The sequence below is a fragment of the Puma concolor genome, chromosome E2, assembly GCF_028749965.1.
Source record: "Puma concolor isolate L17-30 chromosome E2, mPumCon1.1.hap2, whole genome shotgun sequence".
Classification (NCBI taxonomy): Eukaryota; Metazoa; Chordata; class Mammalia; order Carnivora; family Felidae; genus Puma; species Puma concolor.
The window spans coordinates 12,459,075-12,601,774 of NC_141681.1; the positions used below are offsets into that span (position 1 = coordinate 12,459,075).

Consider the following 142,700-nt stretch of genomic DNA (forward strand, 5'->3'; position numbering starts at 1 on the left):
GGTGCAGCCGCTCTGGAAAACAGTGTGAACGGTCCTCACTATGACCCAGCAATAGCACCGCTAGGAATTTACCCAAGGGATACAGGAGTGCTGATGCATAGGGGCACTTGGACCCCAATGTTTATAGCAGCACTCTCAACAATAGCCAAATTATGGAAACAGCCTAAATGTCCATCAACTGATGAATGGATAAAGAAATTGTGGTTTATATACACAACAGAATACTACTTGGCACTGAGAAAGAATGAAATATGGCCTTTTGTAGCAATGTGCATGGAACTAGAGAGTGTTATGCTAAGTGAAATAAGTCATACAGAGAAAGACAGATACCATATGTTTTCACTCTTATGTGGATCCTGAGAAACTTAAAAGAAGACCATGGGAGAGGGGAAGGGGAAAAAAAAGGTACAGAGAGGGAAGGAGGCAAACCATAAGAGACTCTTAAAAACTGAGAATAAACTGAGGGTTGATGGGGGGTGGGAGGAAGGGGAAAGTGGGTGATGGGCATTGAGAAGGGCACATGTTGGGATGAGCACTGGGTGTTGTATGGGAACCAATTTGACAATAAATTTTCATATTTAAAAAAATAAAATAAAATAAAAAAATAAAAAAATGTTTGAATTACTATGGAATAACTAATAATAACAAAAATTTAAATATGCTAACACATACTGAGTATTTACCATAGGCCATGGCATATATATATATATTCACACACACACATATATATCTAATGAACACATATATTATATATAATTTCTATAGATATATAAATAATGTATAATTTATATACTAAATATGTTTATTATATATATGTATCTCCTTTGATATTCAGTTTCTTTATTTTACATACAAAAGAGATATTAAGCTGACCAAGCTCATACAGCTAGTAAATGATGGAGTTGATAATAATATTCTTACTATTTTTTTGTTAAAATGATGTTGATACTGATAGTTGTTTTGGGGAGAGTTTGAGGAAGGGGAGTGTGTATGCTGTAATATTCTCACTTGGCAAAATATGTACTAGTCCTTCCCACTAAAATAAATATGAAAACGGGGCACCTGAGTGGCTCAATTAGTTAAGATACCTGATGCTTGATTTTGGCCCAGGTCATGATCTCACAGTTTGTGAGTTCAAGCCCTGCAGCAGTCTCTGCACTGACAGTGTGGAGTCTGCTTGGGATTCTCTCTCTCACTCTCTCTCTGCCCCTTTAAAAAGATAAACTTAAAAATAAATAAATAAATAAACGTTTAAATAAATAAAAACATTTAAATAAACTTTAAAAAATAAAATAAATATGAAAATAACTAGGAAACTATTACAGCCACATCTTCTGAGAAGGAATATAAACAAATGAATAGTCCTTTTATCCAACTTCCCTCCCCATCATAATGATGCTATTTTTTTCTTCTGGAAAGAAACATTTTTTAAAAAGAATGGAGAGGAAATGTATTCCAATAGGGATAATTCCATCACTCCAGTTTTCCTTCCTACAGAGAAGAAAGCCCTCCTAAAATTAAAGATGTGACCACTAACAGAGCACCAAAGACAGCTTAAGATAACTCAAATCACCACATCACCAGAACGGAGCTGAACCTCAACCTGTAGCTGGCTCTGAGATCTGCCCAGCTGTCAGTCAAAGGACATCTCCATTTAAAACAGAAATACATCTGGAGCGCCTGGGTGGTTCAGTTGGTTAGGCGACTGACTTCAGCTCAGGTCATGATCTCACAGTTTGTGAGTTCGAGCCCCACGTCAGGTTCTGTGCTTACAGCTCAGAGCCTGGAGCCTGCTTTGGATTCTGTGCCTCTCCCTCTCTCTGTCCCCTCGCCTGCTCACATTCTGTGCCTCTCTGTCTCTCAATAATAAATAAACATTAAAAAAAATTTTTTTAACAGAAATACATCAAATGCAAATGATCAGTGATACTGGGGGAACTGTTTTATACCATATACCAAAAGAAGTAAAAGCTATTCCAAATGATGTCTGGCCTTAGGATGTTGTCATCCTGGACAGCACAAACTAAAATGATTCATTCTAAGATCTTGCCATTATGACAAAATGGATGGACCTAGAGGGTATTATGCTAAGCAAAATAAATGAGAGAGAAAAACAAATACCATATGATTTCACTTACATGTGGAATCTAAGAAACAAAACAAATGAACCAATAAAAAAAACCAAAAAACCAAAAACAGACTTATAAATACAGAGACCAAACTGATGATTGCCAGGGGTGGAGGGAGGATGGAAGAAACAGGTGGGGGGATTAAGAAGTATGGACTTGTACTTACAAAATAAAAAAGTCACAGAGATAAAATATAGGGACTATAGTCAATAATACTATAACAACACTGTTTGGTGACAGATGGTAACTACATTTATCGTGGTGAGCACTGTACAATATAACGAATTGCTGAATCACTATGGTGTACACCCGAAACTAATATAACATTGTATGTCAACTATACTTCAATAATAAAAACTTAGGTAAATAAATAAATACAATTATTCATTCTTAGATGTGAGTGTTCTCTGCTCTAAGAAAACCCCACAGGAATACTCATGTGAGTGAGAGCATTTTCATATTTGTAAAACTGGTCAGGCAGTGGATGGTAATATGTATCAAAATGTAAATATGTTTACATTTGGACTTGGAATTAAATGAACAGAGATAACAAATATATAAATATGTATTTATAAGATTTCTTATTAAATTAATACTCTTCATAGCACAAAACCAAAAGAAAGAACTAAATTGCACAGAGTCTTGACCAAATAAGGTATACTATATATATATGATATAATATATATTATATATATATATAATATATTATATATATAATGGAATCACAGGCATCCATTGCGAAGAAGGAATGATGTTATATAGGAAAAGTATTCATCATTAGGCATGGAAAGTATATTACCAGAGAACATAGTTAGTGGAGGCTCTTTACATTCTAAAGAACTTTGCATAACAAATTGTGGGTAGTTTTATCTCTTCAAGTAAGATTAAGTAAGTTTTCCCTTTAAACTTTGTTAATTTTATTATATTACAAGTGTATATTTTACATCAGTTTTTTTTACACTTTTACAACAGAAAGTAAAGATGTTTTGAAAATATAAAAAGGCAATATAACAAAAAAGAAACTGAATTTACCTGTGATATTATTACCCTAACAAGGAGATTCCGTCCTCGACAACATTACTTGTCAAAAGGTATCTTGAAGAATGAATTGTGTTGGTGCCTTTATACTTAGTCGCAGATTATAGCCTCTATGACTTAGGGTGCTAGGAACAGAGAAATTCAAGATTGAATTCTTAAAGGCTTTGTCAAGAAGTGAAAAGAAGAATTTATATCACTGCAAATATTATAAGTTGGAAAAAACATAAATCTGCAAAACTCCCATTTAAAGACAATTTATACAAGCCTATGTCCATAGTTGTTCAAAACAGAGTCAAATGTAATTGTCACAACCAGCTTACCGCAGGCCCCTTTGGAGTCCACATCATAGCTGAGTATCATCAGGGTACATTACACCTTCATACACAGCAAAGCAGTAGCACCAAAGAACAAAGATAATGGATCAGAATCTTAAGGAAGGAGGACAGAAGTTTTAGGCAAGATGTAGATAAGTATCATGCCTGTTGACTTATGTTCCAGCCTTCTGCGTTTTGTTCTATTAAGTCTATTTTATTATTTAACTTCCTTTTGCATAACCAAAGAAGAGATCTTTATAAGTCTTTGGCACCCTCTTTTGGACAATCTGATTATTCCAAAACTGAAATTTGTTTCAATGACATGGATTTCTGAGTATGTTACAGGCAAACTGAAATTAAACATATATTATTATTTTGAATATTTTTGTCCTTTATAATTAATAGACTTTACTTTTAAAGCAGTTTTAGATTTGCAGAAGAACCAAGCAGATAATACAAAGCTCCCACACACTCCCCTCTCCCAGAGTTTCCTCTTTTATTAACAACTTGGATTAGTATGGTACAATTGCTAAAATTAATTAAACAGTATGAGTATATTATTACTAAATAAAAACCCATCATTTATAGTAAAGTTGTACATTTCTATAGACTTTAACAGATTTCATACACCCACCAATATAGCGTCACAGAGAACAGTTTCATTGTCTTGTGCCTCAATTTCATCCTTCCTCTCTCCCCTCCAACCCCTGTAACCACTGATCTTTTTTATCTCTATGTTTTTCTATGTCTCTACAGTTTTCCAGAAAGACATACAGTGGAATAATAAAATGTGTATTCTTTTCAGACTCGTTTATTTCACTTAGCAATATGCATTGAAGAGTCTTCCATATCTTTTTGTGGTTTGATAGTTCATTTTCTTTTGTCCCCGAATAATATTTCACTGTATGGATATACCAAAGTTTGTTCATCCATTCCCTATTGATGAACATTTTGACTGCTTCCAGGGTGGTCAATTAGGAATAAGACTGCTATAAACATTTATGTTCCGGGGTTTTTTTGAGTGTGTTAATGGATACAAGTTGTCAACTCAGTTGGGTAAATACCAAGAAGTTTGCTGGTAAGACCATGCTTAGAAACTACCCAACTATCTTCCAAAGAGGCTGTGCCATTTTGTATTCCCACCATCAATGAATGAGAGTTCCTGGGAGTCTGTAGTTTCACCAGCTTCTGATATTGTTGGATTTTAACCATGCACATTAGGGATAGATCCTACTTAGCCACAATGCATAATCCTATTTGCTGTTAGATCCAATTTGCTAATATATTACTGAGGACTTTTTGCATGTATGTCCAGAAGAGATGTGGGTCTGTTGTTTCCCATTTGTTTTATGATGTCTTTATCTGGTTTGGGGGATTAGTGTAATTCTAGCCTCATAGGATGTGTTGGAAAGTGTTCTCTTTGCTTCTCTTTTCTGGAAGAGGTTGTAGACAATTGGTGTCATATCTTCCTTAAATGTTTAGTAAAATTCACCACTGAATTCATATAGAACTGGCACTTTTATCTTTGGAATTTTATTAAATACTGATTCAAAACTGTTAATAGATATCACCATAGTCAGATTATCTAGCTCTTCTTGTTTGAGTGTTGGTAGTTTTGCCCAATTGCTCCATTTTATCTAAATTACCAAACTTGTGGCATAGTGATGTATACAAATTCCTTTATTATCCTGTATTGTCTATGAGATGAATAAAGATCAGTTCTTTTTTTATTTGTTTTTAATTTATTTTTTTAATTTTACATGCAAGTTAGTTAGCATATAGTGCAACAACGATTTCAGGAATAGATTCCTTAATGCCCCTTATCCATTTAGCCCATCCCCCCTCCCACAACCCCTCCAGCAACCCTCTGTTTGTTCTCCCTATTTAAGAGTCTCTTATGTTTTGTCCCCCTCCCTGTTTTTACATTATTTTTGCTTCCCTTTTCTTATGTTCATCTGTTTTGTATCTTAAAGTCCTCAAATGAGTGAAATCATAGATATTTGTCTAATTTCGCTTAGCATAATACCCTCTAGTTCCATCCATGTCATTGCAAATGGCAAGATTTCATTCTTTTTGATTGCCATTGTATATATACACCACATCTTCTTTATCCATTCATCCATCGATGGACATTTGGGCTCCTTCCATACTTTGGCTATTGTTGATAGCGCTGCTATAAACATTGGGATGCATGTGTCCCTTCGAAACAGCACACCTGTATCCCTTGGATAAATACCTAGTAGTGCAATTGCTGGGTCGTAGGGTAGTTCTATTTTTAATTTTTTGAGGAACCTCCATACTGTTTTCCAGAGTAGCTGCACCAGCTTGCATTTGCACCAGCAGTGCAAAAGAGACCCTCTTTCTCCACATCCTCACCAACATCTGTTGTTGCCTGAGTGGTTAGAGTTAGCCATTCTTACAGGGGTGAGGGGGGTATCTCATGGTGGTTTTGATTTGCATCTCCCTGATGATGAGTGATGTTGAGCATTTTTTCATGTGTTCGGTTGGCCATCTGGATGACTTCTTTGGAGAAGTGTCTATTCATGTCTTTTGCCCATTTCTTCACTGGATTGTTTGTTTTGGGGATGTTGAGTTTGGTAAGTTCTTTACAGATTTTGGATACTAACCCTTTACCTGATGTGTTGTTTGCAAATATCTTCTCCCATTCCATTGGTTGCCTTTTCATTTTGCTGATTTTTTCTTTCACTGTGCAGAAGGTCTTTATTTTGATGAGGTCCCAAAGGTTCATTTTTGTTTTTGTTTCCCTTGTCTCTGGAGACGTGCTGAGTAAGAAGTTGCTGCAGCCAAGGTCAAAGAGGTTTTCGCCTGCTTTCTTCTTGAAGATTTTGATGGTTTCCTGTCTCACATTCAGGTCCTTCGTCCATTTTGAGTTTATTTTTGTGTGTGGTGTAAGAAAGTGGTCCAGGTTCATTCTTCTGCGTGCCGCTGTCCAGTTTTCCCAGCCCCACTTGCTGAAGAGACTGTCTTGATTCCACTGGATATTCTTTCCTGCTTTGTCAAAGATTAGTTGGCCATAAATTTGTGGGTCCATTTTTGGGTTCTCTATTCTGTTCCATTGATCTGAGTGTCTGTTTTCGTGCCAAGTAATGATCAGTTCTATCAGTATTTCACTTCACGTATTTTGATGCTGTGTTGTTAGGAAAAGGCATATTTTTTAAATTTTTTTAACGTTTATTTATTTTTGAGAGAGAGAGAGAACGAGCAGGGAAGGGGCAGAGAGAAGGGAGACACAGAATCTGAAACAGGCTCCAGGCTCTGAGCTGTCAGCACAGAGACAGACACAGGGCTCAAACTCATGAACCGTGAGATCATGACCTGAGCCAAATGGATGTTTAACTGACCGAGCCACACAGGCACCCCAGAAACATGTATATGAAGGATTATTCTGACTTCTTAGAGAATTGACCTTGTTTTCACTATGTAATACCTGTCTATAACCCTGACAAGTTTTGTTGCTCTGAAGTCTGCTTTGCCTAAAACATAGTTACTCCAGTTCTGTTTTGATTGATTTTAGCATGGTAGAACTTTCTACACCCCATCCCTCTTTATCTATCTGTGAGAGAGAGACAGAGAATGACCAGAGAGAGAGAGACACAGAATTCCAAGCAGGCTCCAGGCTCTGAGTTGTCAGCACAGGGCCCAATGTGGGGCTCGAACTCCCGAAACACGAGATCATGACCTGAGCCGAAGTCGGACGTTCAACCGACTGAGCCACCCAGGCGTCCCCTATCTGTGACCTTATATTTAAAATAGCTTATTTACGGGGCGCCTGGGTGGCTCAATTGGTTAAGCGTCCAACTTTGGCTCAGGTCATGATCTCGCGGTCCGTGGGTTTGAGCCCCGCGTCGGACTCTGTGCTGACAGCTCAGAGCCTGGAGCCTGTTTCAGATTCTGTGTCTCCCTCTTTCTCTGACCCTCCCCTGTTCGTGCTCTCTGTCTCAAAAATAAATAAATGTTAAAAAAAATAAAAATAAAAATAAATAAAATAGCTTATTTAGGGCCACCTGGGTGGCTCTGTTGGTTGAGCATCTGAATTCGGCTCAGGACATGATCTCACAGTTCCTGAGTTTGAGCCCCACATTGGGCTTGCTACTCTCAGTGCATAGCCTGCTTCAGATCTTCTGTTCTCCTCTCTCTCTGTCCCTCCCCCACTTGCACTCTCTCTCTCAAAAGTAAATAAAACATTTTTTTTTTAATTTTTAACAGGGGCACCTGGGTGGCTCAGTCGGTTGGGCATCTGACTTCGGCTCAGGTCATGATCTCACAGTCTGTGGGTTCGAGCCCTGTGTCAGGCTCTGTGCTGACAGCTCAGAGTCTGGAGCCTGGTTCGGATTCTGTGTCTCCCTCTCTCTCTGGCCCTCCCCTGCTCAAGCTCTGTCTCAGTCTCTCTCAAAAATAAATAAAAATTAAAAAAATATTTAATAAAAAAATTAAAATGGCTTATTTATAGACAATATATAGCTGGGCCTTGTTTTCTTATCCACTTTGACAGTCCTTGTCTTTTAATTGGTGTATTTAGACCATTCACATTTATTTTTAATTTTTGTAATATTTATTTTTGAGAGAGAGAAATAGAGCACAAGTGGAAGAGGAACAGAGAGAGAGGGAGACATAGAATCCAAAGCAGGCTCCAGGCTCCAAGCTGTTAGCACAGAGCCCTACATGGGGCTCAAACCCACAAACTGTAAGATTATGACCTGAGCCAAAGTTGACGCTTAACCTACTGAGCCACCCAGACACCCCTAGACCATTCACATTTAAAGTGATGATTGACAGAGGTGGATTAAAATCTACCATATTTGTAACTATTTTCTATTTGTTACCCTTCTTTCATTACTTTGCTTTAATCTCCCCTCTCTTTCTCCCTGTCTGGTTTTAACTGAGTATTTTATATTATTCCATTTTCTCTGCCCTCCAGCATATCAATTACACTTCTTTTTAAAATTATTTTCCTGGACTCATAGGGGAAGATGGTGGCGTAGGAGGATGCTGGGCTCACCTCGTCCTGATCACTTAGATTCCACCTACAACTGCCTAAATAACCCAGAAAACCACCAGAAGACTAGCAGAATTGACTCTCCAGAGCCAAGTGTAGACAAAAGGACCACAGAATAGGGTAGGAAGGGCAGAGAGGCGGTGCGTGCTACAGGGACTGATGGGAGGGAGCCAGGGCGGTGGAGGGACAGCCCGACCAGCAAGGCAGGGTCCGAAGTCTGGCTTGCAAAAGCAGAGGGGCCGGACTCCTTGAGTTCTGACAGCCAGCAGGACTTATCATCTGGAATGTTAAAAGTCAACACCTCTGCTCTCGGAGAGCGGGGAGGATGAGAGGACACCAGGAGGGAGACTTGTTGAGCCTGGGAAGACAGAGCTCAGCTTGGGCAGGGGAACAAAGGCCACCTGTGTGCCACCTCCCTCTCCCATCCCCCAGCCGAAATTCCAAAGGGAACCAGTTCCTGTCACTGAACTTGCTTGCACTGCACAAACGCCCAATGCTGTGCTTCTCTGGATCCATCCCTCCAACGGGTCTGCCTGCCTCCCTCCCTCCCGGTGCTGCAGGGCCTCTCCCACAGGGGACCACCAATGGCAAAGCCAGCTAAGTCTGCCCCTCCCTCCCCTGTGCACCTTGCAGACCCACCCTGGCTAATACACCAGATCCCATCAAAGCAGCACCACAAGCCTGGGAGTGTGCAAGTAGCCCAGACAGGGGCCACACAACTCCACAGTGAGTCCTGCCCCTGGGAGAGGGGAAGATAAGGTACACACCAGTCTGACTGTGGCCCCAGCAGTGGGCTGGGGACAGACATCGGGTCTGACTGTGGCCCCGCCCACCAACGCAAGTTACTCCAGACAGTTTGGAGCCACCGCAGGGACTACTCAAAATGACAAAACAGAAGAATTCTCCTCAAAGGAAACTCCAGGAAGTAGCAACAGCTAACGAATTGATCAAAAACAGTTTAAGCAATGTAATAGAACAAGAATTTAGAATAATAGTCACAAAATTAATCACTGGGCTTGAAAAAAGCATGGAGGACAGCAGAGAATCTATTGCTACAGAGATCAAGGGACTAAGAAATAGTCATGAGGAGCTAAAAAAAATGCTATAAATGAGGTGCAAAATAAAATGGAGGCAGCCATAGCATGGATTGAAGAGGCAGAGGAGAGAATGGGCGAATTAGAAGATAAAATTATGGAAAAAGAGGAAGCTGAGAAAAAGAGAGATAAAAAAATCCAGGAGTATGAGGGGAGAATTAGAGAACTAAGTGATGCAATCAAATGGAACAATATCCATATCATTGGAATTCCAGAAGAAGAGAGAGAGAAAGGGGCTGAAGGTGTACTTGAACAAATCATACCTGAGAACTTCCCCGATCTGGGGAAGGAAAAAGGCATTGAAAGCCAAGAGGCACAGAGAACTCCCTTCAGATGTAACTTGAATCGATCTTCTGCACGACATATCATAGTGAAACTGGCAAAATACAAGGATAAAGAGAAAATTCTGAAAGCGGCTAGGGATAAACAGGCTCTAACTTACAAAGGTACACACATAAGAATAGTGGCAGACCTGTCTACTGAAACTTGGCAGGCCAGAAAGGAATGGCAGGAAATCTTCAATGTGACGAACAGAAAAAATATGCAGCTGAGAATCCTTTATCCAGCAAGTCTGTCATTCAGAATAGAAGGAGAGATAAAGGTTTTCCCAAACAAACAAAAACTGAAGGAATTCATCACCACTAAACCAGCCCTACGAGAGATCCTAAGGGGGATTCTGTGAGTGAAATGTTGCAAGGACCACAAAGTACCAGAGACACCACTACAAGCATGAAACCTACAGACATCACAATGACTCTAAACCCATATCTTTCAATAATAACACTGAACATAAATGGACTAAATGCTCCAACCAAAAGACATAGGGTATCAGAATGGGTAAAAAAGCAAGACCCACTATTTGCTGTCTACAAGAGACTCCTTTTAGACCTGAGGACACCTTCAGATTGAAAGTGAGGGGATGGAGAACTATCTATCATGCTACTGGAAGTCAAAAGAAAGCTGGAGTAGCCATACTTATATCAGACAAACTAGACTTTAAATTAAAGGCTGTAACAAGAGATGAAGAAGGGCATTATATAATAATTACAGGGTCTATCCATCAGGAAGAGCTAACAATTATAAATGTTTATGCACCAAACACGGAAGCCCCCAAATACATAAAACAATTAATCACAAACATAAGCAACCTTATTAATAAGAATGTGGTCATTGCAGGGGACTTTAATACACCACTTACAACAATGGATAGATCATCTAGACACAGGATCAATAAAGAAACAAGGGCCCTGAATGATACATTGGATCAGATGGACTTGAGAGATATATTTAGAACTCTGCATCCCAAAGCAACAGAATATACTTTCTTCTCAAGTGCACATGGAACATTCTTCAAGATAGATCACACACTGGGTCACAAAACAGCCCTTCATAAGTATAAAAGAATTGAGATCATACCATGCACACTTTCAGACCACAATGCTATGAAACTTGAAATCAACCACAGGAAAAAGTCTGGAAAACCTCCAAAAGCATGGAGGTTAGAGAACACCCTACTATAGATGCTGGAGAGGACATGGAGAAACAGGAGCCCTCTTGCACTGTTGGTAGGAATGCAAATGGGTGCAGCCACTCTGGAAAACAGTGTGGAGGTTCCTCAAAACATTAAAAATAGATCTACCCTATGACCCAGCAATAGCACTGCTAGGAATTTACCCAAGGGATACAGGAGTGCTGATGCATAGGGGCACTTGTACCCCAATGTTTGTAGTAGCACTTTCAACAATAGCCAAATTATGGAAACAGCCTAAATGTCCATCAACTGATGAATGGATAAAGAAATTGTGATTTAGGGGCGCCTGGGTGGCGCAGTCGGTTAAGCGTCCGACTTCAGCCAGGTCATGATCTCGCGGTCCGTGAGTTCGAGCCCCGCGTCGGGCTCTGGGCTGGTGGCTCGGAGCCTGGAGCCTGTTTCCGATTCTGTGTCTCCCTCTCTCTCTGCCCCTCCCCCGTTCATGCTCTGTCTCTCTCTGTCCCAAAAATAAATAAAAACGTTGAGAAAAAAAAAAATTTTTAAAAAGAAATTGTGATTTATATATACAATGGAATACTACTTGGCACTGAGAAAGAATGAAATATGGCCTTTTGTAGCAATGTGCATGGAACTGGAGAGTGTTATGCTAAGTGAAATAAGTCATACAGAGAAAGACAGATACCATATATTTTCACTCTTATGTGGATCCTGAGAAACTTAACAGAAGACCGTGGGAGAGGGGAAGGGGAAAAAAAAAGGTACAGAGAGGGAAGGAGGCAAACCATAAGAGACTCTTAAAAACTGAGAATAAACTGAGGGTTGATGGGGGGTGGGAGGGAGGGGAAAGTGGGCGATGGGCATTGAGGAGGGCACATGTTGGGATGAGCACTGGGGTATCTTTATAAGGTATCTTATAAAGAATAGCCCCAATTCCTTCCTCCCATCTTTGATAACATTGATGTCATTTATTTCACTTATAATCTCTAATATCACCCAATTCATTGTTTCTATTACTTGAACAGATAGATATCTATTACATCAATTAATAATAAAAATATCATGGGGCACCTGGGTGGCTCAGTCAGTTAAGTGTTGGACTCTTGATTTCGGCTCAGGTCATGAACTCACTGTTTGTGAGACCGAGCCCCCCTACGCTACCAGTGTAGATCTTGCTTGGGATTCTTGCTCTCTCTCCCTCTCTCTTTCTCACTCAAAATAAGTAACTATTTTGAAAATAATAAAAATATATTTTTCACCTTCATATAGTCCTTCTTTGATCGTCTTCCCTTCTTTATATATATCTGAGTTTCTGACCTACATCATTTTCCTTCTCTGAAGAACTTTTTGATATTTCTTGTAAGGCATGTCCACTATTAACAATTTTCTTCATTTTTCTTTACCTGAGAAAGTAGTTTTTATTTCTCTTTTATTTTTGAAAAATGATTTCTCTGGATACATAGTTCAGGGTTGTTGGGTCTTTAAAAAAAAAAAAACACTTTAAACATTTCACTGCACTCTCTTGTTTGCATGGTTTCTGACAAGGAGTCCAATATAATTCTTATAGGGGTCCCTCTATAGAGAAGTACCCCCCCACCCTCCAACTTCTTTCTCTGTCTTTGGTTTTCTGTAGTTTGAATAAATATGCATAGGTGTAGTTTTTTGGTGTTTATCTTGCTTGGGGTTATCTAAGCTTCTTGGTTCTGTTACTTGGTGACTGTCATTTATTTGGAAAATTTCAGCATTGTTACTTGAAATATTTCTTCTGCTTCTTTTTCAGTTTTCCAGCTGTTATCTCCATTATGTCTGTGTTACACCTTTTGTAATTGTCCTACAGCCCTTAGATATTCTGCTCCATTTTTTCATTCTTTTTTCAGTCTGGGAAGAGAGTATGGTGTTTGCTTTGACAGCATTTTTTATGAAGAAAATTTGATTCATAGATTTCACACTCATAGTCCTAACCCCCAGTATCTCAGAATGTGACTCTATTTGGAGACAGGGTCTTTAAAGAGGTAATTAAGTTAAAATGAGGTCACTGTGGGAGGTCCTAATGCAATAAAACTGGTTCCTTACAAGAAGAAATTAGGACGTAGTTACAGAGGGAAAGCCACGTGAAGTTACAGGGAAAGGACATTCATGTACAAGCCAAAAAGAGAAGGCTTGGAAGAAACCAACCACACAGACACATTGATCTCAGATTTTTTGCCCCAGAATTGTGAGAAAATAAATTTCTGTTGCTTAAGCACCCTGTCTGTGGTACTTTCATGGCAGCCCTAGCAAACTAATACAAACACCAATCAGAGGATGTGCCTGAGGACCCTAAAAATAAGTTTTTCCAATGTACATTCATAGAACTACATTGCAGAAACAAACTCATTTTGAAACCATTTGTATTCTCTTTGGCTATGTAGAAATAAACAGGGAAAGTAATAAGAAGCAGGGGGGAAAGTGAGACAGAAATGTGTCTGCCATCATACAGATTTCACATACCTCAAACAGCTGGCTGCTTCTGAGAGACTGGAAATTTTCACAATCCCCAAATAATACCACGATCAAAGCCAAGTCCATGAGAATAGCTGAGGGGCTATGCATAGGCTTTATGGTATCTCATCACTTTCAAAGTCTCACAGGGACTGGCCCACTTGCCCAAGCAAAAAGAGAAATCAGGTATAGGAGACTGGGTGATGAGGGGCACATGGGTGGCTCAGTTGGTTAGGTATCCAAGTTCGGCTTAGGTAATGATCTCATGGTTCATGAGTTCAAACCCTGCGTTGGACTCTGTGCTTACAGCTCAGAGACTGGAGCCTGCTTCAGATTCTATGTCTCCCTCTCTCTCTGTCCCTCCCCTGCTCTCTCTCTCACACACAAAAATAAATAATAAAAACACGAAAAAAAATTTTAAGAAGACTGGGTGATGACACTCTGAAAAATTGCAAAGAAAGATTTGCACTATTTCTGCTCAAGCTCTAACCTGCAGTGAGACTTCAATTCCAAACTCAACTACCAACTAGAGTAAGAGGCCAGACAATCCACTTCACTTTACGAATGGTGCCAGTTTTCTCATGTGTGAAACAAAAGGATCAATCCATTAGCCAACCTCTAAGGCTGTTAACAGCTCCCAAGCTTTACAAATAATAAAAGTAGAAGAGGATAATATCCAGTGAGAAAAAATCTGGGATGACAGACTTAACAGAAGCTTGAGTCAACATGACTTGGACAAGTATGTATGAAAATAACCAAAGACAAAGCAGTGATCTCACTGCACTATAAGTCATGCAATTGAAGTGATAGCAGTGAAAATGTCAGAATAAGAACTTAAAATTTACCCCCTCATAAAAGCAATGAAAAAATAATGGCAAAAATGGTCAGAATCAACTTTTTTAAGCTCTGGATATTAAACAAAGACTTGTAGTAACCCAAGGAGTGTTTATTCAAGACAAAAAAAAAAAAAAACTGCTAGACAGTCATACAAACAGCAAGCTTTGTGGTGTTTTAACTTACCCTAGAACTATCCTCCACTGCCCATCTCACCGGTAGCCTTAGAAACCAACAGTCTGCATCCCCGGTGCCAGAGAGAGCAAAGGACACCATCAACAGACACAACGCACAGAATGGGAATTGGCTATAATTTTTTTTAACTGGAAAATAACAAGTATTGACAAGGATTTGGAGAAATTGGAATCCTCATATACTGCTGATGGGGATGAAAACGTGCACAGCTCTGGTGAGAAATAGTTTGGCTATTCCTCAAAAAGTGAAACATAGAGTTACCATATGATTCAGCAATTCCACTCTTAGATATATACTCAAGAGAAATGCAAATATATGTTCACACAAAAACTTGTACACAAATGTTCATAGCATTATTCGTTATAGCCAAACAATGAAAGCAAAGCAAAGCAAATGTTAATCAACTTAGAGATGGATAAATAAAATGTGGTATAGCTAGTGATAGTATGGAATACAATCCAGCCATAAAAAGAAATGAAATATTGACACTTGCTGCAACACAGATAAACCTTGATGTTTTTGCTAAGCCAGAGTAGCCGGGCACATTATATGACTCAGTTTATGCAAAATGTCCAGCACAGGTAAATCCATTGCAACAGAAAGTGTATTTGATGGTCAACTAATCTTCAACAAAGCAGAGAAGAATATCCAATGGAAAAAACACAGTCTTTTCAACAAATGCTGTTGGGAAACCTGGACAGCCACATGCAGAAGAATGAGCCTGGACCACTTTCTTACTCCACACAAAAAAAATAAGCTCAAAATAGATGCAGGACCTAAATGTGAGACAGGGAGCCATCAGAATTCTAGACGAGAACACAGGCAGCACTATCTTTGACCTCTGGCATGGTGGCATTGTCTTACTAGACACACTGCTGGAGCAAGGGAAACAAAAGCAAAACCGAACTATTTGTTCTTCATCAAGATAAAAACTTCTGCACTGTGAAGGAAACCATCAACAACACTAAAAGGCAACCTATGGAATGGGAGAAGATAATTGCAAATGACATATCTGATAAAGGGTTAGTATCCAAAATCTATAAAGAACTTATCAAACTCAACACCCAAAAGCCAAATAATCCAGTGGAGAAATAGGAAGAAGATATGAATAGACATTTTTCCAAAGAAGACATCCAAATGGCTAATAGACACATGAAAAGATGTTCAACGTCACTCATCAGGGAGAGAGAAGTCAAAACTGCAATGAGATACCAACTCCACCTGTCAGAATGGCAAAAATTAACAACACAGGAAACAAGAGATGTTGACAAAGATGAGGAGAAAGGGAGAACCCTCTTACACTGTTGGTGGGAGTGCAAACTGGTGCAGCCACGCCACAAAACAGTATGGAGCTTCCTCAAAAAGCTAAAAATAGAACTACCCTGTGACCCAGCAGTGGCACTACTAGGTATTTACCCAAAGGATACAAAAATACTGATTCAAAGGGGTACATGCACCCCAATGTTTATAGCAGCATTATCAACAATAGCCAAACTGTGGAAAGAGCCCAAATGTCCACTGACTGATGAATGGATAAAGAAGATGTGGTATACACATATACATACATATATATACACATATATATACATATATATATACACTCACATGCATACACACACAATAGAATATTACTCAGCCATCAAAAAGAATGAAATCTCACCATTTGCAATGATGTGGATAGAGCTAGATAGTATTACGCTAAGCAAAAGTAGTCAAAGACAAATATCATATGATTTCACTCATGTAGAATTTAAGAAACAAATAAAATAAATAAACCATATATATAGAAGATAGAGGAAGGAAGAAAAAAGGGGGGAGTAAAACCACAAGAGTCTCTTAACTATAGAGAATACACTGAAGGCTGGTGGAGGAGAGGTGGGAGGGAGGAAGGGTGAAATGGGTAAGGGGTATTAAGGAGGGCACTTGTTATGATGAGTACTGGGTGTTGTATGTAAGTGATGAATCACTAAATTCTACTCCTGAAACTAATATTACACTATATGCTAACTAACTAGAATTTAAATAAAAAACTTCAAACAAAAAGCGTATATTAGTGGTTTCATCTTTTTGAAATAACGAAATATTCTTCAATTAGTTACGACAGTTGCACAACCTTGTGAATGTACTCGAAATCACTGAAATGTACACTTTAAAATGAGGACTCTTATGGTATGTTAATTACATCGCAGCAACAACAGCATGCAATTAAACCAAATACCACTGTGGATTCCAAAAGACTGACCTTAAGCCTGGGGCAAACCAGCCATATCAATAAGAATAAATAGAACACCAACACTGTGGCTTCTCTGATTTTGACACATATTCTCAATCTTTCAAAAGTCCAATAGTGTTGCCAGAAAAGCATTTTCCTTTTAAGCCTTATAATAAGCTGGTCCATTGTTGTCATCATTCCTTGCCTGACATGTGATTTTATTTTATTTCCACAACACAGTAAATTTTGATAGATCACAGTAATTTCAACCCATGAGGAACTTCCAACTGTAGGAGTGAATTAGAAAGATATTTTTATATTGCCTATTTAAGATAACAGGTCCTAGCACCAAGCTTCGGGCAAAATACATCAAAAGAATGAACTGAAGGTTAAGGTTCCTTTTAGATCTCAATTTTTATAACATCACAAAAATTCTTGCCTAAAAGCAATCCAAATTATTCAACTGCAAGATATTCTATATTCACCTCATTCAGCCTGAGGGAAAGAACAAAGTCAGTAGCAGGAAACACTTCTAAGGTTGAAGCACATTCGTCTTCTCATTATGTTCTTCTGAGTCACCAGTCCCTGAATACGACACCAGGGCCCCTCAGAGAGAAAACCCAAGGAAAAGCTCTTTGAAAAGTTTTCTATGATGTCGTATTTGCAAAGGTAATTCTCACGTGAAAAGAAGCCATAAGGAATTCAAGTAATGAAATTGAACTACCATGCCCAACATTTATTGCCATTTTACCCTGCCCAGATCAGTGAATTAAAGTTAACTCTCTCTCCAAATTAGTGTTAGATAGCACTGAATCCCAATTTGATTTAAAAAATACTTTGTATACTTGTTTCTATTTTTAAAAGTTTCTTGCTGTGATTACGAAAAAAATGTGGGAATGAAGGGTGGTTTGTTTGCCTCTAATGCTGTTTATCACAGAACAGGGTTGATACTCAGTTTCAGGAGGCTCCGTGGGGATCTATACTCAAGAGTTTGTCTACTGAACTACCCAGACATCCTCATTATAAGTTGATTCCAAATATAAAGGAATCCAGTGGCATGTTATCCAGAAGCAACTTTGATGACAAGTTTCTAGTCGGGTCTTCCTGGTGTCTGTTTTGTGCAAGACCTTGTCTTTCATTCTCACACACACACACAGCCCAGTGGGGTTGTGCAACACCATAGCCCTGCTTAAATCCTTCTTTAAAAAGAAAAAAACTGTATTTGGGTATAACTGACAAATAAAAAATTGCACACATTTAATGTATACATCTTGATGGGTTTGACATTTGCACACACCTGTCATACGATCACCACAACCAACGTATTAAACATAACCATCACCTCCAAAAATTTCCTTGTGCTCTTTTGTGGGCTTTTTTTAATTTGTTGCTGGTTTGGGGGTTAGAGCACTTAATATGAGATATATATTCTTTTTTTTTTTTTTAATTTTCTTTTTTTCAACGTTTATTTATTTTATTTTTGGGACAGAGAGAGACAGAGCATGAACGGGGGAGGGGCAGAGAGAGAGGGAGACACAGAATCGGAAACAGGCTCCAGGCTCTGAGCCATCAGCCCAGAGCCCGACGCGGGGCTCGAACTCCCGGACCGCGAGATCGTGACCTGGCTGAAGTCGGACGCTTAACCGACTGCGCCACCCAGGCGCCCCTGAGATATATATTCTTAACATATCTTAAGCTTCACAACGCCATACTGGTAACTATGGGCACACGTGAATAAATGCTTCATGATATTGACAACAATGACAATGAACATGACATCAGGTACTATTACATATGTTCATTTATTTACATAATCAATGATTTCGTATTGACCACCACATTTGTGTCAGGCCCCTGTCTGGGCACTGGTGACAGGACAACAAATAAGGAAAACGAGGCCCCTGACCTCCTGAAGTTCTACATTTCAGTGAAGGGAGGGAGAAAGTAAACACAGGATATGTGAATAAAATCATGTGAAATACTGATAAGCGCTACAGAGAAAATACAGTTGAACAAAATGGGAAGCAACCAGGCAAGACAATTTACAAAGGTTCACTAAAGCACACAGAGAGAGCGGTCAGCTCATCGGGCCATCTTGCACCCACAAAAACCAGTGGAGTTCCTATGCAGACAATATTGTGGAAACATAACATATTCCAATATCAGATGTTTGAAGGCCAGGCAAGGAATCAATGTACAATAAAAACATTCAACTCACATCAGATTTAAACTGGGGTCGGCTTTAAAAAGTCTCCCATTAGATTCAGTGGGCATACCTTGATAACACAAGTTTCAAAAGCTGTGCACCTAAAGACTAGCCACAATTCTGATATTTAGCAACGAAGGGGAAAAAAGCACATTTTCAACTTTGTCTGGAAGACAGAACACAAAAACTAGAAATCCTGAAAGGTCTCACTGAACTGATATCACCACCACACTCGGAAGTCAGGAAAGGGATGCGATTTTCCGATCAACAAATTAACAAAGTCAAAATGCGACGTGGGAGGGGCAAAGGTAGCTGCAAATGGTCTAGGTATGGATTGTTTATAACCATTTCTTTCAAGAGAGCTCTTTTTTTTAATTTTTTTAACATTTATTTATTTTTGAGAGACAGAGACAGGTAGAGCATGAGCAGGGGAGGGGGAGAGAGAGAGAGAGATACAGAATCCAAAGCAGGCTCCAGGCTCTGAGATGTCAGCACAGAGCCTGACGCGGGGCTCGAACTCACGAACTGCGAGACCATGACCTGAGCTGAAGTCGGACGCTCAACCAACTGAGCCACCCAGGCGCCCCAAGACAGCTCTTTTAATACTTCACGTGATATTAACTAAGAAACAAACCTTCTCTGAATTTATGTAATGTCTTTCAAGTACTCAATGCAATTTGTAAACGGTAATTTATAAATGTGTTTGACAAAGATATCTGCAAAAGTGAGGGAGGGATGTGACGCTCTTGCTACGTTCAGGAAGCTCAGCCATCCTCAATGAAGCAACTGTGTTCATTTGAAGGATCAATGGATGGCAGCAAGCTGGAGACAGGGACGCCAGCTCAAGGTTCCTCGGCATCCTCTGTACCCCTGTGGCAGATAACACAGGTCAAATATTCCAGCTTATCTTTGCTCTCGGTCCTAGTCCATTTGAGCTCCTGTAACAAAATACCACTGTGACCAACAGATAATTTCTGTCTCACAGTTTTGGAGGCTGGAGGTCCGAGATCAGGTGCCGGCATGGCCAGGTTCTGGTGAAGGCCCCTTCTCGGTTGCAGACCTCAAATTTCTCGTTGTGTTCTCACCAGTTAAGAAGTCTTGGCCTTTCTGATCGGCCACAAAGTCTACTTTCTGAGATAATTCTAATCCATGTTCACTTGTAATACCAGAACTTTTTATTATTATTTGTGATATTTCACTTTGTTAATTGATAAGAGGCTGAAGTGAAACATATACTGTCATTCTTTACCTCGGTTTTAATTGATCTCTGCTCTAATTATCAACAGACAAGACATTCATGTTTGGCATCCATGTTGGTCTCCTACCTGCACTCTGCACTCTCTCTGTGCTGCAGCCTTAGCCACCTGACCTGGGGGTGTGTGACGGCACCTGTGTCCCAGGGCTCACAGAACGGTCCACAGGGGACACATAAAACAGTAAGTCTCCAGTATGCACTAGTCTTATATTCATAAATAAGAAAGAAGTTGGACTTCTATTAATCATTGGGAGAACAATCTTAGTGTTTACGTGCGAAATGGTCATGCAGCATGTGCAGGATGCCAGGCTTGAAGAAAGAGTCGGAGTTCACTGCCATATTTGAGCTTCGTGACGTGATCAAGAAAACATCAAGACTCAAATGTCTTCAGTTCTACTTAAATTAGCTCCATTATGACAGAAAGCAGTGATCTCATCAGACCTGACTTATAACCTGCAAGAAATTCAAAATTGCCAAAGGCTATTTCATTACTACCACGACCTCCATAGTTGTGTGCATATTCTGTAATCTACATAATATATCTGCATAGTACCACATACGTATAATTTATATATATACATGTATGTACATACAGAGGATGTTTCTAACACAACATTTTATTAGAAAGGCTGTTCAGTCAAAACAGTTTAGAGACTCTAGTCTAAAACACCATCTTAATCATATCAATCCCTTAATTGAAAACTATCATTTAATCTCCACTGGCTACAAGGTAGAGTCCCAACCCCCTTTCTTATCCTTAATTCCTACCACTCTTTTATTCCTGCCAACCGCATGGACTCATTCAGTCTTCCCTGATCTGGTTATAGTACTTTGAGTATCTACTTCTACATGATATTTCCACAGCTGGGGACGACTGTTATTTCCCCCTTCTCAAGTGGCAAATTTCCACACATCTTTTGCACCCTGATGGAGGGTCACCTGCTCTGTGAAGCATGCCATCTTAGCCATTGGGGATCCACATCTGTGTCTCCCCCATAAGGACAGGAGCCCTGTGAGGCAGGCAACACATCCTATTCTCTGCAGGTCTTCTACATCAAACAAGAATGAATGTTAATCAACGCCTTCGTAAATATCTAAATCCATTTAGAGGTGGCAAAGTATCCTTAACACTGTAATATTTCCACTACTTGGTTCTGGCGAGGAGAATGTCATAAATCACTGCAATCTATGACGAGTGCTTGTAGGCAAAATATCTTTATAAATTTTACACTGAAGTAAAAATGCCATGAGAAGAGATACAGGAATAAAGCAGAGCTCAACAAAACGGACTTGTGTACCCAAACTAATACCAAATATATAATTTCATAGATCTCTTAAAAGAATCTTGAAATTCTGGCACTGGGCATTTTCTGAAAAGCGTCTCAGTTGTACAACATTGCCACCTAGTGGTAGACTTCATAACACAGTAAGTCAATCCGATTTTCACGGTTTCAAAGATAATATATTAAGACCTTAGCTTCTGGCCATAGTGGAATAACATAGGATGAATTTGCCCTTCCACCAGGGGGGAAAAAACGGATAAAATATACCACACAATTGTTTGCAAGATACTGGATAACAGGCAATAAAGGACACTAGTTCTGTGAAACAGATAACAAACAAGGTCAGCCCCTCAGTTGTCCCCAGATTGATTGCCGCCCTGAAAGAGATCCCAGACCACAGTGCAAGGAGGGCGGCGGCAGGGGGAGAGGAGAGTCATTATTGATAATGTGTCAATATTTGCTTATCAACTGTAACTGTGTCGCACTAATGCAAGATGTTAATTATAAGAGAAATTGTGTTTATAAGAACGCTTTGTACTTCATGCTCAATTTTTTCTGTAAACCTAAAATTGCACTGTACAGTGTATGTGGGCAAGGTTTTCAGAGCTCTGGGGGTACCCCTGGGCCAGCTGCAGGGATCCACAGGTGAGACATTCCCAGCAGCCAAGGGGCAGACTTCTCAATGGAATCTGCGATGCAGTTAGTAGGATCACGTGCCTTTAATGCCCTCTAAGAGTCCTATCTGCCGCTCCCAGCCTCTTCCCGACCCCCAGCCCCAATCCCCTAGTCCTGAAGTTCATGATTTAGTCCTCTGGATGGAGCAAGAGAGAAATGACTCCCTTTGGCAGGGTCCCACACAACCAGGAAAGCGGGTACTCACTCATAGGTTCTCCCTTTCCCCATAGGAGAAATCAGAGGGAGGATGAGATCTCTCCTGGCCCTAAGCTGTGCAGCCTTGGGGAAGGTGTGAGGAAGGTCAAGCTATTCCTTCTATCCACTCCAATGTGTCCAAACTTTTATTTGTGCCCCAACAGTGTGATGGAAATTCTCCTCTGGAAACTCAAACTTCTACAAAGTTCTCTCATCAGTGTTTTCCAGGGTCTCCTAGACTGGCAGCCAAGAGGGACTGGAGTGGGTTCACGGACCAATGCAGGGTCCACAGCCAAGACCTAGATCTATGTGCCTATTTGCCAATGGACAGGTGGGTGAGACTCCTCCTGGGACCCTTGGCATGTGGTGCTGGATCCAACAGCTCCCACAAAGCTCATCCACTTTTGTCTGTGGATGAATGCCAAACCGGCGGGGGGGGGGGGGGGGGGGCAGGTGCAAAAACAAGGTACACTCCTGTGATGCTGGCACCCTGGATACATTTTTGATTGTCATGTTGGGGAAGGATGCTACTGGCATTGAGTGGGACAGAGAACAGGGATACAGCTAAACATCTCATAACTGTATAGGACAGCTCCCATGAAGAATGATCCTTTACAAAATGTCAACAGAACCAAGGCTGAGAGATGATGAAAATTTTCCAAACAGTTCTGAAAAAGAAGAACAAGAGTAGATGACTTAAACTACCTGATTTCAAGAGTTAATATAAAGCCATGGTGACTGAAACAGTGCAACTGCTGTAAAGATAGATAAACAAATCAATGGAACAGAGTGAGGAATACAGAAACAGACTTATACATATACAGTGATTTTTCCACCAAAGCACCAAGGCCATTTGATGGGGAAAGGATCTTTCAACAAATTGTACTGAAACAATAAAACATATGTATGAACCTTTACCCTTACCTCACACCATATACAAAAACTAACTCAGGCTGTATCATAGGCCAATTTCAGGAACTAAATCTATAAACATTCTAGGAGAAAACTAAGAGAAAATCTTAGTGATCCTAGGGATGAAAAAGTTAATTAAATACAACACAAAGAGAACAAAATTGTTTTAATTTAATAAATTTCACTTCAGGGGCGCCTGGGTGGCTCAGTTGGTTGACTGTCTGACTTTGGCTCAGGTCATGATCTCATGGTTCATGAGTTCAAGCCCCGCAGCAGGCTCTGTGCTGACATCTCGGAGCCTGAAGCCTGCTTCAGATTCTGTGTCTCCCTTTCTTTCTGCCCCTCCCCCACTCGCACTCTGTGTCTCTCTCAAAAATAAACATTAAAAAAATTGTTTTAAGCTTCTTAATAAATTTCACTTCTTTCATAGGTATTTTGCACTCCTAGAAAAAGGTCTCCAGTAAAACACTGTATGCATTGTCTGAAGTCCGATGCCTAGTGAGGGATGAAGGCAGCGGCTGACAGGGATGTGCCCACCATCCCAAGAACCTGAAATCCCCACCACTGCCCCTTCATTCACAGACTGCACTCGGGCAACCTTATCCCTGTCACTAGCATCCTCCAAGGGAGCAGACAGTAGAATCCACACTTCCATCACCTGCCTCCATGCCCGCTCGGCCAGGGCTTCTGTTTGCTTCCTTTGCAGGTGTGGGTCAAGCAAGTGTCCACAGCACTCACACTCACTGTGTGTCATCGGGTGCCATCTAAGCATCACATCCTTGGCACAGGGTCACCCACCCTTGGCAGGCCCCTGGGTGCAAGAGATTTAATATCACATGGATTTCCATATGCCCTGCCTGGAACCAGCTCCATTCTGGCAAGCAACCAGATCAGGTACCTAATTTGAGTGTTGTGACCAGCCTGGCCACACACAAAACCATGTCCCAGGTAAAGACAAAGTTCACTCCAATGTGGAGATGATGAGTGTGGAGGCAGTGGCACCAGACGATGCCAAGAGAGCTTGACTTTGTCATCTGCCTCAGTCCGGGCCCTTGGCTGTGCTCCCACTTCCCTTATTCCTGACTCAGCCTGAAGTCTTCTTCCCCAGGAAGGACAGGGTCTGACAAAGTCAAAGCAGAGGACATGAAGGACAAAGTGTTACTGCACATGAGGGTTCTCATCATGGTGATAAAAATGATATTCTGGATGTGATGTGACTTCACAGTGGCCTCTGGGCCACGGTGTGTGTGCCAGTATTCATGATAATCTGTGTGCTGCTGGTCCTGAAGAACTTCTAGGGGGCCTTAGGCCAGACCCAGCTCCCCACTCATTGCTACGTGCAGTGGCAGTTGTGATAGTCATGGTCAGATTCACCGTTATCAAGATCTGACTTAAAATATATATCTGACTTCTAGAGGGACAAAGTGGACACTGGAGACTCTGCCCCTCCGGAGGAAAGACAATACATTTTGAGAAGCTATGACTAAGTGAAAATGTGTTTCAAGGGCCTGAGTCAGAAGGGTTCACTGGAACCCTTTGGGGAGACACAGTACCAGCAATAAGAAAGTTGGAGACCATGAATAAAGACCTGCAGAGGAGACGTTCCAAAACTACCCAACGAGGAGAAATCTCAAGATCTGAAACAAGTCAAACAAATGGCTGACATTACCAGAAAAACCCAGTCTTTACAAGCAACATCAGAGAACCAAAATCAAGTCACTGTCGCTGTTAACCTCTGCAAAATCCATCAGGAAAATGAAGAAAAAAAAAATCAGGGAGCTCTTAGAGATGCTCTGGACAAAAATCCTCAACTTCAAGGAAGCCTGATCAAGGAAGTCAGATCAAGCTTCCAGGTAAACATTGTAGAAGATGGGGGCAGGGCTGCTGCTGTCAGACTTCAGATGTTTTAGAAAAGCTTAAGCTCAGGGGGAAAAGGACTCTCCAGTCTTCCCCCATGCCAGAAATTCAGAAAAAAAATAGCCTAGGAATCTTCTCCAACAAGGGGCTTCATGGCTGGGGGGGAGCTTGGAATCAGATGAAACAAATTCACGAGAAAACAGAGGCCACGTGGAAGATGAACCAAAGGAAAGACAATGATCGATGTGGTTTGAGCTTACACACTCACTTAAAAACTCTTGAAGAAAAAAGAAACCAGTTGCATGCTAACTACACTGAAGAATATGACCTAATCGGTGCCTTGAAAGATCACCAGAAATGTCTCTAAACCAGGAAGGCTTCACTGCAATCAGAAACAAACAAACAAACAAAAACAGTTGGAAACAGAGATACCTCAGCTCCAGGGGAAACTTCCCGTCCTCTCTGAAGTGTATCAGCATAAAAATCATTTTCTCCAAATACCTGATTTAGAGAGGATGTACCTCTCAGGGATGTAGGAGAATCCTTCAAAAAGCCGATGGCGAGACCAGCCATTAATGCGAAGAGCTGGACACCTACAATATACACGCCAAAATTCTTTCAGACAAATTCGAAAGAATCGTGTGTTATTATTGAATCCTATTTTTAAAAGAGCCCATGACAATGAGTTGGGGGCTCTGTTGGCTGAGAGTCACCTCCATAGGTTAAGAAAAGAAAGTGCATACCTGAGGGAGGAAAAAAAAAAAAAAACACTGAGGAAGAATGTAAGATTTCCAAAAATATCCTTACGTCCCTGATGCTGCAAACAGAACAGGTGGCAGAGGGCAGAGACCACCAGGGCATCCTCGGGGTGTCCAGATCCCCAAGGAAGGAGCAGCACTAAGCTGTGGTGGGTTGAGGAACCAGGGTCCCTCCAAGGATAAGAAGCCCAAGGGAAAGATCCTTCCGGCAGATCAACTCCATCTCAACAGAGCAGATCTTTCTCAAGATCTCGAGACAGCCAGGGTGTCCTGGCACTCCAGGTGTACACAGCAGCTTGGGACTTCTCTTTTGATTCAACAAATCATAGGATCAGAATTTCATTGACCTAGACTCTGGTTTTCCCCTTCGTCCCTTGTCAGACTTCAGATGTTTTAGAAAAGCTTAAGCGGATAGCTCAGGGGGAATAGGACTCTCCAGTCTTCCCCCATGCCAGAAATTCAGAAAAAACATAGCCTAGGAATCTTCTCCAACAAGGGGCTTCACTGGCCCCACACTTTCTCCCCATCCTCCATCAGCCACAGGAAATGTCTCTGCACCAAAGGCTGTCCACACCACCTGAAAACAGAAGTGAATCACCACCCAGTTGACCCCATTTTCCATTGATCCTACAATTACAGAACCAGAACCACAGCAAAATGTTCTTATTCTCTCCACTAAAATCATTTTCTAATACTATTTAAGTTTTATTGCTATTAAGTGATTATGTAATGTCTAAAATGAAAACCACATGGGGTTCATACTTCATAGATAATGTTCTATAGTTGTAGATTATTTCAATGTGACACTAAGTTAATTGCTTCATTTTATTCTATTTGCAAACAGCATAATTACAGTTTTTGTTGTTTTTAGGAAGTCTTCTAAAATAATCCAGGAAACCAGTATTTCATTTTGCCTTTCTCTTAAAATAATTTTGATGCTTCTCTTCTGGTTTTATTGCCATTGTATAAAGTGATTACACAACATCTCAATAGGAGACCTGACAAAATTACAACATTGAGAATTGTGGATTATTTTGTTCCTGATGTGAATGTGAATCAGATTTAACCCTGAGGCCACCTGCTTCCACCCTGCTCAACCTGCACTCCTGAGGGTACTGAGAGGCAACGTTAACCTTGACTCTGAAAGGCGCTCCAGGGGAGCCCTGACTGGGTTCAAAGGTCAAGCCCAGCAACTCTTCACCTAGGACCTGACCCATGCAAAATTATGAAGGCGACAATGCCTTTCCAGGACCCCGACTCTCTTCCCAGTCCTGTGTCCTGTACCACCCTGCCCCATCACAAGCATGGATTTAGGGATGGAAAGGACCTCAGAGGCCAGCAGTCAACCCCTACTCCCTCCTTCCCTGAACCGTCTCCACTTTACAACTGTACAGCAAATGGAAACAGCTTAAGACCCTAAATGAGACCATGAGGCCATGATGCTAAAAGCCCACCAATGCCTCTAAATCACACTGAGATTCAAATCCATGCTCCGGTGACCCGTGAGGTGATGCGTGTCCTGGTCCAGACATGTGCAGGCCCACGCCCCTCCTACACAGCCACTGACCATCCTTCTGTCCAACCAGCATCTCAAGCCCACTCGTGTCATTTCTTCCACCAGGAACACCTTTCCCCAGATGGGTGGGTGCTGCCTCCTTCATTTCGACACCACTCTGGTCCTGTCTTCTTGAAGGGCGCCCTTTCCTGACCCCCACAGACTAGTGGCTATGTTCATCCATTCCTCTTATCACTTCACCCCACGTATGGCCTCATAGTGCTCATCCTTTCTGAAATCATCTTATTTCCATGTTTATTCGCATGTATTTTCTGCATCACCCTCCGCCCTACAAGGACAAGTAGAACAGAGATAATCTTATTCCTGCTGAGCCCTCTCTCCTGTCTAGAGCATGAAAGGCACTCAAGGTTGCAGAAATTGAGCAAGAAATGAACAAGTGACTCCAGTGGGAAGACAGCCATGCAGCCTCAGACCTGCCCAGACGGTAATGGTGGGTCTCACATACGTGTGGTGCCTCCTTGGAGCCAAACCTGGACCCAGATGTTCCCACTGGCTGAATGTTCCCTGAAGAACGCAGGCTTTATCCTAGAAACGGCTCCTGTCTCATGTGTGGGTTTCAGGCCAAAGGCTCCACAGTAATGCAGTTCATGTAGAAGGTAGAGGAAACTCAAGGTTGTAGGGAAAGAGGAAGCAATGTTACTGAAAGAGACACAGTGGGGTGGTCACTGCCTCCTGTACTGAGTGCTGAGCAGGAAGGAGCTCAGGTGCTTTTATGGAAAAAGAAAACCCACTGGACTTCAAGGCCCAGATTTTCCACTGGTTTGGATAGTCCCTAGCAAGGAGCAACTTGCAAGCGCTCAATACTCAGCTCTTCCCTAGAAGTCATGGCAAATATTTGCAAAGCACAGAACTCAAGAAAGCACAGACTTTCATAGGAACTCTGTGCTATTCTCCACTTCATGCCACTCAAAACCCACATAGGGCTCCCCTCTAGTGCAAGGCTTACATGTAGAGATGGGGAGATGGAAGTTCAAACAAGCTTCAAGTTATAAAACATTAAGGGGTGGTTGTCAGCTTGTGCTCTGAAGCCCAGGGACCAGGCTCCCCTTTGTACCTTCCCAGTTGGGTATCTTTGGGCACGTCACCTAGACCTGCTCCCTCAAACTCCTCACCTCTGACAGAGTTGTACAGGTTAAATGAGATGAGTTTATGGAAAACACTTAGCCCATGGTCAAATAAGTTGCTATTTTTACAATCACAAGTCTAAGTTAATGACATAACTGGCATTGCATCTGGGACATCCGTCCCCAAATCGCATTCATTTTCCATTCTCTGGAAAGCCGTTTTGCCTCTAAGTTTTACTGGCTGTCACACTGCACCAAAATGCAGTGTGAGAACCTCTCGTGGAGGGAAATGGTCACTTACTCAGGAAGAGGTGCCCCCGGAGATTGTGAACATGCATATGCTTGGGCAGGTGTCTGCAGGGAGGACACATCTGAGCACACGCTTCCAGGGACCAAGCCAAACACCAGAGGGTGCAGGTGGGAAAGGGGCTCGGCCTTGAGCGCAGATCGCAGGAATAGTCCCTGGAGCTGGGAAAGATCAAGGGAATTCAGGGCTGGTCATTCCAGGCTCACTGTGAGTGGGTAAGAAACAGTGGAAATGCAATTGGCAAATGTAGTCCTAATTAGAACCGGGGGCAGGGGTTGGGGGATTCTTTCTGGAAGTGGCAAAAACATTTTGGAGATAACTATAGGAACAAATGTGAGAGGGTCCATAAAGTAACATCAGAAATACACTCGTGAGTGCTTCTTGGCAACAGGAGCAGCTGAAACCCAGGGAATATTACCTCTGCCCTGCTCTGACCACTCGATCTAATTTGTGTCACCATCTGGTATCACCAGCATTTGAGTCTGAGCCTGTCTTCCAGTTCAGAGTGTGGCAAGGTCTCTGCCTCACTCCTGGCCACTGGTGACCTGCAGGCCTTTTACACAGACCACTCACTGCTCCACGTGCAAACCGGATAGGGCTGTAGTTCTCAGATAATGTTCTAGAACTATAGGTTTTTTCAGTGTGACTCTCGAAATCCAGTGTCTCCATGTTGTTCTATTTGTAGGTGTAATGACAGTATTTTGTAGCTATTAATAAAGTCCACTAAAATAATCAGAAACACAGAATTTTCTTTTTTCTTAAAATGACAGATATTTTTTTCCTCTTCTGCTTTCATTGCTAGTATATAAGTAAGAACGGTATTTTGGTTGGCTATTTTTAACAAGGCCCCATAACACAGACACTAAGTGGCAATTTTATATGAGTGGACTCACAACCGGGAGATGTGAAACACAAAGTTTATTTTAGTTGAGACAAGAGCCGAGTTACTCTAGTTATAACACTAGTATGTTTAACAAAATCAATGTTTGACTTAAGAAAAGGTAAGGCTGTGAAACATTTTATATGGCCAAGCACCCCTTCGGCATTCATCATGTGTAATTATAATGATGGCTCCAAAGAGACCTGCCCTATGAATTCTGCCACCTTCATCCTTCATCCTCAGAATGGAGCTTTGGCCTTAATTAGCAGCCCAGAGAGGGAGCTTTGCTCCAGGAGCAACCCAGTTTCCCACACTTATGAGTCAGTGCTCTCCACTCACCCTCTACCACCACGACCCTGACTGACACCTACCAGAACCAGCCTTTCAAAGAACACGTTTCAGTTCAATTTGGTACAGAAGAAATGGGAGTCATCAGAATGTGTAAGAGAAGCACTGAACTCATATTTAACCCTAAGGCCACAAGCTTTTTACCTTTTGCAAGCTAAAGTACCTGGGATGATCCTTAAGACTCAATCTTAATCTTAACTCTGAAAGGTGCCCCAGGTGGGCCCCTTCTGAATTCACAGGACAAACCCAGTCCTCTTCAGCCAGGCCAGCCCCCAGAAGAAAATTACTCCAACAGAGACATTTTCAGGGCCTTGATCCCAGGCTCTGTTCTGTGCCCTTCACCTCCTGTCTCCATCACAAGTCTGGACTTGGGGTTAGAAAGGACCTCAAAAGGCCAGTCTGTCAACCCTTGTCCCTTCCAGACTACCAACCCTGTGACCACCTGCCACCCAGTGACAACTGGAACTGATGTCGATGGACAGTTTAGAACTCTGCCTTCCATCAGGAAGAGCTTCTTAATGTTAATAGGTCAAGTCAGGTTTGTTGGTTTGTTTGTTTGTTTGTTTGTTTGTTTGTTTGTTTTTCAGAGCCTCACACTGGCTATTTCCTCTGCCAGGAATACCTTTCCCCAGACAGGTGGGTGTTGCCTTCTTCATTTAATACCAGCTCTGCTCCTGACTTCTAAAGTGACTTTCCTGACCACCACACCCTAGTGACTGCGCTCACTGTGTCCCTCTTGATCCCTTCTCCCTATTCATGGCCTCATAGAATCCATCCTCTCTGAAATAATTTTATTTTCGTGTTTGTTGCCCACGTAGTGTCTGCATTTCCCTCTGAACGGTAAAGGTGAATCTTATTCTCACTGAGCCCTCTCCTCTCCAGCACATAACAGGCACTCATTAAGGATCTGGGGAATCGAGCAAGAAATGAATGGATGAATCCAGTCAGGCAGGACCTGAGACCTCATACAGTTCTGGCAGTTCTGGGCAGAACCCACACACCTGTGGTGCCTCTTTCAAGTCTTACCTAGGACTCTGTTGTTCCCACACATTCCCTAACGAACCTCAGCTTTATCTTACAGACTGCTCCACCCTCTCGCATGGGTGATGGGCCAGCCCCTTTGAGGTTGACCCTTGACGGTGAGTCATATACTCCGCATTAATGTGGGTGTGGGAATGGTTGTGAACCAGGGTTGTGGGAAAGTTGGAAGAAGTTGCCAAGGAAAGAGACATGGTAAGGATGGAACTCCTAAACCAAAGTTGAGCAGCAGAGAGCACGGGTGCTGTTGTGTTAAAGGAAAAGCCACTGGATCTCAGGGACCCAGATCATTTCACTGGCCTGGACAGTTCCAAGTGAGGCGGGAAAGTGCATGCACTGATCAAGTCTTCCCTGGATGCAGGAATGAATGTTGTGGGCACAGACTCCCAAAGCACAGAGTGCCATATTGTCTCCACACCAGGTTTTTATTGATCTCACTGAAGCTCACTCTGGCTCTCCTTGAGGAAGGGGATGGCATGTAGAGGTGAGGAAACTGAGGCTCAAACTCAAGCTCCAAATCACACAACATTCAGTGGTTGACAGCTCAAGCTCTGAAGCCAGGCTTCCTGGGGTGAGCCTCACCTCTGCACCTTGCTAGCCAGGTACTCTGGACAGGTGATTCAAGTCTGCGTGCCCTCAACCGTCCCAGCTCGAGCACGGATTAGGGTTGTTGTGCAGGTTACCGGAGAGGAATTTAGGTAAAGCCCGCGGCACATGTAAACCCTCCACTAAGCTGTTCCTTTTAGCATCACAAACAAAGCTGAGGACACACCTAGTATTGAATCTGGGACTTTTACCCCCAAATTCCATTCACTTTCACTCTCTGAAAAACTGTCTGCCTGTGTTTAAACTGTGCTTGCCTTGTAGATGGGTTCAAAGTGTTGGCAGTATGAGGATGTTTCCTGGAGGAAAATGGTAAGCATCGTTCACTCAGAAGAAGGAAACACGGCGACTGTGAGTAAGCATGGGCTGGAGCCAGGTGCATGCAGGCTGGAAGCACATGGGCACAGCTTTCAAGGACAGAGTCAACCATTGGTGGGGACATGGTAGCAGAGAGGGGTTCAGCAGAAAACTCTGAGTGCCAGACAACAAGAACTGCACCTGGAGTGAAGGAAACCACAGCTAGAGGGGGCTTTTCAAGCTCTGTGAGAGTGGGAAAGAAATGCTTAAGAAGTCACTACCATGTGGGATCCCAGTTAGGCACCAAGGGGACACTGCTTACACACCGACAAAAGATTTTAGAGCTCACTATCAAAATAAACACTAGGGGGTATCTTAGGTAGTATTAGAAGAAACATTTCGGGGCTTCTCTGAAATAATAATATACATCTCAGTGAGTGATTCCCTCCCCAGCTGCCCTGAGGACAGCAGGGCAAAGTCACTAATTCGTGTCACCATCTGGTATCACCGGCACTTGAGTCTGAGTCTGTCTTCAAGTTCAGAGTGTGACAAGGTCTCTGGCTCACTCCAGGCCACTGGCGACCTTAGATAATATTCTAGAACTGCAGGGTTTTTTCAGTGTGACTCTCGAAATTCAGTGTTTCTAGGTCGTTCTATTTGGAGGTGTTGTAATGACAGTTTCTTTGTTCTTGTTAACAAGTCCACTGAAATAATCAGAAACACAGCAAGAATTTTGTCTTTCTTCTGAAATAATTTCGATTTCTTTCTCTTTGTTTTCTTGATTTAAGTGATTGTACAATATCTCAAATGGAGAACTAACAAGATTATAATTTTAGGGTAATTTTTAATAAATGTTCATTACACAAAATATGAGTTACATTTTTGTCATTACTATAGAATGACAACAGGAATACCTTTTCCCTCTTCTGATGTCAGTTTGGACTTTCTTGTAATTGTTTTCACTACTGTTGCTAAGTAATTGTATATTTGCTCAAAATTGAAGCTCAGAAGAATTACTATTTTGAAGATAGTGCTTCATAAATGGATTTCACTTGGAAGTAAATTTGGTGAGTGCCTTGTTTCTTTGTCCTAGGCTGTGTAAGGACAGTATTTCAGAGATGGCTGTTTCTTAAGATCCCATAACGAGAGTTTATCTTGAGTTGATGCTACTTATAAAGACTGATACATGGGGCGCCTGGGTGGCGCAGTCGGTTAAGCGTCCGACTTCAGCCAGGTCACGATCTCGCGGTCCGTGAGTTTGAGCCCCGCGTCAGGCTCTGGGCTGATGGCTCGGAGCCTGGAGCCTGTTTCCGATTCTGTGTCTCCCTCTCTCTCTGCCCCTCCCCCGTTCATGCTCTGTCTCTCTCTGTCCCAAAAATAAATAAACGTTGAAAAAAAAAATTTTTTTTAAAAAGACTGATACAGCAAAATGATAAGTAATTTTTGAAAGAAAGTGGTCTGTGAAACTTCCGTAGGCCCAGCATCACTTCCTTCAGTATCCATCATGGATTTAACTGTATTAACAGCTCTGAGGAGACCTGCCTGTGGATTCAGATGCCTTCAGCCTCCAGCCTCAAAATCCAACTCTACACGAAGATTTACCAACACAGACAGGGAGCTTTCCTTCAGAGGCCATCCAATTTCACATTTTTTTTTCCTTATAGCATCCTACTCCATCCCTGCTGACCCCACTGGCCTTGACTATCATCGCTCAGAACTGGTCTCTCAGGGTGCACACTTCAGTGACTGAGAATTTGGTAAAGTGGAGTCCCTGGGGTGCCTAAGAGGGAATCTGTACTCGGATTTAACCAGTGGCCACAGGGTGTTTCACCCTCCTAAGGCTAACACTTCAACCCAGTGTTCTTCTACCAGGGCTAGCCCAAGGCCAAAGTATGATGGTGAAAACACTTTTCAGGACCCCTAATTCCCTTCTCTGTTCTAATGTCCTTCTCCCTCCCCATCTCAAGGCCTATCTTGGGAATGGAAGGGACCTCAGCAGAGCTGTCGACCCTCCCCTGCTCCCAGATTGTCACCTCCATCCTCAGCCCCGGCCTGGCCAACCTGGTGACAGGTGGAGGTGACGTGGACAAATAGTTTAGAGCTCTGTCTTCCACCAGGACAGAACAAGAGCACGTGACCCGAGAGGCACTGGCCCCTGTTGAGGACCAGCCCACCACAACTGGACCTTGGGAAGCCCTACTTCTTCCGGGATCATTTTCCTCTCACTACCGCAGGGCTGCTAGGACACTTACACAAGGCTGTGGGTATGCAGCTGCCCTTCGACCCTTGGAATATTGCTGGTGCAGAGGTCATAGCAAGTCACAGGCAGAAATAACCATCTACACATGAGCTGGGCTACAGCAAGTCACTGGCCTGATGACCCCAAGGTCCTCAAGAATGGCTGATCTTAATGAGGTGGGTGGTCCAGGAGTAAATGTATTCTGTTGCTCAACTTAACAAAATACAGAGGACTTCCCAGTCTGGGGAATGGGATGGGCATAAAGGATGCACTTCTCTGCCCTTGGCCACAGATGAATGAGACTATTATTAAAAAATTTCCAAAGTGGCTCTTACTTAGTTAGTTTCTGAAGACAAATTACCCAGTGGTCATTTGGAGGGAAATTGTAGCCCAAAGAAAGCACCCTCCTTCCACAGCCAAATAAGCAGTGTGAGCTTTTAGCTACATGACATTTTTCTTGATCATATGACTTTGGGTTTTCTTTGATCATATTGAATTATGAATACTTTGGAGATTGGCAGATTTGTCCCCAACTAAAGCAAGTATATTGGGGCTTCATCAGTTAATACTCTAGAACCGCCTCTGCCTGGAGGTTTCCCAATACATCCTGAACCTAAACAGACTGTCCACGTAGGCTGGGCCTAAGGCTCTGACCACCAGCATGACCCAAGATGAGACGCGGCCCCTGGACACATCACTGAGTATTGATTTACTTGAAGTGTTCTTCGATACCAAATGTTCCTGAGGGATCTAATGATGTCCAAGGCAAGCCCAACATGGATCCAGGCAAATCGCCTCTCAGCAAAGATCTGTTTGTCAGCACACCATACTGGGCACCAAGTCCACCAATCTCTTTGGTATCTTGTTTCCAATTATCTATCTCTTTAGAACTTGAGTTTTCATTCCTCTTGATGTTATGAATTTTGTTTATGAATTTTGATTATAATGCTGGATCCAACCTAAGGATGTTTTAGAATTGGATCTGGGAAGGAAAGGCATGTAGCAAATGAATATACATCCCATAATAAATTGAAAGCATAATTTCCTAAAAAACATAATTTTGCTAAAAAACAAAAAACTTTTTTTTCTGTTAAATAATTGCATTAACCAAGGCGCCTTAAAACAAAATAATGGAATCTGAGTTTCAGCCGATAGGAGCATTTTCTTTAATAACACTTTGTATTTCCTCAGTGGACTGAGAGATAATTAAGGAAAACAAAATTAGAACAGAAGAAAGATTCTAGAATTGAGGTCTGATTATTTGGTTAGACTATTCATTTATATTTCTTCATTTAGCATACCTAATTTATAGAATTGATAGACTATTTGGGACATTGCAGGTTTCGGAAAGGCAACTAGTCTTTTTTTTAAGTTTATTTATTTTGAGAGACAGAGAGAGAGCGAGTGATGGGGAGGAGCAGAGAGAGAGGAAGAGACAGAGAATCCCAAGCAGGCTCCACAATGCACCACAGAACCTGATATGGGGCTCAAACTCACAACCATGAGATCATGATTTGAGCCGAAACTAAGAGACGCTTAACCGACCGAGGCACCCAGGCGCTCCATCAACAGGTCTTTTTCTTAGACAAAATAACAGAATATAAAAATAATAATAACAGAAGAATATTATCAGAACACATAATAAGTACATGAGTATATTATAAATAATTTATTCTATAAATAGAAGTGAATGTATATTTATTCATATTCATGTATAGTATGTGTTACGAGGAATATGAAGAAAGAGCTACACTAGATAATTAGCAATAAAAAATGAAGTATGTGCTATGATGAGTCCAAGATTAGAGGTAAGAAGATGTGCTATGACATAAAATTGGTGTTAAGGAAATCTTAAGATCTGAATACATTATGAAATTTCTGGCTACTTCTGTCAGGTTCCCAGGGTCTCACACTGTCTTCCATGTCATTAGGATCCCAGCGGTGACCGCTTAACCAATGTATTCACAGAGAACTACCACTGGTTCCTTATGACTATATGCATGTGAAATAGTTCTGAAAAGGACCCTAGGATTGAATGAGAAGAAATACACTTTGTATGTACCCATTTCCATCGTATTTAATAAAATTTACATTCTTGGGAATTTCACTTTTTATTTTGAACTTTTTCTTTAAGTTCATTATTTTGAGAGAGAGAGAAAGAGTGAGTCGGGGAGGGGTAGAGAGAGAGGGAGAGAGAATCCCAAGTAGGCTCCACACGGTCAGTGGTTGGGGCTCAAATCCATGAACCATGAGATCATGATCTAAGCCAAAGTCGGACGCTTAACCAATTGAGCCACCCAGGGTGCCCCTATTTTGAACTTCTTAAATTGAATACTGGAAATAAAATACGACTGATACTAAAACTTACTTTCATTTCTTCTTGTAGCACCCAGACAGCAAGGAGCCTCAGATTTTACAACAGCAGGATTCAGTGATAATGTTGAATTTTATCAGGTCTAGGAGCCAAGAGAAAAATGGCATGAATATCTTAGAATGCCAGAATGATGTGAAAGCATCTAAAATAAAAGGGTAACTTTAAATGATACATTAATAACTACAATTTAAGTCATAGAATAATTAACAAAAATATTAAACATCAATTATAATTGAGTGTTCTAATAGTAAACATATTATAAATTCCAACTGTTAACAATTTTATATCATCTGGGTTCATTATTGATACTGGGTTATGCAATAATTATTAATAGAATAACTATATTTTATCAATATAATAATTATGTTATTAAGTATTCAAATATTGATTAATAGAAACTTAATTTTGAATATAATTATTACCAATATTACTGATTGATAAAATATTATGTTTTCATAATTGTTTAGGGCAATACTTTTCTAAGTTTATCATTAATACTTATACAGAGTCATATGCAATATCTCTTGGCAAATAAAGTAACATTCCTTATACTCATGTTATTTTCTGTTTGACTGAAGAAAGAAAGTGAATCATTGGAGATGAATGGATGCTTTTGCGTTACTTTTTAATGTTCTTTCATTTTCAACATAATCAGATCTTATTATTCATGCCATGCTTTTGAAATTTCCAATATTTGTTTTATTTCTTCATTTGAAAATTTGTTGAAGTTCATCCACACAATTAAATGCATACTTTAAAATACCTTTTTTCTGGTCAAAGATATGTTACATAATTATTCAAATTACAGTGAATCAGACAATTTTAATCTAAAACGTGTGGTCTGTCAATACAATATGTTGACAAGCATTAATAGCACAGACCTTAAGTTTCACAATAGTGTGTGACTTTTTCATTTACATGTTCATTTGAAGCAATTTTTCAATGCGAATTGTTTTTGAAGTTTCCTCTGCACATTCACTTACTCGGGTGGTAAACATTTCATGACCCTTTCCATTATACTGTCTTTTTATAAGTTAATTCTCTTTTTTATAACAGTTTTATTGAGATATAATTCATTCACCAGAAAAACTCATATCCTTTGACGGTGTGCAATCTGCTGGTTGTTAGTATATTGGAAGAGTTATGCAACTATCAACATTAGCTAATTTTAGAAAATCTTCATAATCTTTAAAGAGAAACCCCCTATCAGTCAGCACTCAGTGACATTCTCCCTCCTCCCGTAATAGTTAGTAGAAACTACTAATCTACCTTCTGTGTCTATGGATTTGTCTATTCTAGACATTTCAATATGAATGGAATCAAACAATAGTGGCCTTCCATGTCTGGCTTCTTTGACTCGGCATAATGTTTGCAAGGTTCACCCATGTTAATAGCATGTATTTCATTAACTTACATATCTGAATAATATTGCATTATAAAATACACCACATTTTACTTATTCATTCACCAGTTAAAGGACATCTCATACGCTAACATTCAGTAATTGCCAACATCTTTCCTCGTCATTCTTCTTAAGTAAAGAGTTTGAGAATACAATCTGGGAAAAAGAAAGGTGTGCCCTCCTGGAGGAAGAAAAAAAGTCCTCAGATTCCCCCCCAAATGGGTAAGACTTCTTTTATAAAGATGCACTTTAAACCCATGAGGAAATTTGTCTCCAAGAGAGTCGGTTCAATGTGCCCAGTGAGAATGACTCAGTAGTCAACTTGGCACCCAACATTTATCCAAGGACTATGTGTGCACACATACACACGCCCACATGTACATATTGGATCCACTGTACAGAGCGCCATTTTATTCTCTTAATTCATGAATGGCTTAAACATTTTCGGAGGAACAGCTAAATTTTTTTTTTTTCTGAATTGAAGTACTTTTTCAGTACTGTGAATGTTTTATGCAAAATGCTTTCCATAATAGAAATTTCTGTTTTGTATCATTTCCATTAGCTCTTTGGAATATTCTACATGTGCTGTAGGACAGGCACCATGGTGCTCAAATGGGGGTCACTGTACCACCTCTTCTACTTCCTCACCCTCTCCAAGATGGCATCTGGCAGTGAGGGAAGCCCTAAGCCCCGTGGGACTGTCCTTTAAGCATTTTCTGGGACTGATATGGCTGATGTGAGGATGGCAGGGGGTGGCAATAGATGGAAGTAAGTTGGAGAGAGGGGAGGGTAGACAGGGGTCAGACATCTGGAGAGAATGGAAAGGAGGTTGTCCTCAAGGGAACGCCCTAGGGCACCCTGGCTGCCTGAGTACTGGCCCTTCCCTTTGCAGGAGGTCTAGACTGCCACCAGCCCAAGCTCTCCCCCTCCCCCAGTCGGACTCCTCATGGCTCCATTATTTTCTGACAATGCTTTTCTTTTCCTTCTGTCTAGCCCGGACCCCTATTTGAGAGCAGACACCACAATGGATCCAGCAGCTGGGCTGCATTTCTCCAGCTCACCTCCTGCCCCACCTCTCAAAGCAATGTATGAGAAAGAGTAAAGCCACACCTGATAGCCAGGACTGGGCCTGGCACCCTCAGTTATATCTTGGTGTCCTTCTGCAGAACATAAATGTTTTTACAGACTATGAACATCAGACACATCCACTCTGTGGCCATGATGGATCAAGACACAAACAAGATCACTTTATGATCCTGTCTAAACACAGATAAAATTGCAACATTGTCTAAGCCACAAAATGCCACTGCTCTCTCTCCTGACCAACATCAGTGAGTGACTGCTGCTCCTTCACAATTATGGCACCAGCCTTGCTCAAGCTTCCCTCCTTACAGAGGATTTATTAAAATACCAATCATAGAATCACCCCGTTTCAAGGCAGCACAAAATCCAGAGAAAAAGTCTTTTTCCATGAACTCACCCCAAAATCACTGGGCATAAGTGGAAATCCTATAAGGTCCTTCTGCAAAGGCAACAGCAGCCAAACCATGGAGGACTGGGGAATGGGGGGGATCAGCAAGGAACAAGCAGGACGAGGAGCAGGGTTTGACGGTGGCCCCTGGAAAGAGTCAGAACAATCCCTTCAGCCACTGCAAACTGGAGTAAGGCTGTCAGGAAAATGCTAGGAAGGTGCCCTTCCTCTCTCCTCCCCCTCCTGTGGGGGCTGGGCCATGCAGGCTCCTTGTAACCTCATTAGGGGAGCAGGGTTGGATTCCATTCCCCCTATCCACCTGTTTTCTTTGACCATGGTATCCATACAAGTGGATCTTCCTTCTTACCTGGCACCCCACTCAGGGCTGAGACCCTCCAGGCTACAGCTGCTGTGAAATGAGAGCAGATGAGGGAGTAAAATGGGCATTAGAGAAGTTAAATGAAACAGGGTGCTACAACTCTGTAGTCAAGTAACAATTGCATGGTGAGCTTGTGAACATCAATGACCTAAGAATTACATGCATATATGTTTTCACTCATGTGTGGAATCTGAGAAGCTTAACAGAAGACCATGGGGGAAGGGAAGGGGGAAAAGTAGTTTCAAACAGAGAGGGAGGCAAATCATAAGAGACTCTTAAATACAGAGAACTGAGGGTTCATGGGGGGTGGGGGAGGGGAGAGGCAAAAATGGGTGATGGGCATTGAGGAAGGCACTTGTTGGGATGAGCACCCAGGGTTGTATGCAAGTGATGAATCATGGGAATCTACTCCTGAAGCCAAGAGCACACTGTATACCCTGTATGTTAGGTAACTTGACAAATTATATTTAAAAAATAATAATTATGTGCACATAAGAAATAGAAATGTGAGGTGTCAGACAGTGTGCCATTAGTTCACCCTGGTGGGGCTTGGTGATTTGACTTAAATGTAAACCAGTGCCTCCAGTGGAAAAGGTTGTGGTTCTAGAAAAGTGCAATACACAACCTCTGTGATTACATGTGCAACCCTAGGAAAGACAGCCTTTGTTTCTCACACACTCACGCAGTCAGGAGAAAAGCTTGTCTTGATATCCCCTTGTCCCATCTGCTACCAGGGTAGGAGTACCTCACCCCTCTCTGACAAAGCCCAAGTCTCTGCTATCTCAGTCAACTCTCCAAATCAAAGTCCCCCTGATATCGGCCCTGAAACTGTGGCTTTCTATCCATTTTTTTTCTTTTTTATTTTAATACTTATTTATTTTTGACACAGAGAGAGAGTGTGTGTGAGCAGGGGATGGGCAGAGGGAGAGGGAGACACAGAATCCAAAACAGGCTTCAGGCTCTGAGCTGTCAGCACAGAGCCCAAAGCAGGGCTCGAACTCACGAACCACGAGATCATGACCTGAGCCAAAGTTGGACACTTAACCAACTGAGCCACCCACATGCCCCGTCTCCACTTTTGAATAAACAGATAGGATAACTGGGTAACTAAATCCAGGAGGTCTTTGTTTTACCCCTTTATGTCCTTCCTTCCTACAGTACAAATAAACCTCTTTCCCAGGATGAAGGAAACACTCATTTCATGTAGGCAACATTCTGAGTCTTACTTAACAGAGACATTCCTTAGTTTCTGTGTGTCACGTGACCACCTGTGCACATAACTTCACATGATCTTCAACAGAATGGATCCTGTCCTACTAGCACTCTTAGGTTTCACACCTGAGATAAGAACAAGTCTGTTGGGACTTTTTGTTTAGAAAATGGATCTCATGCCCTTCTAAATTTCATGAAAACTTCCTGCAGTTGAAAGAAGGGGGCAGGCACTATAACAAATGGGTTTCTGGGAATATTCAGATAATTATTTAAAAATGAAGACTTGGGCATCTGGGTGGCTCAGTCAGTTAAGCATCCTGCTCTTGGTTTTGGCTCAGGTCATGATCTCACAGTGGTGAGCTTGGGCCCTGTGTCAGTCTCTGCGCTGAGAGTGCAGAGGCTGCTTGGGATTTCTCTCTCCTTTCTCTCTGCCCCTCCCTGGCTTGCTCTCGCTCGCTTTCTCAAAAAATAAACATTAAAAGATTAAAATAAGTAAATAAAAAGGAACACTTAACCCTGATCACAGAGCTTAAGATACAACAACGAAATCTGTATATCCACTTTAGTCTCAATTATGTCATGGTAATAAATGACCTCAAAACACTAGTGGCTTACCTCAACAAAAGTCTATCTCTCATCCTTCTGGGATTCAGGTTAATGGGATCATCATTATCTAGGACAGGCTCATAGTAGTGAGAAAAGAGGAAAAAGAGGAATGGCCCAAAACGATGGGAGGATTCTGCTCAGAGATGGTATAGACTGCTTCATTAGGCCGCTCATATCTCACTGGCTGAAAGAAATCACAGGGCAAAGACTAAAATCAATTTGTGAAGTATAGTCCCCTCGGAAGATATGACCTGACTGGGCTGGTGCCATGAGGGTGTATGTGAAATAAGTGGCCCTTCTTCTTCAATATATGGTGGTTCATTTAGTTGGTCAAGATTAGCTTCCATCCCTAAAGTATACAAAATTATCTTACCTTTCTCCACCAGACACAATATGAAGTATTTTCCAAGCCAAAACCTCCACTGACACTCAAAGCAACTAGAAAATCCCAATATAACTCCTTCATCAAGATATCAAAGAACAGGGGTGCCTGGGTGGCTCAATTGGTTAAGCGTCTGACTTCGGCTCAGGTCATGATCTCACAGTCCGTGAGTTCGAGCCCCATGTTGAGCTCTGTGCTGACAGCTCAGAGCCTGGAGCCTGCTTCAGATTCTGTGTCTCCCTCTCTGACCCTCCCCCATTCATGCTCTGTCTCTGTCTCAAAAAAATAAATAAATAAATAAATAAAATTTTAAAAAATTTAAAAAAAAGATATCAAAGAACAGGGGCACCTGGGTGGTTCAGTCAGTTAAGGGTCCAACTCAGGTCACGACAACACTTATCATGGGTTCAAGCCCTGCGCCGGCTCCATGCTGATGGTGCAGAGCCTGCTTGGGATTCTCTATCTCTCAAAATAAACAAATAAACTTAAAAAAAAAAAAGGCATCAAAGAACAAAAGCCCATGCTATGAGCCAGTTGGACTAGGGAACAGACCCATGTAGCAAACACCCTCTTATATATAAACAAGACTGCACCCAATGGAACAGAGCAGTAACAAGATTCAGCTGGGAAGATGTTTTGGGGTAAACTTTTAACTGAGCATTAGATCAATTTCTGCTTCCTGGCTGAAGTCCCCACACCAGATCCTTAAATGTCCCTTATCTTGCTTGGCCTCATTTGTAGGGACCCTAGAGACTGCAGTAAAGAAAAACACAAAGGAAAACACACACAAATACAAACCAATTAACCTGATTCCATTTATTTCCAGGTGGAATTAGTCCATCCCCCAATTCATTATGCCTAATTTTTCTGTCTCTCAGCTAAAATATCTTGAGCTTATCAGTTGTCTGTGACAAAAGCATGCTTCATTTTTTTCTGTGGCAATTTACAAGAATACTTGAGGAATGATTTGTTGGTAGAATTTTTAATGTGATCATTGCCATAAACCAAATTTTAAATCACGACCCAGGTTTGATTTTTGCGTTTCTTAACTATGCATAAAATTTTTGTTACAAAGTGTATCTCCAAGTTCTTATTTATTCATTGAAATGAGTAGAAATCTACCTGTACACCTTACCTTGAAGTTCACGCATCTTTTCTCCTACCTTCTTCCCGCTGAACAAGACACTTTTTTTTCACCAGTAATAGAATGTACCTTTATTAACACATTTCTTTCTGAGCTCATTTCTTTCTAGATGTTCCCATATGGCCAAAAGCATATGAAACATGACAGAGATATTTTGTTACCCATAATTCAAAGCACAAGAGGGTTTCGCCCATTTTTTGCTAAGCTTTCACAGCTAACGTAAATTTTTTCTTTTTATAAAGATTTTTATATTTTTTCAATGTTTATTTTTGAGAGAGAGAGAGCACAAGCAGAGGAGGAGCAGAGAGAGAGGGAGACACAGAATCTGTAGCAGGCTCCAGGCTCCAAGCTGTCAGCACAGAGCTCCATGGGGGGTTCGAACTCACAAGCCGTGAGATCATGACCTGAGCTGAAGTCAGACGCTTAACCACTGAGCCACCCAAGTGCCCCAACAGCTAATATAGTTTTACCAAAAACTTTACAGAGGCATAACATGAGTAGCCATCTTTCTAGGATTCAATCAAGTTTTCCATCACCTGTGGCTTGTCTCCATGACAAATCCACATATACACTTTTTTTTCCTGTTAAATGTCATCATTTAAAAAAGAAACAATTTGTGGGGTGCCTCTTAGCCGGTTAAGCATCCTACTCTTGATTTTGGCTCATGAACTGTGAGATCAAGGCCCACGTCAGGCTCCATGATGAGTATGAAGCCTGCTTGGGATTCTCTCCCTCTCTCTTTGCCCCCCGCCCCACTCGAGCTCTGTCTCTCTTAAACATTTAAAAAAATAAACAATTTGGTGATTGCATTAGGCAGAGTTCAACTATTCAACCAGAGATACAGAATCAGTACATATAGTGATTAATTGCAAGGAATTGGTTTATGTGACTGTAGAGACTCACTAAGCAATTCCAAAACTCATAGTATCGGCTGAACTCTTGAGCATGGGCCAAGCATCTATCAACAGGAAGAATGTTTTTGTTTTTGTTTTCTTTTAAAGTTTCTTTATTTCTGAGAGAGAGAGGGAGAGAGAGCATGAGCAGGGGAGGAGCAGAGAGAGGGAGACACAGAATCCAAAGCAGGCTCCAGGATCTGAGCTGTCAGCACAGAGCCTGATGCGGGGCTCAAACTCACAAACTGCGACATGATGACCCGAGCCAAAGTAGGATGCTTAACTGAGCCACCCAGGTGCCCAGGAAGAATGTCTTTGAAGGGAAGCCTCCACTCTGACCTTTTGGCCCTTCAGTTGAATGACTTAGGTTCAGCCAGATTGTATGGGAAAATCTCCCTTAAAGTCAAGTGATTGTGGACTCCAACACATCTACAAAATATGAATACAGAAACACCTAGATGAGTGAAAAACTAAGTTCTGTAGCTTAGCTGACACTTAAAAGTCACCATCTCAGGCTACACCTTGCCTACCTATAAACCATACACCTCTCCTAGAACCATAAATGATTTCCAAATTTAAAAAATTACAACAAAGTGCGATTTCTGCCTAATACGGCACAACTATCCTGATTACAATAGAAACATGCTAATCCTTTCTCCAAAAAAAGATGCAACACCCTTGGGTGATGTGCATCCTTCTTTTTTGATGCTCCTTAAATATGATGATGTAAAGTTAACTATTATTGGGATGCCTGACTAGCTCAGCCGGTAGAGCTCACCACTCTTGATCTCAGGGTCCTGAGTTCAGGCCCCATGTTGGGCGTGGAGCCTACTTAAAATAATTATAAAGTTAACTATTATTAAAGCACCTTATACTGGATCATTAGGGAATAACTGTGAGAAGAATACAAAAAAAATACTTTAATATATGTACAAATTCATAGCAAAATTCTCATAACTAGTATGTCCTCACTTCTGCAAATGGTCCAAGATAGTAGCTATTTTCTTCCATTGCCAATTCAAATTTCCTTTGACCTCAGCAACACACCTCACATGGTGTCGATTCTTTGCCTGGTCAGGTGACCTGAAGTACTAACTTCTGTATCATTTGGTCTCAACCAGAGAAAGAGGATCAGTAGCATTCTGAACTCACAGGAAACTAGTGAAATTATACATACATGTGTGTGCACATGTATATATACATATGTACAAATAAAGACATTTGTTATAAAGAATTGGCTTATACAACTGTGGCCTTTGGATAGGCAAGAATGAGATTTCTGGGGGGTGGCTGGGTGGCTCAGTCATTTAAGCATCTGACTCTTGGTTTCAGCTCAGGCCATGATCTCATGGTTCATGGTGACAGCGCAGGGCCTGCTTGGGATTCTTTCCCTCCCTATCTCAAGAAAAATAAACTTAAAAAATGTATAGGGGCGCCTGGGTGGCTCAATCAGTTAAGCATCTAACTTCGGCTCAGGTCATGATCTTATGGTTTGTGAGTTCGAGCCCCACATCGGGCTCTGTACTGACAGCTCAGAGCCTGGAGCCGGCTTTGGATGCTGTGTGTGTGTGTCTCTCTCTCTGCCCCTCCCTCGCTTGCACTGTCTCTCTTCCTCAAAAATAAACATTAAAAAAAAAGATGAAAAATATAGGGGTGCCTAGGTGGCTCAGTCAGTTAAGCATCTAACTTAACCAGTTCGTGAGTTCAAGCCCCACATCAGGCTCCACACTTAGAGTGTGGAGCCTGCTTGGGATTCTCTCTCCCTTTCTCTCTGCCTCTCCCGAACTTGTACTTTCTCTCTCTCTCACAATAAATAAATAAACTTAAAAAAAGAAAGAAAGAAAAGAAAAGAAAAAGGAAAAGAAAAAAGGGTGCCTGGGTGACTCAGTCAGTTACACATCCAAATTCGGCTCAGGTCACGATCTTACGGTTACTGAGTTCAGGCCTCGCACTGGGCTCTGTGCTGACAGCTCAGAGCCTGGAGCCTGCTTCGGATTCTGTCTCCCCCTCTCTCTGCCCCTCCCCAGCTCATGTGCTGTCTCTCTCTCTAAAAAATAAACAATTAAAAATTATTTTCAATAAATAAAAAATATATATAATGTAGGTGGATCTTTCCAAAATTATAAATAATATCAAGCCAAAATTAAAAAGCATGAGTACAACATGGAGAACATAATGTTTTAAATATATAAATGCATATATGTATTGCATATATATATATAAATTGCATAGTGTATGTACACTAGAGAGCACAGATTCTAAGACATATTTGGAAAGATATTAGGGTGTCTTTAAAGTTTTAAAACTGCCTGGTAGAATCTGTACAGCCTCTTAATCTGATTACTTCAAGTTTCTTTCTAAAAGTGTTGAACAGGGGCGCCTGGGTGGCGCAGTCGGTTAAGCGTCCGACTTCAGCCAGGTCACGATCTCGCGGTCCGTGAGTTCGAGCCCCGCGTCAGGCTCTGGGCTGATGGTTCAGAGCCTGGAGCCTGTTTCCGATTCTGTGTCTCCCTCTCTCTCTGCCCCTCCCCCATTCATGCTCTGTCTCTCTCTGTCCCAAAAATAAATAAACGTTAAAAAAAAAAAAAATTTTTTTTTTAAAGTGTTGAACAATAATGAAGGGATTAGATAGAAAGGTATATAAGAAATGGGTGGGCCACCCTTGGTGTTGATAAGCCTGTCGTCTTCCAGAGCTGCTCAATTGCCCAGTGACCTCCATGGAGTCCAGGTACCTCTTCCCAAGAGGGGTTTGAACAGCATTGCGAGTGGCAAATTTTCATCTGCATTTTGCTCTCTTCTTCAGTAATGCCATGTGCTTTATTTCCCAGAGTTTATAAAAGTTAAATCACAATCATAATTAGAGGGACAGATGGTTGGAACAGGAGCTGTTTTGCATTGATAAGTTGTTAGAGGATTGATGGGTGCTTTAAAATTGGAGATTGGAATTTTCCATTTAAAGTAACAGCCAGGAGTCCCACAAGTAGGTTGTCAAAAGTTTCAAAGTTGACATTGTAAATGGAGAAAAGCATATATATGGAACACCTACCTTTAAAATGTATGGGGCACCTGGGTCTCCTTTTGATTTTTTTTTTTTTTTTAAGAGAGAGAGAGAAAGCATGAGGGAGGGGGCAGCCAGGAAGATAGAGAATCCCAAGCAAGCTCCTCAATGACAGCACAGAGTCCAGTGTGAGTCTCATTATCAAGAACTAGGACTCAATCTAACTGTGAAATCATAACCTGAGTCAAAATCAAGAGTCAGACACTTGCAGTGCTCGGGCAGCTCAGCTGATTAAGCATCTGACTCTTGATTTCGGCTCAGGTCATGATCTCATGGTTTGTGAGTTTGAGCCCTGAGTTGGGTTCTCTCCCCACCCCGCCCCCCCACGCCCACCACAACTCTCTCTCTCAAAATGAATCAACTTTTTAAAAAATTTTTAAAAATATATAGAATCATTGATGAACCTACAGGCTTTCATCCTAGAAAAGCATATGACATATGTTCACACAGAGTTTTTAATCCATAAACATATCCTTCGTACTCCTCTTCCCATTTTCTCTTGACCAGGCAGACTACAAAAAGAAACCTGGCAAGGCAGGACTGTTTACAACCAGAGTCAAAAGGATATCCTCCAAGGGGGGCCTGGGTGGCTCAGTTGGTTAAGCCTCTAACTTCTGCTCAGGTCATGATCTCACAGTTCATGAGTTTAAGCCTCACATCGGGCTCTGTGCTGACAACTCAGAGCCTGGAGCCTGTTTCAGATTCTGTGCCTCCCTCTCTCTCTGCCCCTGCCCTCCCAACCCCCACTTGCACCCTGTCTCTCTGTCAACAATAGATAATAAAACATTTTTTAAAAATTTTTAATGAAAATAAAAAAGTATATCCTCCAAGCATCGTTTGAACAAAACCCTTACGCTGATAAAGCTACCAGGAAACAATGGGGCAAGGAAATTGGCATTCCAGAGTGTAAAATTCACATAAGCATTAGGTTTCTATTTCATGATCTATCAGATTCCAGGTAAAGAGAAATGCTGGGATCAAGACTCTCAGGTAATTCTTTTATGTCAGGTATGTTAGCAGATTTTTATTGTTGTATACTAAAAGCAAGAACTGTGTGTCTTTTACCAATTGTGGAAATACCGACTGGTATATTCACTGACAGGAGGAGAATATACTGGTTCAGGATCTCCCAATGGGAGATACATCAATTTTCAAGATTTAGGCAATTTAGGAAATTAGGACACTATAATAATATGGTATCATTAAGTATTGATACATACTGGGGCACCTGGCTGGCTCAGTCACTAGAACATGTAACTCTTGATTTCAGGGTTGTGAGTTCAAGCCCTACACTGGGATAGTGATTAAAACATTCCATGCTCATGGGTTGGAAGAATAAATATTGTCAAAATGTCAATACTACCCAAAGCATTCAATGCAATCCCAATCAAAATTGCACCAGCATTCTTCTCGAAGCTAGAACAAGCAATCCTAAAATTCATATGGAACCACAAAAGGCCCCGAATAGCCAAAGTAATTTTGAAGAAGACCAAAGAAGGAGGCATCACAATCCCAGAATTTAGCCTTTACTACAAAGCTGTAATCATCAAGACAGCATGGTATTGACACAAAAAGACACATAGACCAATGAAATAGAATAGAAACCCCAGAACTAGACCCACAAAAGTATGGCCAACTAATCTTTGACAAAGCAGGAAAGAACATCCAATGGAAAAAAGACAGTCTCTTTAACAAACGGTGTTGGCATAACTGGACAGCAACATGCAGAAGGATGAAACTAGACCACTTTCTCACACCATTTACAAAAATAAACTCAAAATGGATAAAGGACCTGAATGTGAGACAGGAAACCATCAAAACCCTAGAGGAGAAAGCAGGAAAAGACCTCTCTGACCTCAGCCATAGCAATCTCTTACTTGACACATCCCCAAAGGCAAGGGAATTAAAAGCAAAAATTAATTACTGCGACCTTATGAAGATAAAAAGCTTCTGCAGAGCAAAGGAAACAACCAACAAAACTAAAAGGCAACCAACAGAATGGGAAAAGATATTTGCAAATGACATATCGGACAAAGGGCTAGTATCCAAAATCTATAAAGAGCTCACCAAACTCCACACCCGAAAAACAAATAACCCAGTGAAGAAATGGGCAGAAAACATGAATAGACACTTCTCTAAAGAAGACATCCGGATGGCCAACAGGCACATGAAAAGATGCTCAACGTCGCTCCTTATCAGGGAAATACAAATTAAACCACACTCAGATATCACCTCATGCCAGTCAGAGTGGCCAAAATGAACAAATCAGGAGACTATAGATGCTGGAGAGGATGTGGAGAAACGGGAACCCTCTTGCACTGTTGGTGGGAATGCAAATGGGTGCAGCCACTCTGGAAAACAGTGTGGAGTTTCCTCAGAAAATTAAAAATAGACCTACCCTATGACCCAGCAATAGCACTGCTAGGAATTTACCCAAGGGATACAGTACTGATGCATAGGGGCACTTGTACCTCAATGTTTATAGCAGCACTCTCAACAATAGCCAAATTATGGAAAGAGCCTAAATGTCCATCAACTGATGAATGAATAAAGAAGTTGTGGTTTATATACACAATGGAGTACTACGTGGCAATGAGAAAGAATGAAATATGGCCCTTTGTAGCAACGTGGATGGAATTGGACAGTGTTATGCTAACTGAAATAAGCCATACAGAGAAAGACAGATACCATATGGTTTCACTCTTACGTGGATCCTGAGAAACTTAACAGAAACCCATGGGGGGAGGGGAAAGAAAAAAAAAAAAAAAAAGAGGTTAGAGTGGGAGAGAGCCAAAGCATAAGAGATTCTTAAAAACTGAGAACAAACTGAGGGTTGATGGGGGATGGGAGGGAGGGGAGGGTGGGTGATGGGTATTGAGGAGGGCACCTTTTGGGATGAGCACTGGGTGTTGTATGGAAACCAATTTGACAATAAATTTCATATATTGAAAAAATAAAAATAAAAAATGTTTAAAAAAATAAAATAAGGGGCGCCTGGGTGGCGCAGTCGGTTAAGCGTCCGACTTCAGCCAGGTCACGATCTCGCGGTCCGGGAGTTCGAGCCCCGCATCGGGCTCTGGGCTGATGGCTCAGAGCCTGGAGCCTGTTTCCGATTCTGTGTCTCCCTCTCTCTCTGCCCCTCCCCTGTTCATGCTCTGTCTCTCTCTGTCCCAAAAATAAATAAACGTTGAAAAAAAAAATTTTTTTTTTAAATAAAAAAATAAAATAAAATAAAATAAAATATCTTTGGGGCAGCTGGGTGGCTCAGTTGGTTAAGTGTCCAACGTGAGAAAGGCCATGATCTCACAGCTTGTGGGATCGAATTCCATGTCAGGCTCTGCATTGACAGCACAGAGCCTGCTTGGGATTCTCTCTCTCTCCCTCTCTCTGCTCCTCCTCCACTCGCGCTTTCTCTCTCAAAAATAAATCTTTAAAAAAATTAAAAAACAAAAATCTTAAAAAAATGTTCTGATATATCCTGCAGAATGATGATTAATACGTAATTATGAGGAAACTGTGGGGCAAGAACTCACATAAATTCCCAATTTTCAGGCTAGGTTTTTTTAAACACCTGAAATGTGATTTTCACACACACATATGAAGTAGGGGTCTGGGTCAGATGGTTGGGCATCTGACTTTGGCTCAGGTCATGATTTCAAGGTTTATGAGTTCGAGCCCCACGTTGGCCTCTGTGCTGACAGCTCAGAGCCTGGAGCCTACTTTGAATCTGTCTCCCTCTCGCTCTACCCCTCCCCTGCTCACACTGTTTCTCAAAACTAAAAAACGAACAGGGTGCCTGTGTGGCGCAGTTGATAAAGCATCTGACTCTTGATCTCAGCTCAAGTCATGATCTCAATGTGTGAGTTTGAACCCCACATCAGGCTCTGTGCTTGGGATTCTCCCTCTTTCTCTCTGCCCCTCCCCAGCTTGTGCTCCCTCTTTCTCTCTCAAAATAAACAAACTTAAAAATAATTTAATTAAAAAATTTTTAAGTATATGAAAATCCCATATTGTATTATTTTGAATGGTACTGATGTAAAAATTAAAGTAAGTTGGATTTCTTTGATAGCTGTAAACAATTATACCACACAGCATTTAAAACAAAGAAAATCAATATTAAGTGTGCTTTTAGAAGAAAATTATGAGTTCCTAGTTTTGTGTCTGCACAGAGCCTCCAATAAGCCATTGGCTAGAAGGTCCTCAGTCTGAGGGGATGCTGGAGAGAAATGTTTTACTCTTCTTCATGCATTAGTTCTGGGTGTGAAGAGATAGCTTATTCAATTCCCAGTAATAGAAGTACATACTATGGGACTATCTGGTGATGTGCTTAAGGCTTACCTGCAAATATTCTCATTTAGAAAACAGATAACTTTTTGGCACAATGCCTGGATAAGAGAGTGATTTGTTAAATATTGGTTGTCATTAATACCCTAATTCCTATTGCAAATTACCAAAATAAAACAACTAATTAGAAAGTACACTGCAAATCTGACTCCAATAATGAGGAAACAAACAAAGAGTTCAAATGGTTATATTAGTGACAAGAGTTTCACAGCAAGGTGTACTGGGTCCTAGAAGTCTCCTTACTTATTGCTGACTATGGGATAAGAGGGAATGTGGATGAATGTTAGTACAGCTCTTGGACCATGGCTAACTTACTCCCCATCTAAAGAAATTCTTTTCACAATCAATTCCGTATGTATTATATATAATAAAATGGTATTTCTTCTGTGTTTATTACATAAAATAAAATGGTACTTCTTATGAAGAGATGATAGGGCCCAAGAAAAGACATCCACACATAGAAGACATGTTATGAGAGAGAGATGGGAGGAGGGAAAGGGAGAAAAAGAAATATCGATCTCCTTTAATAGAACAGTGTCTCTTAAATCAGGGAATTCTACTTGGGATACCATGAGGATGACCATAAAAGAAATGCTGTCTTGAATTGTATGCTCATAATAACTCCTAGGATAATACATCACTTTTTTTTATGGATATTATCCCAATGGCAGTTGATCAAATCAATTTCATTTAATTGCCTTGCCTTGATACTTGGACAACACAGATTGAGTTACATGACTTCAACATCTTCTTCTCCCACTTAGATTTGACTTAAAAACCTCAGATCCAAACAAAGACAATTGGAATTTGGATGCTCCTTAAGATGAAACCCAGGAACAAAATCAGCTGCCTTGGTCTCAAGGTAAGAATCCACTGGTCCAAATGCATTTCTTCAGTGGATCCCAGAGAAAGTGAAAACGGCTCTGCATATTGGGCCCATATACTCGACAAAAAAATCATTATCTTAGGAGGCACTTACAGCTTGTTCTGGGCATCCTAGCGTCAGAAATAAAAGCATGGCCCCACAGCTGGGTGTGACAGGCAGGTTCTTAGCACACAAGGCTCTGGGCCTTTTGTCTTGCTGCTCTAAGCAGGGTGGCATCCTGTTCTGTCAACCTCAGGGATTCAGGGGGAGTGTCAGCATTATCTTCCTAGGTTCAAGTTTTCAGTTCAAATATGAGAACTGTCCTAAAAGACACCTTCTGTTCCATGTTCTCTTGTAGAATACTTACCAAAAGCAGCCAGAGAAGACTGGACATCCATCACAAGACCTCAATCACATATCCTACTTCAAGCTTTTGAGAGGAACCAATTCCCTGATAGAACAACCAGGAAAAAACTGGCTAAAATAACAGACATTCAGGAATCAAGAATTCAAGTAAGTTCTGTCTATAGCACCAAATATGTTCTACCTGTAAGTGATGTTATATTTCCCTCTGATGGGCTGCTGAAAAACTGACCTGAGATTATCACAATCATTATGGGTAACAGTATGGATTGGTAAACATCTAGCATTGCAAGTCAGATTCCTGCAAAATGAAGAATTCTGTCAGTGTGATAACCATTTAGAATCTCCAGCAGCAAAAATGGGGGGAACTATGAAAGTTAGTACTATCTATTTTGGGAATACCCTGTCAGGTTTTCTACAGCTTGACATTGCTTGGTCATTTTGGTCCAGATAATTCCTTTCTTATGAGGTTGTCCTGCACCTAATCAGTATTTTTAAGCATTCCTGGCCTCAACCAAATACCCTGCCTACCTACCCCTCCACCAACTTGTGACAGCTTCAAAAATCTACAGACTTAGTCCCATGTCCTCCAGTTGAAAGAAAAAAAATCACTCTTACTGGGTACCTTCTAAAGTTATGAGGACAGTGGTTTAGTGTATGTTAAATGCTCAAGACTAGGAAACACATTCATAGTTTTATCAGTACAGTTAATTAATCCTTGATCAGATTTATTTATAACCACGTATATAAGATTGGGATTCTTATACACATGTTGGCAAAGAGATAAATGTCAACCTGGTCAAGAAAACTTATTTGCTGATCCAATGTTGAAATTAAAGGGAAGAATCTAAAGCATATGCCTTTTCAACCAGTTTCAATCCATCTATAGTTGATTGCTAAGTGTGTTAGGACCTCAATTTTTGTGTTTGTACGTGTATACACACATTCATATGTACACATATATACATACACACTATACACAGGAATCAGAGTAATTAATGACATATATATGCAATAGTTCTATTTCACATGAAACACACCCACACACACCCCATCCCGATAATGGGGCCTGTATTAATAGCCCCTTTGCTTTACATAGTATGAGAAACCGAGCCAGAATCACTTGTCTTATGACACTGTCTTTTTCTTCACATAGATGTGGTTTCAGAATTAAAGATCTCTATACCCAAGGCAGAGAAGTGAGTCCATGAATTCCTTGGCAGACAGCCCAAATGCAAGACCAGGTCTGACAGCTCAGCACCACCAAATTGATCTGCCCACTTTCCCAGGCAGGTCTCATCATTTTGCTTCCTCCCATTTTTTCCGTAGGAACCAAACATTTCTACCTGCTCCTCTCCCATCCCAGGAGTCCTCTGTCTCTTGTGTGAACCAAGGACCAAGCGTCATGATGGTACAGCCCAGAGACTATGCAGACAGAATTCTTTACTCTCCTCGGAATTACCGGCCAATACCATCAACTCTGCGAGTCTCAGATACTCAGGCTCCTTTCTGGCCGCCAAAGCAAGAAAAGTGCCAGAATCACAAAGAATAGAAGCACACAGGAGTACTACAGTTGAAGGACTACTCTCAGCCTCATCCTGAGCACCAAAACCACCAACTGCAGGATCTGGGGCAGGTAGACATATATTCTGCAATGGTGGGATGAAATCTGCCAGACTCTGATTGCAAAGTGGGATCCTCGAGGAGGGACACACTGAGACACTCATCCGCAGCACAGTCAACTGGACAACCATCTCATTCCCTTGGCCAACTCACCAACAATGTGCAGAAACCTCAAGCCTTTATGTCAACTGTTATCCACAGATTTTCAGGAACAGGTACCTTTTCCGAGTCCTGGCCCACAAAAAGAGGACCCTCCAGGACCCCAACTGTGCTTCAGTGAAGATGCTTTTCAGGCTGTGTTCCATATGCTACAAAGCTTACCAAGGTCTGAGATTCCAGAAAAAGAAGTCATTCTCAGAACCTGGTCCAGACCTCTCTTCTTTTGATGCAAATCAGTGCAATTTAAAGGACACTGGATAATGAAGTCATCCTGTTTGGGACAAGATTAATGCAAGAGGAAGGAGAAACCACTTGGAAACACAAAAGGCAGTTTTTAACTGTTTTGTGGGCAGTGGTTATCTTCTATATTCACTTCATTGAATAAAGAAAGGATGGTTTCTAAGCTGCATACAGCCTCTGGAAGCACCATAGGCCAGTAGACAGGTCTGCTGAATCCTTCTGAACAAAAGCATTTCACTGATAAACATGACTTCCTCTTTAATCACGATGTCTACCAATCTGGAATTTGCATGAACTATAACCATACCCAAGCAAGAACATATCTACGTGCTGACACATTAGCACTCCTTTGCTTCCTAGCAAGATGGGAAAGCCAGCTTGAAATTAGTTTGTCATGCAGAAAATGAAAGGACAGTATATTTCCTGATAATGTGAATTCATAAAAGTGAGCTTTTCCCCAAATCTCTGAGGGTTTCAACTGGGAACCAGAAACTATCCCACTATCTACCAATAAGAGAACGATTAAATGAATTACGTTAAATCCACAATACTGAGTATTCTTCATTTATATTGTTTTTCCTTTGACTACTTAAAACATTACAAAAAAAAAAATCACAATGAAAATACAGCAGCAACACCATACAACCACTTAGTCTAACACGTTAATCTAAAACTGGGATAGGGGCGCCTGGGTGGCGCAGTCGGTTAAGCGTCCAGCTTCAGCCAGGTCACGATCTCGCGGTCCGTGAGTTCGAGCCCCGCGTCAGGCTCTGGGCTGATGGCTCGGAGCCTGGAGCCTGTTTCCGATTCTGTGTCTCCCTCTCTCTCTGCCCCTCCCCCGTTCATGCTCTGTCTCTCTCTGTCCCAAAAATAAATAAAAACGTTGAAAAAAAAAATTTTTTTTTTAAAAATAAAAAATAAAACTGGGATAAAAATTTCAGTCTTCTCTCTTCTTCTGAAATGATAATACATCTCAAAGTAGATTTTGGTGTTTGAAGGTGTATGTGGATTTACCTTAGTGCTATAAAAACATCTTTGAATTTTATCAATTTGCATTGTTTGAACCAACTCAAAAGGTTAGGTCCAGGTTTGATGAGAACAGTGATTAACATTCCACTCCTGGATGGATCTTCTTATTCCTAGAGAAGGTGGCTAGAATTTGTACAAGTTTTTAGCAAACTCTTATTTGGGTATTCACCTTCCCTTTCATGTCACATTCTCAGGGAAGGTTACACAAACTGCAACCCAAGAAAAATAGACTTTGATTGATTTAAGTTAACCCAGTCAATTTCATTTAGGAAGAGTTAGGAAGGCATATGTGCCAAATTTCTGGCCAATGAGAAATCAAGGGGCTTCCAAGAAAGATTGCACCCAACTTTTGACCATGAAGGAAGCAGCCTAGAAGACAAGCCAGGGACAGCAGAACAGAAAAATAGAGAGAATCCTGAAGGTAACTACCTCAGGACTTCCTATACATATAAGATATAAATCCCCTTTTTATGTCCCTTGTTTCAAGTCCTTTAGATGAAGTTTTCTGTTACAAGCAATTAAATACAACTTACAGGTATAGGCAAAGGGGGAATATAATCCAGCACACAGCATTAGACCAAAACAAGAGAAAAGCTCAACAATCCAAGTGTCAGCTTAAACTTTTAAAATGCAACCATACCTGCTTAAAGGGATACGGAACAAAGGAAAACCGAATACCAGGAGCAGAGCCCACTGCTGCGGTTTGCAAAGAGGAGACAGAAAGAAATGTTTCTGCCACTAATGAAGTTGTACAAGTTATTTAAGACCTAGAGAATTTGAAAAGCTCAACTGTGGGGTTAGTGGAAAACAGTGAGGAAGGCGTCTAACTCAAGAGCTAAAATGAGTAAGAAATGATGTTTCCCAGAGCACAAGCCTCAAGAAGTCAAGGAAAGAAAACCCAAAGAATAAGAATCTGGCAGAATAAAGGAGAGGTATCCTAACTTTAGGAATTGAACAGCTGGTCTATGGAGCAGATGCAGCCATAGCTCAATGCCATTAACCATTAAGATCCAACTCATTTTCCTTGCTTAGATTTGTGCTCCCAAAAATACTTGATAATTTGTTTCCCCACATATTATCTCCCAGCCTAAAAAGTAAAACACCAGATAAATGTCAAAAACAGGTATTTGGAAGTTACTGGTTTATAATGAGTACTTAAGTATCTTTTCAGAGTCTAGATATAATGAATCAGACCCTTTTGCACATGCTTTGACAAAACAAATTTCTAGGCTTGTAAAGTTGTACGAACTTTACTAAGGTATAAACAACCCAAATGACATCTCCGTTTCACACATGAAGTATTGATTTTCAACCACTCTAGAGTCATATCTGATTGGACGACACATTTTAAACAAATGCCTACCACCCAACCCTTCCCAATATCCACTTAAAAGTTACTCCTGGAGTGAGCTAGATACTCCTGGGAATAGTTTTATCCTTTCAACATACTCAAGAGAAGGGCAAAGTGAAGCATTTTGATTTAGAATGGGTTCCTCCAGAAGCAGACTTTAAGAATTCGTGTTTAACTGAGGATCCCACGATGCATTTTATTAGGAAAGTGCAGATGTGAAACCACAGAAGGAAGCCTATGCAGAGTGCGTTCATAAACAACTACCACTCTGGGCAACCATGCTGGTTTCTGCTGGGGACCTTTAAAAGATGGTATGGAACCCATTATCTCACTCAAGGGGTGCGTCTCAAATATTCACTTGTGTCATTTCTCTGGACAGCAAGGAAGCTGGATATGCATCCTCTAATTCTCATCCGCCATCAGCCGAAAGCCACTCCCAGCAGCATGAACTCCAGAGCACTTCAAGCAGAGGGGAAACCTTAAGAAGGTGCTTGCAGTAGGACCCCTATTTGTGGCATGTGCGGGAATGTAAGTGCCCAAGGGATACGGGTAGGGCAGAGACACCTTCTGTTACACACCTGATGGTTCCTGATTGGCTTCTCACCCTTCGGCTTTCAGCAGCCCGTGGTGTTCTCCCGTCCCTCACAGTCCTTGACGCAGATCTTCTCTCTGCTCCATCCATAAAATCTAGCATCCTTCTAGTGGCCTACTAGTTCTAATATGGAACCATTTTGTTCATTATTGACCTAATTAAGAGCCAAGAAATGTCAGTTCCTTTATGGTTTTTATATCGAAAAGGTTTCATGAATACAATCAAAGAAAACACTTGGAGATTCAAAGTTCTTTTTATTTTCAACAACAAAAATAACACAACAAAGAGGAATCAATTCACTAATATATAAATCTAACACAGTCCTTAGCACAAAATTGTCTTTAATAAATAAAAACACATTACTGATAACTGAGTAAGACTGTTCTTAAGACTCTCTAGGGTTTTGTGTGCGTTTTAAACAAAACTGGGTGGTAGATAAAGAAACACGTGCTACAAGTATGACTGACAAAGACTGAAAGAAAAGAACAGCCAAAGGAGCAGGGTCCCCAAGTATTAAGTTAGCAAAGGGAATATCGGATTTTCAAAGCAGTCTAGAAATCAGAGCTCACTAGGTGATGCAAGGGTTTAGGATCGTCCAAGCTCAAGACCTTGTAATTAAATCTTTCCACATATCTAGATCCTTGATTTGGAATCTATCATAATCTAGAAGAGTTTCTGCCAAAGGATAGAGGCTCTTTATTTTCCTCCTTTGACTCTGTCACTAGCTCCTGAAACCAATATATATAGCAAGGGTTCCATTCAGAAAAGGATTACTACTACAAAGACCAACCTCTGTCTGGTGTGGATTTCCCTTTATGAACATACTGATACTGCCAGGGACAACTCTAAATATGTCAAATGTCTTTTACTTTTATCCTCCTACACAACTCTGCTTGGCTACAACATCTAAGACTCATAGAGCAATGGCAGCATTGGTCAGAAGACAAGTGTCAGTTCCAAAGACAACGTTGACAAAAATTTTTTTTTAACCTCTCTTGCCACATCTTTTTTCTTTCCTCATTGTCTTGCCAATTACTTCTTTCGGAATTCAATCCGCCGAGCTACATTCTGAGCACCAAATTTTTTGACCAATGCATCTCTGGCATCCTCGTCATCTTTTTGCAAATCTAAGTCATCCTGTCGGGACCAAATGGGATACCCATCAGCCCTCTGACCGGACTCTAAAAAGGAGGAAGTAGCCTCCAACTCACCACTATTTTTTAGGAATGCCTGTGTAACTGTTGACAGATCCAAGTTAAACTTTTCCATTAACTGCCTGATGATCTTAATGGCAGCTCCCACCTCTGGTGGAGAAACTTTTTCTTCTTCTTCTTCTTCCTCATCCTCATCAGGCTGTGTCTCAGAGTCTTCCTCGGGTGTAGGTGGATCATCATCACACATTGTTATGTGTATTTCAAAATCGGGGCTCTCGTCAACCTAGAGAAAGCGATGAATACGACCAGTTCCTAATTACCAAGTCCCAAACACTCTTGCGATATCTAGTCTCTCCCACCACCTTGCTTGCCCTTTTCACCCCAATCACATTGGACTTCCTTCAGTTCTTCCAATACGCTATGCTCCTTCTTATACTTACTCATGTTGCATGTGTGTATGTAAGTTTACGTACATGACGGGTTAAGGGGAGGGGAGTGTCTGTGTCTGTAAGTGGGGGATATAAGTGTGCTTATGTGTACATTATGTGCATATTCATGTATACATACAACTATGGTATTCCAAGAGAACATGAAAAGCTACAGTAAATAATGAAAAATATGTGTATGTGCATACATGTCCACGTGTACACACACGTTCATTAGATCATTTTTTAAAGTTTGACTTCAGGGGCATCTGAGTGGCTCAGATGGTTGAGTGTCCAACTTCGGATCAGGTCATGATCTCACGGTTTGTGGGTTCAAGCCCCACATCCAGCTAGCTGCTGTCAATGCCAAAGTTGTCAGCACAGAGCCCACTCTGAATCCTCTGTGCACCCCCTTCTCTCTCTGCCCCTCGTCCACTCACGCTCTCTCATTCTTTCTCAAAAATAAAAACATTTAAAAAACAAAACAAAAGAGGCGCCTGGGTGGCTCAGTCAGTTAAGCATCAGATTTGGTTTAAGTCATAGCTCACAGTTCCTGAGATTGAGCCCCACACCGGGCTCTCTGCTGAGGCCACTTCATATCCTCTGTCCCCTTCTCTCTCTCTCAAAATAAACGTAAAAAAAATAAATACAATAAAAAATAAAAATAAAAAAAACAACAAAACTTTGGCTTCAGTGTCAGATTGTAAGCTCCCTAAGGACAGGAACTGTATCTCTTTTGCTCTCATCACTTACATCCCCAGTACATACCAATGCCTTCACTTAACTACTCAAAACACACAGATGTATGAGCAGACTAGGGTCTCCGTACTATACTACATTTAGGCACATTACAAAGCACGTTATGTGAGAAGAAACCTATGTAGACCATGCTTGCATTTCAAAGTTTATGGAAAATTGACCAAATATAAAACAAAACTCAGACTTCAAAAGGCAACAATCACTAAATTCTGCCAATTCTTGTGCATTCCTTCATTCACCAATTACAGATCTTTAAATTATTTTCCTAATAATAAGGCCTGATCACTTCCCTTTACAATAAGAAAAATTAATTTAAAAGATCCTTTTTCGTGGAAAAAATATGCACATATAATTGAGTCTTTCTTTTAAATTACTCCTCACTACTTTATAGTTCTTGCCTTTCCCTGTAACTATGATCAAATATGGGACTCCAACAGAGTATCAGAAGCTAGACCAAATAAGGAAGCGTTAAAAAATCCCAAAACCACTCTAAATACACAAAAAGCTAAACTTGCTTTAAAAAAAAAAAATTAAACTCCTTCAAAAATTGCATTTATTTTCCTGAGAAGCACAAAAATATTTTCAAAAGATAAATCCACAGTCTTAACTTTGAAAACCTTACACTGTGATCAAAGTATCCAAAATAGGATGCTGTCTACGGTTTCAAAATAATTCTCATCAGGGGCACCTGGGTGGCTGAGGTGGTTAAGCATCTGACTTAGGCTTGGGTCATGATCTCACAGTTCATGAGTTCGAGCCCCATATAGGGCTCTGTGCTGACAGCTCAGAGCCTAGAACCTCCCTGGGATTCTGTGTCTCCCTCTCTCTCTACCTCTCCCCCACTCACACTCTGTCTCTGTCTCAAAAATAAACAAACACTAAAGAAAAATTTTTTAATAATTCTCCCCAATTTTTCTCCCTCTCCCCCTTTTCTCTAAGAGACAGAGAACACACATGCACACATGTGCAGGAGAAAGGCAGAGGGAGGTGGAAAGAGAGAATCCCAAGCAGACTCCACGCCCAGCGCAGAGCCTGACGAGGGGGCTCGATATCACAAGTGAATCATGACCTGAGCCAGAATCAAGAGTCAGATGCTTAACAGCATGAGCCACCCACACGCCCCTCCCTCAAAACTGCATGCCTGAAACCAAGATCAGTCCCACTTTCCATTCTCCCACTCCAAACCTTACCTTTCAGGGCCTTAGGTGTACAAAAACTAAATGCAATAACCAATTTTAAAGAAGAAGAATAGAAGGAGAGAAAATAAGAGTTGAAATCTAGTCTACGTACCACAATCTCCTCAAACTCCCGGGTGGCTTCTACAAGCATCTTTTTGACTGCTTCTTCATTCTCCTTGATCTCTTCCTTTACATATTCTTCTTCAGGTAAGTCTGGAGTTCTCTTATTCTGTGGTTCTATGAAAGAAAAGAACAGCACCAGATTACAATTAGCATCTTTTGCAGAAACCAAAAATACAGTGCTCTGCGAACTCTGAGCCAAAAGTGAGCCTGTACTTTTTTTCTATTAGGAGACATCAGTTTTTGATCAAGATAAGAAAAACATAAAATACACTTGTTCGGAAATGTCTACTCTTGCTTCTGAAGAGCTGTACTATCCAAATGGTGATATATTCCTTAGATTGTAATACGGAAAATAAAAATACTCTTCAAGCATAATTCATTTTTTGCTTTGTATTTATCCATAGTGCAAATTAACAAAACTGCCATAAACTGGATTCTCTGGGAAGCAGATTGTGAGATGGAGATTAACACATGGTGTTTAGTAGGGAGTGACCCAGGGGAAACCACTGTTGAGAAGAAAGCATGAGTGGGCAGAGAGGGAAGCTGAGCTGTCAAAGAGTTCCAACAAAGCCTCAGCTGAAACCATAGGGAAGTCTGAACTAGGAAGTCCCTTCAGAATCGACTGTGTTGGGATGTGGGAGCCGTGGCAGAACTCCGCACAGATCAGTCCCTAAATGCTAGCCAACCTAAGATGTCAAGACTTTGGGTGAAGCAGCTCTCCCAGCTGAAGACAGATGTGGAAGGTACATCACAATCTACCACATACCATCTAACAGAAAGGAGGCCCTCCTAAAGCTCAGCATCCTCCTCTTTCTGTTTTACTTTGTTCTCTTAGCATTTAACTGTGCTCTCTTTTCCACTTAACAAAAACTGACTGCTATGGGGCAGCAGAATGAAGTTTTTTATAATGGAACTGTTCTGTATCCTGATTTAGGTGGTGGTTACACAAACTATATAGGGACTAAAACACATAACCAAAAAATACCATGGTGGTTCCTCAAAATACTAATCATGGAACTACCACAAAATCCAGCAATTCCACTTCTGTATACTCAAGACAAATGGAACGAGGGTTTCAAGCAGGTATTAGTACACCCATATTCATAGCGGCATTATTCCTAACGGCCAAGATACGGAAACAACCTCAGTGTCCATCAATGGGTGACCACATAAAACGTAGTATACACAATGCGGTGGAGTATTATTCAACCTTATAAAGGAAGGACATTCTGACACATGCTACAACATGGATGAACCCTGAAAACACTGTGCTAAGTGAAATGAGCCAATCACAAAAGGACAAATATATGACTCCACTTACATGAGGTAGCTAGAAAGACCAAATTCTTAAAGACAAAAAGTAAAATGGTGATTGACAGGGGGAGGGAGCAAAGGGGAGTCAGTGTTTAATGGGTAGTTTTCCAGTTTTAGGAGAAGAAAAAGTTCTGGAGACGGATGGTGGTAATGGTTCCATAACAATGTGAATAGACTTAAGGCCACCAAACTGACCACTTAAAAATGGTTAAAAGGACAAATTTTATGTAATGTCTATTTTACCCAGTATCTGTAGATATTACCCACTTTGTTAATTTTTGTCAATCTGATAGACAAAATACAACATTTCCTCATTCACTTTCCTGAAAAACATCACCATGCACGTTTGTTATTTCATTTTCCATGGGTCAGAAGTCCATGGCTTATATCATGCCTCTGTTCAGGGTCTAATTTACTTTTATTTAATAACAATATTCTGCATTTGTTTATTGCCATTTATTTCCTTTTCTAGAAACTTCTTGTTCCATTTCTTTTGTTCATTGTTCTCCTAGATTTTCTTTTACTAACTTCTGCAAGATCTTTGGACATTAAGGAAACTAACTCTGTTCCAAAGTATTAGGAATATTTTTCCGGTTTGCTGACTTTTATGATGAGAAATTTTTAACTTCAAGTAATCACATATATACAACTTTTTTTTTTAAATCTTCTTGGTTTCAGGACTATCACCATGCACATATTAAAAAATATACTCAAGGCAACCTACTGAATAGAAAGAAGTATTTGCAAGCCATATATCCAATAATCCAAAAAGAGGTTAATAGCCAGAATAAAGAACTCATAACAAAAAACCCCAAACATTCCAATTTAAAAATAAGCAATCTGAATAGATGTATTCCCAAAGACATACAAGTGTCCAACAGGCCCATGAAAAGATGCTCAACATCACTAATCATCAGTGAAATACAAATGAAAACCACAATGAAGTATCACCTCACACCTGTCAAAATGACTTATCAAAAAGACAAGAAATAACAAGTATTAGGAAAGATGTGGAGAAAAGGAACCCTTGTGCACTGTTCGTGGGAATGTAAATTGGCATAGCCACTATAGAAAACAGTATGGAAGTTCCTCAAAAAATTAAAAATAGAACTACCATATGATCTAGCAATACCACTTTGGAGTATCAATCTGAAGGAAATGAAAACACCGAGTGAAAAACTACATGCAACTCTACGTTCACTGCAGTTTCACTGTATTATTTACAAGAACCTAGATATGGCAACAACCAAAGCGTCCACCGATAGATAAAGATATGATGTGCATATACACTGGAATACTACTCTGCCACCAAAACAAGACAAAAAACAACAAAATCTTGCCACTTGCAACAAACATGGATGGCCCTAGAGGACATTGTGCTAGTGAAAGAAGTCAGACAGAGAAAGACAAATAGCACACTGATAAGTGGAATCTAAAAAAACCAACCACACAAAACAAAACCCAAACTCACAGAAAAAGAGAACAGGGAGGGAAGAGGGTTGGCATGGGGGACAGGGCAGCAAAATGGATGAAGGGGATCAAGAGGTACAAACTTCCAGGTACAAAGTAAATAAGGCAGGGGGCTTTAACATGCAGTAGAGGGAATACAATCAGTAATACCGTATTAACTTGTATGGAGACAGACAAAAAGCAGACTTACTGTGATGATCAGTTTGCAACATATAAAAACGTAGAATTACTAGGTTGTATACTTGAAACTGACACCGTAGGCCAAATGTACCTCAATTTTTAAAAAAGATCAATAAATAGCAGAATTAAAAAATAAAAAAGTATACTCATCCATATTATTTGTTTAAATAATACCTACACCCAACGGTAGGGCTTGAACCTATACCTACAATCCTGACATCAAGAGTCATATGCACTACTGGCTGAGCCAGCCAGGTGCCCCTCATCCTCATTTTCTTAGTGATTTTAGAATTTTAATTTTTACAATTAAATTCTGATCATCAAAATTAAATTACAGTAGGGCGAATCCAGCTTAATTTTCTCCAAGGTTCCAAATGGCCTGCCCATAGTCCCAACCCTACTGGATTTCAAAGCAAAGCCCCATGCGATCTACTTCACCCATACACATAACCTTGTCCTCTCTCCTAGAATTCTCCCCCTTGCTTTAGTCCATTTTAGCCACACTGGTCTGTTGCTCCAAGAACACACCAGCCATATTCCCACCTCCAGGCCTTTGCACTCAATATTCCCTCTGCCTGAAACACCCACTGATAACCACCTGGTTTGCTCTTTCCTTTGGTCTCTGCTCAAATACAAGCTTTTATAGTGACTTGCCTTATCGCCCTATAGAAAACAACCTCCTCCCCAGCCCTTACCCTGATTTTATTTTTCTCTATAGCACTTACCACTGCCCAGCTAGTATGTTAAGCTCCATGACCGCAGGGACTTTTATTTATTGTTATATCCCAGCAGGATAACAGTGTCTGGCACTCAAATATCTGTTGAATGAATGAATCTGAAATGTCACTTTTACCAAAAACAAAATTCCTACTAAGCATGCTGAACAGGAGAAACAGATTTACCTCCCCATCTCGAAATGTTATATGGAATCGCCACATAAGGGGGGGGGGGGGGGGGTGGGGGACATGCTTCTTTAAACAAAAAGGTCGGTTTAACCTGTCGATACCGGTTACATGAAAAGTGAAGCATCTTAACAGTTTTGCACTGAAGCCCTAACCGCACCTGAATCCCAACGTTCAGTTCAACTACATTAAAAACGCACTTCACCTGAGCGAGACCAGGAAGATCATTCCAACTGACGAGAACCTTCTGTGAATACGCATAGACGCCAAAACATGAAAAGAAACTGGTCTGGCATGCCTTTGAAAAAGCTTACACTGACTCTACCTGAACAGAGAGAAGTATTTTTGGAAACCAGCCTCTGGAAAAGATACGGTTAACAACACATTGCCTCCGGGGAAGAAAACTGGGTAGCTGGTGGCTAGAATCAGGTGGAATGTCTACCTAGCCTGTTTGTACCATTTGAGCATCAAACCACGTCAGCTACCGGAAAAAAGTAAATCGAAGTGCGAGTAGAAAATGGTGCAATTTTACCCGGATGTCTAAATGGGAGGGGGGAGGGCCGGGCGACGCTACCGGAGACGCCAACATGGACACCGGACCGAAGGGGGGAGGAGCCCCGCCCCCACCCGCACAGGTGCAGCAAGAGCTCCCGCGTTCGCGGCAGAGACCTCACCCCCACTATCGGCGGCCTCAGGGTCCTGCTCAGCTTTCCGCTTGAGTTTCTGGGAGGAGGGGCTCACTGGGGCGTCCCCCAGCAGGTACTTATGCTCCTGGCCCCGCAGATGCTTGAGGTAGCGGTCCTTCATGGACTGCCACGAGTGCTGGGTGAGCGAGCTTTTCTCCATCGCCTTCCACAAGGCGGTGCCGGTGACGGAGCTGGGCGAGCGGGCATTTTCCTTCACGTACGTCAAGATGGCCACGTCGTCCGCGTCCGTGAAGACGATGCGCCCCGTGGGCGGCTGCGGCTCGGGCTGCGCGGCGGCGGCGGCGGCGGCGCCCCCCTTGGCCGGGGCCGCGGGCTTCGTCTCGGGGGCCTGGCCGGCCGTCGAGCCCAGCCGGTAGGCCTCCAGGTCGAGCCTCTCGTTGCGCTCCACGCAGTCCAGGATGTACTGCGTGGAAATGAAGTCGCCCGAGGCCTCGGCCGCCGCCTCCCCGGGCTGGGCCAGCAGGACGGCCCCAGACTCCTGCACCCGACATAGGGTGCCGCCGCCGTGCAGGATGAGCGTCGACAGCCGACGCTTCGCCGGGCTAGGACGCACGTAGAAGGACATGGAACTGCCATCTTCCCTCACGAACAGAGTCGAGGAATGGGTGGGCCCGTTGGGGTCTTTGCCCAAATCCATCGCCTCCGCCATAGCCGACACCAGGAACCACAACAGCAGTCCCCGAAACAAGCCTCTGACGCACAGAGCGAACCCGAACGAACGACGGTTCTAGACGCGTCGGCCGCGAAGCCCCGCCCTGCGCCTGCGCAGTAGCAGCGCGCGAAGAGCGCCCGCCCCCTCCTCTAGGAAGAGGCGGAGATTCCGGCCGTGACCTGGAAATTACTGTGCGACCCTCGTCCCTTTTAGGTCGGGCCCTCGGGAAAGATGGCTGCGGTGCAGGGGGCTGAGGTGAAAGTGGACGGCAGCGAGCCAAAACTGAGCAAAAAGTAAGTGTCGCCGTGAGTCTTTAAGGTCTTTGCGCCCGGACAGTCCGGGCTAGGATGCGCCTCGAGGCTCCGGCCGAGGCGGCTGTGCCTATGGCCTTCCTGCCGGTTCTCGTGGGTCTGGACACGCCGGACGTAGCGGCTAAACCGCGAAACTACATTCCCCAGGTTGCTCCGGGGCCCGGCTCTGGCGGAGTCCTGTCGTCGCATTCCTGGAGTTAGGGTATACAGAAAAATGAGAATTGACTACAGAAAAACGAAATTTACTCCTTCCTTTACCTCCTTCTGGAAGAAAAAAATGCTTTCTTTTATTGCCGAGCCACGCCTCGCTACCATTGGAAGGAAGTTAAATACCCGAGCTTTTCGGGAAGACCTTGAAATTTTCCTTGGCCTCACCTCGGCTTTTCTGAATCTTAAGTATTAAATGGATCATTTCTAAAACTGTATTGTGCACCTAAATATATGGATTATTTAATGGATCTGTGAGTATTGAGTGAATGACCGATGTCCAGTAATAGAATATGAGTCCACCAGTCTACTAGGTGGCACTTTCAAGCCCTGCTGGATAGATCTTAGTTACCCACTCTCAAATCCTTGGTGTGTGAAGATAAATATGAATGTATCAAAACTAGCCGCCCTTTAACTGGCTATGTTTTATATTCCTGGATGTATACCCTCTCAAACAGGGTTCTTCAGTTGAAGCACAGAACACCAGCAATGATTTGTTTTTTTCAGTACTCCCAAGGAGGGGCATAACTAGACTATTCCAGAGGCAGGAGAAAAGTTAATTCATTACAAATAATGACTGCCTTACCGCATTTGGGCTCCGTTCTTTTCTGAATCCTAATGGAATAGGCCCTTAACCAGTAAAAATTAATTTTCTTTTTGTGTCTCTGGATTTATGCTTCAAATATTCAAGAAAAATGAGAAAGGAAACATTAAATTTAATGGTTTGATGGCACCCTTCTGAAGGTAGGATACACATCTCTATAAATGTTTGGAACCTGGTCTCAGACTTCTGCCTTTGGGAAAATTGATTCGACTTTGATCTGTTACATAAATATAGTTGACCCTTGAGCAAGTCAGAGGTTGGGGCATTGACCCACCATACAGTGGAAAGTTTGAGTGTAACTTTGACTCCCCCAAAATTTAACAGCCAACTGTTGGCTGGAAGCCTTATCAATAACCTTAAGAGTGGATTGACACACGTTTTGTATGTTATGTATGTTGTGTGCTTTATTCTTAGAATTAAGTAAGTTAGGGAAAAGACATCTCTTAAGGAAACCATAAGAGGTGGGCACCTGGGTGTCTCCGTTGGTTAAGTGTCCAACTCTTGATTTCGGCTCAGGTCATGATTTCACATTTCCTGAGTTTGGGCTCTGTACTGACGGCACAGCATGGAGCCTGCTTGGGATTCTCTGGCTCTCTTTGTCGCTGGTTCTCCCCCCCCCCACCCCCAGCTTGCTCAACAGACTGAGCCACCCAGGTGCCCCCACCCTACTACTTTTTAAAGCAGCTTCTATATGTCAGACATAATGCTAGAACCATACAAACTTTCTGTCTAATCTCAATAATAACCTTGCAAAGAAAATATTAACGTCTGTTTTTCAAATTAATAAACTGAGGCTCTGGGCGACTGAATACGTTGAAGTGTGCACTCCTAAAGTGTGGTCTGTCCCTGATCGAGGCTCTGGAGCAGAGATCTAAAACCCAGTCCAGAACTCCACAGCCCATGCTCTTTACACTGCCTGCACCTTACCTCCCCACATTGTCTAAGAAAATCGGCTGTTAACGTATATAACTCTAGTGACCATGGGCTGAAAGAATTTTTTTTAACGATTTACATTTCCTTCTGTATCTTAATTGTTCTTGGGACTTCCTTGGTCTGCCTCTTCATGAGTACCATTTTATGCCAGTTATCTTCTTCAAGTTTAAAAAGAGATGGGCTGCCTGCCAGGTGACTCCTTCCCAAATGAAAGGTCAGATTTCTGTAGTCCAGGATCCTTCCTGAAATTCTCCTTTCCTCCTTGTTCCTAGAGCTCAATTAAGTCTTATCTTTGACTCAGAGGTGCTTTTGTGTGGCTTGCTTTTAGCTTCATCTAGAGTTTGCAAATGATAGTGACATTTCACATGCTTCCCATTGCCATCTTTGTCACCAGGGTTTTTTAATCTCCGAGAGAGAAGCCACATGTCAGGGGCTTCGGAAACACCGCCTCAGGTCCTGTCTCCTATTTTCTAGGTTGTTGTGATCATTTCTACCTTTAAACTATGGGTTGCCTTACTCCTGAGTTTTAACCCAGATATGCACCTTTTTACCATAGCAAGGACAGAATGTTGTCAGTTACGGTTGCAGCACAGTGAGTTACAGGGTTGTCCTCAGTTAAGAGGGTCTTCAGTGGAACACTAAAAGGTCGTGCAACCTCCCCTACCCAAAAGAGTAGGACTGCTGGTTGGGTATATACGTACTGTTTTGTCCCATCTGACACCACATCTCTGTTTCCTGTTAGGTGGTGGTAATCATTAGTTCCGGGGTGTTCTGCCATGTTGACGCAAGCTGCTGTAAGGCTTGTTAGGGGGTCCCTGCGCCAAACCTCCCGGGCACAGTGGGGGCAGAGGGAGCTGCGACTGTATCAACTTGCTCCTTTCACAGCGCTTCACAAGGACAAGCCACTTTCTGATAAAAGAAGGTTGGTGCCCTTACCTTCGTTGTTGCTCTGGGAGCAAAAATCCTTCCTTACTTGGGTCCTTATTTGTTAAGCCTCTGACTCTTTGCACTTGTTGCTAAGGAAACAAAGAGCTCTACTGCCAAAACCAATAGTGGTTTCTCCTTTTCTCTTTAGTAAATTCAGATTCTCACTCTAAATTCTTGAGATGACTTGTGGATCTTATTCTACAACAGTGCCGAGAACAAACGTTCCCTTTCCTGTCTTTCTGAACTTGGTTTGCTCCCGAGATTAATTTGGTTTCTAGTCTTTGTTCTATCTCTAGGATCTTTTTGAATTTCCCTTAGGATTAATTTGATTTTCCTTAGGATTAATTTCCATTCCTAGTTGAATGGAAAACAGGTTTTTTATGTTAATGCCAGGAAGAACCAAATGGGCTCTGATGCCTACTGACTGAATTACAGCACAGTAAGCCTAGCACACAGTTCTGGAATGATTGTATTTAAAACTGTTACAAGACAGATTACATCCAGAGATGCCTACTTTGAAGCCCTCAGAGTCCTTTTCTTAAAAATTAGTATTTCACATCACCAATTTATTTTTTCGATTGAGTCACTCTAAATTCATACTGAAAATTAAGAGTGTGCCATAAAGCCAGATAATATACAAGCATGACTTGGTATAATTTGCTATGGTTATTATATAATATTCAGCTAACATTGGTGGTTTGAAAGAATGACCAATTCTGTTTGAATACTGAGGATATCCTCTACACAAACCTGTTTGGTTTCTGGGTTCAGATAGCAAGATTTCAGATCAGAGTGTAGATAGTGAGAGATTGGACCAGCAGTGTATCCAAATCTAAGATTTCTTTCCTGGGTGCAGAGAATAAAGGGTTTAAAGACAGTAAAGGATACCTAGAATGGCTCTCATTTGCATGTTAACTAAATGCTAAGGGCAGGTCCTATCTTTGCATACATTATTAAGTCTTCACATTTGGGGAGGGGAGCGTCCTCTGTTACTTACATTTTACAAATGGGAGGTCATGTGCCCAAGGTCATGTAATTGCTAGGCAGGTATGTCAGGATTAGGTCCCAGGCAGTCTGACTCCAAGGATGTTATATTACCCCCTACTCTATGCTGGTTTGTACACTGCTCTGCCCCATTTGTTTTCTTAGGTCCGGCTACAGTAGATGGGGAGATCAACACTGAGAGTCACTGTTAATACAGTGACCAATGCTAAGGCAGGGATTGTCAATGGTGCGTCTCCTTGAACTCAGAAGAGCCACCTCTCCGTTACCCTAACCTACCCCAGACTAACCCACTCCTTGGAGAGGTGTAGGGAAGGGTGGCAGACAGAGCCAGACCATGTTGCCTCTTCGGTTTTCCTTTGTCCTGGGGTATCCTGATTTTAGTTTGGGATCTCATGTTGGAAAGCAGAGGGTGAGGAAGATCTTTCACATCTTTATTCTAAGCTTACTTTTTCCTTTGTTTCATTCACGTATAGAGTTGACTAAGAGACTAGAAGTGGAGGTGTAGCACCAGGCAAGAGCATTTCCCCCCAGGCTGTTCATATTTTTGATCCGTGGTTATGGGGCAGAACATAGTAGAGGACTCTTCAGGTATCTGTCACATTGAACATTTGCATCTTGCCAACAGTGAGCTAAAGAGACGCCTGAAAGCTGAGAAGAAAATTGCAGAGAAGGAAGCCAAGCAGAAGGAGCTCAGTGAAAAACAACTAAGCCAGGCCACTACTGCCGCCACCAACCACACCACTGACAATGGTGTGGGTGCCGAGGAGGAGAGTCTGGACCCAAATGTGAGTCCCTGGACCACCACTCTGCCTGGGCAGGAGGAAGCTTCTGATGAAGCTTAAGGCAAATTCCTTGGGACCAGTGACTAAGAAGAGAAATAGGAACTGAAAACAAGCTGTGAACCCTGGGTTGCTGCAGATGGATTGGGGGAAGGGGCGGTGGGAGGGAGCTGCCACTACGTCTGGTTAAAGGCACAGGCAGTGAGCATTTCTCTAATCAACTCCCAGTAGGTGGTTGGGAGAATCAGTACTTCCAAGTGACTGATTATTCTTCCCTGAAACTAGCTGCCCCTCATAACAAATCCAGAAAAGGTATCTCCGTAAAGATTGACTAGGGTTTACTCTGGGCCAGAGATTCGCAAATTTAGTCCATAGACCGGATCCACCTTTCCTTGCTTTTAATTTCTTCTGTCCTCCCTGGTTTTGAAAATTGTATTGGAGCACAGCCATGCCCATTTTTTTTATATGTCTAAGGTTATTTTCACACTACAACAGCAGAGTTGAGTGGTTGCATCAGAAAAGGTGTTCCTTTTTTACATCCTCCAGGCCCCAGAGTCTTGTCTTGGGGAAAAGTCTGACATGTAGCCAGGGGTAGGAAGGTAGGAAAAAAGGTAAGTAACTCATTGTGCAGATGCATCTGCAAAAGTGGCAACCAAGGCCACCTGTACAAATTAAACTTAGTATTTTAGGCAGAATTCCCATTTTCCTTTTCATTGAATCTTGCATTTTGGAATTCTGGCCTTTGTTTCCACCTATGGATTTAGCCACTGTGCAGATTTTAAGTGCAAATCTCACTCCCATCTTGGGATTTCAAAGGTGTGGAGGGCTCAGTTAAGGAGACCTCACTGTATTGGAGCCACTCTGGGGCAAAATACGGTACTCTGCTAGGTGGGCCACTGGTCTGATCGGTCAGGTTCCATTTCTCAGAGGCTCTTTTTTTTTTCCTTTTTTTTTTTTTTTTTTTGTTAATAGCAATACTTCAAGATCCGCAGCCAAGCGGTCCACCAACTGAAGATCAGTGGGGAAGACCCGTATCCACACAAGTTCCACGTAGACATCTCGCTGACTCATTTTATCCAAGAATACAGTCACCTGCAGCCTGGGGACCACCTAACTGACATCACTTTAAAGGTGGCAGGTAGGAGGATTCCCTGGCAGTATGCTGAGCTCTCACAGCAGACAGGCTGCTGCAGCAGCACAAAGAAAGTTCTGGGTTGGTCTTGCTTTCAAGTAGCCTGTGTCACAGGCTCCTACTTCACGAGGGACAGTGCAAGTATATCCATTCACAGAAAGAAGTAGAGCAGCCCCGAGACACGAGATTGTGTTCCAGACGAGGTGATGCAGCAGAGGAGGGGGCATTCTCTGAGGGGAACTCCTGACCTTTTTCTTTACACTTTGATGTTTAAATTTTGTCTTTCTTCCCTCTGGGTTTCTCTTAAAGCATTTCTGTATTCACTCTTATTTTCTTTTAGTTCAGTCTTCATTCCTGAAATGGTTTTTTACTTTATTTCTGATTTTTTCATGTGTCACCTCATTTCTTAGTTTCGATGATTCTAATGTGGGTATTTTTGTTTCATGGCATTTTCTTAATGTCATTCAACTTACTGTGAAATGGAATTTTTGTTTTTTCTGGGCATGTCCTTCCTGAGTGCTTTTTTATTTAATAACTGGTATTTGATCTCAGTACTTTTATGTTGCTTATTTTTTTGTGAAATTAGTTTTCCTCAATGTTTTCTTTTTTAATGTTTATTTTTGAGAGAGAGACAGAGTGTGAGTGGGGGAGGAGCAGAGAGAGGGAGACACAGAATCCGAAGCAGGCTCCAGGCTCTGACCTGTCAGCACAGAGCCTGATGCGGGGCTTGAACCCACAGACTGTGAGATCATGACCTGAGCAAAGTCAGGCGCTTAACTGACTGAGCCACCCAGGCCTCTAGTTTTCCTCAATGTTAAAGGGAGCTTGATTCAAATAGCTTTTCCAGCTTCACTGAGCTACCTTTTCTGTTGTTTTTGTGAAGTGTTCAGAATTACAGCAGCTTGCTTTCTGAGATACCAAGGCTCTCTTCCCCTTCCTCACTTTTGTCGGACCCCTTTGTGGTTTCCTGGTCTTTTCCCGTTTTATGGGGCCTTGTCCTAGAAGGGAGCCTTGGTTAGTAAATTAAGAATATTCCTGGGGCTATGCTGAAGGGCTTCAGCCCCGTTAGACCTTATGCAGCCCCAACTCCCTCTACTCACCCACGTGGCAGTGGGCACATCCCCTTCTGGGTTCAGCTGCTGTCCTCCAGTTAGCTGCCACGTTTTCCAGTGACTACCTATGGCCGATTTGGAGATTTCCAGTTCTCAGACTCAGCAAACACCGCAAAGGCTCCCCTACAGCTTTCTCGCATATGGGGATCTTTGGTGGTTTGCCCCACTGCTTGTGTTTGGGGATTCTTGGGAGTATCCTCCCACATAATTTTGTTGTAAATGTTGTCCATAGCTTTTTGGCCTTGCCTGTGTAGTTGTGCTTTTTATTTTAATGGGAGGATTGAGGTAGAGCTGAAAACTATGCTGCCACCAGCGCTGCCGTTTTCCGGGAGTCCAGTAAACAACTTTAAAGCCAGGCCTTGCTGCACTTCTTTAACTGGTTTAAGTAAGATTTTTGTCATGAAGGAAAAGACTGGGCTTAAGTCTTGGGCTAAAATCGAATTGTTCTCGTCTATGTTGATAGGACATTCTACCTAGATGTAAACATTGCAGAGGGAACTTTTTGGGCACTGGTACCACAAAATGGCTTCTCGTTCTATCAGTGTTTTTGTTGTACTTTTTCTAGGTAGGATACACGCCAAAAGAGCTTCTGGGGGAAAGCTCATCTTCTATGACCTTCGAGGAGAGGGGGTCAAGTTGCAAGTCATGGCCAATTCCAGGTATGTAGAAATAACCACGTTGCGGGCCTTTCTGGATTGACCCAGGGCAACATGGTTGGGGACCACGTGATCTTCCTTTCTCATTGGCATTTAAAATTAAAAGCGGGTTACGGTTGGGTAAGGCTGAAAAGAGAATAAAAAGGCCATTTGGTCACCTAGAGAATAACAACTGCCCTCAGGTTGTGCGGCAGTTACAGGTAAAAGATAACACTCCAGCAGTTGACAGAAGAGTCTAGATTCTTCCCGGGTTTTTATTTGCACCAGCAGTTTAGTGAGGATTCCAGAGGGCAGTTTTAAAAGCTAAACCAGTGGTTGGTTTTAATTCGGAATATCATACACTGAAGTACGGTTTTCTTTCACTTAGGAATTACAAATCAGAAGAAGAATTTATCCATATCAATAACAAACTGCGTCGGGGAGACATAATTGGAGTTCAGGGGAACCCTGGGAAGACCAAGAAGGGTGAGCTGAGCATCATTCCCTATGAGATCACACTGCTGTCGCCGTGTTTGCATATGTTACCTCACCTCCACTTTGGCCTCAAAGACAAGGTAAGCTCTGTGGCCTCCTCGCTGTGGTCTGTCATAGTGTTGAATTAGACTTGGCAATGATTTCTGTCTGTTGCTTTTGCTTTAGGAAACACGATATCGTCAGAGATACTTGGACTTGATCTTGAATGACTTCGTGAGGCAGAAGTTTATCATCCGCTCTAAGATCATCACATATATAAGGAGTTTCTTGGATGAGCTAGGATTCCTGGAGGTGAGAGAGTTCTTACCTGTCACGATGAGCTAGCTGCCTTGCTATGCCTGCCTCTTACTATTCCTTCTCTTCCCTTTTCCATGTCCTGTATCCATAGTATTCATGCTTAGCGAAAAGTCCCTTTGATGGCCAGTGTCTTTGTCCCACCTTGTTTTTTTAGTGCCCTGATGAGGAAGGCAAGATTTGAATTCTAAGATAATGGACAAAGTGTAGGGCTGTCTACCTACTAATGATGTCATGTTCATTGAGTTACCAACTCATTTTGCTGTTTTGTAGCATTAAGAGAAAAAAAAAACCTTTTAAGTATATGAAGAAAGGTAAGTACACGTGTAAAACAAATTCAAAGAAACAGAAGCAAAACTGAAAGTCCCCTTTTGTATCACCCAACTCACTTTCTTCCCCAAACTTGAGTTTGATACATAATGTTCCACACCAGTTGCTATGCATATATAACTACATACTGAGCATGTACTACATGAGGTACGTGTGTAAACATTTTAGAAGTGTTTTAATTTTTGTTTTAAACATAAATGAGGTCACACTACATGTATTCTGATGGACCTGCTGTTTCCTACCCCCCCCCATAGACATTGGACCTTTTTGCATGTCTATAACTAATTCAAAGAACATAAACAGTTCAACTTACAGTGTTTATTAAAATATAATTTATAATTTGTGGAAGTTTATGGTACTGTGTTAATGGTGTTTGGTATTAATGGAAATTGAGACACTTCTAGAAAATCAGGACATCTCTACTTCTTTTGTCAAGCACTTGCACATTACTGTTAAACTTAAATTTCACTCAGGGATATAACCGGCTAAACTGTATCCATGCACAGCATGAGCTACCCCCAAGGCCTCTGGTTTGCGGACCTCTGTCTGAGGACTCAGTGTATCTCCCTGTCTTTTAGATTGAAACTCCCATGATGAACATCATCCCAGGGGGAGCTGTGGCCAAGCCTTTCATCACATACCACAATGAGCTGGACATGAATTTATACATGAGAATTGCTCCAGAACTCTACCATAAGGTAATAAGTAAGAAGATGCCCTGTTCCTGGGAGAAACAGAGGCCGGAAATCCATTGGCTAGATAGATGTAGTTAGAAATAAAAGGAACAAAAAGACTAGAACAGCCAGGAGAGTATTCTAATTTGGCATGCCTGTGAGCGTTAACACTTCTGGAAATTCTCTACAGGATCAGTAGAGCATTGCAGGTCAGAGGGCAAAGGGATTGTCTTTCTTAGGTGTATAGCTCCTCCTAACCTGCCTTGGTTCTCATAATATTTTAGGTTTATTGTCTTCCTTAGATTAGGTCTGATTTTAGCCTTTTCTAGAAAGCTTGATATCTGTCCAAAAATTGGAAATAAAGATTTATAAGTCACCAGAGTAAATACCAGAGACTGTCATTCAAGGTTCTTAGTTGCAGACAACAGAACCTGGTGTAACTAGTTTAGGCACAAGAAAAATGTATTCAAATACATAAGGAAGCTCACAGTCCCAGGAGGATCAGAGAATCAGGCTTGGAGACCACAGGACTAGGAATGATTCTCAGGTCCATCTGGGCTCTTCCCATGGAGAGCCCAGATTTTTCTACTTGGGACAGCTAACGCAGCTCAGAACCGCAGCGCTATCCATTAGGACCTCTGCAGTTACTACCTCTAAAAGCTAGATATCTCTGGCCCCCTTCTCCAGGAGGAATTCTGCAATACCTACATCTTCTTTCAGTAGCATTTAGAAGTTGCATGGGCATGTCTGACTGGTGGGGAGCTTGAGTCACATGCCTGCATCCTAACCCCAAGAGAGGCCTCTTTCTTGGGGAGGCTCACACGCACAAGATGGGGTGCTGTCCTGACAAAGGAAGAGTATTCAGAGGTCCTGGGCAGCCAAAACGAATGATGACTATCCACTACGAGGGTCTAAAGAGAGTAGGGTGTTCGACATTTGGGTAGAGACCTGAAAACATGCCTCAGCTATGAAAACCAAATTAGTTTTGTAGACGGAAACTTTCCAGAGTCATTGAGATTAGCTGCCATGACCTTGGCCATGTGTTGTTAGATCCTGGTGGTTGGTGGCATCGACCGGGTTTATGAAATTGGACGTCAGTTCCGGAATGAAGGAATTGATTTGACTCACAATCCTGAGTTCACCACCTGCGAGTTCTACATGGCCTATGCAGACTATCACGATCTCATGGAAATCACGGAGAAGATGATTTCAGGTGACCTCTCCTATTCCCTTTTGTCTTTCACATGTGTCTGAAGGGCTGGTGTGCTGCTTGTAGGAGGACTTCCTGTTGGTCCTTTTCAAATGGTAGATTTCTTTCCCAGGGATGGTGAAGCATATTACAGGCAGTTACAAGATCACCTACCATCCAGATGGCCCGGAGGGCCAAGCCCATGAGATTGACTTCACCCCACCCTTCCGGAGAATCAGCATGGTTGAAGAACTTGAGAAGGCCTTGGGGGTGAAGCTGCCAGAAACCAGGCTCTTTGAGACCGAAGGTAAAGTGATGCACTCCTCCACTGAATGGCCCTCCTTTCTCTTCAGCTTTGAATTAGATGAGATCAGGGCTAGAATTTTCCCACACTGTTCTTTTCATACATTTTTTTTACTGGGGTAATGTGATTCTTCTGTCCTGACTTGTACATTTGTATTACAGAAACTCGTAAAATCCTTGACGATATCTGCGTGGCAAGAGCTGTTGAATGCCCTCCACCTCGGACCACTGCCAGACTCCTTGATAAGGTGACAGACCGTGCTCTTTGAGTACATGCCCTCATCCAGTGGTAACCAGCCCCCTGCTCCCTGGGAAGGTGAACTCCACTATGGAGAACTAACTTACACAGCCTCACAGGAAAGCCCTAATGAGAGAAATAAGAGAATTAACCAGTTTTGAACTGCTGTTCTAAGCTCTATACCGAGTAGTTACATAATCTCAGTCAAACCTTACTAGCCATGGAGAGACTTATGATAAACCCTTGTAGCATCCGGTAGTGGGTAGGAGCAGAGTCCTTCTGCCAGGACTGGAACAATCAAAATGCCATCAGAAGGGATCTGTAGCTCTGCTTTGCTTTCTCCTTAAGCTTGTCGGGGAGTTCCTGGAAACAACATGCATCAATCCTACGTTCATCTGTGATCACCCGCAGATAATGAGCCCTTTGGCTAAATGGTAAGATACAACATGGTTTCCCAGTTACCTGTTGCTACATAACAATCTCAGAGTTATAGTGGCATAAAACAACAGTTCTCAAGATTTTGTGGGCTCACTGGGTAGTCTTTCTGCTCTACAAAGTGGTAGGGTAACCCAAGCGGCTGTAACTGGGAACTCGGGCACCTTCTTTCTCCTCCACTGGGTTCTTGTTCCTCCAGGGCCTCTAAATGTAGCTAGCCTCTGTCTGGGGCAGCATAGCCTGAGCTTCCTTACATAGTGGCAGGGGTCCAGGAGGAAGGGTTCCGAAAGAATAAACCCCGGTGTGCAAACACGTATCAAGCCTCTGCTGATGTCCCATTGGCCAAAGCAAGTCATATGGGCAGCCCAGAGTCGGTGTGACAAGGCACAGAAGGCCATGAATTCAGGAGGTATGGTTCAATGTAACCATTTACCACCCACGTGTGTTGTGAGGATGACTAAAGCTTCCTTGTGTCTAACCCTCCTCACCGTTGCACCAAATGGTTTGGTGCTAGAGTGCATACAGGCTTCGGGTCTCATCTGTAACAGTTTGAGTCAACTAAAATCCAAGAACTCTTGTGTGTGTACCAGATGTTATTAGAGAACCTGTATGTTCAGCCTCTCCTTTGGTCTCCTATCTCCAGGCACCGCTCTAAGGAGGGTCTCACTGAGCGCTTTGAGCTATTTGTCATGAAAAAGGAAATCTGCAATGCCTACACCGAGCTGAATGACCCTGTGCGGCAGCGGCAGCTCTTTGAAGAACAGGCCAAGGTAAGGAAGGAGAGTGCAAGTCAAAGGCATTTACTTCATCATGTGCCCACTCACTAGAAAATATCAGCCTTAACTCTGGTCTGTGTTACTGTCTGCATCTCTTAATGACTTCAACAGAAATGAAGGATAAAGCCACAGGCTTCACTGGAGGAGGTCATATTTCAAGATGGAGAACTTGACTAGTTTGGGCCTTAGAATTTCCACATAGGAGCTTAGACATGATAGTGTCTGTGTGAGGAGTGTGATACCTGCCTTGAAAATACGTTTGCGTAAAAAGAACATAATTTTTCTTAGATGGTACATTTATTAAGGTGGGTTGGGGATAAGAGGCAGATAGATTAATGAAGATCAAGCCCTCACAGGCTGCCTGTGATGGCTGGTTTCAGGAAATGAGGGAAAGACTCTTAGGAATCCTTAGTCTCTGAAAATCAGTCTCCTTGGACTCACCAAATTGTCCGGGACAGTGGAGGTGTTTTCATTTCACAGAGAAATGCGCTTGTGTTCTGAAGTGGGGATCGCCAGACTTGACCGGGTCTTTGAAAGAAACGGGTCCATCCTGAAGTTACTGGGAAACCAGTTCCCAACAAGTGCTTGGTTTCCAGAGCATTCCTGGAATGGTCATCCCTCTAAACGTGTTAACGTGCTTGCTCAGACACTGAGAGACAGCGTGGCCTGAGACAGTGTCATTGTTTGGTTCTCTTCTAGGCCAAGGCCGCTGGCGACGATGAGGCCATGTTCATAGATGAGAACTTCTGCACTGCCCTGGAATACGGGCTGCCCCCCACAGCTGGCTGGGGCATGGGCATCGACCGCGTCACCATGTTTCTCACAGATTCCAATAACATCAAGGTACGTAGTGGTCTTCCTGCCACACCCACTGCCCTGCAGGAGCTCTGCTCTCAGGGGCAAGGCGTGGGCCTGGAGAGCAAAGGAAGGGCTTCAGGCAGAGCAGTTATACATGACTCTACAGGATGACGACCAGAGGATCTGACATTATGAGATTTGGGTTTTTTTCTACCTGAGGCAGAAGGAATACTCATTGTTTGCATTTCTTGAGGATCCAAGGAACACACCAGGCCCTCTGCAGCCATTATGTCATTTCACTTAAGTCAGCCCTACGAGGTAGAGAAACTATCGTTATCTCATTTTTGCAGATAGGGAAATCCTATTTTAAGAGAACTCTGTGTTCACTCATTCTTTTTTATCTTCTAAGTTGAAATACCAGCACAGATCTCTGGATTTGGGTGGCAACAGTAACCAGAAGCAAAAGGAATGGGTGGATGGCTGTGAAAAAGAGCGTGCTTCTTCCTTCAAAGTGATTTTCTCTCCTGTAGGAAGTACTTCTGTTTCCTGCCATGAAGCCCGAAGACAAGAAAGAGAGTGGAGCCACCACGGATACATCAGAAAGTACAACAACTGGTACTTCTGTCTAGAAAATAATAATTGCAAGTTGTGTAACTCAGGTTTCTCTGCGTTTCTGCACAAGATCAAGGACGGCAGGGGAATTTTTGTGTGTTGCTGTCCATCTGACGATCACCGTTCAGTTGGGCCGCCAGACGAGAGAAGAGGAATTAAGAATTCCTTTTTACTCCTTGTTCCCAAATAAACCATTTGTCTCTACTCTTGTCTCCTGACTATTTATCATGGAATGTCAGCTTTTACTCAGACAGCTGGCCTAGTGCATGGTTAGCATTGTATCACTTTATTCATTCAAGTTTATGTTAATATCTGCTCAGTACCAGGCATTTTTCTAAGGGATTAAGGACACAGCAATGAACAAAAGGCAAGTCCCTGCTTTGGTGGAAATTTCATTCTTTTTTTAGGGGTTGAGGGCAACTAAATAAAAATATGTATTTCTGGTAAATACTAAGAAGAAAGGGGGGTAAGGGGACAGAGGTGCTATTCTAGAAAGAGGTGGATGGGGACAGTGCTATTTTAAATATGTGATCAGGGAAGACTCTTCTAGGTGACATTTAAGTAGAGAGCTGGAGACACGTCTAAGGGGAAGGGCAATCCAGACCAGAGGACTGCATTTTCAAGGACCGGCAAAGGGTCTGGTGTGGCTGGAGGAGTACGGAAAGATCCCTGTAAGCCATGCTGAGGAGTGTGTGTTTTATCATGAGTGATGTGGGATGCCATTGGAGGGTTTTGCATAGAGGGCTTTCAAAATACTGTTCTAGTTAGCACAGGGAGGGCAACAGTGAAAGGGAGATGACAGTGCCAATGGTTTAATGTAACAGATGCTTACAAGTGACGACTCTACCTGTTCCTCAAGTCGATAGAATTTGGTGACGGGATGTGGATCAGGAGAAAATAGTCCAAAGATGATTTCAAGGTTTGGGGCCTGAAGAGTTGTCCTTTATGAAATGGGACAAACAGGAAGTGCAGTTTGAGAGGAAAGGTAGAGTGTTAGGTTTTGGACATCATTTGGCCTCAGGTGGGAACAGTAAGTACGATGCTGAATGGTGAGTCTGGAGTTTTATCATTACTTTCAGCTCCTTTCATCTAGGTTAGGAATGACACAAGGTCATGGCTGAGGCCGTGCTGTTATAATGGAGTCCCTGACCCCTGATGCACGAGGCAGCTGGGGGAAACCTTCCAATGAGTCCTACCACAAAGGACTTGCCTTGTGCATCTCAGCAAGGCCTGCAAGCAGCCCAGTTTAAGAGTCTACTTTCACAGAGCAAGGTTTTACTTCTGTAGCTGGTACAATGATCTTAGCATGAGAATTACCTCCCTAGGAATTAATTCAGAGTTTTGAGCACCTCCAACCCTTGCTGGTGTTTAAACACAGGCTCTAGGAGCACTTGGCCGTAGTGATAGATGACCAGGTATAATTTCAAAAGAAACCCTTCCATATGGCACATCCCCCAGCAAGATGGTGTTAAAATGAAAATCATTCCCCGCCCCCCACCCCAAAGGAGAGGGTATAGGGTCAAGATGGGGTACTGGACTTCAGGCAACACTACCATTAGAAAAAGCAACAAGAACAATGAGGTCACCAGTGACCTTTAAAGGACTGTTTAGTAGGCTGGGGGCAGAAGCCAGCTACCTGACCTCAAGAAGACTGGAGATAGAGATGAACTGAAGCAGTAGCAACTTGTCTGGGATTTAACAGGAAGAAAAACAAACAGGATGAAAGCTAGAAGAAACAGAAGGATTGTAATTATAAAGTCTTCATTACTTCCTTAAATGGTTGAAGGCTCAATGTGCTATCTGCTGTACTGTGGTGAACAGAAAGGCACGGTCACAAGCTTCATGGCAGCTCTGATAAATGCTTTGAAGGAGATGTCTGTGGGGTATTGAGAAACTCTAACACACCTAGTTAAGGAAGGTTTCCCTGAGGACATGAGAATCTGAGATCTGAAAGAAGATAGAGCAATAGCTAGTCAAAGAAGGAGGGCTTTCCATGATGTAGCAACAAGTGCAAGGGCCCTGAGATAGGAAAGAGCATAGAAAAGGCCAATGACACCAGAGTACAGAAGACTGAAAATATGCCACCAGATGAAGTAGGAGGCAGGCCATACAGGGGTATGAGCCTTATTATGATGGCATTTTATGTAGTCTCAGCCTTACTATAGGATTTTGTATTTTAAGTGCTGAAAAGCCACTAAAGTATTAAAGCAAGATTGTAACATCACATTTGTGTTTTTAAAGTATGTCTGGGGCACCTGGGTGGCTCAGTGGGTTAAGCTTTGACTTCGGCTCAGGTCATAATCTTGCAGTTCATGACTTCAAGCCCCGTCTCAGGCTCTGTGCTGATAACTCAGAGCCTGGAGCTTGCTTTGGAGTCTGTGTCTCCCTCTTTCTCTGTCTCTCTCTCTCTCTCTGTCTCTCAAAAATAAATAAAACATTAAAAAAATTTAAATCAAATAAATAAAACATCAGTCTGGCTACTCTGTGAAAGAGAATTGGAGTTGGGCAAGGAAAGGTGAAAGTCTAGAGGTTAGCATAGCAATCCAAGAGGGAGACATCCTGGGCTGTTGCCATGGAAGTGGACAGAAGTGAATGGATCCAAGAGACAGAGTAAAATCAACAGGATTTTGCAGTGGATTATATTGTGGGGGTTATGGGAAGGAAAATGACAAGGAGGGTGACTCACTTTTCCATTTATACAACTAGATTGATGGTGGTACTGATCCCTGAGATTGATGATTCCCCCCCCCCCCCCCCCCCCCCCCGCCGCCATCAGTGCTTCTTTAAAGACAGAAGAGGGAGAGTTGCAGATTAAAGATGTTGGAGAGACAGGGAAGAGGAGCAGAGTCCTTAGCCTTGAAGGAGTCTTGTGGCCCTTTTCTTCTGAACTAGAAAGAAGGACAGGGTCAAGTAAGCTGCACTCTAATTTGTAACTTCTGAGACGTAACAAGAAGAAAAGTGAATTTTCTCATCTTTAGGAAATGAGGTATACAATTGTTGGATGGTACAGGTTCCTGAATTATCCAGACAAGTTTTACTACCTATTCCTGGCAATCTGAAGATTTTAGACCTGCACTACCCAATACAGCAGCCACTAGCTACATGTGGCTGTTGAGCATTTGAAATGTGGCTGGTTCAAACTGAGATATATTGTAAGTATAAAATACCAGATTTATTAAACTTAAGTATGAAAGAACACTGTAAAATACCTCAGCTTTTTAAAATATTGATTACATGCACCCAGCAATTGCACTACTAGGCATTTATCCAAGGGATACAGGTGTGCTGTTTCGAAAGGACACATGCACCCCCCTGTTTATAACAGCACTACCAACAATAGCCAAAGTATGGAAAGACCCCAAATGTCCATCAGTGGATGAATGGATAAAGATGTGGTATATATATGCAATGGAGTATTACTCAGCAATCAAAAAGAATGAAATCTTGCCATTTGTAACCACGTGGATGGAACTGGAGGGTATTATGCTAAGTGAAATTAGAGAAAGACAAAAATCATTTGACTTCACTCACATGAGGACTTCAAGAGACAAAATAGATGAACATAAGGGAAGGGAAACAAAATAATATAAAAACAGGGAGGGGGACAAAACAAAACACTCATAAATATGGAGAACAAACAGGGTTGCTGGAGGGGTTGTGGGAGGGGGGATGGGCTAAATGGGTAAGGGGCATTAAGGAATCTACTGAAATCATTGCTTCACTATATACTAATTTGGATGCAAATTTTAAAAAATAAAAAATTAAAAAAAGGCTAATTTATAAAAAATAAAATAAAATATTGATTACACACTGAAACGATAATACTTTGGACATACTAAATAAACTATGTGCTTACAATTAATTTCACCTATTTCTTTTGGCTTTTTTTAATGTAGCTATTGGAAAATTTTACATTATTTGGCTCAAATTATATTTCTGTTGTACAGCGCTATTTTAGACAGAAATTTAGACTAGTGATCCATGATAGGACGCCATTCTACTAGTCGAACCAGGAAGTCAGTTTCATCAGGCCATTTCACCGGTACCGACGCTCCAACATTCTGGATTATTACTGTTTTCTTAAATCTTTTTTTGAGAGAGAGACAGAGTGAGGGCAGGGGAGGAACAGAGAGAGAGGGAGACGCAGAATCCGAAGCAGGCTCCAGACTCTGGTCTCTCAGCACAGAGCCCGACGCGGGGCTCAAACCCTCGAACCCTGAGATCATGATCTGATCCGAAGTCGAACGCTTAACCGACTAAACCACCCGGGCGCCGCAACACGCTGGATTAGTAACCTCATTTCCACAGTCCCCAACTCCAACCCAGTTGGACTACAAGGGCCAGCGTGCACTGCGCGCCTTTAGGGGCGGAACCTGAAGGACCGGCCTCTTTGTGACATCACGTCCGCTACGCCGCGCTGTTCTCCTTCTTTCCCAGGGCGCGCAGCTTGGAGGCGGGAGGGGAGTATCTGGGAGGTGAAGAGGTAGCGGGGTAGAGGGCGCGCGAATGTGGGAGGCCCCAACCCTGCTGGGTGAGCTGCCCTCGGTCTAACTTCCCCAGCCCATATTTGTCCGAACCGGTTGTGAGGATCGTGTCTCCCGCGTGGAAAGGGCGGCTGGCTTCCCGGAAGTGCCGGTGTCCGCTGCGGGTGGGCGCGGGGTGTGTGACCTCACGGCAGCGTCCACAGCACCCGACGAGGCAGGCGCGCGCCGGGGCTCTGCTTCTCAGGCCCAGAGCCTCTCCCGTAACTTGCACAATGGGTGCCAATCTATTCTAGAGCTGACCGAGGTGGGGCCGCGGCCGAGAGTATTGAGGAGGGGGGCCTAAGGCGAAAACCTTTTCTCCCCTGGCAGCCGACTTGCTTTAACTTTTCTTTGAAAAGGAGAATTCTTAACGCTCCTTGCACCTGTTGTAATGTGCGATCTTGTGGGCAAAGAAATGCCTGTTTAACTGAGCTATTGTTTCCTATGAAGTTACTCAAGATATAGGAGAATGTATTTGAATTTTAGGGGACCAAGTTTAACAAAACATTCATTTCAACTACTGTGCACGCTCATCCATACAACCTCGCGAATGAGATGATGCTACAGTTCTGGGCTGCTTCATCTTAAGGAGTTGATGTTACTTCTGGCAAGTTCTGTCTTCCCTGGCTATTATAGTTGGTGGTATGTGCCTCTGGTTTAATTTCAGGTTGATGCCTTGTGATGCCCGTCCCTCCCCACCTTCCCACCTCCCTGAAATGAGAGGGGAAAAGCCCTTTAGAAATGGAGGATTCTAGGATCTCCCATGCTTTTGCTTTGGGACATACATGACATGCTGGATCTCTGACTTAAAAGTTACAATTTAGGTCAGTCCCTGCCAGATGATTGTTTTAAATCACTGTGTCTGATTTACCATGGCTTTTTATTGCAGCAGCAGGCCTCCACATTTAATAGATAAATAAGCATATTAAAAATTTTTAAGAGTTTTTTGGGGCAAAAATCAGTTCCAGTTAGCACCAAACCAAAAATGGTTAGGAGGACTCTGCAGATCAGAACCAGAAGAGAGACGTAATAAAATGCAGCAAGAAAGGAAAGTGTTTGGCCATATTTTGAAGCCTAGGAGGCTGTTTGTGATTGGTTTTCTTTAGCATTTTGCTTTTGTAACCTAGAAGCGTGAGCAGGCTTAGACCATGGTTTGCTAACACAGGCCACCACAGCTTTAAAGCTGCATCAATCTAGTAGCCTCCTTGTTTAATTAATTTGACCCAATGCAGGGGGCTCATAATTTTCAGAAGTTGCATGCATTGGAACTCAAATAAGCCTTTTTTTTTTTTTTAATGCTTAACTATATCCGTCACCATATGATCTCATTTTCTACTAAGAAGCTTTTCATACATTTGAGTCTAAATGGGATCATTGAATGAGCACGGAGTCAAGAGTAAAAGAATATTTTATAGCAAAGTGGTCTCTCAAATCTGACCTGCTTAATGATTTTTATGCATAGCTTTATATTGCTATTACAGCCCCTCTGCTCCCCAAGGAGCTTAGGACAAATCATTTAGGAACATGAAATGTTCCTTTTTGGAATATTAATCACAGTTGACATTAGTTATGCTTAATATTGTAGCAATTGCTTTTTTAATATTTTTTTAAATATTTATTTATTATTGAGAGAGAGACAGACAGAATGAATCGGGGAGAGGCAGAGAGAGAGGGAGACACAGAATCCAAAGCAGTCTCCAGGCTCTGAGCCGTCAGCACAGAGCCCGACGTGGGGCTTGAACTCACAAACCACAAGATCATGACCTGAGCCAAAGTTTGACGCTTAACCAACTGAGCCACCCAGGTGCCCCAGCAATTGGTTTTTATAAATATTAATCCTCAGAATAAGCCATAGATCAAATACTACTGTTATCCCTATTTTAACAGATAAACAGAGGATAAGTCATCTACCCAGTATCACACAATTGGTAGCAAAGCGAGGATTGGAACCCAGATAGGGTAACTCGAAAGTCCACACTGTAACACATACTCCTGCAGAGAGAACACTTGACTGGTGAGAAAGCTCTGCGCTTTGTCACTTCTCCCCTCTGTCTCATAAAACATTACAGGAGAAATTTAAGAGTTGTTTTCTTGATGGCATCAGTGGAGTCTTACCAGAGGGAAGTAGAGTCATTCTGCTGGGAGGTGGGGAGAAGGCAGAGAAAAGAAAAATAAAATGTCTGAGAAAGAAGGTGGAAAAGAGCATCTGCCCAGAAAGATAAACCTTGTATGATTAGAGTCTGCCCAAAGCCGGCTAAGGTCTGTAATAGTTTACATGCAAATGAAATACTTTACTTTCCAAATGAAAGTTGGAGTAGTGGGGAATACTTCCCTCTCATGTGCTTTTATTTTGAGTAGTAGGTTCAGGTTCATAGATTCATGTCAGATATCCAACAACAACAACAAAAAAAAACAGCTTTAAGAAAGAGGGTGTCTTCTGGGGCTGATGGGATTTGGGACTTCTTTGATCTCCTTAAAAATGAAAAGCGGGGGGCGCCTGGGTGGCGCAGTCGGTTAAGCGTCCGACTTCAGCCAGGTCACAATCTCGCGGTCCGTGAGTTCGAGCCCCGCATCAGGCTCTGGGCTGATGGCTCGGAGCCTGGAGCCTGTTTCCGATTCTGTGTCTCCCTCTCTCTCTGCCCCTCCCCCGTTCATGCTCTGTCTCTCTCTGTCCCAAAAATAAATAAACGTTGAAAAAAAAAAAATGAAAAGGGGAGGGGTGCCTGGGAGGCTCAGTTGGTTAAGTGCTCGACTCTTGACTTTGGCTCAGGTTATGAGCTCACGCTTGCTGTGTTCAAGCACCCTGTCGGGCTCTGCACTGGCAGTGCGGAGCCTGCCTGGGGTTCTCTCTCTCCTTCTCCGTCTGCCCCTCCTACCCTGGTGCGCACGCGCTCTCTCTCTCTCTCTCAATAAAGAAACAAAAAAAAAATGCAAAGGGAACAGGGAAGTAGCAGAACGTGACCCATAGAGTTCCAGGCACAGAAACCTCAGCATGAATGCGGGCGGGCCACCCCGAAAGCCTCCTGAAGCACCCAAGCACGTTGTAGCACCTCGCATTGGTTCTCCTTTCTGACTTCTGATGGTTGTGGTTCTTGATTAGGCTCAGCGCTAACTCAGACCATGTGGACCGCTGATGAGATTGCATGGCTGTGTTACGAGCACTACCAGACCAGGCTGCCCAAGCAGGGGAAGCCTGCGCCCAACCGTGAGTGGACGTTGCTAGCAGCCGTGGTGAAGATACAGCCTGCCACCGACCAGGCCTGTGGCGGCGCTAACAAACCGGTGCAAGGTGAGACCTTTCCACCTCCAAACGCTCCCTCTCCCTGTCAAAGATGGTAGAATTGTTCCTGGCCGTGCCCTGGCTGGGGGCAGATGCAGTGGTGGGAATGTTCTCCTGCTCTCCACCAGGTGCCGCAGTCCTTCCGGTGGTGGGAGTTGGCCATGCCAGAACCACAACCACAGCCCCCGGTTGGGTCAGCCTGTAAGAATGTTCTGGAGGAGTCTGCAGATGTGAAACCTGAGGAGGGGGACCATTCACATTATGAGAGCTCGCTTAATGATTCATTCTTTTCCTCTCAGTGACAAAGGAAGTTGTCTCAATGGGAACGGGGACGAAATGCATAGGCCAGTCCAAAATGAGGAAGAGCGGTAAGCCCAGGTGGGGTCTGGAAACCACTGTCCATGTTGTCCTTTCCTCTTCTCAGCAAAGGGGCCGTATGGCTGAGGTGGCCAACCTTAATGTTCCCGCTGACTGTCACTCCAGATGGAAGGACAGAACTCATTTTTTTTTAAGTTTACTTATTTTGAGAGAGAGAAAAAGCATACGCATGAGTTGGGGAGGAGCAGAGAAAGAAAGAGAGTATCCCAAGCAGGCTCCACACTGTCCGCACAGAGCCCGATGCAGGGCTCACGAACCATGAGGTCATGACCTAAGCCAAAATCACGAGACAGCTGCTTAACTGGCTGAGCCACCGAGGCACCCCATAGAATTCATTTAAAGAATGGAAATAAACTGTGAAAGCAAAGGCCTCCGGGAACATACTTTCTGAGTAGATTGAAAGTTGGCCAATATGTTCATGCTCAAACCAGAAGTCCCCCGGACTTAGCCACCGCACATTTTATCTGAAGCCTCCAAAAGCAATCAAATGGAGATTTGGGCACCAGCAAGAATATGGAAATCCCTTAGAGATCTGGCATCTTCACCTTCTGCTTCCAGTTAGCAGATTCCTTCTCAAGTTTGCTTTCCTCATTTTCCCCGCCTTGCCTCCCGGTTCCAGGACCATTATGGATTGAATTTGTTGAGGTTATATCACCATAAGAGGAAGTGTGATACCAGAGTACAAAAGACTTGGACCCCTGTCCTCCAGATATTTTCCTATAAATCAGTAGTTCTTGGCTATGGGGAGATTTTGCCCCCCAGGGGACATTTGGCAATGGTTGGAGATATTTTCGGTTGTTACAACTAGGGGGAGGGGGATATTGTGCTACCTGCCTCTGGTAGAGGCCAGGAATGCTGCTAAACATCTTACATATCCACAGGACAGACTGCCCCAACAAAGAATTTTTTAACCTAAAACGTACAGTAGCATTGAGTTGAGGAAACTCTGTATTGCCTTTAATCGTTGCAATACTTTCTGACAAAGTCCTCCAGGAGCTACGTGGCCATCCTGGCTGCTGGGGAAACCACTGTGTTCTACTTCTAGGAAACAGGGCCTCTCCATGTTCTATATGTCTTCACTAGTGTCCTGTCTTTGCCACAGGAGACATCCTCAATGATAGCCATGCTGAGGTCATAGCCAGGAGGAGTTTCCAAAGGTAAAGCCACATCCCCAGACAATCTGATTTAGCCTGCCTTGGGGGTCCCAGAATGTGCATTTCTAATAAGCTCTCCAGTAATACTGACCATGTCAGTCTGTGAACTACTCTTTGAATAGCACTGGTCTACACAGTGGTTCTCATGCCCGATGTGCATCAGAATTACCTAGGCTTGTGAAAACCCAGATCACTGGGCCCACCCCTAGAGATTCCGACTCAGCAGGTCCAGATTGCATTTCTAACAGATTCCAGATGATGCTGATCCTGCTGGTACAAGGGCCACACTTTGAGAATCACTGGTCTAGATCATTCTCGTAATTCCAGATTCCAGTGCCAGTCCCATTGGGCTGCAGTAGCTCTTTCTTTCTTAGAAAATCACCCAGCCAGTCTTTCCCTGTATCTCAGTGATCGGTTGTTCATTCTGATAACATCTTGCACCCCATTAGGTACCTTCTGCATCAGCTCCACTTGGCGGCCGCCCTGAAGGAGAATAGCATTTTTGTCCCTGGAACTCAGAGAGGGCTGTGGAAACTCAGACAAGGCATCTTGTTTGTGTTTTTCTCCAGCCATACACCCTGTAAGTATATTCAAGCCTTTGGATTGATGTTATGTTGTCTTTTTCCTTGTGTTTGTCTTATCCATAGATGCATTTCCCAAAAAAGCTCTTCTGGCTTAAGTGTAGCTACAGCCAGTGGACAGTGCCTTTTTCTGAACAGGCCATTGTGCCTAATCACTTCTCTACCAAGGAAAGGCTCAGCTCTCAGTTCTCAGCTCCCAACAGGATTGTGAAGCTTAAACCTCCTCGAGGTCTGAACCCAACAATAGGGCTTAGAAGCCCAAAGCCTTGAGTTCTATAGAGATTTATGCTGAAACTCATTCTATTCATTCATTCATTCATGCAACAGATATTTTCTGCTACTTGTCAAGTACACTATGATATACTAGATGTATAGCAGGGAATAAGATTAGCCCCTGGCTTAGCCTCATAGAGTCTTTTAGGGAATGTAGACAGTCATGATTAGTTAAGTTAAATTTTGATGAGTTATAAGGGGATGTTCAGGTGCTGTGGTTGTATTAGGCAGGAAAACCAGGCATAGCCTAGGGGTGGCCACTCTTTTTTTGTCTTGAAAATAATTTCTACCCTTTGTAGATAGCAATTCAGGGATGGCAGTAAAATTTCCTTACCCTAAATCCTTTGAAATAAGAGCAGACTATTGTTCTCTGAGTATTAAACTTTAAAACTAATACATGCATTTTGATCAGATACAGGCACTCATTCTAAAGAGCATAGCTGCCAAGATTTGGTCATAATTCAAATCAAAAATGTGATATAGCTTAAGAAAGAATGAGTCTATCAGAAAATAATTGGTTGAGTCAAAGGCCAGAAAAACGACATGCAGAGTGAGGTAGGCAGGGCTCATCCATGCTTAGTTATTAGCAGCAGAAGCCAAAGAACCAAAGGATGTCCAAGAACCAAAGGATGTTTCCTAACTCAGTGCTTCTCAAACAACAATATGCATATGAACCACCCGCAGGTCTTAATAAAATGTGGATTGAAATTCATTAGGTCTGGGATGAAGTCTGAGATTCTGCATTTTTAACCAAGTCCCCACAATGCCAGTGGTGTTGGCCTGTGGACCACACTTTGAGTAGCCAGGGCTTGGCTGATCCCGATGGCAGGCGTAGCCTTATTGTGGAGAGAGAAGCATCTGCAGGTCATGGCTATCCAGACCACATAAATCCGTGGTCCACAGGCTGGTCCATAGCCAGATGGGAAAAATCAGGACTATAATGAGTTTTTCAAAAAAGCTAATTCTTTTCCATGTGAAGGTTATAAGATTTTTCTTTTATTTTTAATCATAGTAATTAGGATTTTTAAAGATCTTACTTGATGGAATACAAAGTAATCTATTGATCTTAAAATCTACTGGAAATTTTACTGGTCTGTGAAATCAAAATCTAGAACCACTGTTCTAACTGTCCTGGGCTCATGGGTAATCTTTTAAAATGTGATGTCCACCCATGCATGGTTTGTCTGAAGGAGGAAAGAACACTACCTGGAGAATTTGACTATCTGGCTCCCTTGGCATTTATTCCTCATTGCTAATTGATAATTTGGTGCCTGGGTTAGCTACTTCCGGCCCTTACTTGTGAGTTTGATTAGCATGAGTCAGCCTCTGGAGCTTTCTGAGTGGGAGGTGGGCCCCAGTCAATTCTCCAAAGTCACTGTCACCTTGTGAGACCTCTGGAAGCCTGCCAGCCAGCCTTTCTGGCAACACGCCCACATCTACCCCTTTTGCCTTTCCCACTCTGAGGTTATAAAGACTACAAATGTATTATTTACATGCTTTAAAAAAGCAACACACATTAGGTTAGTGTTTGAAAAAGTAGCTCCTTTTTCACAGGGAAGCTGTGCTTTTTACTAACCTCTGGTTTTCTTTGATTCTGTTTAAGCATAGAGTTAGGTGAGAAATCTCTAACCGACTGCAGGGAAATGCCAGCTATATAATTCACTGCAGAGTCTTTACTGTGAGGACATACACAAAGATCTCCGAGATGGGGAAACTAAACATTTTTGCCAAACGTGTTTAACCATGAAATCAACCTCCCACTTTGCTTTTCCATCTCATGGGATAACATCCCACAAAATGTGCTGGGAAAACTGTGCTCTTTGGGAACCAAGGTTCTTAACTCAGGACGGCTTTGCTCCTCAGGGGACAGTTTGCAACATCTGGAGTCATTTTTGATGGTCAGGCTGGGAGGTGCTATTGGTAGCTAGTAGTAGGTGGAGACCAAGGAGCTGCCAAACATGTAATGGAAAGGAGAGCCCCCACAGCAAAGAATTTTCTGGCCCAAATGTCAGTAGTATGGAAGTTGACAAATCGTGATCTAAACTAGTGTTTTCAGAACTTCCTGGGATGAGAATTACTTGAGATCTTTGTTTAAAGTATTCAGTTTTCCAGATCCTCCCACCCCAGCATTTCTAACTCACTCTGGTCTAGATAAGATAGAGTCGCAGAGGATTCTTACTCAGGAAGTTTGGACAAGTCTTCCTAATACATCTCAGCACAGCTGGAAAATAGGATTAAACTCCATTTAAGACAATGGTTCTTCGTAGGGCTCCTGGGTCGCTCAGTCTTAGGTTAAGCTTCCAACTCTTGATTGCAGCTCAGGTCATGATTCCAGGGTGATGGGATCGAACCCCTCATTGGGCTCTGGGCTGAGTGTGGAGCCTGCTTAAGGTTCTCTCTCTGTCTCCCTCTGCCCATCTCCCCTGTTCTCTCTCTTTAAAAAAATAAAAAAATAAAAATGAAAAAGACAGTGGTTCTTAAAGTTGAGCCTGCATCAAAATGACCCGGAGAACTTGTTGAAACACACATTGCTGGGTACCACCTCCAGAGTTTCCAATTCAGCAGGTCCACTGTGGGTCCCAAGAATCTACAGCTCTCACAAGTTCCTAAGGGATGTTGATGTGGCTGGTCTGGGGGCCTCACTTTGAGAACCACTGGTTTTTAAGGGGTTCCTTCTCCTGCAGGTGGGGATGCCTCCATCATTCCAATGCTTGAGTTTGAAGATCAGCCCTGCTGTCCCGTCAGTAGACGTTGGACCAATAAGCCATCAGAAGAAGCCAGTGGTAACCCAGAAACTCCTGAAGATGAAAAGAAATATGAAGACCTGGGTAGTCCTGTGACCAAAAAGATGAGGCTTGAACCTGGGATTCCTGATGGTGTGGCTCACTGTCAGAGTTTGGACAATCAGGAAAGTGGTCCAGTCCCACCAACTGTCAGCAGCTCTAATGTCCCCACACAGGAACTGGCCACTGTCACCGGAAGGGCCCCCAGTGGTGCCAAAGTGGTGGACGTTTATAGAACTGGAGCCAAATGTGTGCCTGGAGAAGCTGGAGACTCGGGAAAGCCTGGTGCAGCATATCACCAGGTGGGCCTGCTCCGGGTGAAGCCAGGCCGGGGAGACAGGACCCGCTCCATGTCCTGCAGTGACAAGTTGGCACGGTGGAATGTCCTCGGATGCCAGGGGGCACTGCTGATGCACCTTCTAGAAGAGCCTGTCTACCTGTCAGCCGTGGTCATTGGGAGGTGCCCGTACAGCCAGGAGGCCATGCGGAGAGCTCTGACTGGGAGGTGAGAGGGCAGGGAGGGGAGGGCTCAAGTGGAACAGTCTTCCTCAGAAGCAGTCTGAGAATATGTCCAGAGAGCCTGAAGGACATCCATATGGGGGCGCCTGGGTGACTCAGTCAGTTGAACATCCCACTCTTGATTTCAGCTTAGGTCATGATCTCACGGTTCTTGGGATTGGACCCCATGTCGGACTCTGCACTGACAGCATGGAGCCTTCTTGGGATTCTTTGTCCCTCTCTCTGCCCTTCCCCACTCACACATGCATGTTTTCTCTTTCAAAATAAATAAATAAAAACTTTAGAAGAAATCCATGCATTTTGTTCCAGTGGTTCCATTGCTAGGAATTTGTCCTAAGGAGATAATTAAGAAAGTGCTCAAACATTTAGCTTTGTGTGTAGTCTTTTTTTTTTTTTTAAGCCAGATCCACACGCAACACGGAGCCCCAACGTGGGCTTGAACTCAACCCTGAGATCAAGACCTGAGCTGAGATCAAGAGTCGGACACTTAACCAACTAAGGCATCCAGGCACCCATGTAGTCATTTTTAAAAAAGAAAAGGAAATGGCCAGCAAGAGATTTTTGTTAAAACTAATATTGATGAAAATTTGACTTGGAAATGTTCATGATGTTCAAAGAGCAAGTCAAAAGATACAATAAGTTCATTTTGGTCTTTATGTATTTATTTTTTTTTCTTCTTTTCTTTTTTTCTTTTTTCAACGTTTTTTTTTTTTTATTTATTTTTGGGACAGAGAAAGACAGAGCATGAACGGGGGAGGGGCAGAGAGAGAGGGAGACACAAAATCGGAAACAGGCTCCAGGCTCCGAGCCATCAGCCCAGAGCCCGATGCGGGGCTCGAACTCACGGACCGCGAGATCGTGACCTGGCTGAAGTCGGACGCTTAACCGACTGCGCCACCCAGGCGCCCCATTATGTATTTATTTTAAAAGAGAGAGCACGTGTGAGCAGGGGAGGGGCAGAGAGAGAAAGAGAATCCCAAGTAGGCTCCACACTGTCAGCACAGAGCCCTACTCAGGGCTCAGACCCACAAACTGTGAGATCATGACCTGAGCCAAAATCAAGAGTTGGACGCTTAACCAACTGAGCTACCCAGGTGCCCCTGGTCTTAAAGTATATGTGCACATAGAAAAAAAACTGTCAAAGAATATATACCAAATTATTAGAATGATTACCTCTGAGTTGTGATATTATGGGTGTTTTTTTCTTCTTTGCAATTACTCTTGTCTTCTAATTTTCCTGCAGTACCTATATATATATATAGTTAAAATTTTTAAAAACGATCAACATCAGTGTTAATTTTTTAAAAGATAAAAGACAAAGCTTCATCACTGAAGTGTGGTCTCCCTAAAGAAGGGCAGCCAGACCCAATTAAGGCTGTGGTAACTGAGGGCAGGATGAGGCCATGGCTGGAGGGGAAGCCTGTCGTGTCAGATGTGCTGCTCCCCCGAGGCTCAGTCCAGGGAGCAGCTGCAGGGTGTGACCCACTAATTCCACTCCTGGGTACGTACCCAGGAGAAATGAAAACATACATCCACATAAGAACTTGTACACGAATGTTCATAGCAAGGTAGGTCACAGTAGCCAAAACCTGAAACAGCCCAAGTGTGCGTCAGCTGGATAAACAAAAGGGGGTGGGTTGTTATGGTGGAATATTAGCCCCCAAAAGGAGTGAAGGCCAGATACAAGCTGCGACACTGATGAGCCTTGAAAACTTTATGCCGAGTGAGAGGAGCCACGTAGTGTATGATTTTATGTAGAGAAATGTCCTAAACGGGCAAATCTAGAAGGGGATTCGTGGGTGCCAAGGGCTGGAGAAGGGTGTGCGGAGTGACTGCTAACAGGTACAGGGTTTCTTACTGAAGGGATGAAACTGTAAACTTAGACTGTGGTGACATTGGCACAATTCTGTGAATATCCAAAAACAAAATGTATTTTACACTTTAAGTGGATGAATTTTATGGTATATAAATTATATCCCAATAAGATGTTGGGTGTTTTTTTAATTTTATTTTGTTTTACAGAGAGCATGTGCGAGCCAGGAGAGGGGCAGAGGGAGAGAATCTGAAGCAGGTTCCATGCTCAGCCCAGAGCCCAGTGCAGGGCTCAGTCCCACGACCCTGGGATCATGACCTGAGCCGAAATCAAGAGTAAGACACCCAACTGACTGAGCCACCCAGGTGCCCCCCAGTAAGATGTTTTTTAAAAAATAAAGCAACCCAGGGGTGCCTCAGTGGCCCAGTCGGTTAGGCATCGGACTCTTGATTTCTGCTCAGGTCATGATCTCACAGTTCATGAGTTCAAGCCCCACATCGGGCTCTGCACTGACAGCATGGAGTCTGCTTGGGATTCTCTCCCTCCGTCTCTCTGCCCCTCCCCCCACTCATGTTCACGTGCGTGTGCACCCTCTCTCTCTCAAATATATAAACTTTAAAAAGGCAACTCTAGGCACTGTGTGCAAGATATTTTCTGAGTTTCCTGTGCTTTCCCCATTCTGAGACCTTAAAGTTGCTGTCTCCTCAGTTCCAGAGCAGCACCACGTTGGCCTGTAGATTGTGTGAAAGATACAAAAGGAAAAAATGAAACTTTTATATTATAGTATGGTTTGCGTTTCTGGTGTGTGTGAAGGATTCCCTAGGAAACAGATGCCACAAGTTAATATTTCTGTTTAAGGTTTTCACATCTTTCAAAGCCAGTACCAGGAGTGGAGTTTGGAGTCACGAAAGTCACTGAGGGGTGGTGACTCAGTTCATCGTTTTCACTTCAGAGTGATGGGAAGGGATCTCCCTTCAGCCATGAGGTTCATATGATCTAGATTCTGTTCTGTTATGCCCTCTCGCCGAGACTCAGGGGTGAAGTGGTCCACAGTCCTCCATATTCTCTTCCTCGAACAGAGGGCCTAAACCAAATGCATTTTCCCTCACATTAGGTGTCAGAACGTCTCAGCTCTACCCAAAGGCTTTGGAGTTCAAGAAGTGACAATACAGCAGTCCGGTTTACTGTTTGAACAGAGCCGCGGCGCAGTGCAGGCAAAAAGGGCTGACAGCCCAGGCCGACTTGTTCCTTGTGGCGCAGGTAAGATATCCTGGTTCCCCTTGCCCTGGAGTGACTTTTCCCCAGACCGTTGGGTGGCCTGGGAGGCACTGCGTCCACCCAGCCTGGGAAGGCAGTTTATTACCTCAGTGGTCAATAGTGTGGGCTTGGGGGGTGCCTGGGTGGCTCGGTTGAGTGACCGACTTCAGCTCAGGTCATGATCTCACGGTTTGTGGGTTCGAGCTCTGCGTTGGGCTCTGTGCTGACAGCCCGTAGCCTGGAGCCTGCTTCGGATTCTGTGTCTCCCTCTCTCTCTGCCCTTCCTCTGCTCGTAGCTTGTACACTCGCTTGTATTGTCTCTCTCAAAAATGAATAAACATTGAAAAAATTTTAAAAAAAAGTAGCGTGGGCTTGGGAAACACCCACCCTAGGTCAGGTTCATGCTCTCCGTGACTCTGGGCAACTTACTTATCCTGTCTTAGCCTCAAGTTCTTCATTTTTAGGTAAGAATATCATTTCGTAAAGAATCCAATTTTAAAAAATGGCCAGAAGACATGAATAGACATTTCTCCAAAGAGGGCATCCAGACGGCCAACAGACATGTGCAAAGATGCTCAACATCATTAATCATTAGGGAAATGCTAATCAAAACTACAGTGAGCTATCACCTCAGGCCTGTCAGAATGGCTAAAATCAACAACACAAGAAACAGGTGTTGGCAAGGATGTGGAGAAAAAGAAACCTCCTTGCACTGTTGTTAGTAGGAAAGCAAACTGGTGCAGCCATTGTGAAACACAGTGTGGAGGTTCCTCAAAAAATTAAAAATAGGGGCACCTGGGTGGCTCATTCAGTTAAGCATGCGACTTCAGCTAGGGTCGTGATCTCACAGTTGGTGAAATCAAGCCCCACATCGGGCTCTCTGCTGTCAGTGCAGAACCCACTTTGGATCCTCTCTCTCTCTGCCTCTCTCTCTCTCTCTCTCTCAAAAATAAATAAACAGGGGCGCCTGGGTGGTGCAGTCGGTTAAGTGTCCGACTTCAGCCAGGTCACGATCTCATGGTCCGTGAGTTCGAGCCCCGCGTCAGGCTCTGGGCTGATGGCTCAGAGCCTGGAGTCTGTTTCCGATTCTGTGTCTCCCTCTCTCTCTGCCCCTCCCCCGTTCATGCTCTGTCTCTCTCTGTCCCAAAAATAAATCAACGTTGAAAATAAATAAATAAATAAATAAATAAATAAACAAACATTTAAAAAAAAGATTAAAAAAATTAAAAATAAAACTACCCTATGATCCAGTAATCATACTACTGGGTATTTACCCAAAAAGTACAAAAGCACTAATTCAAAGGGATACATGCACTCCTGTGTTTACAGTAGCCAAATTATGGAAACAGCCCAGGTGTCCACTGGCAGATGAATGGATAAAGAAGAGGTAGTGTATATACACAATGAATATTAGTCATAAAAGAAAATGAAATCTTGCCATTTGCAACAGCATGGATGGAGCTAGAGAGTATTATGCTAAGTGAAATAAGTCAGAGAAAGACAAATACCATATGATCTCACTCATGGAGTAAGTGGAAGTAAGAAACAAATGACAAAGGCGAAAAAAATGGAGACAAACCAAGGAATGACTCTTAACTATAGAGAACAAACTGATGGTTACCAGAGGGTAGAATGAGGGAGGATGGGGAAAATAGGTGATGGGGATTAAGGAGTGGAAGAAAAGTCTATCATTCTTTATTAGGGCTGTTATGAGGATTAAATGAGAAACTCTATTTCATTCAATTACCTTGTGTCCAGCATATGATAAATGCTTAATGGTTATTAGATTTGATGATGATGATGATGATGATGATGATGGTGATGAATCACAAACCACTTTATATTACCATATTCTGGAGGCCATCCATCAGAGTGGCAACCATTGACTCTGATGTCATGTCCAACTCTCCTGAGTCTGCAGACGCAGGGAAATATTTTTGTTAAAACACCTCTGATGTTCACAGGAAACTGAACGGTCTTAATTGCAGAATCTTGTCTTTTCATAGCCATCAGCTGGAGTGCAGTTCCTGAGCAGCCGCTGGATGTCACTGCCAATGGCTTTCCACAGGGAACAACACGGAAGGCAATCAGGTGCCTTCAGGCCAGGTACAGCATATTGGGGCAGAAGGAGATGGTGGCTGTGCAGTCCTGTGTTACCACTCTCTAGTTCCAGAACGTTTTCATCTCCCCAAAAAGAAACCCCGCACCCACTGGCTGTAATTCCCCATGCCCTTCTCCAGCCCCATGAATCTCCTTTATGTCTGTGGATTTGTCTGTTCTGGACTTCCCACTACATGAAATCATACAGTATGTGACTTAACTTACTTAGCCTAAGTTTTCAAGGCTCATCCATGTTGTAACATGTATCAGTCCTTCATTCCTACATTCCATTGTCTGGATCTGACCACTTTTTGTTTCTCCACTCTTCTGTTAATGGATATTTGGGTTATTTCACTTTGGGGCTGTGGGAATAATGCTGCTGCGAACATTTATAGAATCTTTTAGGTGGACGTATGTTTTCAATTCTCTTGGGTATACCTTGGAATGGAATTGCTGGGTCATATGATAACCTCGGAGGTTTTTTTGTTTTTGCTTTTTTTGAGGAACTGCCAAACTGTTTTCCATAGTAGCTGCACTATTTTAAACTCCTACCAGCAATGTATGGGTTTCAATTATCCTACATCCTTTACAACACTCATTATTGTCTCGTTTTATTGTAGTCATTGTGGGTGTGAAGTGCTATATGATTGTAATTTGCTGTGCATTTCCCTAATAATTGTTTGAGCTTCTTTTGATGCTGAGCATCTTATCATATACTTATTAGCTCTTTGTATATCTTCTTTGGAAAAATACCTATTCTGATCCTTTGCCCATTTTTTAACTTGGTTTTATTTATCTTTTATTGTTGAGTTTTAAGGTTTCTTGATATATTCCGGGTACTAGTCCTTTATCACAGATGTATTTGAATGTATTTTTTGTCAATTCTGCGGGTTGTCTTTTCACTTTTTGAAGGTGTCCTTTAAAACGTGGAAGTTTTAAATTTTGATGAAGTCTGTTCAATCTGTTTTTTCGTGGGTGGTTTGTGCTTTTAGCATCACAGGTAAGAAACCATTGCCTGATTCAATATCACAAAGATTTGCTTTGTTTTCTTCTCATAGTTTTATAGTTTCAGCTCTTAGGTTGATGACTTTGATCCCTTTTGAGTTAATTTTTCTATAAGGTGTGAGGTAGGGGTCCAACCTCATTCTTTTGCATGGGGGTATCCAGTTGTCCTGCCACCATTTTTTTTTTTTTTTTTGTGGAAAGACTGTTCTTTCCCCTGGAAAATGTTGAAAAGAACACTTTCTTGGGCTTTACCAGTAGGGATTCTGGTTTCATAGGTCAAGCTTGAAGGCCAAGAATCATTTATGAAGCTCCAGAGTGATTGGCCTGGCAGAAAGGCAACCATGAAAGCAGGACTTTTTGTCTTCATATTGGCTTCGACTGAAATGTACAACATGTAGTCTGCTAGACACGAGACTCCCTGTATGTTTCAAGGGTCATGCATCTGCCATACTGGTTTTTCTTCTTCTAAATGCTCAGCAGATCCTACTCTACTTTTCCCTCCCAGTGAGCCACTGGTAGTCTTCAGTAGCCTGTGGGTGGGACGGGCTGTAGGGAAATGTCCTCTCCACCAAAGGCATTTACATCTCAGATGGACTGAGCTGCCACTGAGTGACTCCTGTAGGATTTCTACCTTTTACAGGTATAGTTAACCCTTGAACTATAACCCTGGGGGGGTTATGGGTTCTGACCCCCCCCTTACAGTTGAAAATCCATTTATACCTTTTGATTGGTCAAAACCTTAACCGCCAATAGCTTGCTGTTGATTAGAAGCCTTACTGATAACATGAACACTTGATTAGCATGTATTTCATATGTCGTATGTATTACATACTGTATTCTTATCATAAAGCAAACCAGAAAAATGTTATTACAAAAGTCATAAGGAAAAGACATGTATAATACTGTATTTATTGAAAAAAATCCTTGTGTCACTGGACCCCGCACAGTTCAAACCCATGTTATTCAAGGGTCAACTGTAGTTCTTTTCACTCTTGAGTTGCTTTTCCATTTCTTTACTATGTCCTTAAAAAAAAATTTATAATTAAAGTTTACAGTTGGATTTGTTTCTTCTTTTTAATATGCTTATTTGCCAGTCTCAACACAGACAAAAATAACTTATATAGTTTTAGACCTTAAAAAAGAAGATTTTGTTCTCTGCAGCCACTCATCAGGGTCCAGATGTCCCAGTCTGCAGACCCAGACCCTTTCCTGTTAGCCCAGGCTGTTGAATTGAGTGATATTAACAAACTTGTTAGGGGTGGAGGTTTTGGGACCAGTTTTTCCCCCGAGGACCTCCTAGCTTCAGGCCACTGTTTGCATCTCCCAAGGGACCAGCTCTCAGCCACAGACCAGGGTGTGTGAGCAGAGCAGGTCCTGCCTTCACAGGGACCATGTTTCCTGCAGAGTTCCAGCTCTGCTCTAAGGCAGCGACAGGCCCGCAGCAGCTCCCCCGGCCCCACCCACCTGACGGTGGCTCCTGTTTGTGCTTCCTCAGGTCTAAATGCTCTTCTTCACTAGGAGTCCGCACCCTCTTTTACCTTGAAAGTTCAGCTCAACCACCACTGCCTTCTGGTTGCTGTAGGTCCAGAAGGTCCAGGTTCGCTGCCTCCTGGAACCTCTCTTCAAACTCCTGTAGTGCTATATTCTCTGGCTTATCCCGATATGTCAGTGCTTTCTGTTGATGAGGAGTACCTCATGTTTCCAAGCTCGCTCTGGCTCCAGTTACCCACATGACTTTGAACGAGTGCAGTTGCATTCCGGGCTTCCGTGTGTCCGTATCTGTAAGATGAGGATGTTGGAGTAGATGATCTGAGGTCCCTGACGCGTTGTAGGTGTCTCTCCATTTAGGAGGCAGACTCCTTGCAGGGAAGAAGTGTATGGGAGAAAGAGCAGGAGCTTTGCAGTCCAAGAGACTGATGTTTAATTCCTAGTTCCCTTTCTCTCCAGTGTGTGACACCTTGGGCAAATTACTTTACTTCTCTGAGCCTCCGTTTCCCCAACAGCAAAGCAAGGGTAACTAAGAGTATGTGTCACCCAGGAACGTGGTGAGAAGTGAAAGCGAATGTGGTGCAGGCTCGCAGCAAACACCTTGTTAAGGTTGGTTTCCCCTTCAGTTGCCCAGTGAAGCTTCATGTTATGTGCAGAAGAGTCAGCATTTCTTTTATTCTAAAGAGTTACAGCTGCTGGGGAGAGAGCAGGTTCTCTCACTGCTCATTCCCAAGCCCTGGCATCCTAGGACCACCTTCTTTACCACCGCGGGGCATATGAAAGCAGACGGATGTTAGAGACATTTAATATGCTAACACAATACGAGAAGAAAATACTTAAGTCTTTGTGTTCTTTTCCAAACAATGTGATGATAACAGACACCACGTAAAAGACCCTCATTTTCAAGAAGCTTCATTTTGCTCTTTTCCCTAACGTGGCAAATCCTCATTCCACCCCAGAGCATCCTGGAGAGATCATTTACGTGGCTCATTGGATTATAAAAGAAAAGCATGAGGGATTAAAAACAACAACAACAACCCTAAGTGTGCCTAAATATGTTAAAAGATAGGGCTAGATTAAGAACACCTACGTAAACCTGTGTCATCTTTAAGAAATTGTTTATGTATATATAATTTTCCTAGCTCTGTGATGCCCCAACCAGCAATGTCAACCAACTTACCAGGGAGAGCCTAATATCTAAGAACATAATTGTTGCTGCTGAAAGGAACCAGGGCTCCTTGGAGAGAAGTAGCCAGCAGCCAGGAGGATTGTTATGTTCCACAAATGACATGAGTGATTATTACTGAGTAGGTCTCATTGACAGAGGAATTACGAGTATGGCCACTCTGTTCTGCTGTTGATTAGGTCTTGAGAAAGGCCTTTCTTCTCTGGAGGGAGTTCTTGTTCAGCAGAGGAGTGGTTCCCAGCATCCCCCGTCTGTATAGATATAATACCTTAACATCACTCACAAGGCCATTCACTTAGGCCAGAAACATTCATAAGAGAAAGTGCTGTTTGTTCCTCCAGAAGGAAGAATGCTGGAAACATTTTCAGAGCTGGTCTCAAGAAGCTGTGAAAGCAATGCCCTTGTCTTTTTTTTTTTTTTTTTTAACATTTATTCATTTTTGAAAGGCAGAGAGAGACAGAACGCGAATGGGGGAGGGACAGAGAGAGAGGAAGACACAGAATCCGAAGCAGGCTCCAGGCTCTGAGCTGTCAGCACAGAGCCCGATGCAGGGCTCGAACTCACGGACCGCGAGATCATGACCTGAGCCGGAGTCGGCTACCTAACCTACTGAGCCACTCAGGCACTTCGATGCCCTTGTCTTATTCTTGATTTTAAGGACATGAATTTGCTATAGGTTTTTAATGATGCCCTTTATGAATGTAAATGCTGTCTTTCCTAGTCCTCGTTTGCTAAAAGATTTTAAATCATTCTGTGGCTGTTGAATTCTCACAAGTGCTTCTCTGCACATTTTTTCCTCATAATGACATTACATTTCTCTTTTAATCTGTTAATGAGATAAGTTTCATTAGTTTCTTGGCTTTGGGTTTTCTTTTTACCATTAAAGGAACCTTACATTCCTAAGCGCCGGCAGCCACTCGGGCCCAGTTCAAGCCTAGGGAGAGTGTGAGGGCTCAGGACCCCCGCTAAGCGATGATTGCTGCGGTGTAGCCTCCGTGCCCGCCAGGTGAGGGAACTCTCTGGCAGAATGTACACTTCCCTACTTCACATATACCTATTATGGCCACAGGGTCCGAGCTGATGGACAGCTCACATGGACAGTCTGTGAGGACGGGGGAGGGTATGGTGTGTAAAGATGAGACAGCAGCTTCTTGGCACACACATCTGCCTCCTCTGCATCAGCTCGTGAACTGCGTATAGCGAGGAAAGAAGGAGGCGCACACGGTCCAGATCCCGGCAGCCTGGATGGGCAGAGCCAGGAGAGCCCAGTTGGGCTGGTGAGGAATCCGCACTCACTTCCTTCACTGTCCCGAGCTGTGGCCTGCACGAAGCTTCGGGTTAGAAGCAAAGGAAGGCCCACAGTGCCCGCGGGGGAGTCTGGAGGCTCTGCCTCCGGTGCTTGTCCGAGTGGACTTTGTAACCGAGGTTCACGTGGGGAGCACCACTCAAGCCTGAAACCCAGCTTAACTGTCGTGAGCCATGTCACCACAGGGCCGGCGCCCTTAGGAAGAAGTAGCCCAGCATGGCTGGCAGGGGTCCTGGGGGGAATTTAGTAATCCCACCTCTGTTGTCACCCCATTTGGGACTGTCACCTTCATGATTTCATGGCTGATGACATTTCTTAAGAGGAGATTCACTTTTTTAACCTCACCCCAATCAGGTCTACATTTTCTTCATGTGAAGAACAGGTTGGGGGGGGGGGGCGTTCCTGCACGTTCAAATTTAAGAAAGATAACAGGGGAAGCCCGGTGTCCCTGACAGGGGCCTGGTGTGTATCAAACACTCATTAAAAATCTTATTTGTCTTTTTCCAAACAGATCCCAAATCAGCAAAGTGGAACTCTTTAGATCATTTCAGAAACTGCTAAGCAGTATTTCAGAGGACAAGTGGCCAGACTCCCTCAGGTGACTCTGTTGACCCATTTTTTTTTTTCATATTTAGGACGACTTGTGGTTTAATTCTGGTTTACAAATGGCAGGAAGCTTTGGCAGGAGTGGTGGCTCAATGGGCCAGTGGGCACTTAGTTACCACCCGCATGTGCCTCTGTCCCCCGGGCTCCGATTGCAGGTGCAGATCTGAGGTGTACAGGAGGGGTGGTTTAGTGGTGCAGGGTTACAGAAGACTGGGGGGGAATTGGGGCTTGGTCTGCTCCAGGCCCCCCCTTTGCCCCCCTCCAGGTGGAAGGCAGAGCAGACATATAGGGCTGGCCCTATTGCTTAGAGGGCAATAGAGTCTATTAGGAACATCACTCTGCTCTTCCTCTGCTGCAGCCTTACAATTGAAATTGCTCCCAAACAGGAATGTAGAGAACTATAAAACCGCTCCAGGGGCCAGTGGGTGGGTAGTCCAGACACTTAGCTACTCAAGGTCAGTGCCCTCACTTCATACTCCAGATGCAAGCTCCAGGGCCCCCAAGCCCCTCACGCTTGGGACCACTGACTGCAAACTCAGGGGCTCCTGCTACCCCCTTAAATTCACTAATTCACTGGAACAACTCAAATTCAGGAGTGCACTATACCTACAATTACTTTTTATTCTAAAGAATATAGATCAGGACCAGCTAAAAAGGGACACACAGGGCACAGTCTGAGAGGGTACCAAACACAATTCGTCTGTGTCCTCAGGATGTGTTACCCTTCCAACACATCACTGTGTGTCACCAACCAGAAGGGGACCCAAGTTTTAGCGTCCAGTGTCTTCCCTGTGCTTGTGTTATATACACCTGAATGACTCATTGGCCACATGATGTGACTGAACTCATTCTTCATCTTCCCCTCCCATCAGGAGGTCAGACTGGTATCACAGACCAACTCCACTCTGTGGTTAGTCTCTCTGGCAGGGCCAGCCCCATCCAGATCTCTGTAGGGCCCACCAGGAGTCACCTCGTTAAATATAAACTCAGGTGTGATCAGAAGGGTCCACCATGAATAACAAAGACATTTCTTTTTTTTTTTTAATGTTTATTTATTTCTGAGACAGAGAGAGACAGAGTATGAGTGGGGGAGGGGCAGAGAGAGAGGGAGACACAGCATCCGAAGCAGGCTCCAGGCTCTGAGCTGTCAGCACAGACCCCGACGCGGGGCTCGAACTCACAAACCGTGAGATCATGACCTTAGCCGAAGTCGGTCGCTCAACCGACTGAGCCACCCAGGTGCCCCAACAAAGACATTTCTACCCCTTGGGAAATCCTGGGGGTTTGAAGGTTCCCTCCCAGGAACCGGCAACAAGACCGGCCAAATTCTTTATTGTACAGCAGAGGGGAAGCCAAGGTGTTGCTAGAAAAGTCTATTTGAAGAGGCTGACCACTTGTTATCACCGTCATGCGTACTGCTGTTGGTAGTGATGCCCTCCAGTCAGTTTGGTCAGGAGTCACTCTGCTTGTTTTTTTGTCTGGAAAAATGAATCAAACTGACCAGGAGGTTTCCATACATTTTATGTGTCGGTGAAAACAAATCTGGACTGAGGTCAGGAGAGACTTTACTCAAAAGGATCATTGCAGTAAGAGAGGGGCTGTTAACAGCAGCAGCAGGACTGATGCCATAACAAAGACACTCCAGTCCTAAGGTCTGTAAGCCTCCAGGGCCGGCGGGAAGGAGTAGCCCTTTGTGGGGAGCAGTGAACAAGGCCGGAAGGAACAGGGCAGGGGGCATGGAATGCGCAGTTGGTGTGATGGGGCGAGTAGACAGGAAACATCTTTTCTTGAGATCAGTCAGTTGTCAGGAGGAGCCGTTAAGAATGGGTCCCTGCAGGGCACCTGGGTGGCTCAGTCGGTTAAGCGTCCGACTTCGGCTCAGGTCAAGATCTCACGGTCCGTGAGTTCGAGCCCCGCGTCGGGCTCTGGGCTGACGGCTCAGAGCCCGGAGCCTGCTTCAGATTCTGTGTCTCCCTCTCTCTCTCTGACCCTCCCCCATTCATGCTCTGTCTCTCTCTGTCTCAAAAATAAATAAACATTAAAAAAAATTAAAAAAAAAAAAAAAAAAAGAATAGGTCCCTGCATATTGTGATGCTGGCTCAGGCTGAGGGTGGGTCATAGTTCAGGGTTGGGAGAAGGACAGAAGCATAACTAATGTTGGTCAAGGAAGCAAGAATTTTGTCGAGATTGGTATGTGGATGGAAACAGTTCAGCTAGTCATTATGAGACAGAGAATGGGAGTTTGAGGATCCGTCATAGGTAAGCCAAGGGGGGGCGTCCATGAGTCCTATCTGGGTCTTACGGGGAACGGGACTGTGCAGTAAGCCATTTCCCAGAACTCTTTAAACCAAAAAGTAGATAGTTATTCTTGTGTTATCTGATACCAGGAGGACCAGACAAGACTAGCATTGTTTAGTCTCACCTGGGTTTTTTTTAATGATTATTTATTTATTTTAAGAGAGTTCACACGCAAGCATGGCGGGGGAGGGAGGGCAGAGAGAATCCCAAGTAGCGTTCACGTGGTCAGTGCGGTCAGTGTATAGAGCCCAACATGGGGCTCGATCTCACAAACCATGGAATCAGGACCTGAGGCAAAAGAGTCGGACGCTTAACTGACTAAGCCACCCAGGTGCCCCCTTTTCTCCCCTGTTTCAATCCATGTTGCTTTCTAGTGAATTTCCTACATTGGAGAGAGAGTAGCTGGTGGAAAGCATACCAAAATCCTCCCGTTCCTAGATCTGTTCCTAGTCTCTGCTTAGACATCTGTCCAGCTGATTGCTCAGTTGGCCACCACGTTGAGCTGATCAGTGAGAACCTGTGTGCTTGGTGGTGTGTGTGCATTAGGGCGCAGAAGCTAGAGACGTACCACGAGTACAAGGAGGCTGCGTCTACTTACCAGGAAGCCTGGAGTGCGCTCCGAAAGCAGGCCTTTGGATCCTGGATCAGAAACCCACCGGATTATCACCAGTTTAAATAAGAAGGGCAAACTGCAAAGAGCTTATTAGTAGCAGAGTGTTTTTCAGCTGCTCACACTGGACGGCTTCTTCCTTTGTACTGGACAAGCCTTAGCTTTTCTTGTGGCTGAGTCAGGAAAAAAAAAAGTCTGTCATCTACCAGAGTGACCTATCTCTTCTGGGTAATATGGACAGAATCCTGAAACATGGAACTATCCATACTTGACTGACGTATCTCTCTCTGCTAAAACATCACCTCGCTGATGCCCTTGGCATCTGTCCTAACGTGTGTTATTGCTTCTCTAAAACATGGAGTAAGAACTTGGAATGTGACGCTTGAAAGGTACTCTGCAACAGCTCCGCTCTGTGTTCCCACATTGATCTGGCAAGTATTTCTTGGGCTGAGATGGTGTCCGGACCTCTGCAAGTTTTAGAGCTTCCCTTGGCATAGTGGACATGTGCCGTTTCTTCCCTCAGAGGGTCATCCTTTCCTGCTCTATCCATGGGACTTGGCTGAAGCAAACCTCACTCCCCAGCTCTCGGATTGTGAGGCAGCGCCATACAATCCTGGAACTACTGCCAGGGCGAGCAGGAAAGATGCTGTCTCCTCTCGGATCAGAAGCTCCAAGGACCACAGACTCGTGGGACTGTCTGTGGCTGCCTTTGCCTCCACACAGAGGCAGCCAGCTTGAGAATGAAGGCAAGAAAACAGGAAACAGACAAAAGCATCGGCTCCCGTGACCTTGTTTGGATGCCTGAAGCCAGTGCCCAGCCTGGACTTCAAGTATGTGAGATAAATTCATACGGCTGTTTGGGTTAAGCCTATCTGAGTAGGTTTTCTGTGGCTTTCAAATGAAAGAGTTCTAACAGGCCAAAAGTCCATATAGCAAGTCAGCAGCAGACCTAGCTACCCATCCTCTTTCAACCACCATCTAATATTTAACTCTCAACCTCTCTGCTCCTTAAATTATTGATGGAAAGGGAAGTTCTCCGTGTCAGGATTATCCAAAGCTCTTCTCAAAGTCCTTTAGTATCTTGGAATAGCTTTTTTTTCTTTTAAGATTTTATTCGTAAGTAGTCTCTACACCCAGTATGGGGCTTGAACTCATGACCCCAAGATCAAGAGTCACACACTCCACTGACTGAGCCAGCCAGGCGCCCTGTCATTCTTGTATGGCTTTAAATGTTTTTTAAGGGGCGCCTGGGTGGCACAGTCGGTTGAGCGTCCGACTTCAGCCAGGTCACGATCTCGCGGTTCGTGAGTTCGAGCCCCGCGTCAGGCTCTGGGCTCATGGCTCGGAGCCTGGAGCCTATTTCCGATTCTGTGTCTCCCTCTCTCTCTGCCCCTCCCCCGTTCATGCTCTGTCTCTCTCTGTTCCAAAAATAAATAAAAAACGTTGAAAAAAAAATGTTTTTTAATAACAGCTTTATTTATAATTTACATTCCATAAAATTTACCCATTGAAAGTATACAATTTAGTGGCTTTTAGTATATCCACAGAGTTGTACAACCATCACCATAATTGTAGAACATTTTTGTTCTCTGTTAGAGGTGGGGGACCCTCATCGACCCAGTATGGTTCCCATTAGCCAGGCACTCCCCATTTTCAGTCAGCCCCACCCTCACCCCAGTCCTAGGGCTTCTCAGGTGATTCTGCGTACTTCTGTTGCACCATATCAAGAGGAACAGGACATCTGGTTGTCCTACTTTCAGCGAGTTCGCAGTGGGCTCAGTGGGCTCAGCTTATCTATCCCGGTAGGAAGTTCCCAGTCACCCTTTCACCTCATGGTTTTAGCAGCAGTGCAAGGGATCCCCGAGACCACCCTCAGGTTTGATGGTTCACTGGACACTCATGGAATGCAGCAAAACTATTGTAGTTATTATTTATTTCAGCGAAAGGATACAGATTTTTTTTAATCTTTTTTTTTTTATATTTTTTGGGGAGGAGAGGGCAAGTGGGGGAGGGGCAGACAGAAGGGGACAGAGGATCTGAAGGAGGCTCCGTGTTGACAGGCTGACAGCACCAAGCCCATGTGGGGCTTGAACTCATGAACCACGAGATCATGGCCTTAGCCGAAGTCAGATTCTCAACGGACTGAGCCACCCAAGTGCCCTGAACGTTTTTGAGAGAGAGCAGAGCACGTGGCGCACGCAAGCGGGGGAGGGGCAGAGAGAGAGGGAGACAGAGAATCCGGAACAGGCTCTGTCCCGACAGCCTCAAACTGTGGGCTCAAACTCACAAACTGCAAGATCATGACCTGAGCCACCCAGGTGCCCCTGAAAGGACACAGATTAACGTCGGCAGAGAGAAAAGGCACACGGGCACAGTCCAGGTGCAAGACTCTATCCTCCCTGTATCAACCATATGCTTCTGATGCTTTGACATCCAGGGCCTTGCTCACCCTGGAGAGACTGCCCACGGAGGCTAGCCAACTCCCAGAGATAGTAAAAGATTGAAACTGAGCCCTCCAGGGGCACCTAGGTGGCACAGTTGGTTAAGCGTTTGGCTTCAGCTTCAGCTCAGGTCATGATCTCACAACTTGTCTGTTCAAGCCCTACGTCAGGCTCTGTGCTGACAGCTCAGAGCCTGGAGCCTGCTTCGGATTCTGTCTCCATCTTCTCTCTGCCCCTCCCCTGCTTGCACACTGCCTCTCTCTCTGTCTCAAATATAAATAAACATTAAAAAAAGAAAAGAAAAGAAAGTAAGCCCTCCAGAGTTCATACCCAGCCACGTGCTTTATGGGGCTCTCCCACTCTGGGCCACACTCCACCTGCCCTGATTGCCCCAGGTCCAGGTACGAGAAAACCAGGGACAGCCCTTGTGCCTCAGAGACCACTGAAATGAGTCCAACTAGCCAGTCCCAAGTCCGCTTACCCTGCCCCGGCCCTTCCTCCCCTTTACAATAACGGCTGTTGCACGCATGTCCTCGCTCCTTCTGCCTCCTGACCCACCCTGGTGCTTCTCCGTGTGACTCCTTGTGGCCTGGCATGTCCTCTCCTCCTGCATTTAAAAACTGTCTCCCGTGGAGTTGCACACACAGCACTGAATTCCCCCAGAAATGATGTGTGACAGTATGGGCCAAGCGTTGCCAGCCTTGGGTGCTGCTAACATGCTGCAGTGCACAGGACAAACCCCGTAACAAAGGAGTATTTGGCCCACAGTATCAGTAGTGCTGAGGCTGAGAAACCCTGATCTAAAGATTGTGTTTTCAGGTTTCATGAAACATCTCCTTTTGTGGTTACTGCTCCAAATCTGTACACAGTTAACTTTGTTTCACTTTTCTTTTCTTTCTTTCTTTCTTTTTTTTTTTTTTTTTTTTTTTGGCGGCAGGGGACAGGGGTGGGGAGGTGGCTTTTTAAAAAACTATGTAAGGGGCACCTGGGTGGCTCGGTGGGTTAAGCGTCTGACTTCGGCTCAGGTCGCAATCTCATGGTCAGCATGGAGTCCAATTCAGATCCTCTGTCCCCCTCTCCCTGCCCCTCCCCTGCTCGCTCTCTCTGTCTCTCTCTCTCAAAAATAAACATTTGTAAAAAACAGAAAACCGTTTCTGTATTTTAAACTATCAAAACAGCAGAAAGTCCTCAGAAGTGGCATTGTACAGGAAAAGGGACTCTCCCAACAGATTTTAGGCAGCTGCGCTTGTAATTCCAGAGGGTAGTCTAACAAAACGTCTTCTGAAATTTGGCTCTTGAGGGAAGTTTACACTCCAGCATCATTCCTTTGTTCTTGTTCACAAGTGGATTCTAATGTGTCTATGTTTGCATAATTTTTAACTATTTTTCTTCAGACTTTTAAAAATGTGGCTTGATTTAAATAAGTGTGTGTGTATATTCCATGTAGTCATTTCTGCCTTAAAGCACGGGGTGAAATGCCTTGTTTTATGGAGTTTGCTAATGCCAAGCATTAGCTCACTGTCTGGGGAAACGAAGCCGCTACGGAGAAAATGACCCACGCTGGCTGCCAGCTCGGCCTGGAAGAGAAGCAGGCCCGTCTGATCGGCCGTGTCTGTGGCTGGTGGAAAGCCGCCTCCACCTGGACCTTGGCAATACTTGTTGGCTTTAAGACAGTGTTCTGAGCAAGCCTTAGCCAGAGTTTTCCAGTTTCTAAAACCCGGTTCCCTTGCTAGCTAGTTAAGTGGTTTAAGACAACGCTAACGTTTTTAACTACCACCGTCCTCTTGTGATGCCCGTGGGGAAGCCAGATGAGCTGGTGAGAGGAGGCCCAGTGAGGCAGGAAGGTCACCAAAACCAGGAAGTAGCTTCTAAGTAGGAAGATGTGCCTTTGTGCTCCCTTTCAAGGGCTCAAGCAGGTCTTCCCAAAGACAGCTGTCCTGAAGGAGAAGCGGGATACAGAAAGAGCCAGGAAAGCAGAGAGTGTGAAGAAAACTTTATTTTCCAAAAGTTCTTTTTGGACTGCATACTGAGGAATCGTAGTTGGCCTTCACATCTCGCAAACGTGAATCCCTTCAAACCTAAATGTGTCTGTACTGGGGTTAAGACTGACTTCCTGGAAGGTGTGGATCCAAAACAAATCTCAAGTAGCACCTGTGGTCCAAATGCGCAGACACACTAAAATGTGTGTCTGACACACTAAAAGTAATCAACAGGGATAGAAATCAAAGAGTGGTTGTTGCCTGGTGGGGGAAGATGGGGGATGGGAGTCGAGGGAAAAAAGGCCTAAGGGGCCTTTCTGGGATTTGGGGAATAATCTGTTTGGATTGAAGTGTTGATTACATGGGTGTCAATATTTGTCAGGATGTATTAAACTCTCCACTTAAACCCTCTGCGCATTTTATTGTGTGTAATTATACGTCAACTTAAAAATGTAAAAAAAAAAAAAACCCAAACCAAAAACCTAGTCCTGTTATTTGCTATGGTAGAATAAACTTTGATCTGGATATTTAAGTAATTATGTTCTTTTTTTTTTATCGTCTTTTTTTAGAAGTTTATTTTGAGAGAGTGCGCACGCGCACACGAGATGGGGAGGGGCAGGGGCAGAGTAAAAGGGAGAGAGAGAATCTCAAGCAGGCTCTGCACTGTCCGCGCAGAGCCTGACGTGGGGCTCGTACTCACCAACCGTGCGATCATGACCAGAGCTGAAATCAAGAGTCACTTAACCAAGTAATCATGTTCTAGTACCAACTCTACCATTACTTCTATGTGGGTGTGGGGAAAATATTTAATCTCTGACTTCTAACCTGTCACCGGTTGTACCAAATGGGGTCCCAACAATTAGGATGCTTAGTTTTTTCAAGTGTGAGGTAGGACTTCTCATAGAAATTCTTAAAGTGGTAAATAATGCAAAGAGAAATTTTCTCCAGGAAACTGAGCCCATTGGCGCTTTGAGATACGAATGGCCTCAGGCATGTTAGTAACTAGAGAGGGATGGAAATAACTCTGTGTCTTCACCTAGTAACTCGGGTTCTGAATTTGGGTGTGGGTTTTTTGTCTCGTCTAGTAACGAGCCAGCAGGGGTAGGAAACAGCTTTTAGAACTAAGCGCATTCAGCATTGCTTTCCAGTCTCCAAATTCAGCAAAGTGTCTTAATAGGAAAAAGGCAAAGACAGAGTCACTCCAAGTGGGGACCCAGGCTGCCAAATGTTGGTCTCAAGCACATGTTCCCTGAACTTGGGCTTGGCTCCAAAAGGAGAAGAGCTCACAATGGAAACAGTGATGGCTGTTTGCTCAGGCAGCCAAGAGAATGAAAAGCGCATTGAAACCCAGCAGTGTCTCCATGGGGAGAGGTACGGTGGGCCCCTGGGTGGTGAAACCAACCTGACAACAGAGCAGGAGAACAGGGCCCATTCCCAGCATCCCCCTTCAGTTCAACAACAAGACCTTTCTGTGCAACCTCAGGAGATCTCTGAGAAATTATACCATGGGCAACCCAAGCTTGGCTCGGCAATGGTGCTCACGCAATCCAGTTCACCCGTGGCTTGGTTGAATTCGATTCTGTTATTTGAGAGAAAAGAGCTCTTCTCGATGTACATTCCCTCATCCCTGCCAAGATTTCACCAGATTCCTTTTTAATTGCTACTCCTTATGGACCGTTTTGACCTCCAGTGAGTCCCTTTTCGGCTGGGGTTTGTGTGTGTGTGTGTAATTATTTTTTATTTCCTTAAGCAATCTTTAAGACCAACATGGAGCTCGAACTCATAACCCCGAGATCAAGCGTTGCCTGCTCCAACTGAGGCAGCCAGGCGCCCCTCAGCCGATGTTTCCACGCTGTACTTTTTGTTCTTGGTTTATCCAGTACCACTGTGAACCCCCCTCTGTTCTTGGCCCATCATAACTGCCAGGCTGAGAAACCAGCTGGCAGTGGGAGAAACAAGGCTTTGGGGCGATAGAGTGGCCAGATCCAGACCACAGCGTTCACTCGCCTGTGCGGACGCGGGCAGACCAGGCCGTGCAGCCCATCTCTTTGCCTCCTTCACGAAAGAGGAGGGCCAACATGGGTCAGTCTTTTGCTTCCATACGGTTTGGAGGAATTCTGTTCTAAAATGGATGGTGGGGCACCGGAGTGGTCCAGTTGGTTAAGGATCAGACTCTTGGTTTTTGCTCAGGTCATGATCTCACGGTTCATCAGTTTGAGCCCCGTGTCGGGCTCTCCGCTGACAGTGTGAAGCCTGCCTGGGATTCTCTCTCCCTCTCCCTCTCTCTCCCGCTCTACTGTTTGCTCACTCACTCTGGAAAGGAAGGAAGGGAGGGAGGGAGGGAGGAAGGAAGGTGCATAAACTATGGTGCAATGGTTGCAAACCCAAATATTTCCAAGAGTAGGAAACTTTGTAAAGAAAGTAGGTGCGGTGAGCTGAGAAGTGTATTCCTTGTCCAATGAGGTGCCATTATTTTGTTCCAGCTGATTGTTGTCAGATGTTCAGAATCTGGATGTTTACTTTTATGTCTAGGGGTCACAGAAAGACACAGGCCTTCGATGCGTATCCTCTGACCTAGCAGGGCAAGGATGGGTTGTGGCCATAGACATGACTTGGAACTGCGGCTCCAGGATGTACTGGTTGTGTGATCTCGGATCGGTCAGAACATTCTCAGAGTGCCAGCATCGTCCTCTTTGAAGCGAGGGCAACGCTGCCCCCGGCAACAGGGTCTCAGGGATAAGATCAGATCACGTAGAACACAGCCATGAGGAGGGCCGCCTAGCCGGCACACAGGAAACGCCATCCTTGGTATTTTAGCTCACAAGTGACTCTTCAGTTGGCGAATCCTGATTTCTAGAGCTTTTGCTAATGAACCTAAGAGACTGTCCTTAGGAGGAGCCTACTAGACACGTGTTTGTGGAGCCTCTCGCTGCACACCAGGCACGCACGTTTGCCAGCACAGACCATCTCCGCTCCGCATCTGGAAGCAGCGGCCTCTCTCCAGCTGCCAACGGGGCAAGGAAGCGAAGCTGTTGATCACAGAGGTATCTGTAGATCCTCCCACTAACTGCGGCTTTGCCTCCCTGATGTCAACCACCAGGATTGGGGTTTTCCTCCGTAAGGAAATCAAGATGAAAAGGGGAGCCAATTGCACTTTTTAAAGCGTTCCGACATTTGGTCTAATGAAGAGCAAGCAAGCCTTCTGAGAATAAGAAAATTGATATTGCCTCCTTCCAAATTCTCCTTGGAGATCCTTGGGCCACCTTTGGGACTGGTGCCTGGATGCCCAAAGCTGCCCCGTGCCCTCCCTGTGGCCACCGTGTGTTTCAGCCACTGCTGCAAAATTAAGACACGTCAGTGCTCGTTACATAGGCTCTCGGCCCCAGGTCGACCAGCCCCCTGTGCCTTCTGAACACCATCAGCATGGCAGGCATGACGCTGTGCGCCAGAGGTGCGGGGATAGGGACGGTCCTCTTGTTCCTCCTTGACCGACGGGGAAGACGGGCAGGTGCCTTCACGGTGGAACAGCGCAGTGTGAGGGTGGCTGTGATAGAGACCTAACACCCAACTGGGGGAGGGGCGCAAGGCGGACGGTAGGATCACGGGTTAGCGGGCAGAGAGAAATGGTGGCGCCTGCGGGACAGTTTGCGAGAAGATCTGAGGTCCCATCACCACATACAAAGGCCAGCAAGGAGAGCAGGGCACGACTGGGCTGGCGGAGTATGAGGAGCTCGAGGGCCACCTGGGGCAAGTCAGAGAGGACTTGGGGTTTTCTCCTGAAGGCTCAGCACTTCAGGGATGGTGAGAAAAGGGTGTTGGGATGGAAGCGGCATTTTAGAAAGATCGCTCTCCTCTGCGGCAGGGAGGCTAGAATGGCAGGGGCAGGGATGGTGGCGGGGAGACCACAGATGGGGGGTTACTGGAGTCATTAAAAGAGGAATGCTGAAGCCCAGACAGTAATGGTGTTAGGAGCCATACGGAGAGGACCAAGCAGAGAAATGCACAGCAGCCAGTGGGGCTGATTGGCTGGTTGCAGGTAGGGGATGAGCAGGAGGGAGGAAGGAAGGAGGATGCTCCCAGGTTACTGCTGGGTGACAGGACGGACGGAATGTGGTGTCACGTATCAGGGTAGGGGACCCGGGAAGAGAAGCCGCAAGCCGAGGATGATGAGCTCAGTTTCCGAGTACTACCTCGGGATAAGGACCAGGGGTGGGCACTTTGAAGGGAGTGGTTCGGGGCTCTGGAGAGACAGATGGACTGCAGACAGAGATGGGGGGGCCATCTATTTCTAGGAAGTCCTTGAAGATGTGAGTTAAGGTAAAATCATCCAGAGAGAATGTGGGTAGAAAGAGAAGAAACATGGACCCTGGCCTGAGCCCTGGAGGCCATGGAGAGCTCAGGAGAAAGCGGAGAAGCACAGAGAAGAGTGTGACCATCCAGTTAGTAGCTTCAAGGCGGGGTGGGGGTGGGTGGGGCGGGGGAAATAATCTCCTCCCCCACCGGGGGACAAGGTTATTTTTGGCATCCTCAGCAAGTGCAGGGTCAGGGAAGTAGGAGCCAGCCTCTCCTGGGCCGAGGAGGGAAGCGGAAGTAAGGGATCGAGTCCCCCTTGTGCTCTTCCTCGAGAAGGACCCGGTCTCTGTTCTTGCCGGTGTAACTTAGAAACAAAAAGCTACGAAATACTTCAAACATAACCATAAAAAGAATAACACCCACCACACAATCAACGGTAACCATCTTGCTACATTTGCTTTGTGTTTTTATTTTGTGGAGAAATAAAATAGGACTAGTTGTTTTTGAGCCCCCACATTTATCTCCTGCCTCCCTGAGGCTGTTCCCCTCCCTCTGTCAGGTAGCCACCCTCAGTTGTGTGGTTTCTGCTTCCATTACGTACGTCTGCATCTGTAAGTAATACGTACGATTATTCCGCATGTTTTTAAATTTGATAGAGATGATATCATGCTGACTGTTTCTGCATCTCGCTTTTTTCCTTCATCAGCACCATTTTGGGGGTCTGTTTCTGTTGACACATGTAGCTGTAGCGCATTCACTTTACTGCTGTTGTAGTTTCCTTTATATGAATATACCACATATCATCCCCTCTATTGTCCTGTTGATGAATATTATACATGGGTGGGGATATTTCTAGGCTATATACCTAGATGTGGACTTTGCTAAATCATGGGTTATCTGCATTTTTAATTTCACTGGATATTGTGAAATTGCTTTCCAGTGTGATGGTACCAACTTCCACTCACAGAAGCAGTTTATGAGAATTCCAGATGTTTCACATCCTCCCACCATTTTTATATGCTGCAACATAATTTGGCCAATTTGAGGAGTGTGCAATGATATCCCATAGTTTGCTTTCCATTGCATTTCCACAGTGCCAAAGATACAACCAGTGTAAGATTGCATCTTTTAGTATAGAGCTTATGCACTGAACAACTCTAGGGGGCACTGTTCACACTGTAATCTTTGTGAAAAGCACTCTCTAGAGTTGGTGCAATGTGCCACAGACACAGTGGCCTTGAGTAAAGTTAAGGATTTTCTGTTGTTCTCCTTTGCCTGTTGTTCTAATTGGGCTGTTATATCTTATTCATTGGAAGAGTTTTTTATTTATTCTGGATGTAAATTTTTTTTTTTTTAATTTATACCTGTTGCAAATGTGATCACTCTGTGGCTCCTATTCTGTTATAGTACTTTTTTTCTTGTACAAAAGTCATTTTTTAATTAAAAATTTTAATGTACTTAAAGTTATCAGCTTTTCCTTTTATCATTTGTACTTTTGTATCTTGACTAAGAACTCCCTCCCTAGTCCAAGGCCATAGATATTCTAAACTTCTTGTGGGTTTTACTTTTCCACATTTAGATATTTAATTCCTCTTGTTATTTTTTGCATGGTGTAATATAGGGATTTTTTTTTTTTTTTTAGTATTTCCTTATTTAATCTCTATCTACACCCAACATGAGGCTCAAACTCACGAACCCAAGATCAAGAGTCGCATACTCTTGCAACTGAGCCAGCCAGGTGCCCCAGGATCCATTTTTTTTCCATATATAGCCAATTACAGAATAAAATTAACTAATCCATCATTTTCCCTTTGATTTTCATGCCATATATATATATATATATATATATATATATATATATATATATATAACCTTTTTTAAAGTTTATTTCTTTTATTAGGAGAGAGGGAGAAAGTGTGAGTGGGGAAGGAGCAGGGAGAGAGGAGCAAGTGAGAATCCCAAGCAGGCTCCACACCGTCAGCACTGAGCTGGACATTGGGCTGGAACCCCTGAACCATGAGATCATGGCCTGAGCCAGAGACGGATGCTTAACTGACTGGGCCACCCAGGCGCCCCCGTCACTGTTATGTTTTAAACACAGGTCTGTTTCTGGGTTTCTGTTGTGTTTCCTGGTTTATTTGTCTATCTCTATTGCCATATGGTGCAGTGTTAATTACTTAACTACTGCTAAGATAAGTCTCCCCAGCTTGTTTTTCTCATCACCTCTTGGTTATTCTTGGCCTTTTGCTCTTCTAGTTGGATTTCACATCAGTTGTCAGATTCCACAAAAAACAAACAAAAACTCATTGGGATTTTTATTGGAATTGTATTATAGGTTAATCTGGAGCAATATGCATCTTTACAATATTGGGTGTTCTCATCCTCGAATATGGTATATTAGTGTATCTCTCCTTTTGTTTAGGTCTTTCATGTCCTTCAGTAATGTTTTGTCATTTTCTCCATGAAGGTCTTGCATATGACATTAAATTTATTCCTCTGCACTTGTAGATTTTTGCTCCTATTGAGAACAAGATCTTTTTCCCTATTATACTCCCTAAGTGTTTATAGCTGGTATGTAGAAACAATATCCATATTTGTAACTCACCTGATATCCAGCAACCATGCTGAACTTTCTGACTTGTTCTAAGTTCTACAGATTCTCTTGGATTTTTCTGTGTAGATTATCACTGTCTACATTTAAGAACAGTTTAGTCTTCCTTTCTGATTTTTATGCCTCTCATTTACTTTTCCTCTCTTACTGTATTGCTTTTATGCCAGGACAGTGTTGAGGAGAAGCAGAGCAGTGACAGCAGTCTTTTTTAACAGCTTTAATTGAGAATATTGAGATAAAGTTCACATGCCATAAAGTTCATCCCTCCGACTTCACAGTACAATTTGTATTTGTTGACTGGTTCTTCTTTTCTCTCCTGATTTGTCACGCCACCTCTGACGTATGTTTTCTATACAGATCTATTTCTGGGTTCTGTTCCATTAGAGTACTTGTCTATCCCAGTGTCAGTACCTACCATATTACCTTATTTACCATAGCTTTAAATATTTGCTGTCGGGGCACCCAGGTGGATCAGTTGGTTAAGCATCTGGCTCTTGATTTCAGCTCGGTTATGATCTCACCATTTATGAGTCTGAGCCCTGCACTGACAGCACAGAGCCCGCGTGGGATTCTCTCTTGCTCCCTCTCTTTTTCTCTCTCTCTCTGCCCTACCAGAGCATGTGTGTGCATGCACTCTCTCTCTAACTAAACAAACATTTAAAAAATGATAATAGTCATATTTGTAGTCATATTTGTAGATTTTTTATGGGTTCCCTTTATCAAGTTAAAGAAGTACCCTTCTATTTGCTAAGAGGTTTTTTTAAAAGTTATGCATGGATTTTGAGTTATTTCTGGCATTTTTTTCTTCATCTATGAGATGATCATATAGTTTTTCTCCTTCAGTTATTAATTTGGTGTATTTTTTTTTAAGTTTATTTCTTATTTTAAGAGAGAGAGGGGCACCTGGGTGGCTCAGTCGGTTAAACGTCCGACTTCAGCTCAGGTCATGATCTCACGGTTTATGAGTTCCAGCCCCACATCTGGCGCTGTGCTGACAGCTCAGAGCCTGGAGCCTGCTTCGGATTCTGTGTCTCCCTCTCTCCCTGCCCCTCCCCCACTCATGCTTTGTCTCTCTCTCTCTCTCTCTCTCTCTCTCTCTCTCTCTCTCTCTCTTAAAAATAAATAAACAGGGGCACCTGAGTGGCTCAGTCAGTTAAGCGTCTGACTCTTGGTTTCAGCTCAGGTCATGATCTCCTGGTTTCATGAGTTCAAGCCCTGAATCAGGCTCTGTGCAGCACAGAGTCTGCATGGGATTCTGTCTCTCCCTCTCTCTCCCCTTCCCCTGCTTGCTGTCTCTCTCTCTCTCTCAAAATAAAGAAACTTTAAAAATTTAAAAAAAAAATTAAAAAAAAATTTTAATCAACATTTTAAACACTTAAAAAAAAAAAAAAAAGAGCGAGTTGAGCATGCGTGCAAGTGAGGATGAAGCAGAGAGAGAGGGCGGGAGAGAGAGAAGCCCAAGCAGGCTCTGCACTGACAGCAAAGAGCCCGAGGACATGGGGCTGGATCCCACCAACCGTGAGATCATGAGCTTGAGCCAAAATCAAGAGTTGGATGCTTAGCTTACTGAGCCATCCAGGTACCCCAGTTTGGAATATTTTATTCATAGACATAATGATGGACTATATAACCCATTCTTGAGCTAAGCTCTACCTGGTCATGATTTTTTAGTACACTACTAAATTTTATATACTAGTAATTTATTTAGGATTTTTCTCGGTTGATAAATGAGATCTAATTTTTCTCTCTTACAAAGTTTTGGGCATTGAGATTTTAATTCTCAAAATGAATTTGTGATTATTCCCTTTTTCTAATCTCTGCAAGCTTAAGAAAGGGTTAAGGATTCTTTACATAGTTTGATAAAATTCATCTGTAAAATCTTGCTAGTGTATTTTAAGGACTAGAGTTGGGTGAAACTAGATGCTACTTTTTTAAAACTTTTCAAACCTTTATTCAGACACTACATTTTAAAGGCAAGATTGACAAATCCATTTTTTATTAGTATTACATATAAGACTGCTTTCTTCAATACTTTGTTTCATAGATAATAGCTACTCCTTCCTCTGTTCCAAGAATACTTTCTAATATTGCTCATAATTATTGATTTATGTATAGGTTTATCCCCATACTGTAAGTTTCTGAAAGACGGGGTAACATTTTTATTCCTGTTTGTGCCTCAGTATCCAGCAGTTTGAGGCATACTGTAAATAGAAAAAAAACAAGCATTATGAAATGATTTCACAATGCCAACTCTGTCTTTCCTCTTAAATCTCGAGTTTTAAATCTCCTTAACTCTGTCACTTGATAGCAGTGTAGCTGTGAGAATTACACTACCTGTCTCGTAAGTGCTTTTTGAAGACTAACCACGATGATATATATAAATCATCTGGTATCCAGCGCGTGTTCAATAAAAGTTATAAATTACTTTTTTTTAATTAAAAAAAATTTTTTTAAGTAATCTCTATGCCCAACGTGAGGCTCGAACTCACGACCTGAGATCAAGTCCCGTGCTCTACCAACGGAGCCAGCCAGGCACCCCTGTAACTTAATTTAACTTTTCTTTAATGTTTATTTTTGAGAGACAGAGCACAAGCAGGGAAGTGGCAGACAGAGGGAGACACTGAATCCGAAGCAGGCCCCAGGCTCTGAGCTGTCAGCACAGAGCCCGACACGGGGCTTGAACCCATGAACTGCCAGATCCTGACCTGAGCCGAAGTCGGACACTTAACTGACTGAGCCACCTAGGTGCCCCAAATTACTTTTTTTTTTTTTTTAAAGTTTATTTATTTTTTTTGGGACAGAGAGAGACAGAGCATGAATGGGGGAGGGGCAGAGAGAGAGGGAGACACAGAATCAGAAACAGGCTCCAGGCTCTGAGCCATCAGCCCAGAGCCTGACACGGGGCTCGAACTCACGGACCGCGAGATCGTGACCTGGCTGAAGTCGGACGCTCAACCGACTGGGCCACCTAGGCACCCCAAATTACTTTTAATTTTGAAGGAAAGCAAAACACAGCTGACTTAGAGACACTTGCTTTTTGATTTTCTTCTTCTCTCTACTACTGTTCATTTGTGGGTTTGTGGTTGTGAAACAGAAACAGGTCAAAATGCCTTTGAAAAGCTATCCCTCCTCCACTGCTCTATAGTCCTATCCTGTTCACATGGTTAAAAAGAGAGTTTTTTACCACTCCTTCCTACCAGTCCCTGCCTCAGGCAGGGATGGGCGAGAAGCTATTTGGTAATTCAAGTGAGGCCAGAATCCTCCTGGGGACTTTTAACATTGTCCTCAGAAGAAATGCTCTCCCACTGGACTTGGAAAGCTGACGGGGCCACTTTGCCATGACATGAGAAGAATCTGCCTGAGAATGAAGTCAACACAGAGGGAAACAAAACCAAGAGGAAAGAGTTTTGATGTTATCTTTTGATCTCTGGTTCGAGCTACGTCTGAAGCCAATGAACTATCCCTGTACAATAAGTGAAATAATAAATTGCCTTTTTAGAGCTTAAGCCAGTTTGAGTTGGGTGTATGTCGCTGCAAACAAGATTCCTTTTAACACAGAACTTGTTCCTTCTTTTTACCGTGCCCACTCAGAGGTCAGTTTCTCCCTGTTTCTAGTTTAAAACTACCAGCAAAGAGGCTGCAGATTTTATTGGGTCAGGTTTCAGAAAGACCAACATGATGCTTAATGACAAGAGTTTCTTCTGATCCCACCTGGGGAGCTGAGATCAGTAGAGAGCTTTGACGGGTTGCTTATATAACTTGGTAAAGTTATATTTCCTCTGTAGAAAGTTTAAGGCAGTTATTTTAACTACATGTTCCCAGATCGTGGGCTGATACCTAGTTGCTTTATTCTGATTATCTATGTAGGGCTGTAGCCTCCAACACAATCAATCTAAGAAAGATTTGGGAAAGTAACTAAGTGTTCCTCTTAGATGCATGTGTGTTGTGCCTCCACATTTATACTAATTTGTGAGAAATCATGCATTTCATGGACATGGGAAATCTAATCGTGACTTTTAGGAAGAAGAGACTGGAGAGCAGCACTAGAAAGAGTGCGGGTACATTTAAGAGTACATTACGGGGGCGCCTGGGTGGCTCAGTCGGTTAAGCGTCTGACTTTGGCTCAGGTCATGATCTCACAGTTTGTGAGTTCGAGCCCCGCATCGGGCTCTATGCTGACAGCCTGGAGCCTGCTTTGCATTCTGGGTCTCATTCTCTCTCTGCCCCTCCCCAACTTGTGCTGTCTCTGTCTCTCAAAAATAAATAAAAATATAAAAAAAAGAAAAAAAGAGTACGTTATGGTCTACAGTTATTGTCCTAACACTGTATAAAATAGTGAAAGCCTGTTAAAACCCAAACACCGTTAATGGGACTAGGCACATAATAATGGTATATTCACACCGTGCAATACTATTTGTCTATAAAAATGAACGAAAAGGCTCCCTATCAACTGATATGGAAAGATCACCAGGATATACTGTTAAATGAAAAAAAAAGCCATGTACGTAAATATATATGGTTTCTTTTGTAGAAGAAAAGGAGTAGTGGGAGCAGCACTTCTCAGTGTGTGGCACACAGCAGTGCTGAGATTGGAATGTCTATCTTTCTATAGTTTTTAAAGCTGAATATATCCATGTGGATATATTAACCATTAAAAAAAAAAAAAACCCTCTTATGACACAGACCCCTGCTTCCTGTCCTAGGCTGTGCTCCTGTGGGCCCCACAATGCCTCCTGCTGGCCCAGCAGACACAGGGCTACGGCTCTCACCCATCTGTAAGAAGTCACCCATCTGTAAGAAGTAAATAAACGACATGGTCACACTGCAATGCCTTTATAAGAGGAAGTTTTATTGTTAATTATTTACCTTAATATTTTCAGAAAGAGGAACAGATAAGCTCAATCCAACATGATTGGCAGTTGGCAAAATCTAGTGAAGCAAGTGTTCTGATTGCTAAGGATTTAATTTGGGTGCTTTTAATACTTAACCATCTTTAACACTTCAAACATAATCCAGAAGAAATGCATCATCTCCCTCCCTTTCACTTTAATACCCCACCTACCTCACTTTAATATGGAAATATCTTCATTAAATAGGATCCCCAGAGGAACAAGTTCCCTGGAGTATAGCCATGAGGACAGTGCACAAAAAGGAAAACTCAAAATAAAACTCTGTATGATAATTTACTAGTCTAAGGAAACAAAACCTTCCAATATATTAAGAAATAAATCCAGTTACAAATGCACTAACAGGTCTACGTGAAGAGGTCTGATAACTGAAAATGGCCGGCTATTTACAAGATACACAAGCAGGAGCGGCGCACCCAGCCCAGCACTGGCCCTCAGAAGCCAAAAGTGTTCTCTCCACTGTAGGCCACATACAAGAATCCGTCTTCATCTTTTTCCTTCTCGTAAAGCTGTCCCATAGTTAGGCTTGAAAGAGAAAAACAAAAAACAACATTGAAAATTGGGTTTGGTCACTGAGTCTACCCACAAGGTGCCGGGAGCAAGTCGGTTTGAAGATAAGGGACGTGACTACTAAAACAAGCTGCCTGGGGCGTCTGGGTGGCTCGTAGGTTAAGCATCTGTGCTGACAGCTCAGAGCCTGGAGCCTGTTTCGGATTCTGTGTCTCCCTCTCTCTCCCCTCCCCCACTCGCGCTGTCTCTCTCCGTGTCTCTCAAAAATAAATACACATTTAAAATTTAAAAAAAAAAAAAAAAAAAAAAAAACTAGCTGCTCTACCGTACTTTTGGTGGTAGACAAGAAAAGTAATTGAAATCTTAGCACTGCCGTGTGCCGACAATCCAGCTTTACAGAAGGGAAATGGAGCCAGGATAAATTAGGCCTCTGGCAATCAGTAGACAAGACTAGAATCAAATGTCCATTCTCCTGCCCTGAAGCAAGGCCATCTAACCCACCCTCACACCAAGTTATTCCTTCAGAGGCCAGCTCTGGTTAGTACTTGAATGCTTTCTGGATGCCGAGGGCAAGACAAAAAAACTAAGCAAAATTAAGAGCCTAAGCAGCCCATCCCTGTGTGGGTGGAGGGCCAAGGTAAAGAAGTGTACAAGGAGCGTGCTTCTCCTCCAGGCTTATTTGAAGGTGTATCATTTGTACCTAACGTAAGTACAAGTGGGTGCATTCTTGTAGACGCTCCCCCACCAAAAACCCTGTGCCCCAGAGATCAACATCAGTGCCATCAAAGAGAAGTTATTTTCCTCACACGTAATGCAGAAAGTTCTCAGAATATATCTGGAATCCAGAGAAACTCTGCCCAACCTTCCAAAGAACCCTCCAGAAATAGGTATTGTTTAAACATGTGTGGGTGGGAAAACTGGTTTTCCCTAAGCCATAAAACAGACTGCAGTACAGGAGACCTAATCTAGTTCTCTGCCACGAAACTGAGCTGTACCGGCTCCAGGGTAAGACTAGTAACACAGGGAACCCCAGGCGAGCTCTGGCCACGTGACTGTTCTATGAGAGCCGAGGAGGAGGCACAGACGTGTGCTAAACATCAGTGTGACCACACGCGTGGGGTCAACCAGAACGAGCAGTAAGATACCAGTCTGAGAGCCAGCTGAAGACATCAGAGGTCACTAGCTGGACAGGTCACAATAGGTGCTCACATGCAGGATTCAGTAAAACTGAGGCAGGGGGGCGGGAGATGGAGGGGTCCAAGGCCTCAAGCTGGTGGAACAATCACAGCCCCACCCTGCTGCTGTGTTCCTAGCAGGCCTCATGGGACCTCCATATAAACAGGGATACAGGCCACATTTTTATAAAGGGGAATTTTTCCTTTTCTCTTCTTCCTGCCCAATTGCAAGGTTAGCCTGGTTGGCTGTGTGGGCAGATGAGAATTCTTAAGTAACAAGTGGGGGTGGATAGGTATGAATACAAAGGACCTGTCACCAGCATCTGGTAAACAGCGCTCCCTGTGAGGACCTCCTAACCTGGACTCCACAGAAAGACTTCCTGGAATGGCCCTATCCACTAGTGCTATTTCTGCCATGATAGAAATGTCCTGTATTTTTGCCATCCCATACAGTAGCCGCTGGCTACATTCAGCACTTGAAATAAGGCTCCCTGAATTGGGATGTGCTGTAAGTGTAAAACATACACACGATTTCAAGACCTGATATGAAAAAAGGATGTACAAATCTCAATTTTTATTACCTGCTGAAATGACATTTTAGATATACTAAATAAAGTATATTATTAAAATTAATTTCACCTGTTTCTCTTTAAATGTACTAGAACATTTTAAATTACATTTGTAATTTAATTTGCACATGCCATTTCTCGACAGCACTGACCTAGAACATGTGAGGACTTGAGGGACGGCGGGCAGAGACAGGAACCCCATCCTGGGGACCCCTAGAGTGTTGGGTCTCAACCTCAGCTACACAACAGAATCTCCGGGGAGCTTTAAAACCTCTTCCTGCCCAAGCCCCACCCCAGACCAATTAAATCAGAATCTCTGGAGGTCGGAGCCAGGCATCAGTATGTTTTAAAATGCCCAAGATGATTCCAGGTGCAGCTAGGTTGAGAACCGGTCTCTCTGCCAGAGGAAGACACATGCTAGTCTTTGCCTGTTTGAGATGCTCATCTTTAAGAGCCATGTGATCTGGGACTGGAGTAAGGAGCCAGCGGTTAGCAAAAGGCTTGACATGGAGCTCAGTCTCTCAGGAAGATTCTTACCCTGGTGGTTGGGAATGCCCTGAGGAACCCTGCTTTTCTCTGAGACTCCTCAGAATGAGGCCACAGGGAAAACAGCTACAGTTATTGCCACAGCTCTCTTAGCCCCACGTCATCCTAGTATCCAGGATGACCAGGACGAGCACCTGTCCTCCCCTCTCCCCACCACCAGTACCAGAGGGATTTAGAGGCAGAGGTCAAAGACACTATGTGCAGTTCAAAGGCGGCCACCCCTTGATGCCAATGTCAAGTCTGGCTCCATCTGAAGACTAGGTGTGCTCTTTTCCTAGCAAGTTAGCAGCTCTAGCGCGATGGCTCTAAATCCCACTTCTGAGTAAGAAACACTCGAGGAGCTCACAAATACCGGCGGCCAACCCCTGACTCTGCCTAATACGAACAATGACCACCGGAGCCACGCTGTCTAAGGCAGGCTCTGAGACGGAACGTGGAGGCCCATCATCATGCGGCTCGTTCCTTCCTGCTTTTAGATTCCATCATCTTCTAAGTAAAACCTGCATTTATAAATCTCTCTAACCAGTGCCCCGGCAGCTATGGAGGGTGATCATAAAACTCCTAATTATAATAGCGCTTACGTGCCAAGCACTGTTCTAAGTGTGTTTATATTAACTCTTTTTTTTTTAATTTTTTTTTAACCTTCATTTATTTTTGAGACAGAGATAAAGCATGAACGGGGTGGGTCAGAGAGAGAGGGAGACACAGAATCTGAAACAGGCTCCAGGCTCCGAGCTGTCAGCACAGAGCCCGATGCGGGGCTCAAACCCACGAACTGCGAGATCATGACCTGAGCTGAAGTCGGACGCTTAGCCGACTGAGCCACCCAGGCGCCCCTATATTAACTCTTTTTATCCTCACAACAATCTTATGAGGTGGCCTAAGTTTAGAAATAATAAAAGTGAGCCACAGAGAAGTTAAGTGACTCACCCCAGATCACACAGCTAGGACACACTCTTACCACTGAGCTGGGCTGCCTCCAAGTGCATACACAGATCCGTTCTACTGGCCGAACGGCAGCATCCCGTAGCTCCCGCAGAGGTCTCCCTGAGAAAAGCGCCTCTCACACACACAAACGTGCATACAAAATCACTGGCACTCTAGTTCAAGTGCCCATCTGGATTCAGTAGGTCGGAGTGGGGCCTGAGATTCTACGTTTGTAACAGCTTCCCAGGTAAGGCCGCCACTGCCAGCCTCTGCGTCACACAGAGCTCCCTCCTTCAGATCCTGTAACGTGACAACTGTTGTGCCTGGTGACTGCAAGATTCCTCTCCCTGCCCCGCGTGGAAACTTTCTCTGTCACGCAGCCTCGTGTGGAAACTTTATTTAGGTGGCAGCAGCACTGGGTCCTTATACTCGGGACACCCCTTGGGCAGAAACTTGGAAACTCAACGCTGGGAGCTGAACACTCCATTCAGCAGCCTGTGAGCGAATGCCCGGTTTCGAGGTATCGCTGAGCGCCAAGAAAGAAGACTGACACATCTGTACGGTATGATTTCAAAATAGCACTTATGGAATCGGGTGACACACATACAAAGTCAGAATAATTTGGCCTGGAGCCCCAGAGAGCCAGGCCACAAACAGTTTAAATTTTAAGTCCATTAAAAAAAAGGTAAATGGAAGTCAGCGAGATAAAACAGCAGGAGGCTGGCACATCAGTTTAGGACAAGTTCCACAAGCCTCTGAGAAGATGCGCTTCCCTCTCAGAGGTCACAGAGCCCAAGCCACACAGCGCTGGGCAGGCTACCGCCAGAATGCCCGGAGGATCCTCACACGCATGCGCCCGTGAGGCCAAGCCGCACAGACCTGCTGAATGGCCTGATCACTTACGAGCAACACTGCAACTCCAAGGCCTCCTGCCTAAGTCACTGGCTGGGGAAGACACCCACAGATGACCTCCAGTCCCTGATACTAAAGCACACCGCTGTGGCATCAACTATTACATACATGCACCCAACCCAGAAGGGTACCGCTGAGTACCAGAAGCACTGCCACCTTCCAAACTCTTGAGTCTGACCAGGAAAGAAATGGAAAAAGCCAGTGGCAGATTGTAAGTCACGAAGCCAATCTAAGTAAGGTATGGTGATACCCTCAAGTACTGTCACCCACCCCTCCATTCAGAGTCACACAGATCCAGACAAATGAGCCTTTCATAACGGCACCTTTCAGAAGGATCCACATCCAGAAATAGCCGAGCTGCTGAGGGCAAACATTAGATTTAAGCTACTCAAGAGCCTCTGCGCTGGAGGAGGCTGACCTAGAACTGTGTGGGTGCCTGATCCCTGCAGAACCTCCCCCAAGGGGCAAGGGCCAACCAAGGGCAGCTCATGAAGGCTGTGGGATCCAGCTTGACTCATGAACCGGCTGGACTGATGGGCACACACCCGGTCACCCATCTGCTTTGGAGCCCACGTGCTTCCACCGGACCTGGATTTCTCTCTTTCCCAGCAGGGGAGGGCAGATGGGGTGAGGTGGGAGGACAGTGGCCACTGCTATGGACCCTGGAAAGGCAACCACCTCAAAGTGAAAGCTAATTTAGCCATGAAGGTTCCCTGACATTCTACAACATAAAAATTAACTACTGGCTATTCCTTTTATCAGATTTTTCTCTGATATAAATCCCATTACTTCTGGAATGAATCCTGTTCTTGAATAAGTATTTACCTAGAAATGATCAAAAGTGCTTAATTTAAGTACATTTCTAAATAAAGGATGAATGCACTGTAAGATCTCACAACTTCCCTTTACTTAGTATCTCTTTAAGATCAAAAAGCGGGGCGCCTGGGTGGCGCAGTCGGTTGGGCGTCCGACTTCAGCCAGGTCACGATCTCGTGGTCTGTGAGTTCGAGCCCCACGTCAGGCTCTGGGCTGATGGCTCGGAGCCTGGAGCCTGTTTCCGATTCTGTGTCTCCCTCTCTCTCTGCCCCTCCCCCGTTCATGCTCTGTCTCTCTCTGTCCCAAAAATAAATAAACGTTGAAAAAAAAAAAAATTAAAAAAAAAAAAAGATCAAAAAGCAACTAAGCACCACAATCTTAAACACAGGTTTTTCCAAAGGTAACATTCCTAAATTATAACATCTTACAGATATTTTATTTAATAATATACTACTGTTTCTATTTTAAACAGGGATTAAGAAGACTCTGTGTTCTAAACAAAGACCAAAAGGTAGGTGCCACTGCCAGGTCTGGGCTTCCCTGTAAGGCCATGACTGGGAAGCGTGTACGGATATCCTTTGAGTTCTGTCTGCATCAAGGCACAATTCTCCTGCCGTTTCTGGCCTGATTCTGAATGCGGGCACATAGGCAGAGAATTTAACTTTCCAATGCTAAATGGGAAAAAGGAGTGGCGATCCTACCCCCTCTGCCCTGCTTTTTAAAAAAATGGAGAACTCAAAGAATTTAGCAAGTAAAACTCTCAGGGACTTGCCTTGGTCTCTATTTCTAGAATCAATATTTAATACTAACTACTCTAAACAATGACCACATTTTTACGACCACAATTTTTAGCTGTGTTATAGAACGCTCTCCCAAAGTTCCACTCGAAGGCAAGAATAACTGAAGTTGCTTCTGCTCCACCTCTCGCTCGCTCCACCAGTGACCCTCACGCAGATCTGTCATGGACAGGGCAGGGCTCCTGCAGGCCTGGACTCCTCCCTTCCCGACTATTCCTCTAGCCGCTCTTGGAAGCATGCAAGCTCCGGCAGAAGGTTAAGGGAGGCCCCACACTTCCTAAGGAGGCTGGAAGTTGCTGAGGAAGAAGCTGCTGCTCAGGTGCCTCAAGGAGGAGATGGCAAAGCTGAGTCACACATGGGCTTCAGGGGGAGACCCTGTGACAGTTTTGTGTGTGCTACCATCAGGTGATTACCGTCAGCATAAAGCCCAATGATGTCACATACCTCTTTTGTTTAGAAACAATTTTTTTTTTTTTAGTTTATTATTTTGAGAGAGAGAGTGCAAGTGAGGGAGGGGCAGAGACTGAGGGAGAGACAGAGAATCCCAAGTAGGCTCTGCCCTGTCAGCGCAGAGCCCAAAGCGGGGCTTGAACTTATGAACCATGAGATGATAAGCAGAGCTGAAATCAAGAGCCGGAGGCTCAACCGACTGAGCCACCCAGGCGCCCCGAAGAACAATTTTTCTTAATAAAACCCCCCAGCAAATAACTGCTGCATTAAGCCTGAAGCAGAAAGCCTTTAACTGGGGCCACAGGCCTAGACAGAGGAAGCCTGGTTAGTGACTCTCTAAAATCGGGACTTGGGTCACCGCTGCATCATCTGCTTTAGGGCAGATTCTTATCAGGTTGGAAAGGCAAATGGGACTTGGAGAGAAAATGAAGCAGCCTCTGCTGCCCTGAGAATCACTCTTCATTTCCAATTCTATTTATATCTCAGGGATAATGGAGGGAGGGGGCAGTTGCTAATCTGTAGCCATTTTAATTGCTAGATTAACATGGAGCCCTCAGAGTAACAGTGTCTCCAGAAGCCTACTTCATTTCCTTCAAGAAATATCAGAGGATCAGAATCGAGTAAAATAAATTCAATGCCACAGGTCTTAGTCGCCTACTTCCTCCACCTAAGAAGCCATCTCCAGGAAGGAGGAAACACAGGGTCACTAAAGCTCTACAGAAGCTGCAGGTGGTATGAGTGAAGATTTACCTCCCCCACAGCCTTAAGGGAAGCTGAGTATGACCACAGAGGCCGAGGGCTTCCGCCCCTGATGAAAAGTACACCCAGCACCGCAGTGCCTAGAGGCCTGGGAAGAGAGGCTGGAAGAGCCCCACCAGGTGGCCAGACCGCCTCTGCCAACACCACAGCTTCCCGAACTATAGCTGCGGGAGACCCACAGCACCCAGCAGGCAGGGCTCGGCCTACCTTCTCAGGCAGGACACCGGCCTTACTGAAGAACCTTTCACTTCTCCTCTATCCTGCTTCTCTGCCAAACACAGGAAATGGAGGCAGTGGAGGTTGGGAAAGCAAAAATCAGACCAACAAGTAGCCAGACCTCTCTACTTTTCATAGGAAGAGGAATGGAGTTTGGCTTAGGCCTTTTCTGGACCTTCCAAGGATTTTCAAAGGAAACATACTTTGGCCACACTGGGCTAGTTCCCAGGGCTTCTGAAAGCCTTAGCTTTTAGAAGTGCTACTTTCGGGGGGTGACAAATGAGACTTAGTTTGGGTCGCCAAGATGACATGTAGCCAGGGAACCCACGCTCGGGAGAGGGACTAGCATCTGGCTCAGGGTCTAGAAGTACTCAGCCAGTAATGGGAAAGGACTGACCAGGAATTTAGAATGAGTCCATTTTCTTCTTTCCATAGGCAACTAAGGCTAGGCAGTCAACTACACAGAAGAAGGGAATCGTAATGCCCCTGCCTTGATTCAGGTCCCAAGTTATCCCAAAGAACGCTTCCAGGCAGCCCAAGAGCTGGAGCGAGGGGGCGGTTACTCTGTCAGTGAAAGCAGGTGTGACGAGGGAGGTAGAAGTCTGTAAAGAGACCACGGAGCCTTTTGCTGGACAGCAGCCATTTTAGCATACCTGAGGATCAGGCAGCTACACACTCTGACTCTGACAGTGGCACCGAAATAAGTCTGGAGAGCAAGCAGCAGGGTGATTAACTGAAGCTGAGCCTCAGGAGGGCCCACAAGCTCCCAGTGGAGAATGCCAGGACTTATTTCATGGATCATTTGAAGAAAATCTCATTTTAGGCTTCAGTTCTACTGATGGCTTAAGCCTAAGTAAGTCCTCAACTGTGTTAAAGGATTCGTGAGGGTCTGAGGCTGCATTTCTTTATTATTATTATTTTTTTTTTTAAGTCCAACCTTGTTCTGTTTTCTTAACCCAAAGGACATTCCATGTACTGCAGCTCTTTCTTATTTTCCTTGAACTCCTCATGTCACGGGGCCCAAAATCCAGATTTCCAGTCAGGACATTTACAAGTTTTCTGACCTTCAAAGTTTTGAGTTCTGTAAGCAGCTAAGCAGATAGCCAATGCCAGTAAACACTTCTTACCTGGACTGTGGGACTGTCTTATCCACAAACAGGAAGATTGCCTTTTCAGAAGGAAGCTGGATCCTTTTCCTGATGATCCACATGAACTGAGCCACAGTGATGTCAGATGGAACCAGATACTTCCGTTTGTCAATGTCAACAATCTGAGAGCCTGAGACTTTTTCCACAATCACCTGGGAAAACAAAGAGAGGTCAGGATTGGGTTTCTAAAGCGAGGCTCTGGCCCTGCACTGCTCTACCCTTGCCCTGTCAGGGAGCTGATGAATAGTATGTGGGAAAGAGTGGGTGGGAAACTGTACAACACTGGAAAACATGCCCTTGATTTAATAAACCACAAACTCTTAACTCTGGAGGTTAAGAACTGATATAAATGTGTGACAGGCAAACAGTAAGTGCTTTTCTGTGGTCAATTATATTTATCATCCTGGATCTCAGCATGCATGAGAGAAACACAGCCCTTACTTGAAAGCTTTTCCACATTTTGTCTGTGTAGACCTGAGAATATCTGCTGAGAGTTTCATCTATAGCCAGTTACTGCAGGACCTCAGAATGGGTCTGCCTTCACACTACAGGGGAAGTATGATCCCAAGGAACACAGGAAACAGGAACGGATAGACTAATGGGAGTGAGTGGCAATCCCAGCCGGCCAAGAACCAAGCTCCTCATTTGGCCTGTTCCTACTCTCCCTGAACTAGGTTTCAAATGTGTCCCTCCTAACCCCTCCCTCAAAGTAGCTATTCAAAGTGCTACAGTAACAGACATGCATGTCCTTTAAAACTCAGTAAGGATTACAGAAACTTTATCTCCTACCACAGAAGAAATATAGGAACGTATTTATTACTGACTAAGGAGAAACCAGGGAAGAAGGGGTTCTCGGACGCTTTTAAGATTTTTTGGTCAGGAAAGGATGACCGGGTCAAAGTGAAGAAAGGCAGCTAGAAGGCAGGTAAAGACGGAGGCTCAAAGTTAAAGATGAGTGTCCTGCGACTAAAGTACCGCTTCGAAGACCAAAGTGACAGTCTTCCCCCATCACTGTTCCCAAAAGTGGCAGTGACCTGTTGCCCTGTCCTAGAACATCGTTCCTTACATAATTGGCGAGGGAGCCCAGAGGCTGCAGGCAGCTCGCTGGCCTAGATCGGGAGATTCAGCACTGAGTCGCCCTGAACAGCACCAATTCAAGACCCTCAAGTCTGGGCCCCGGAAGGCCCCTAACCCAGTCTGGCCTGTCTGCTACTATAACTGGGACTGGAACCTCAACTTGTCAACTGTTGAATGGCCCGGGGCCCTGTCACTAGTCCTAGACGACGGGGTGACAGCGAGGTGAGGGGGCGGGGAGTGCACTCACCGGAACCCGGTCGGGATATTTCGCTCGGATCTTCGCAGATTCCACACATCTGTGTTCTGTGGGAGACACACACCGGACTGACGGTCGCGCCCGCCCGTGGGCCGGTTCCCGGGCCCCCGGCCCTCCTCCCCCAGCGACCTGCGTACGCCCGGGGCCCTTGTTCCGGCGTCCCGGCGGCCTCGGTCCTCCGTACCGAGCCACCAGGAAAAAGGGCAAAAGGCGGCACAAGGTCCGTGGGCAGCCGCCGGGGGCACCGGAGCCTCAGCGACCCGAGTCCGAGCGCGGCCTCCGCCCCGCCCGGCCAAGCCCAACCCAAGGCGACCCGAGTGGGGGAGGGGGCCCACCCGCCGCCCCGACCCCCACCCCCGGCCTCTGAGGGAGCCCTTACCCAGCGAGTGGTCCTCCTTGAACATCCACTTCATGGCGGCGGCGGGGAAGGGATGCAGCCGGCTCTCGGAGCCGCGGAGCTCAGCGCACCAACCACAACAACAACGACGGCAGCGGCAGCAGCAGCGGCGACTACACGGCAGGCGGGACTTCCGGCTGCCGGAGCCTAGCAACCGGCTGGGGGCGGGGCTTCCGGCGCTCCTAGCCAGGAAGGCAGCCTGCGAGCTGGGCCACACTCAAGGAGGCGGGGCAGGAGATGGCTCCGCGAGGGGCTACCGGGGGAAGTGGGATGACGACGGTGGCTACAGGACCGTGTTTGAGGGGTTTTGGTGACTGGGAAGGAATTGATGTCGGGAGCTGGTAACAGGAGTGGGGTCTCGGTGGCCGTTCGTAACGGGAAGAGGAGTTTGGGGGGTCTGGCCGATAGAACAGGGCTCTTATAGAGGACTTTTCATGAGGGAAGTCTCATTGATGACAAGGGGAGGGATTTTAGCGGTGTGAATGCCAGAAGAAGAGTCTCTGGTGGTTGGTGACGGCGAGGGGAGTCTGTTTAGGGCATTGACAGTCTGGGAGTATTGTTTGGTAACAGGTTGGGGGCTCCATACAGGGAGTGTGACTAGTTTGAGGGGATTGGGTGAGGAGAGGTACTGATGACAAGCTGCGGGTTCAATATTAGAGACAGCCATACTAGGTTGTCATGGACCAAGAAATGGAATTTAAAGAAATTCCATTTCCTTCCTTTATTCATGAATAAATGAGTAAACATTTAAGAAAAGGTATCACAATTATGCATTTGAAGGTAACATCGCACTGATCACAAACAGACCCCTGAACGTTAACTGCAGAGGAGTTAGAGGTGATTGTCAGGCTGGGAGAATTCCCCTGAGGGTTGGTCATAAGACAGGTTTCTATGGCAGTTCAGCAATCACAGCCTAGGCTGTGTGTATGTGTGTGTGTGTCACCTGCCTGAGCATATGCCTGGAGGTTCTCCAGTGATGTCATTCCTTTCTTGCTAGCAGAGTCATCAGGACAGTCTGCTCAGGGTCAACATCTGTTTATGAGCTGATGAATATTAATAAGAATATTCATTTAATTGGGCACATGATCCTTGCCATGTGCTTGTGATTCTGATGCATCTGAAAGGCTTGTATGCTTGAACATTGTCATTCAGCATTTCCTGCAGTTGTAATTCCTGATGGGTGCTGTGGAATCTAGCTTCATTCTAGAAGTATTTTGGTTATTTTAAGATTGAATGTCTGAGCAACCAAAATAGATTTTTGTTTGCTTGTTTTCTTCTAATGAAGTGAAAAATCCTTTGAATTTCATACCTAGAAATTATTACTGTTGCAATCAGGAGCACTGTTCTAGGTGTTAGGGAAAAGCAGTGAACAGAACAGACAACACTTCTTGCTCCCATGGAGTTTGCATTCTCATGGGACAAGACAAAAAATAAATGTGTCAGGTAATGGTAGGTGCTGTTTAGAAAATAAAGCAGGGTTGCTGACAAGAGTGATGGTAGAATAGAATGCTAAATAGGTGAAGTGGTTGGCATATTCTAGCAACAGGAAGGAAGCCCTTGTGGCTGGAGCTGACTAAACAAGGGGGAGTGTGTTAGAAAATGAGATCAAAGAGATCTATAACAAAACTGTGTTGAGCTTTGAATTCCTCGTGAAGAATTTTGGATCTTATTTAGAACGAAATGAGAAGCCAATGGAGAGGGGGAGCCTGGGTGACTGAGTCGGTTAAGTGTCTGACTTCGGCTCTTGTCATTATCTCACAGTTCGTGAGTTTGAGCCCTGCGTTGGGATCTGTGCTGACAGCTCAGAGCCTGGCGCCTGCTTCGGATTCTGTGTCTCTCTCTCTGCCCCTCCCCCGCTCATGCTCTCTCTCTGTCTGTCTCTCTCTCAAATGAACATGAAAAACAAAAATTTTTTTAACTTAAAAAAAAAGTCAGTGGAGGTTTTTTTTTTAGCAGAGGTGTGACATGTTATGGCTTTCCTTTTGAAGTGATCAGGCTAGCTTCTTTGTAGACTGTAAGAGGTTGAGAATGGCAGCCAGGGGAACAGATAAGGCTATGGTGATAATCCAGGTAGAAGACGATGTTGGCCTAAACCAAGATGGTGCTGTGGAGGTGGTGGAAAGCAGTTGTATTCTAGATATATTTTGAAGGTACAGCTGACACAATTGATGATAGATTGGATATGAAGTGTGAGGGAAAGCCAAAGTCAAGCACTTTGCAAGGATGGAATTGCCATTTACTGAAATAGGGTGGAGCCAGCTTTGAGGGGGGGAGGGCATGAGAATCAAGGTTTGGTTTTGGCTGTATTGAGTCTGAGATGCCCAAGAGACACATCCAAGTGCAGTTGTAGAGTAGGTGAATAGATCAATGAGTCTCTCAAATTCAAGAGAAAAGTATTTAAAGTTATTGAACTGGATGAGATCAGCTAGAGGGTAAGTGGAAAAAAAAGTGAAAATACCTATTTTACAAATAGAATTAAACACTGAGGAATGAAGGTGGATGTTCACCATCTGATAATCAGGGAATCAGTGCAGGGGTTAGAAATTAGACTGAAGGGCGCCTGGGTGGCTCAGTCAGTTGAGCATCTGACTTTGGCTCAGGTCATGATCTCACAGTCTGTGATTTCAAGCCCCACGTCGGGCTCTGTGCTAACAGCTCAGAGCCTGGAGCCTGCTTCGGATTCTGTGTCTCCCTCTCTCTCTGCCCCCTGCCCTGCTCACACTCTGTCTCTGTCTCTCAAGAAGTGAATAAACGTTAAAAAAAAAAAATTAAGAAATTAGACTGAAGACCCCTGCTTCCTTTTACAGGTCTCACTAATGTGCACTTTCTCTCTTCTAGTTTACCTACTTTCTTGATAATGTCCTTTTCCTGTTCACTATTCTAATTGGCTTCTTCGATCTGCCCTGATGATATACATCACCTTCTTTACCTATCAGGCCATTATACTTAGCTTACTGAATGTTCTGAAAATACTGAATGCCTTCATTGAGGGGGTGACAAGTTGAAAAGGTGAGTCAAAAGAAAAAATAGGATAAGGAAAACGTGCAATTACATATTAACAGACATATAAAACATGCAGAATAAATGGAAAATATTGGAGAGATATGTGAACATGAATGTTGAGAGATGGCTAATGCCATGGAGGCCAACACAAAACCAAGTGAGGTTTATCAAGAAAGACTTCACAGAGAATGTGAATCTTATGTTTCAGAGAGAAGGGTACATTTTCCAAAGAGTAAACTTACCTTAATAGATAGAAACAAAGGCTGGGTTGGAAGAGGGAATTGGGAAGCAATATAAATAAATACTGGTGAAAGGAATGTTGGAAAGCCTTGAAGCATACATTTTGTCATTTGAAACTTTTTCAAGATAACCCTGAATGAGAGCTTCTAGAAAAGATTAGAACATGGTCAAAATGTGTAGTTTTAAGAGAACAACTCTCTTTGTCCTTAAGGTAAAGTGTATGAAACATGAGACAATTAGGGAAATGGAAACTGAAAACTCTGGTTTCAGTTACAAATATATGAAAATGGCACAATATACACAGACCTTGAGCATTTTTAAAAACTCACATTCCTTAAACCACAAAAACTAGCTGCTTCAAATCATGGAATCAAAGAGTAAATGTTTGTATCCATTATGATTTTTTTTAATTTTTTAATGTTTGTTTATTTTTTAGAGAGATAGAGCATGAGCAGGGGAGGGGCAGAGAGCGAGGGAGACACAGAATCCAAAGCAGGCTCCAGGCTCCGAGCTCTCACCACAGAGCCTGAGATGGGACTGGAACTCACAAGCCGTGAGATCATGACCTGAGCTGAAGTCAGTTGCTTAACCAACTGAGCCACCCAGGCGCCCCTTGTATCCATTATTATTAAATACTTTTGCAAAGCTCATGGCATCCCAGGGGAGGTACTTCATACACTTAAATTCTCAGCAGTCACCTCCCTGTGTTTCAACTGTGACTAAGCTGACACTAGCTACAGTTTGTGTTTCCTTCTGTTGAAAGAAGGAACTTTGAAGGCAAACACCTCTTCCTCAGTGTAGAGCCACCCTCAGGAGGCAACTAGAACCATCTATTCTGAAGTCTTATTTTAATGGTTATTTATTAATTAATTTATTTATTTATTTCGGTGATGTTAACATACAGTGTTATATTAGTTTCAGGTATGCAATATAGTGATTCAACAATTCTATACATTACTCAGTGCTCATGAAGGTAAGTGTACTTCACCCATCTCACCCATCCCCCCACCCACCTCCCCTCTGGTAACCACCTGTTTGTTTATATAGTTAAAAGTCTGTTTTTCGGGTTGTCTCTTTTTTTCCCCCTTTGTTCTTTTGTTTCGTTTTTTAAGTTCCACACATGAATGAAATCATATGGCTTTAATAGTTATTTAAATAAATGAAAGTCATTCACTTAAATCACAGATATAGTATAATGTCGGAATCATAATATAGATTTCAGCCGTACAATTGCTGTATTTAAGAGCTGTGTTGCCACCCCAGAAAAGGTTTTTTTTTTTTTATTTTAAATCCAAATTAGTTAACATATAGCATAATAATAATTTCAGGAATAGAATTTAGTGATTCATCACTTACATGTAACGCCTAGTGCTCACCCCAACAAGTGTCCTCCTTAATGTCCCTTGCTCATTTAGCCTATCCTCCTACCCAACACCCCACCAGCAACCCTCAGTTTGTTCTCTGTATTTAAGAGTCGCTTATGGTTTGTTTTCCTTTCTGTTTTTATGTTATTTTTGTTTCCCTTCCCTTATGTCCATTTGTTCTGTATCTTAAATTCCACATATTAGTGAAATCATATGCTACTTATCTTTCTCTGACTGACTTATTTCGCTTGGAATAATACACTCTAGTCCCATCTACATTGTTATAAATGGCAAGATTTCATTCTCTTGGATCACCAAGTAATATTCCATTGTATACATATATACATTCAAGAGTGGCTGCACCAGCTTGCATTTCCACCAGCAGTGCAAAAGAGATCCTCTTTCTCTGCATCCTCGCCAACATCTGTGGTTGCCTGAGTTGTTAACGTTAGCCATTCTGACAGGGGTGAGGTGGTATCTCACTGTGGTTTTGATTTGTATTTCCCTGATGATGAGTGATGTTGAGCATTTTTTCATGTGTCGGTGGCCATCTGGATGTCTTCTTTGGAAAAGTGTCTATTCGTGTCTTTTGCCCATTTCTTCACTGGATTATTTGTGTTTTTAGGTGCTGAGTTTGATTAAGTTCTTTATAGATTTTGGATACTAACTATCTGATATGTCATTTGCAAATACCTTCTCCCATTCTGTCGGTTGCCTTTTAGTTTTACTGATTGTTTCCTTTTCTGTGCAGAAGCTTTTTATCTTAATGAGGTCCAAATAGTTCATTTTTGCTTTTGTTTTCCTTGCCTCTGGAAACATGTCAAGAAGTTTCTGCAGCCGGGGTCAAAGAAGTTGTTGCCTGTTTTCTCCTCTAGGATTTTGATGGTTTCCTGTCTTACATTTAGGTCTTTCATCCATTTTGAGTTTATTTTTGTGTATGGTGTAAGAAACTGCTCCAAGTTCATTCTTCTGCACGTTGCAGTCCAGTTTTCCCAACACTGTTTGCTGAAGAGACTGTCTTTTTTCCATTGGATATTCTTTCCTGCTTTGTCAAAGATTAGCTGGCCATATGTTTGTGGGTCCATTTCTGGGTTCTCTGTTCTGTTCCATTGTGTCTGTTCTTGTGCCAGTACCATACCGTCTTGATGATTACAGCTTTGTAGTATGGCCTGAAGTCTGGAATTGTGATGCCTCCAGCTTTGGTTTTCTTTTTCAGTATCGCTTTGGCTGTTTGAGGTCTTTTCTGGCTCCATACAAATTTTAGGATTGTTTGTTCTAGTTCTGTGAAGAATACTGGTATTATTTGGATAGGGATTGCTCAGAAAAGTTTTAAAGCAAGGATGAGTAGTACCAGACCATATATGTCAAAATCTTATGGCTGTTATTGTCATCTTAGACTATGGGGAGGACCCTGGATAGTTTTCCCAAATGTTCATGTCTTGACCTCTCAGGTGTCTGTGTTGTTAGGATCTCAGCTATTCTCTTCATCTAAAAGACATTTCTAGGTTGCCTTCAAAATAGAGGCATCAACTACTGGATTTTTCTCTGAACACACTACCTTTTGGAACTGCAATGTGATCCTTCAGGGCCTCCTTCTGCCACGAAATACTGGCTGGGGGTGGGGGGGGGAGCGGTGGTGATAGTGGTGGAAGCATTCAATTAAGTGATGAGCCAGTGTCATCTCTGTGGAGGACCCCAGCTTCCCTTAAAACCGGTGGCGAAGCTTGTACCCAGTATAAGGTAATAAAGTATAGCCGAGAACCATGTAGTAATTATCTTTTATCCCTCGAAGATCTCAGAGATTTGTGTCCCGTTTCTCTGTCCTGTTACGGAGTATAGAGAAAGCAACAAATTTTGGAGACAAAGGGACCTGGCTTTGGTCTTAGCGGGGCCACCGCCAGAACTACAGCCACATTTGTGTTTTCATGTAATGTATAGTGTGCTGTGACTGATTGGACTTAAGTATGCACAACATTGGGGATTAACAGTTGACACATAAGCAGGTAGTTACTTCAAGTCAACTTTTAGGAAAATCCTGTTTTGCGCAAGTATTAACACAGGGGATGGCGACGATTCTGGGCTCGGAAATGCCCTTTTTCCACTTAGCTTTTGGAAAAGGAACGTAAGGCCGAAAGGAGGTCTAACGCCCACCAGCGGGCACCGCCCCCTCTTAGCCCCACCCCTACCAAGGCCCCGCGTCCTTGCTATTGGTTCCTTTCGCTGCGCCGTCCGTTGCCGTGGAGACCAAGGCTATGGCAACCAGGAGAAGCCAAACTTGGTCCTTCCTCTGGAACCGCGAGGGCTCCAGGACAAGGGGCTGCACTCCGCGCGGAGTTCATGGCGCTCTACGAGCTTTTCTCTCATCCGGTGGAGCGCGGTTACCGCGCGGGGCTCTGCTCCAAGGCCGCGTTGTTCCTGCTGCTGGCCGCCGTGCTCACGTACATCCCGCCGCTGCTGGTGGCCTTCCGGAGCCACGGTGAGCTTGCCCGCGGCCGCTGAGCGCACAGTTCCCCGCGGCCCGCTGTGCCGGTGCCCGCCTTCGTGACCTCCCCATTGCCCTCTCTATCTCAGGGCTTTGGCTGAAGCGGAGCAGCTACGAAGAGCAGCCGACCGTGCGCTTCCAGCACCAGGTGCTACTCGTGGCCTTGCTGGGACCCGATCACGGCGGGTTCCTGGCCTGGAGCACGTTCCCCGCCTTCAACCGACTGCAGGGGGATCACCTGCGCGTCCCGCTGGTTTCGGTAAGTGGTTCTCCCTCAGGCCTAGAGGCCCACCGGGACTGGGAGAGGGTGGCGGGGGGAGGGTGAGCGGGCCCGGCCTGGGGAAGCCCAGCTTGGGTCTTAAGGGTCGTGAACCCACGAAAATTGTGTACACAGGCACATTGGCCTGTGTATATGTTTAATTTCCCGGGAAGTGACTCTGTTGACTCATTTGACTTCAAGCAGTCCGCAACCCCAAGAAAGTTAGCCACTGCTGTTAGCATGTGTCCTACACAGAGACCCGAAGCCTGGGGATAGCCTGTGTCTCGTCCCCGTCATTTCCGTGGGCCTGGCCTGATGGATGAGTGGTCGCGAAAATTCCTTTATGAATCACAAAGGCCGAAAGGTGTTCTTATTAATTACCCCACTGTGTCGCTGCATTTGTGCATCGTCCCAGAGACCGGGAAGGGCATGCATTTTTAATGCAGACTTGACACGTGGAAGCCGAGGCGCTCATTGGTCAAGCGACCTCCCCAGAATGTGCGGGGCTCAGTCCCGCCTCCCTGGATTTGTAAGGGTGGCTGCTGCTCCATTTTGCAGCTGTCCAGGATGAAAAGGAAACATTTTACTGTCTGTAATTTAGTATTTGGTTCAGGATGAGTGTTTCCTCTACATTCACTCCCTTTCTGCTCATTTTCTGAAAACATTTTCCTTTAGAAGTATAAAAATTCTATTTTTTCTTCTTCCAAAGTTGAATCTCTTTACCTCCAAAATTTTTTTAATCTTATTGGACATATGAATAACAACAAACAAAATATGAATTCAGATTGTTTTTTTCTGATTACTTTAAATTTTCATATTTTTTTCTGGTGGTAAACATGCATGCTCATTGTAAAATATTAAAGAATTACAAGTATATATAATGACAAAATTAAAGGTACATGTTAGGCATATGTATACTTGTTAATTAACCTTATTCTTTTTAAAATCTGCATAGTATTTCACAATATGG

General features: G+C 43.6%; 6 protein-coding genes and 1 long non-coding RNA gene across 19 annotated transcripts in view; 4 read left to right on the forward strand and 3 right to left on the reverse strand.

The window, feature by feature from the left end:
* Positions 1–21,835: 21,835 nt before the first annotated feature.
* Positions 21,836–46,526, reverse strand: LOC147573376 (uncharacterized). The gene is made up of 5 exons (XR_015244692.1): positions 41,750–46,526; positions 39,911–39,952; positions 39,553–39,690; positions 36,665–36,752; positions 21,836–29,052 (listed from the first exon to the last, which is right to left on the reverse strand). It is a non-coding gene; the product is annotated as an uncharacterized LOC147573376 (long non-coding RNA).
* A 350-nt stretch (positions 46,527–46,876) lies between these two features.
* On the forward strand, positions 46,877–54,507 carry DUXB (double homeobox B). The gene is given in 6 exon segments (XM_086690884.1): positions 46,877–46,887; positions 47,729–47,811; positions 48,049–48,138; positions 52,785–52,939; positions 54,156–54,433; positions 54,435–54,507. Coding segments are annotated over 6 exon segments (690 nt in total).
* A 3,510-nt stretch (positions 54,508–58,017) lies between these two features.
* Positions 58,018–66,757, reverse strand: TERF2IP (TERF2 interacting protein). The gene is made up of 3 exons (XM_086688865.1): positions 65,963–66,757; positions 61,412–61,536; positions 58,018–59,220 (listed from the first exon to the last, which is right to left on the reverse strand). The coding sequence occupies exons 1-3, from the start codon at positions 66,642–66,644 to the stop codon at positions 58,816–58,818; spliced, it is 1,212 nt and encodes a 403-aa protein (XP_086544991.1). The 5' UTR covers positions 66,645–66,757; the 3' UTR covers positions 58,018–58,815.
* A 30-nt stretch (positions 66,758–66,787) lies between these two features.
* Positions 66,788–80,640, forward strand: KARS1 (lysyl-tRNA synthetase 1). Of its 2 annotated transcripts, XM_025920755.2 has the most exons (15): positions 66,789–66,940; positions 69,445–69,624; positions 71,260–71,419; positions 72,386–72,551; positions 74,223–74,316; positions 74,681–74,867; positions 74,953–75,078; positions 75,990–76,109; positions 77,136–77,298; positions 77,408–77,581; positions 77,740–77,825; positions 78,164–78,249; positions 78,894–79,020; positions 79,726–79,869; positions 80,355–80,640. In XM_025920755.2, the coding sequence occupies exons 2-15, from the start codon at positions 69,479–69,481 to the stop codon at positions 80,451–80,453; spliced, it is 1,878 nt and encodes a 625-aa protein (XP_025776540.1). In that variant the 5' UTR covers positions 66,789–66,940; positions 69,445–69,478; the 3' UTR covers positions 80,454–80,640. The 2 variants fall into 2 exon arrangements, with proteins under 2 accessions (XP_025776541.1, XP_025776540.1); XM_025920756.2 differs by lacking the exon at positions 69,445–69,624 and having other exon boundaries at positions 66,788–66,940.
* A 4,215-nt stretch (positions 80,641–84,855) lies between these two features.
* Positions 84,856–123,947, forward strand: ADAT1 (adenosine deaminase tRNA specific 1). Of its 10 annotated transcripts, XM_086688868.1 has the most exons (11): positions 84,859–84,967; positions 85,446–85,601; positions 88,060–88,248; positions 88,539–88,607; positions 89,720–89,774; positions 90,221–90,351; positions 93,310–93,913; positions 96,855–97,000; positions 99,004–99,103; positions 104,594–104,680; positions 107,533–108,467. In XM_086688868.1, exons 3-11 carry the CDS (start codon positions 88,080–88,082, stop codon positions 107,663–107,665), a joined length of 1,494 nt encoding a protein of 497 aa, XP_086544994.1. In that variant the 5' UTR covers positions 84,859–84,967; positions 85,446–85,601; positions 88,060–88,079; the 3' UTR covers positions 107,666–108,467. The 10 variants fall into 10 exon arrangements, 9 of the variants coding, with proteins under 9 accessions (XP_086544995.1, XP_025776525.1, XP_086544996.1 ...); XM_086688869.1 differs by lacking the exons at positions 85,446–85,601; positions 107,533–108,467 and adding an exon at positions 123,624–123,947 and having other exon boundaries at positions 84,856–84,967; XM_025920740.2 differs by having other exon boundaries at positions 84,856–85,601.
* GABARAPL2 (GABA type A receptor associated protein like 2) lies at positions 123,749–134,535 on the reverse strand. Of its 2 annotated transcripts, none has more exons than XM_025920929.2 (4): positions 134,365–134,529; positions 133,977–134,032; positions 132,632–132,804; positions 123,749–124,352 (listed from the first exon to the last, which is right to left on the reverse strand). In XM_025920929.2, exons 1-4 carry the CDS (start codon positions 134,396–134,398, stop codon positions 124,262–124,264), a joined length of 354 nt encoding a protein of 117 aa, XP_025776714.1. In that variant the 5' UTR covers positions 134,399–134,529; the 3' UTR covers positions 123,749–124,261. The 2 variants fall into 2 exon arrangements, with proteins under 2 accessions (XP_025776714.1, XP_086545012.1); XM_086688886.1 differs by lacking the exon at positions 123,749–124,352 and adding an exon at positions 127,433–129,128 and having other exon boundaries at positions 134,365–134,535.
* A 2,862-nt stretch (positions 134,536–137,397) lies between these two features.
* The window catches only part of TMEM231 (transmembrane protein 231), a 23,631-nt gene continuing 18,328 nt past the window's right edge, over positions 137,398–142,700 (forward strand). For both annotated transcript variants that reach the window (XM_025920842.2, XM_086688881.1), the window contains exons 1-2: positions 137,398–141,465; positions 141,561–141,730. In XM_025920842.2, the coding sequence (XP_025776627.1) occupies positions 141,327–141,465; positions 141,561–141,730 (309 nt within the window). In that variant the 5' untranslated portion in view covers positions 137,398–141,326. The remainder of the gene's footprint in view (positions 141,466–141,560; positions 141,731–142,700) is intronic.

What these genes read in the sequence shown, in the direction of transcription:
- KARS1 (XM_025920755.2), top strand. Translation starts at nt 69,479, where the DNA reads ATGTTGACGCAAGCTGCTGTAAGGCTTGTTAGGGGGTCCCTGCGCCAA. An exon ending in ATGAGCCCTTTGGCTAAATG is followed by an intron (nt 78,250 to 78,893) that starts GTAAGATACAAC and finishes TCCTATCTCCAG; the next exon opens with GCACCGCTCTAAGGAGGGTC. An exon ending in TCTTTGAAGAACAGGCCAAG is followed by an intron (nt 79,021 to 79,725) that starts GTAAGGAAGGAG and finishes GTTCTCTTCTAG; the next exon opens with GCCAAGGCCGCTGGCGACGA.
- GABARAPL2 (XM_086688886.1), bottom strand. Translation starts at nt 134,398, where the DNA reads ATGAAGTGGATGTTCAAGGAGGACCACTCGCTGG. An exon ending in CAAGGAGGACCACTCGCTGG is followed by an intron (nt 134,033 to 134,364) that starts GTAAGGGCTCCC and finishes TGTCTCCCACAG; the next exon opens with AACACAGATGTGTGGAATCT. An exon ending in AATATCCCGACCGGGTTCCG is followed by an intron (nt 132,805 to 133,976) that starts GTGAGTGCACTC and finishes TTGTTTTCCCAG; the next exon opens with GTGATTGTGGAAAAAGTCTC.
- TERF2IP (XM_086688865.1), bottom strand. Translation starts at nt 66,644, where the DNA reads ATGGCGGAGGCGATGGATTTGGGCAAAGACCCCAACGGGCCCACCCAT. An exon ending in TGAGGCCGCCGATAGTGGGG is followed by an intron (nt 61,537 to 65,962) that starts GTGAGGTCTCTG and finishes TTTCTTTCATAG; the next exon opens with AACCACAGAATAAGAGAACT. An exon ending in GGGAGTTTGAGGAGATTGTG is followed by an intron (nt 59,221 to 61,411) that starts GTACGTAGACTA and finishes CGCTTTCTCTAG; the next exon opens with GTTGACGAGAGCCCCGATTT.
- ADAT1 (XM_086688867.1), top strand. Translation starts at nt 84,943, where the DNA reads ATGTGGGAGGCCCCAACCCTGCTGG. An exon ending in ATCAGGTGCCTTCAGGCCAG is followed by an intron (nt 99,104 to 104,593) that starts GTACAGCATATT and finishes TTTTCCAAACAG; the next exon opens with ATCCCAAATCAGCAAAGTGG. An exon ending in AAGTGGCCAGACTCCCTCAG is followed by an intron (nt 104,681 to 107,532) that starts GTGACTCTGTTG and finishes TGTGTGCATTAG; the next exon opens with GGCGCAGAAGCTAGAGACGT.